Source organism: Hoplias malabaricus, chromosome 2 (assembly GCF_029633855.1).
Source record: "Hoplias malabaricus isolate fHopMal1 chromosome 2, fHopMal1.hap1, whole genome shotgun sequence".
Taxonomy (NCBI): Eukaryota; Metazoa; Chordata; class Actinopteri; order Characiformes; family Erythrinidae; genus Hoplias; species Hoplias malabaricus.
The window spans coordinates 54,814,721-54,958,899 of record NC_089801.1 but is presented as its reverse complement, the minus strand read 5'-3'; the positions used below and the strand labels follow the sequence as shown (position 1 = coordinate 54,958,899).

General features: G+C 39.1%; 1 protein-coding gene across 3 annotated transcripts; it reads left to right on the top strand.

Annotated features, from left to right (window-relative positions):
* Positions 1-63,753: 63,753 nt before the first annotated feature.
* LOC136681726 (E3 ubiquitin-protein ligase Midline-1-like) lies at positions 63,754-137,778 on the top strand. Of its 3 annotated transcripts, none has more exons than XM_066658713.1 (10): positions 63,754-63,827; positions 109,693-110,446; positions 119,535-119,630; positions 127,251-127,358; positions 128,149-128,297; positions 129,194-129,321; positions 132,641-132,784; positions 135,233-135,394; positions 136,684-136,891; positions 137,385-137,778. In XM_066658713.1, the coding sequence occupies exons 2-10, from the start codon at positions 109,754-109,756 to the stop codon at positions 137,731-137,733; spliced, it is 2,037 nt and encodes a 678-aa protein (XP_066514810.1). In that variant the 5' UTR covers positions 63,754-63,827; positions 109,693-109,753; the 3' UTR covers positions 137,734-137,778. The 3 variants fall into 3 exon arrangements, with proteins under 3 accessions (XP_066514810.1, XP_066514803.1, XP_066514817.1); XM_066658706.1 differs by lacking the exon at positions 63,754-63,827 and adding an exon at positions 89,323-89,489; XM_066658720.1 differs by lacking the exon at positions 63,754-63,827 and adding an exon at positions 106,382-106,490.
* The last annotated feature ends 6,401 nt before the right edge of the window (positions 137,779-144,179 follow it).

The following is a 144,179-nucleotide window of genomic DNA, read 5'->3' as shown; positions in this document are numbered from 1 at the left end:
TACTACTTAAAAATCGTTGTGATGCTACACTAACCTGTAATAGCGAGAACAGGGCTTTTGCTGTTAATAACCTGGGCTCAGCACCTCAGAAACAGCATTATGTAATTTTTAAATTAGGGTAGGGAAAAAAAAACACCTCTTACCTAAAGCAAAAATACCACATCTTACATAATGTTCCTTTCAAGGAGCATCATTTATGGGCGCAAACATTCAACTACAAAATGGAACAACAATTTTAAAATCTTCAATTATAGTAGAATAAGGTACAATTGCGTTCCCTAAATAAAGGTACTGAAGGGACAGTGATAGCAATAGGTACCACCACAGTGAAAGTTTCACTGACAGTGTATGATCTCCAAAGAAGCATGTGAAATGAAAGAAAACATGAGCTTCAGATCTTAAGTATCAGAGGAGTACAGAGCCCTCCAGTGCTGAGCTGTGAAGTCACTGTTCTCTGGTCTGACCAAGATCCATCCAATACTTCTGGGTTTTGTTGGAGCTGTCAATCACATATAATCATCCCACAACAGTACCTGACCTCACTGATGGCTGTATGCCATCAGATCTTCATAGAAATGTTCCAACGTCTGTTGCAATGCATTTCTTTCTGAGCAGGTGTTTACAGAGAGTTGACCACATACACATTCATTCATTCATTATCTGTAACCGCTTATCCAGTTAAGGGTCGCGGTGGGTCCAGAGCCTACCTGGAATCATTGGGCGCAAGGCAGGAACACACCCTGGAGGGGGCGCCAGTCCTTCACAGGGCAACACAGACACACACACTCACACCTACAGACACTTTTGAGTCACCAATCCACCTACCAACGTGTGTTTTTGGACTGTGGGAGGAAACCGGAGCACCCGGAGGAAACCCACGCGGACACAGGGAGAACACACCAACTCCTCACAGACAGTCACCCGGAGAGGGAATCGAACCCACAACCTCCAGGTTCCTGGAGCTGTGTGACTGCGACACTACCTGCTGCGCCACCGTTCCGCCCAAACCACATACTCTAAGTGAAAATAAAAAAAAAAACTAAAATATCTCAAAACTAGAATTATAAAAGTATGAGATATTAAGATCCATAGGAGAAAAAAAACAGAACTCTTACGAAGATTTCACCTTAAAACATGTGGCGCTTCTGAACGTAAACAAACCAAGGAGAACAGCAGTTCCCCACAGTCGTAGACCTTGCCGACTGCAAACTCTCATTGTGTGATCATCAGAAATGGAACGCTCCTGATTCCTGATGGAGCTTGATATAGTTTATCCTTCGTGATGGAGAGAATCACCATTTTCAGATATGTTGAATTGTATGGAGATTAAAGTTAGCTTAAACACAGATATAAATAGATCAGACCTACAACGGCAAGATGTTTGGGGTAAGTCATTCTTGTCTGATAATCCTTTGCAAATCCCCATCAACTCTGTAGCTGAAGCAACAGAGAGCATTGTTTGGTTGTGGTTCGCTCCATGCGTGTGATCACTGCTGGCTGCTGGTGTTTATTCAGGATGTGTCGACTTGTTGGGATTCTAACTATAGGCTCCGCTGCATGTTTTCAGCAGAGGGTGGGCTGGGGAGTGGATGGAGGATTATGCTTTGGATGGGTGAGTGAGTGTAGTGGAGGATGTTTGTGCCAGTGGGCAGGAGTTAACTCCCTCTGTACACCCACAAATAGCTTTACATTCTCCTCACCAAGACACAGAGCTATTATAGAGACCACTCTAAATAAGGAAGTGCCATTCAAGGGTTTGGACTCGATGTAACATCAAAGCAATGTCGTTGCAGAAATACAGCACCCATATTTGGACATACTAAAAACACCATCTTGTGTGAGAATTCCATGATGGATAGACCAATAGAAATGCTCCAAATGGTATTGAAGCAGAGTTTCTTTTATATGAACTTACATTGATAGGATGTGAAGTGACCACGTTGTAATCATGAGGTTTTGTTTCCAACAGGGAAGATATATATAAAATCTAGTATTTCATACAATATTGCAATATTCTGATAGATATGCAGCTAAAGCTAAAACACATCCATTTTTCAACTTTGCTTTTTTATTGGTACGAAGTGGTTAGTACCTGCTAAAAGAGCCTAAGGTGATCAAACTGACCCCCTCCCTCCCTAGTGCCTTAATGAGTCTTGGGCCCTCATCATCCTGTCACTGTTTCACTTGGGGGCCCTTCCTTGGACTATTTTTGATTGGCACTAACCAATGTATAACAGGTTTACAATGTAAAACAAACAAACAAAAAAAAGCTCTGACCATAACATTAGGACCATCAATATTTGGGCCTTGTCAAAGTCACTCAGGTCCTTATCCTTAGCTCATCGTCCAGACTGTGTTCCTGCCTTGGTTACAGAAGATAAATGAATGTCTCAGCACTTGACAGGCGCCACTGTAAAGAAGTGGCCAGTGTTATTCAGTTTATCTCTCAGTGGTTTTTAATCTTGTGATTAAAGGGGTTGGGTTAGATTCCTTGTGGAACAACTCAGATATAATCAGCCAATAATTGCCTCCAATTTCCTTATTTATTAATTAATATTGTAAGTGATTTCAATCTCCTGAAAAGTAGTGTAAACACACTAAACTGATCTCAGACCAGCAGCCAACTCCACACAGTGGACACAGCAGATATGCATGTGTGTCCCTGGCAGGATCTGCAATTTCTCAGAGTGAGAAAACATGGCAAGATCCCCAGTGTCCTCGGTGCATCCTCTCCACTGCCTTGTCCTGTTACAGATTCTCTAAGGAAACCCACTAACCGTTTCCACATGATCTGACAGAGACAACTGAGACCCCCGGCAAGCCCTCCCTCTTCTTCCCTTCTCCCCAACATGCTCTGCTCATAAATCAAGAACAAATAAGAGCACTGGCATATTTTCTAAACACAATGTGGCAGATGTGTTGCTGCATCATGTTTGTGGACGTGGCAGTGTGTGTGTGTGTGTGTGTGGTTGCAGTAAAAAGGGCTTCAGCAGTTGAGATGTGCTGGTCAGATTGTTTTTTTTCTTTTGCCTTGAGCCTGGATACCACTGACCACTGGATTTAATATGACCCTAGGCCTGGGGGCAAGACGACAGAATATGGGTCAACTACTCTCATAAAAATATTTCATACGAATATTCAACAATAACATTTTAGGAATAAATAAAAATGAACTTTAAGAATAAAGTTATGCAGCTGGGAAACAGTCATCATTTCTTGAGAGTGAAATCTTAACAAAATTATTACAAAAAGCCAATATTTGGATATCAATGTAGTAAATACCTTTATATTTCGTTATTTTGAAGAAATATATCTTAATATTTATCATGAAATTTAAAATATTAAACCAACTCATATTAAATCACGTTAACAGTTATTCATATGAAATGTATATTCAATTCAATGGGTTATTAATTGCCCAAATCAGTATTTCTTTTAACCTTCTGTGGTGGACAAAGACACCTGTGCATCAAATCCAATGTTCAGAGATGTTTTTATTAATAATATTATGTGATCATACAGTGCAAGGTATCTATTAAATGGGGTTGTGACACACAAAACAGGTCTTCTGCCTGTCACTGTGTGTAACTGCTGAATTCTTGTGTTTGGTTATTTTGTGTGAGACTGACTAAAGAGGCATTAAGAATAACTAAAAACTGGACTGGGCCGAATGATCTGAATAATACTGAATCAACACACTGACATGAATCATAAGGGAATCAACTGCATTTAATTAGATTTTGCTAAATCATGAAAATGCTCTTAGACCCCAGAATGACTGTCCTGCTGTGAGTGTTCCTGACAGTGCAGGGCCATGGTGTCACTAGGATTTAAACATACAGCAATGAAAAGGTTCCTCGTGTTCAGACAAACGACCCTGTTTGTGCTTATGGTAAATTAACAGTAAAAAAGATTCATTAATCATACGGTCCCTTCTTGAAGCTGAAGATTCAGTGATGGATATTTAAATATATAAATCATACATGAAGAGATATAAGAAACAATGTGAGATCAACACAATGGAATTATCTTTACATTAGTAGCGTCTATTGATTAAAAATGTAATCACAAAAATAAAGTTCAAATGCTAGTACTTTCTTTGTATTTGTGGGAGAGAGATAAAGATGTAGTTTGAATGTATGACAAACAGGCTAGAGAAAACTATTCGTTTCTTATTAAAATATTTTACTTTATTCTAATATTTCAGTGTAGTTTGGATGATTATTCAAATTAGAATCTCTTCATTTGCTGATTAAAGGGTTCAGGGAGGGCTTTAAAATCTGACACAGAAGAGTTAATGAAAATGAACACTACTGCACAGCTCACGGCTCAAAAAAGAGATGAAACAGGAGCGCTGTCTGCGTGTGTACATGTGTGTGTGTGAGAGAGAGTTAAGAAATGTAATGAATATTTCAGTATAAATGAAATGTGATCTACATTCTGAACTCAGCCGTAGCAATGTTGTGTTTACATCGGTGGTCGCTAAATAAAACCTTTAATACCTCACATGACCCTATAAAAAAAGTGAATTATGGGAGGAAGTTGTGGCCAAATATGGTAAATTTTCATTTGTGTACACACTGTGTATAAACTGTGGTGTTATTTGCTTTAATTTAAAAACCGACCCTATCATATTGGTTATGCTAACACATTTTTGACGAAGGCACGGTGGAGCCGTGTCTAAACCTATACAATACTCCCAAAGGTCAGTGGATTCTACATGTCAACTAACGACACATCGTAATCTCATGAATCTAAATTGCAGCTGGCATCTTTGCACCATACTTCACCTGATACATATGAAGGATACACAAAAAAAAGACCCATAGCTGTTCCCAGAATTCCAGCCTTTGAAGTGCCCCCAGCAGAAGATGACTGACTGCTTCTGTCTGTTAGCTGTTTATTGCACGTCTAACTGATGGCGATGATCCATAGGACTTTCCATATGACTTTAACGTCAGTTGAAAAGTAGCAACACACCACTTTTGTTGACATCGTTCAAAGCGTGCTTGTTGGCTGTGTTGAGTTAGTTCTTCTGCAATCCTGGGAACATTTTTGTTCTCTGGTCAACAGAGCATAGACGGCCTCATTGTTTTGGCTTGGTCCAGTGCACCTCCATTAAAGCCCATGCTGTCTCACTTTGGTTCCTCGCCAGAAACCCCCCAAAAAGTGTTCTCTAATCCATAACAATCTGCTGACTGTGAAATGCTGGGAGGGATGAGAGAGCTCTGCAAAACATCTGCAACTGCAACCGAACTGGGATCTTCCTGAGAGAATAAAGGCCTGCTTTGTTTCTTTCGCATTCTTAACTCCTTATGTTTAATTCTCCGATTTGTTTCTTTCACCAAATGAAGGACGTTGACTTGAGAAACAAATATTCCCTCCCTTGGCTCCAGTAACAGCCTCTGCTTTTGCTGGGAAGGCTTTAACACTGATGTTGGAGGATGGTTGTGAGGATTTGATGGCACTCAGCCACCTACGTTTTAATGAGGTCAAATACTGATATGGGATGGACAGGGTTAGTTCGAGAACATACACCATGTTTGCTCATCCCAAAGGAACTGGATGGTGTCCCATTACTCCAGAAAACACAGTTCTTCTGCTCCACAGCCCTGTGCTGAGGGATATTATACCCCTTTCCTACACGTGGCAATGGACAGAGCACTGTTCTCTTGGTCAGTGACTTTCTATAGTATTGAATCAGGCTGTATTTGTGTGACTGAACCTGTGCCTAGAATATGTGCCACCTTAAATTAACTCAACAGTAAGTCTACAAAATCTGGATATACACTGAAGGAGCCCTGGATTAGGAACACCTACCCTGTGTCAATGTTTATGGTCCCTTTAATCAGCTACGCTGACCATACAAGAGAACTTTGTAGTTCTACCGTTACAGACTGTAATGCACCTGTTGCTCTGCATACACTCTTATCCCCATTGCACCCTGGTCTTCAGTAGTCAGGACCCCTACAAGACCCACAGAGGAGAGGTGATCATCCTCAGCGCTGCAATGACACTGATGCAGTGGTGGGGTGTTGGTGTGTCGTATGGAAAAATAAAGGAAATATGTCAGATGTTGGCCTATTTGTTTCTTGTCACCATTATTAACAGGAACTCAGTTTTTCTCCTTTAACAACTATGATGACAATTGTGTTATCTTAATGAAGTATTCATTTATTATGACTATTTTTTCACATCAAGCCTAAAATATCCCTAGTAGTACACTGATGTCTCAGTAAGTAGCTCATTTATTTCTAGTTCTACCTTAAGTGGCAAATCAATTACATTCTAGCACCTAACATTTCTACTGCAACATTTAAGGTGGAACTGAAGTGGAGCGCAAAAAAAGCTGTGAAGGCTTTTTTTGACGTATGATGCCTTAAATTTACCTAAAGTCCAGCAGCACTCAGAAATCAGTGCAGACCAGTGCACGGCTACCTTAGGAGCACCGTGAGTATAGTCTGGGAATGAAGATCTGTTCTTTTTTATTTGTGTTCTGATGAGGTTTTCAGCTCTTGAAGGGTCATCCCGTTTTGTAGGGGGAGTTTTTTACCACTACACTGTGTAACTCCATTCCAAAGATGACAGTCGAAAACAAGGGGTAGTGGTAAAAATAAGAAATGGGATCCACCCTTAAAGTTAGACAGGCAGCAGCTGGGCTACCTTCACAGTTTGGTTTGCTGCATATAAGCTTGCACAAGGAGGGGCGGGGAGACCCATCCACAGAGTCATGACCCAGTGTTTGATAAACCCTGCACTAACACACCACCACATCAGTGCCGAAAATGATCCACCATTCAAATCATACCTGCCCTGCGGGGGTCTTTAAGTGGGTGAAATGGGGATAAGAAAGTATGCAGAGGAACAGGTGGACTACAGTCTGTAACTGTAGAACTACAAAGTGCTCCTCTATGGTCAGTGGAGCAGATTAAATGGATAAAGAGTATAGATACAAGGTAGGCGTTCCTAATCCAGTGATCTCTGTGTGTATGTTGCAGAGTGCTCTTGCACCACTTGCTGTGGAGTCCTCTGCAACCCAGAGTCAACTTCCCAGAATGTCAGGCTGAATTCCAGAGCACTGGCAGATGTTTCTCCATTAACTTGATCAGAATCCAGTTCCACTCAAAACAATCGGGGCTTACAGAAATGTGTTGAAAGGCCGATGCTTGGTCGGTGTACAGGGGAACAGAGGATAAGTCCCAACCCACTCAGTCCTGGTATGTTTCTGGTTTGAAAAAGGCAGATCGGCTCCTGCTGCGCTCCAACAAAAACACGCTCCGCCGACTCTGACATGTTCATGCTGCCTCCTCGCTGGAGGCGTTCCCCCGGACTGTGATTTCACATGCAAAACAAAACAGGAAATCAAAGTCTGTCAGCGGCCACACGGCTGCCCAGGACACGTCAGGGCACTTCATGGTGAATTGGGCCTGGATACGTGGCACTGCGATATTTGACTCAGATATCACTTCCCTACAGCAACAGCTTTTTGGAACAGTTAGTGTTTCATTTTGGTTTTAGTTGCAGCCAGGTCCCAAAAGTCGTTTGCATGCAAAGAAAACAAAAGCCTGTGGAGCGTCAAGGAGCACCTCGGTGCATGTGAAAGTGAGCTGACTAACCCATATGTACACATTCAGTCTGAACGCTGCTAGACAGCCTTTATATTTAGAGTATTCAGCTAATTTAAGTACATTCAAGTACATTTTATATTATAGGTAAAGTTTGATTTTATAATCTATTTAGCATAAAAAAGCTTAAACTGAGATGGCACACAGAGGCAGCTGTACATGAGGCTAAGGCCACCAGATTCTGTTCCAAACATCAGTCTGAAGACCCCTCAGAATTGAGGTTTGCAACAGTTGAGCAACTTTCTGTGACGTGAATCCATAACTAATAATCCAACCTGACCTCACTCATGTTTATGTGGCTGAACGTCATCAAATCCTTACAGCAATATGTAGTGTGAAACTCCCAGAGCAGCATAAAAGAGACAAACATTCCATTAAAACCTGTGATTTCAGAAAATAAATATTGGATGAGCAGGAGCCTGCAAACTTGACCCTGTAAAGCGCTTTGGAAAGTTAAAGAAACACTAGGTAAGATTTGCTCCTGACCTCTCCATAGAGTTGCAGAGTGTAATTCATTTTACAACACTGTCATGAAATCAAGAGGGAGCAGGGGGGCTGGGGAGAGAAGGAGGGTGGTTTCTACCCCTCTGTTTAGGATACATAGTGCAGTTTCTGTACTTCTGAGCCCCAATTCTTCATGTTACAAGTCAGTGAAGCATCATAATGATTTGAAAGTTGTCATTTTGAGGGAAAAATACTACCTAGTGTTACTTTAAACAAGGCAATCACTTTAAAGATTACTGTCGTAAAAGACACATTTTTAATTTGGGCTTGAGTGCCCTGTAAAATCATGTTAAATCATAACTGATACAAAAACTTATTTGAAGAATAACCAGCATCCAGACTTTAGGAAGAAAAAAAACTACACACCACATGTGTGGACAAATCCCAATGTTTCTTCACTGTAAACAACTCAGGTTTCACCAAGGCCTATTATATGATGAAAATAAAAAGTGGCAGATGTGTGGAGTTCACAGGTCCCTCATAGTTTGGCTGGTTTTCGGGAAAAATTCAGTTTAGTCCTTGACAGCAAACAACAAAGAGCCTTCACCATCAACTGTGTGACTTGGGCCTGGCCTAGGCTTAATGTATGACCGAAAAAGTGACTGTGAAAGATTCAGAAATTCATAAATAACGTTCCTACTGCCAGTATGAAATAGCTGGAAGTGATTTATTGGCTCATGGTAAAGAAACGGCATGCTACATGACAAGATCTCTAAGCACAACAGATAAAATACTGCAGCTGCATCATCCAACACATGTCAAAGCTGTTCCTTATGAGAGCTGTAACACCACTGGAATCCCATCTGTAGCTCAGACCTCTCTCTAGAAAAACTTCTAATGGAAAACAGGGGTCAAAATGGTCAGTTTTCAGCAGCCTAAAGACACACTGGAAACTCACTTCCAGGTCAGAAATGAGTAGAGGCTATTTAAATGAGTTTTAACTGAGATGAGAGAGAAGCTAAAGTCACCAAATCCATCAAGTTAAACACCAAATACAATCATCTCCAGCTGAGGCGGGAAATACCGTGATGCCTTCACCTGCTAGGAGAGTTCTGAAAGTCCACCCACATGGCCTGGATGTTTTATATTTATTTAGTGGGAAATGGGTTTGGGGTTTAAAGTGATAGCAGCTGTCCAGATGTCGGTGAGTTTTTCAGCAGTCTGATACATACAGGTCCGATGGGATCTGACCACGATTCCATGAAGGAATGACCCAGGCCCCAAATGATCTCTGAAGAGCAACTAAGTAATTTGGCAGCACATAGCTTTCAAGATTGAAATTCTCTGTGTGTGTGTGTGTGTGTGTGTGTGTGTGTACCCTTAGTTGTACAAGTTTAACTTATGTCCTACTGAAGGAGCTGTGTAATGAAATTGTTAAGGTGTTAATAAATCATTCTTAAAAAAAGACTGTATATATAAGACAGACTCTGCTCAAGTTTCAAGTTTATATAGAAGTATATTTGTAGGAATTCAGTCATTTACATATCTGTATAATTTAGTGGTTCTCAACAGATGACACCCAATCTGTGTCCAGACCTTGCAGTTATTATTCTATGGATAAATAAATAAATACTGTTGTAAAATGCTTTATTATTCTTTCTTTTTAAATCTTGCGCACATGATGTCCAAATCAGCCCATGCACCAATCCCATGCACACATTACAGAATCAAAATAGCACAACTGGTGATAAATCAAAGTAGAGCATTTTATAAAAAAAATAATAAAAAATAAAAATAAATAAAACCCCCACAGATTCCCAATGTCAGATAACAGCTGCTGGAATTGGATGCAAATCTTATAAAAATCTTCTTCAATACTCTAAAGGTCTATGGCTGTGGGTAACTGCAGTTCTCTCTGGTTTGTTTACATTCAAAAGCGACTGTTGTTTGTATGTGGCTGAAGTTTAACTGTAAGTTTCACCAGAAAAACGCATTTGTAACTCAAGTTGTTTAGTTTTGTAGAACTTTTGGGGTGTTTTATGTTCACGCAGTTAGCCATCCACCAAAACAGCAAAAATAAGTCTATATTACCCACCTATGGAGCAGGAACAGAACAATATCTGCAACTTGGTTTGTGCTTTTCAGTGTATGGAGTTCTCTTTATTGACTAAAAAACTACAGATGCATTTGCTTTGCTCTGAACACACACACACACACAGAGAGAGAGAGAGAGAGAGAGCCTAGCACACTGGACCAAGGCAGTTTGTTTTTTTAGCCATTCACCCACACCTGGGCTTCTTAAACACATTAGACCAATTCTGAGCACACAAAGAGACCTGAGTGAGCAAATGGTGAGAAAATATCTTCTGAATTTAAAATTTTTAAAACGTGTTTTTAACTACAATCGTGACTGACGCCTTTAAATGGGCAAATCTGGATCAGCCTGATGTCACCAAGCACAGCGCCAGGCCCCAGCTACAGTGACATAAAACCTCCCAGCACTGGTCTATGGAGCTGTTTAACTGTGTTCTCTGGAGAACACAAGCTGGGTCCAATACTTCAGGGATGAGTAATTGTAGTTTTGTGATCCAAAACTAACCATCCCACATCAGTTCTTGACACAATGACGGCTAAATGAGTGGTTGAATCTTCACAGAAATGTTCCAACATCTATTCTCAAAGTTTCTTCCCAGACGAGTAGAAGCTGTTACTGAAGCAAAGGAGGGAAAAAGTGCCTCTTCATACTCTCCATTTCAGCAGAAACATCAGGTGAGCACAAACTGTTGGCCATGAAACTTAGATGAGAGTGGGATAAGAGGAAGGCCACACTACTGCACTAATGCTAAGGCATTACTTGTCAATTAAATGATTCTTCAGCCATGCAATGTGATACATTTGCACAGAATTGCTGATTACTTTTCAAGCTATTTCCCAAGCTAAATCCCAGTCAATGACTTTCAGCCCCATTTTTACTGGGGAGTAGAAAACGGATCTGCAAGGTATACAGGGTTTTATCGGGCTCGCTCCATGTTTACAACAGTGAGATCCTGTCAGTGGAGACAGATGGACACAGAATTAGAGAGTTTTTGTTTCCCTCACATGCCTAATGGACGGAGAAACTGTCTTGAGGATGTGTATTCATTTAATCAATCCCAGACACGCGCAATACAGAGGATTCGGCCTTTACTCACAGCGTTTTGACCTGAATTGCAACTTTTAGGCAGTGTTCACAGCCTGTAAGTCATTTTGGACATAGACCAAAAATCAACTATTCTCAAATATTATTCTGCTATACCAATAGAAGGCAGGGTTACAATTAGAAATGAAGTGACTGACAGCCTTGGCTGGACTAAAACTGCCTGCAGGACCTGCCTCTTTCTTACAGACCTGTTCAAAGGTGGCGTTGTTGTGGGAGAGGGAATGGCTCAGCTGTCAGGCCCCTGTTAAAATGTGCAGCAGTTACTAGTATTTACCACCTTTCCATTACAATTTAAATGGGGCAGCAAAGACATTGGAGGAACATTCAATTTCACAATAAATGGTGCTAAAATGACATTTTTGCTGCCTGCAGAACTTTCCATTCCACCTTAATTGGAGAAGAAATTACTATGTGGCCCAGGGAGAATTATCCTATTCACCTAAATCTAAAATGGTAAAAGCTTTCTGCCATGTGCAGAATTTTTCATTCCACCTTAAATGGCCCTGGGAGGAATTAGACATGCCACCTTAAATGTAGCAAATGTTCTTTTGCCTGCGTAACTTTCAATTCCACATTAAATGGTTACATCATGCTGCCTAAACCTCCTCTCCACCTTATACAGAGAAGTTACTATCTAGCCCTGGTATAATGGTGGCTTTCTGTCACATGCAGAATTTTTCATTTCACCTTATGATACCATAATGGAGAAGTAATTATACTAATGGCCCTGACATAATTATCAATTACATCTTAAACAAGTGTTCTGTCACCTGCAGAGCGTTTCATTCCACCTTAAATAAAGCAGAAGTTACAATGAGACCCTGGTAAAATTATCCATTTCACCTTAAATATTGCACTGTTTAAGGTGGAATATAACATTCCTGCACATGGAGCAGATGTCATATGAGAAAATGAAAACAATGAGTCATGGTCATTAACGTCATGATCACTGTTATCAGGAGTTGAAAATATTGACACTGGCACAATTTTACAAATACACAGCTCTGGAGAAAGAGTAAAACCACCAACACATGTTGACTGGAGAAGCCCAAGACAGAACTTTAAAATCAGTTTAAAGTTAAATCAGCACATAGGTTTTAACAGGCTAAAAAGAACAATAATCTAGTGCAATTAGGATGTCAGCCAGTATGAGGCATAATTCTGATTCCAGAATTACTGTGTGCAAAGCGGGAACACACCCTGGAGGGGGCACCAATCCACACACATTCACATCTATGGACACTTTTGAGTGGCTAACAAATGTGTGTTTTTGGACCATGGGAGGAAACCAGAGCACCTGGAGGAAACCCACGCAGACACAGGGAGAACACACCAAACTCCTCACTGATCTCCAATCAGTTCACCAGACACACGTTTATGCGAAAGTGAAAATGATGTACAACAGACACAACAAGAATGAAGGAATGAGAGAAACAATCAAAAATGAGAGCCAGGAAATGAGAGAGCATCAGCAGAAACTGTAAAATTGAGAGCGGAGAAGGAAGTGAACAGAGGTAAAACTGCAGGTGAGATGTGTATGGCTTGTTGTCATTTACAGAAACAGGCACTAACCCCTGGGAGTTCACTTGTGGAAAATTGGTGTAATATGTTACCTTTAAGGTGTTATACTTTAATGAGTGTGAGAAGTGGGGCCGTTGTCTTTATGATGATCATCTATGTTTTAAAATGTTGTTAGCGTCTATTAGTCTGTTATCTATGGTCCCTAATGGGCCCTAGGGAGCTGCCTAACTTTCCCTGGTGTCCAGGGAACCCAGCACACACACACTGTTTGGAGATTCTGTGTGGGTTCACCCCCGGCTGATGTCACATTTCAGCTGTACTACAGCCAGAACGCCAGGAAATGATGTCGAATAATGAGCATCTGCTGTGGAGATTTCTACTGGAACTAGTGGTGAGATATTTTTCTCCACTCTCTAAGGCCTTCAAGGAAAGAAAAGCCCAGAAAGTGACTTTACTTTGTTTCTGAAACTTGGTTTAAATAATCCTTCTGGGACTGTCCATTCATCAACAAAACATTTCAAGTAGGACTTGATGGCTATATCGTGAGTGTCTCTGGAATTTAAGTAAATTTTTGCCTATTCTTGCAATTTACAAGACTTGTGCTGCTCAAGAGTCTGTGGTCACCATAGTCTGATTTTCCTCTTCATGATCATTCATTTTCAGTAGGAGACAGGTCTGGACACAGACAGATCAGTCAAACACACACAATATGTCCATGAAGCCATGCTGTTGTAACTTGTGAAGAAACAGGCCTGGCATAGACCTGCTGAAACAGACATGGAGTGCCTTGAAAAAGATAACACCTTGATGGCAGCATGCGTCTCTCCAAAATACCAATACAAAACCTCCGCATCAGTGGAACCTTCAAATATCTACAGATCACCCATGCTGTGGACACTGATATGCTAGTTTCTGCATTTGTAATTGGTGATAGAATTGACTTCTTCATCTTTGGTACGTAGAAATGACAACTTGAAACATGAAGTCATTTGACTACAAAGTTTCCAATGTTTTCATGTTGCATTCCTTGATGATGCGGTGGCCTGTGTTAAGAGACAATGATTTTCCAAATGAATTCAGAGCCCACAAGGCTGTGTCCATCACAGGACAGTTTCTCAAACATCACCACCTGAGGACTCGATGGTCTCTCACATTCAGCAGTGGTCTCCTCTCTTTGTCTTTATGAAACTTCCCCTGACCCTTTTCATGATTCTATGAACTGTACTTTAACACAAAGTGATGAACCATGATGTATCCTTGCTCAGTAAAGACTAAGCCTTCGGTGGATGCTCCTTACAAATTCAATCCTACTGACCTCACCAGTTACCAGATAAAGTGCTAGTTGTGGAACTTTCCAGAACAATGTTTCACTTAGTTTTTTTTTGCTTGTCCCAACTTTTTTGAGTATGTTGCAGACATCACAATTTATATATACAAAAATATGTTCTATCTGTGAAACCACTGAAAATACCTTCTCTGCACTACTTTTAAAAACTTCAAATGATTCAACATTTTACAATTTTGAGTTTTTATTACATTTTTCCCAAGTGTCCCAATTTTTCTAGAAATGGGGTTTTAATGAAAAACAGCATTAGTGATAGAGACAGAGTTTGTGTGTGTGTGTGTATGTGAGAGAGAGAGAGAGAGAGAGAGAAAGACATGGAAAGCAGATCCCTTGGCACCTAGTGTGACATTCCTTTGTCTTACTGCTCCTCCACTGAGCTGTGCTAGCTTTGAGAGGCTCTTCAGTTCTAGTTCTCTCTCTCTCTCTCTCTCTCTCTCACTGCAGCTCTGCCGTGGTCTAACCACTTTAAAGGCATTTCCCATAGACAGCTTCAGTAGCGCTGCCCCCCCACCCCTCACCCCCCTTATATTTTAATGGGGTCTTTCTAACCTTTAACACCCAACCTGCCTGTATAAAAAAAGCTCCAGATGAGCCAAGCACATTTTTTACCTTCAAATTGAGATAATATTTTTTGGTTCTGAACCACTAGCCCACGGTCTACAAACTTATTGTTTCCTTTAAAGCCACAGTTACCCAGTATTGTTGGCCTCACTTTAGCCCTGATACTCGGTCTGGAAAATTCTGTGCCAGTCTGAAGGTCTGGTGTCGGTGTACACCAAAAAAGGTTGTTCTGTATGTACAATCACTGTCCATATTATCATCTCCACTGACCATACAGGAGCACTTTGTAGTTCTACAATTACACACTGTAGTAATGTCTGTTGCTTTCCATATATTGTTAGTCCATCTTTACCATGTTCTTCAATGGTCAGGACCCCCAGAGGACCACCAGAGAGCAGGTATTATTTGGTGGTGGATAATTCTCAGCACTGCAGTGACACTGACGTGGTAGTGGTGTGTTATTGTGTGTTGCGCTGGTACGAGTGGATCAGACACAGCAGTGCTACTGGAGTTTTAAACCCCTCATTGTTACTGCTGGACTGAAAATTAGACCACCAACTTAAATTACTGTTAAATAATACTAATATTTTTAAAGCCCATGTCAATTCCACCCAAGAGTTTTCTGCTTCATTAAAAGCCATTAAATATATGCCATATACCTGGCTCTAAAGAAGTGAAATGCAGTAATGATATTTCAGTTGCCTCAGTAATACCCACCATGCACGATGTGGCATATCTGACATGCTTTTGTTTCTGGATATTTGTCTTGAACAGTACGGCAACACTGCGGCCACTCCACAAACGATCCCAACCCTGACCATGCATTCGATTCTTAGTTTTGGCTTGTTGACAAGCGCACCCTTTTATGGGCTGGGTTGTTAACACAGTTGTGGCTGGATAAAGTATCAGAGGATCTGGCGAGTGGGTGGAGAGGCGGGTGTGAGTCAGAAGAATGTTGGTCGGGTCATTAAAATCAAGCGACACATACAGCACTGCTACAACTCTCAAGCTGAGTGTTTTAACAGAACACACTTGAGACTTTACTTTCATGCCTTTGAGCTGTGGGATAATGTTAAGCCACAAAGAGGCCGGAAAGTAAAAACTTCTGACAAACTTTCAACAAGTCTTTTAAAGGCTAAGTATTTTGGGTTCTTGTAAACTGTAGGTTCCTAAGATCCTTAAAAAAATAAAATAAAAAAGTCAAGAAAAGTAAAGCAGCTTTGAGTATCACATCGAACCACATTGTTTTGAAATACGTGTGCCTCAAAAACAGTTTGTCGGTTTAATTGCCAGAGGTGGAAAAAGTAAATGGAAATTTCTTCCTGATTTAGTCACTGAGGTATAAAATCATTCAGTGTGGTAAGACTTGAAGTAGTTTGTTGTACAGGAACTCACAGACATTAGTTGTGTGTTGTTGATAGGAACCAGGAGTCTTAGTGGCCCTCATTCATTAAAATTGCGTATGATTTTAGATCATAAAATGCTTTACTGATATTTTACTGTTGTGTTTTAGAATTCATCAATTTAATATTGGAGGTGTATGACCAAACACATGTATGGTGCAAATTTGAGCGTGAGCATTTTCAACACAGACATCTCTACAGTCAACTATAAAAGCAACTGTAATACTATTAATTTTTGCATATGACAACCCAGTAAAAACATGGATATAGTTATTTTTCAAAACTGATATAAACAAATGTTGCTTGCTTTTATTTTAATTCTGCCCCCAGTCAAGTAATAAAACATAATCACAGCTAATGTTGTAAAAGCATCGAATACACTGCAATAACACACTGTTTAAAAGTATTATTTTAGGAAAATAATCACAAGACCCAATCACATCATTCCATTCTGTAACATTATTTTAATTTAGGGATTGTTTTTGGAGGGAGCAGCGCACTCGTGGCTCAACCTCAAACTCTACTTTTGAGTACAGCCATTGGCTCAGAATCATTTGAATTCCACCAGTGAAACAGCTGCATGGAAAAGATATTTAAATGAGGCACTGTCCGGCTGTGCTTGATTTCAGGCTCTCACTGTGCTCAGATCTCTGCTTGTTTCCACACCGTATGAAAGGTTTAGAGCTTAGAAGATGAGTAGTGTGATTCACAGAGGTCAAATCTACCCTTGGTTTTACACAGTTTGAATGAGTCATGGCCATTTTTTATAACATAAATATAGCCATTTTTTTTACCATTTCCAGTAACAGTAAAATAAAGGCACACTTGTACAACTTGGATGCTTACAATGGCCTCAGTGTACCTCTTTTCCATGCATATATTTAATAGAAATACATTTTTTGGAAAAAAAATTTAACCCTCAAAACTTTTATAATACAATGTCTCAGGCATCAGGCAGTATATTCATAACCAATGCATTTAACAGCTCTCTGTGAGGGAGCATATAGAGTCATTAAACTCCTCAGACCTCTGGTTCCAATTACCATGAGTGTGAATGATTCTGGTCTGTGATTTTGTAGGGGTTTTTTTGGTATGGATCATTTCACATCAAACCAGCTTAATTACTTTGTAAAAATATGTCATTTTTTGTTAATTGTCACAGTGCATTTAATAATAGAAAAGCAAAGTTTAACACTGGAGGCTACCAGAGAGTATCATTCTGGAGTGTAATTTTTTGAATAGGACACATCAATCCCATGTTGCTCCAGGCATGCCACAATGTTCTAAGACTTACTAAACTTAGGCTATGATCACATTCCAAAATATAGCCCCTTCATTAGAGTGATGAGGAACAATCAAAAAATTAAAGAATAATCATTAAAATACTTAAGCCCACCCTTCTCTGCACTAATAGGACATGATTTCAGGGCCCCAGACCCTCCAGTGAGGTGTAAATTGCAAGGTATTCCTGCATATGGGGCGATGGAAAGTGCTTTAAATTAGGAATAATTTCAGGCTGAATATTGGATGAGCGTGGCCGGACAGTGACACGGCTAGCTTGAAGATACTATTAAGGAACATCAAATATGCATGACCGCATCAATTATTGAACCAGAGCTTCGCTTGTCCATCAACATGGAAAGCAATGAGTCATGCCATAGCTTGTTAAATATTCCATAACCGAGGAGCAGGACAGAAAGGTGAATAATACAGACTTCAGTTAGCGCAAAACTAGCAGTGCATCAAAGAATCAAATTATTTGAAGGGCATTTGGCTCATTGCTAATTTATGGTTTTTCTAGCTGTGTCCATGGCTTTCCTTCACTGTCCATTAAATCTACGCCCAAATCCCATATGAGAATCCAAGACATTCGCTTTCACCAGTAATACCCAAAATAACCTTTCATGACTTGGTTATGAAAAATGCAGCATATACAAGAGAGAGAGAGTAAGGGGAGGCTGGAATGGGGGTGGACAGAGTGCCTTGTAAGGTTAGAAGAATGAAGTGCTGTGATTTGCTTTATCTTGGCGACATAATGCATTTCATGACAGTGCGCTTAAGGGCCATGTCTGTTACAGTTAAAGAAAACAGCTCAGAAAGGGAAAAGGTGTCTTCCCCTGCCACAGGAGGGTGGAGCTGGGATTAAAGGGGATGGATGTTCTAAAAACGTGGATAAGGTATCACTCACAGAAGACTAAAATGCTTTGTTGTGCTCAAAACTAAATGCTTAACTAACAGGTGATATTTATAATTTTTTTATAAAAACAATTAGCATTTTTCATATGAAGTTTGACATTGTACTGTGCAGTAGACTAGACTACACTAGAGCACTGATTATGCTCTGAAAAATACATATGTACTGTTCTTAACTCTTAGACGTGAAACATTATTTTTGTTTAAAATATTTTATCTGATGGATAAGTGTGGTGCTTGTATAAAATTATTAATAATTACAATAAATACAAAATATACATTCATTACAAGTGAAAGGATTTAAATTTTTTCTTCTAAAAACAAAAGAGTAGGTGGTGAGGGAGTGTGAAGAAACAAGTTTGGATCACTCTTGATTTAACAAAATGAATTGTTTAACCTCAGTCAAACTATGTACTGGATGACAACCTCAAATATTACTGGACTCTCACAAAAAGACTCTGATTGGTTGAGAAACATTTTATCCATGCCGGTATTTCTTAATAACAGCACAGTTTTTTCACACGGACTGTATCATTCCGCTGAGCTAGATGAAGAATATTTTGGGCAGAAGCAAGTTTGTCTGGAGTAGCTTATTCAACAGATTAGTGATCGTTTACTCGGCAGGTTAGTGATATTGTATTGTAGTAAGGTATCAGTGAGCTGAGGTTGATCAACTCTGGGCTGTGAGTGCAGTGCAGTAGCTCATTATTATTTGGACTATTATTTGGAGGAAGGATTTGCCAATTTTATAAATATTTGATGCCACCTTCACAGCTCTGTTAATTTATTTCAGAATTTAATACCTGTTAATAAACTTTTGTTTAAAAAAATAGAACACTTGAGGTTGTGTGTTATAATGAAATAACAACATGGCTGAGAGGAACTTGGGCCATATCGCACGATAACATACAACCTTGAGTATTCTATTGCTTAAATGGATGTCCATTAATCCATGCAAAAAACTTAATAAACTGGCTCAGATTGAAAGCTGGTTAAGCTTTTGGAAATACACTGAGGCATTATGGGAAATGTAGTGCCTTTAGTTATGCTTATCAATCTTAAAAAGTTACATTATACCACTGTGATTTTAGTGAGTCTAATGACACCCCTGAAAACAAACATGTATACACAAATGCACTTGTGCATAACAAGGCAATATCATGAATCACACCCCTCAGGCTTTAAAACTCCATCAGCTTTGGCAACATTTTCCAAAACCACTGCAGCGAGTTCAGCAGCTGGAAACTTTACTGCATGTCATTTCATGTTTCTCAGACACCACATGAATGATGAATGAAGGGTTTCTAATGTGACAAGTAAGTTCTTAGTTATGTCGTAAGTGTCCATTAGTCAGTTTCACTCAAAACCTAGACTGACACACCAGGTCACCAATTATACACAGTGAGAGGCAGACCAACACACTTCAGCCTTATAAACAAAGATGTAAGACGCATTTGATCTCATGCTGCAAAAAAGGCAACCATGTTTGAACCATGTTTCTGGGCTGTAATATTGCCAAGAAATTGATAACAACGTCAACATCAAATCTAATGTGTGGGCACCTTCGCTGACTCCAGAGGGTTAAAGAATGATTTTTTTTTCTTTTATTTCAGAGATTTTAATGCCTAATTGGGCCTGAGGGTTCTTGCTCTGTTTGTACCTTTGTAGCTCTACAGTTTCCATGTGACAACAAAGTGGAATCAGTTAGAGAGATTTCACAACAAACCTCAGCTCCAAAAAAATTTCGGAAGTGTGTGAAAAGCTTTTAAAATAGAAATGATTAATAAATTACGAGAACAGAGTTGATGATTTCTTCATATTTTTTTATTAATACTATTCTGTTTTTATTTTATACACTCCTACTTTCTGATCATGTTTACCACTACATGTTACATCACCTTTCCTTTGATCAGAATTTAATAATCGCTTTGGGGACACCAACAATCCAGTTTTAAAAAAAGCAGAATTTTCTGCTATTCTTCTGTTAGATAGTAAACAAGCCTTCAGCTCCACTATTGTTCTGAGCTTTAGTTTGTCCTATTCTGTCCCATGACATTTCTGTACAGAGGTTGCTCCTAATCCTCTGAATCTTTTGATGTTTTGAAAAATCACTTAATCTACTGGATTATTCAACATATTTGACAGTCTGTTTTATCAATAAAAAATGATCTTGTGTTCTACAGAGGAATGTTCTTGTTAAAGATAATTGTAAGAGCTAATTCCTGACGCCTCAGTGAAGGATGGGACTTTCAGGTCGCTCTCATAGGTTAGTCACAAACTGATATGTTTTTGTTATTTGGACTGGATCAAGAACAACGCCTGAGTGTTTTATCTCTACTTGGCATGTGTTCTTGAATACTTGAAGGTAAACTGGGCAGTGGATGATGAAGCAAGAACACAAGGATATAATTTCACACAAAAGTGCATACTGAGAAGGTGCTAAAGTGGTTAACGCGATCCTATCCAGCCACAGGCTGCAGGGCTCAACTGTGTAATGTGCATTGTTTTAAACTACAAGTTTAAACTACTTTGATTAATGTCTTATTTCATTTTTGTGTTGAACAAACCTTTTAGTGCCAGTCACTGCTTCCATTTCCATTTATTATTTACAAGCAAGTAAAACTTTTTAAAATGCGTTCTTATAAAAGTGGAACTATAAATTGTACATCTTATCTCTATTAGTATAAATGCATGCTTGAAAAATAAATTAAATAAAAATATCCATCCATCCATTCATGCATTATCTGTAAGCGCTTATTCAGTTCAGGGTCGCAGTGGGTCCAGAGCCTACCTGGAATCATTGGGTGCAAGGTGGGAATACACCCTGGAGGGGGCACCAGTCCTTCACAGGGCAACACACACACTCACACATTCACTCACATCTACGGACACTTTGGAGTCGCCAATCCTCCTACCAAAGTGTGTTTTTGAACTGTGGGAGGAAACCGGAGCACCCGGAGGAAACCCACATGGACACGGGGAGAACACACCAACTCCTCACAGACAGTCACCCGGAGCGGGAATCAAACCCACAACCTCCAGATCCCTGGAGCTGTGTGACTGCGACACTACCTGCTGCACCACCGTGCCACCCTAAATCCAAATAGTTGGTATAAATTTTTTTTTTTAATTTGAGATATTCCACAATGAACTGTGAGTGGTTTCATAAAAAAATGGAAGCTATCAGGAATCACAGCAACTCAGCAACAAATTGGAGGACCATGTAATGTTACAAAGCAGGGTCACAGAATCCTGAGCTGCCCAGTGAGTAACAATCACCAACGCTCTGCTAACTCAACCACTGCAGATCTCCAGCTGCTAAATGGGGAACCAGCTAGATATTAATGCTCGTGGATTTAGATTGGGATGTCAAAATAGCTTCTCTAGGTTTAAAGTGTAAATTTCCCAAAATATTCATTCAATTTATATGAATTTGTAATGATTTAACAAGCTTGCATGTGGTTGGAATTTGTAGAACCAAAACAGGAAGCATAAATGTATCTTTAAATATATACCAGTAGTTTTAAAGTCCAACATTACCTTTTCTTCTGCAGAAGGATTGGTGAATATTTGAATATTTCATAATATTATATATATATTATATAGTATAAATCAAACAATCAGTGCAACCTAAAAATCTAGTATTTTTTTTTTTATTACAACTTCAATGATTCATTGAACTGTAATAGAAAGAATAGAGCCACTGCCGTTGCTACTTTTGATTCCGCCTTGCAGAAACTGTACTATGTTTTGGAGGAGGGTAGGAAACCACTCCCTCTCCTTTATTTCCTCCCCCCTTGATTTCAGGACACTCTAGTCAAAGTTAATTACCCTCTCTTACCTAGTGATTATGTAATTTAGAATATGATTTGTTTATGTTTCTAAAGTAAAAGTACTTACGAGGAACCCACAGTGACAGCAAAAGTTGCCACCACAGTGAGAGTGTGAAATCGGGCACAAACAGACCTCCAGACATTAAAAAGCATGAACCTTGATGAGGATATTGCTCTATTCCTGTTCCACAGGTGAGTAATATTGATTTAGATATTTTTTTTTTCTGTAGATGGAGCTAACTAAATTCGGGATAGTGCTAACTGCATGAAAGTAAACACAGACCTGAAGTGCTACAAAACTGAACTCCAGTTACAAATGAGTTTCTGTGTTAATTCAAATAATGAATAAAAAGAGACAGACTAGTAAACAGTTCCCTACAAACAGGAGTTTGTTCCTCAAACTAAAAGACGCAGAGCTTCTGAATGTAAACAGAAAGCAAAGAACAGCTTCACAGTTTTTTTTATTTTGTTTGTTTGTTTATTTACTTTGGATTGATTGTTACATTTTAAGTGTGAACTTGAACAAAACCATGACTAAAATATAACAATGTATCATGTTCCTTTTTGGTCTGAACCAAATTACAAATCTGAACACAAATTTTGTAAGTGATTCAGGGTTCACTGCCATAAATCTAGACTCAGCAAATCACCTAAACAACACTGTGACAGACGATGCATCTACAGACTGCTAGGGATCTATGACAGCTGAGTCTGAGAAAAGAAACTTTCCAAACATTGGAGTCATGGGTTTTTCAGTAAAAGAAACCAGAGTTCCCAACACAATCTTATTCTTCTGCAGGAACGTAGCTTAAATCAGTGTGGTGAGCTAAAGTGATAGCTCTAGCCCAGAAGAGCAGCATTTCCTCTGGGGGCTTCACCAACTCCTTTAAAAGCATGGCTTCCAATCTGCTCCTTCGACCCACAGGGATGACAAGGATTGAGCACATGGCATGAGAGAGGGCAGACAGCCACTGCCTGTGGTCACATCATGCCTGATCTAACTAATCTAATCAACGACACCAATATACCCCCCAATCCCAGCCCATGCCTCCAATACAATGGTCTAGTCTCTAATATATTTAGAATGGATGTCCAGAACTGATTTGCTGTTGCTATATTCCTGATGGCTTAATAGTGCAGTGGTTTGTCTTTCAAAGTATTTGGCACATTTGCCCAAATGGTGTGCACCATGTACAAATAACCACAAATAATCTTCCTTTGTAACCTCTGTATCCAGCTCAGGGTCCAGGTGGGTCAAGAGCCTACCAGGAATCATTGGGTGCAAGGCAGGAACAGTTTAGTGATTTATTTTTCAACTTATGAGTAAATATTCATGTACACAATGACAGTTTACTAGAGTTTGATTGAGTGGTGTGCTTTGTCAGGGGGGCTTTGTCTAAATGAGCCCCTGACCTAGTTTCATCGCCCTTGTAACCAGTGTCTGAATTGATTTTGGAGATTTCTGAGACCGTCACAATGCCTGCACCGGACAGTAACTGTTGGAATGAGGTCATGTTGCCTGCAGAAATGTATAAAAAATATCAGCTCACATTTTAATCAGAAAAATCACATTTGCTGTGGTATATATTATGTGTTGAAATATGTTTTAAATACAATTATAAAAATATAATTGTAGTTTCAAAATTCAAACATTCTCCTGCACATTTGTCATTTTATTGAAACTGTTGCATAGTATTAAATATTAAAATTTTATATAAAAAAAACTCAACTAAATTGTTTATTAATACTCTATGTTCAAATCTATTAGTCACTAACATTAAATCAGCCTTTTTAAATGAAATTAATCAAAAGTCACATGAACTTTTGCAGTGCTGCATCCTGGATGCAATGATGAATAAATTCTTCTTGCTTGCCATTTTCAAACGATTTAATTTTTAGGTAATATTTTGTTTAATGACAATACAGATGTAGTTTTTGCAACCATTACAATAAAATGACAAAAGAGAGGCAGTTTATAAGCAAACCAAGCATTTGAATTGTGAATTATGTTACATATAATATCAGATATTTTCTGATAAATGTATTTTTTGAATGTAAAGGTCCTTAAGAATGAATGTTTCTGCGAATGTTAAAGCCCAAACACAACATTCTCTGTCTCATCCCTTTAGTTACATTCCTTTCTGGAAGTTTCTCAAACTCCTTTTGCCATTTAATATGACTTTCTTTTTAAAGAACGAGAAAGGCATTGCTATCTGCTCTGCCCATTAATGTTTCACATCTTTGCTCTTTCCACCCTCTTGGTGCCCTCTGCGCTCTGAGAGCATGTTTCTGAACGACGCTCCATCACTGGGGTGTCAGCAGAAGAGGGCCTTTGCTGCAGAGCCTGCGAAGGTCAGTGTTTGCAGTTTATCTGATGTGGTTAACGTTAAGAATTGGACCAAGGGAACTTTTCCTTGCCTTCAAGAACAGCTTCTTCCCCAAGTGTTTTACTCCAAGGTCAGGTGTAAATGAATCATGGATGGAATGGTGCTGTTGGTGCGCACAGTGTATGTAATTTCCACCGGCTCTGGGATGTAAAGAATGTCAAAGCTGCTTTATTTCTCCACAGCTCCCCCCGTGGCTCCACTAGCACTATGGGGGTTAAAATATTCAGCAGAAAGAGAGGGCTTTCTTTTTTATTCACAGTAAGATTTCACTGCCGTTAGACTGTAAACCTGTACAGAAACAGCATCCTGTCCATCACAGTGTTTTGTTTCTTCAGACTTAACACTCTATCTCAGTGTCACTGGTTTCTAACAGCACACTCTTAAAACAGGGTTTTTCTAGGGTTTTTTAGTTAATGTGATGGTTCTAGTTAGAACCATAGAACTGCTTTTGTTTTGAAATGTTTTTCCCTGATGAAGTGGTTCTTCAGAAGAATGCATATTAGTGTTATTAAGAATCATATACACCTCAATCAGCAAACCTGAAGGACCATTTCACCATGCAACTTGTGGTTCTAAATAAAACCATAACCTTTACCAAAGAACCTTGATGGACCTTCATTTCACTTCACTTCACAAGACTAATAGTTGTCAGTTTTCATTGATTAAATATAATTATGCAATGACAGGCTCTTTTCTTGTTGACATACTGAAATATTCACGGTGTTGTATTCTCACTGTCAATGTGTCAGGCTTTATAGAGATTACTCTTGTTGTGCTACTATTTGCTGCCAAATATGTTTGTATTGTCGTTTATATCTGTTGTTATAAAGCAGTCATAGCCCCAAGTGGCAAGCGACAATGGAAACGTGGAACCAAAACTCAAACGCAGAACTCAACCTCCACATGTTAACTCTGAACAGCCGAACAATGAATTCCCAACAGGAATATGATAAAAAAACAATGTATTATACTGATTTCACTGTACCCTAGTGAATATACAACAAACAGAGATGTGTCTGTCATTGTTCAATGTTAGTCAATGTAAAAACATTAGATTCCAAACCATTCTAGGGCATTTCTATTGGATCAATCTTTGTGAAATTACCCCATTCTTTTCTAACAGACACACTATTGATTAACCAATGGAGATCAGTGAGTACTCAAGTGCTTTTCCGAGGCTTGGTTCTTCTCCGGGATTCTTCCCCTTGTTCTGAGTGAGTTTTCTTTAGCCACTATTGACTTTAGTGATGCTTACATGGGGCTTGGGCTTAAGTTTCAGTAAAGCTGCTTTATGTCAACAACAGTTTCTAAAAAGCTCTATACAACCCAATTGAAGCTCAATTCATTTTGTATTTGAATAAAAAAATAAAAAATAAATAAAAATTGGTAACACTTGCTATGCATAAATCATATTTATAAGTCTTTATAACTCTTTGTAACTTAGTATTAATGCTTTATCAGCACACTTATAAACTGTAATAATTATTTATTACTCTTATAATGAACTGTAATTAATGTTTTTTATACACAAGTGTAACTATTCATTATAAATTTTTTAAACTGATAATGACCTGTGCATAATTATAAAATGCCTATAATATGTATGAACTATTAGAAATTAATTAAAAATGTTTAAAATCCATTCAAGTAAAGTGACTGATGGTTTACATTATTATTTATTAGAAATAAACTTGAGGAATATATTCACTTAGTTTTAAACATTTATAATATGTTTAGATTCATTAATATGCATTATATGTGCGTTATAATTATGCAAAGCTCATTGTCCATTTAAAAGGAATTATAATGAATAGTAATAATTGTGTAACTATAAGTTATTGTTTACACAGTAATCAATTGTAGGTCATTATATGAGCCTTATACTGGAGTTTATACATGTGCTTACAAAGCATTATTACCAAATTACAAAGAGTTTTAACCGTGCTTATAAAAGATAATAAATATGGGCTTTGAAGAAACTGATACCAATAATCAAATGTGATTTAAAATTATATGAATATGATGGGTCTGTTTTACTGGACATTGGCATATACATAGACACATGGTAGACTCATGGACATGGGGAATCATGGTAAACTTGGATGATGTGCTCTGCAATGCTGTGCTCACAATTTCTCTTGTTTGAGGATGGTTGAGCAGATGCATGTCATTGTCTGAGAATGCTCTAATGTCTGTGTTCCTTCTGGTTTCCCTCCTTCCAGTCTGTTACAGACAGATTTGTTGGAGTCACTACACTAATGGAAATATTCACATATGCTTAGGTAGATATACTGTACTCAACCAAACTAATTGCTTCTCTTTACTGTTTTCTGAGAAAATGGCAGCCCACTGATGAAAGATTGTCTGCTGGATTCTCCTGCAGTCCACACCAGACCAGCTGCTCACATCCATCTACTGCGGACCACTCACCATTACCCACCACCGTCAATTACACTGAAGTAGAAATGGACTCAGATTAGCAACACTCTGACTGATGCTTCCAGTCTGATGCACTGTTATTGTGGCCCTAGATTTATGTCACTTATTACTATTATTACTGTAGCATAATGGCACTTAACTGGTGATGCTGTAAATTACTATCAGTACTTTGATCAGAGGTGGATGGATCCCCTTTGTGAGTCTTGTTTCTTCCCAAGGTTTCTTCCTCCAGTCTTGAGGAAGATTTTCCTTGCCACTGTCGCCTTCAGCTTGCTTGCATTGGGCTTTGATTCAAATGTTCTGTTCTGATACTAACTATGTAAAGCTGCTTTGTGACAACATCAGCTGTAAAAATACATTTGAGATGAAAAAGTTACAGATTCATGAGGTCATTAATGAATCATTCTGAGTAAACGGTCTCTTTTACTCAGTGTGATGGTTCTGCAGGTATTTTCTCTTCCACACAATTCCAAATGGGTTTGATCACCACTTTGGGTGACTTGTTTGGGAGGGTTTGTTGTGTTTGCCCTGTGTCTGCGTGGATTTCCTTCGTGTGATGGACTAGCGCCCTGTCAAAGTTGTGTTCTTGCCTTGTGCCCAGTGATTTCAGGAAGGCTCTGGATTCACCATGTCCTGATTAGGATAAAGTTGTTACAGAACATGTATGCATGACTGAATGGATGAATGAATGCTGGGAGCTTTGTTTTTTAAAGCAAGTCTTCCAACGGCAATAGGGTCATTCTGCTATTGCAGTGGCTGAGGCATTCCTCTTCTGAAGTTATGAAAAATGAGCCCAACCTCAGAGCAAAACCAGTGTAGCTGTAAGTGGTTAAACCACTGAATTATGATGGCTAGGTGCTCTCCGGTTGTGCTTATTTATAGCTTATGTAATAATAATAATGTAATCCTCAGTCTTTTCCATTTCAACACTACCTTAATTACTGCAGAAAGCATGAAGGCCCACAGACCAGCCTGGGCTCAAGATGAATTTATACACATTTCACCATTTGTGGAAATACAGTATACTTTGTGATACATGTCCAGTGTGAAAAAAACCCTTGAGAAATATCATTTTTAACCCTAAATCTACGCCTCAACAAAACCCAAACCTTACCATTAGCTGTAGACCTGTCTAAAGTGGAAGGGAAAATGTTCTTCAGTGATCAGAGTTCTATTTGTAATTCACATTGTGCATCACTGAATATGAAATATTAACAGATTTGATGGCTTAGGGGTCTTTACATCATCTACACATTATTGACCCCGATTTATGAGTGAGGATGCCTGGTTTAGTGGGTGTGCTCCCATAAAAATATCTTTATATTCTGTAAAATGCTGATGAATGTGATGAATTCCATTAAAAGTAAAATGTCTGAACATTGGAATTGAAACAGGAATATAAATTTCTTTCCCAGACGATTTCCTTGGTACTGTGAGTGACGGCTTAATACAGCAGCTAGTGACAGCAGTGGATTGCCGAGTATGGATCTGTTTGGACCCTTAAGCTAGGATTTGCCTTGAAACTGAATTGAGAGGCATGAGAAAGAAATGAGTCCGAAATATTCTCCTCCTCCTATAAAGCCAGAGCAGGGTTTAGCCTAAGGAGGATGCAGTGAATATGGGCCAGATGACTGATTGCAGCTGACAAGCTGTTTACCATCACTGTGCTCTGCTTTCTCCATTTGTATCTGTGTGTTCATTACCTCCAAGAGAACGTTTCATTTCCTAGCAATGAGTGACAGGACGGAAGAGCAGAGTTAAGTATGTTGGCAGGGGTTACTCACAACAATCGTTTTTGAATGAAGTGACCAAATGGGAATTGCATTCTTGCATCCAATATATAGACAATTACTAGCTATATTGAGGGATTTATCATTTACATATTTAACTTTGTTCACTGTAGATGAGTTGGGAACTCATTTCAACCAAGAAAATCAATAAAGCATGTCATTTGAAAATGCAAACTAAGTGTCCAGAGTGTCCGAGATCTGCAGCACTGGAGCTGCAGGTCTAAATCAAGGTGACTCAAAGCCAAAGTCTGCGCTGGAAAATGTGAGTCAGTAGACAATGATGTGGAGCCGGGCGTTCCCCCCGCACTCCGCAGAGGCATCGAGGCCTTGGACGTCAGTCAGCAAGAACCACCATGCTTATGGCAACGCTGTGTGTCTATGATAAACAAAACTGGTTACACTCTCTCCAAGCTCCAGGCCACGAGCACTATCAGTGAGACTGTTGAAGATACACTTTGTGTTGGATACACTGCATAGGGTATGAAACAGTTCACCCGTTAATTCACACTTTGCTGGAGGGGCAACACTAAGTTCAAAAAAGAAGTGTTACACTGTCCTATAATGTGAGGATGGAATCATAGCACAGGTGGGGCCTGATGTCTGAGCATTGCTGTCCATTTTGAGAGAAGAAAAAAAGGAATGTTGATGAAGAAAAAAATGACAAAGATTGGGAATATGTCATGAAGTGTCAAATCATTTCAGCTGATAAATGGTTGCTATGACAAGCACATACTGTAACAGTTGGGGAACTCTTGGGGTGAAGTAAAATTTAAGTTTAGATCATTTTTGTTCAAAAGAATCTCTTGTTTCTCATTAAGTTTTTGGCTGGAAACAAGGGGTTTTTTACCTTGAAAACCATCCAATGGAAAATTGTCTCAAACAGGATTTGTTTTCTATGAGGTGTCTAAGTAGATACAGCTAAGCCAGCTCTTATACTGGTGATGCATTCAGCGTCTGTTTTTGACGTAATGGTATTTTTGTAATTGATTTTCAGTCTTGTAATTGTATTATTGGGACTGCAGTACAAAAAAGACCAGAAAGAAAATCTGCATTCACGTATAAAAAATGCACTGCTCCAGCTAAACTTAAGCGTGTATCTGGAGAAGATAAACACATGCAGCCAATCTACCAATATCTCCCAGTTAAAGAAATGTCTTTTTAAACCTCCCAAAAAAGTACAGTATCAAAAATGCAACCAATACAGAGTGATGCCCAGTGAGGAAACCAGCAGTACGTGCACAATGTAGTTTCACTGTGACTTCTGTCTACCGCTGCTGTAGTAATATGTGTTAACAGTGTGTTTGGTCAAGGATGATGATTGGTTGGTGGATCTGCACTGATTAACTAAACGCTTGCCTTGTGGCATCAAACAACACCTCCATTGCCACTGCTGTGGGAGGGCTGCAGATTGGATTTCAATGTGTATTTTTGTACAAATACCCCATGGGAAACAATGTGACCCCCAGGTTAAGAACCTCTGGTGTAATATATACCTGACTTCCCTATAAAATGTCTTTAAATGGTAACTGAACATCTCAGGGAACCGTAGGCCCTGAGAGTGGGAGCTGGATTTTCAGGGCCAACATCAAACGCTGAGTCACTTCTCGGGAGTTTTGTGTAATCCACTTACCCTCAACACAAACTGTTCATCAGACAAGCCCCGACATCTCCAAGGACTGCGGGAATGTGCAGACTGAGGTGGGGTGGTGTGGGCGAGGGTCCTTAGGGTCAGCAGAGACTAGGTGGATCTCTCTCTCACTCTCTCTCGGTCTGTTTCTCCAAAGTCAAGACAAAAAATGATAGGTTGATATTAAATGTGGTTTAACCCTGATTTAAGGGAAAAGGGTGTGTTTTAAGACCACTCAGATGTTTCAGCTTTTCTGGCACAGCTGAATTTCCCTCCGCCCTTGACGCCGCAACAGTGTTGACTGCAGTCTTTAAACATCTCCCCTGGTGAGATATTAACTCTTTAATGCCAAGAGAAGAAGTATGTGCAAAAAAAAAAAAGAAAAGAAATTAAAAAACAGAACAAGGAATTCTAAATGCAGTCAATGCAGGCTTAGAAATGGAAGAGACATTCAGAACCTCTTCTGATCTTTCCAGTTACTTTATCCTCGATTCAAAACCAAAAAAAAAAAAAAAAAAAAAAGTAAAGCAGAATTTTGCAACGTTTCTAACAAATTTTGGAACAGAACCAAATTTAGACTAATAGTCATTTCTGGCAGCCAGAGCAGGGAAACCACGGAAGTGTAGGCAGAGCTTTACCAGTTTATGTCTCGAAATTTGAAAAACTAACCAATCAGGTTTATCCCCAGTTACATTCCTACTTCCTCCAAGGCAGAGCTGCCTTCAGAACCATTTTGTGTGAAGTGATTTTACATACACATGCCCCAGATCATCATAATAGCTAATGTGCATTATTATTCAGTGCCATAAACTGTATATTGAAGTAGTCTAGTAAATCAAATCAAATAAAAAAAAAAAACATTCCATTTTTTTTCTTTGTCATTGTGTCTCTTCAAATTTCTGCTTTTAATAATCACCACACTCTTTTGGATGTGAACTGCCTCTGAGGAATATAAATATATACAACTGTCCATTCTTGGTAACAAGCTGTTTTTGCTGTCCAGTGCTCTATTTAGGGCATCTGACACACATCATCCTCAGACCACTCTTTGTCTCTAGGCTTCTCCTAATTAGCAAATTGTTGAGAAGCAGAACACATGTGATTGGTCAGTGAGTGTCACTGGCCATTAAACCAGTCCTGTTAACACTAGAGAAGACACACAGATTAAAACAGACTTTAAACTCAATACTACTCAATACTTCACAGGTTATAGGCCCAAATCTGGATACCATCTTCAACATGAAATTTAAGCACTGAGTAAGCAACTAATGCTCCCTAAAAATCACATTATTATAAAATAGGTTGCATAAGAATTGGAAATGCCTGCTTGTTGGAAAAAACATCTATTATGATATTAAAGTACTAAGCGGAGAGGTCACTAGATATTGGGGCACACTCATTAACGGTCTGTAATAACTGTGTAATTACATAATACTAAATGCAACAACAAAATATAAATTGTCACAAAGTAATTAAGTAATTAAACTGAGATAAATACACATTTAGCAACATGAGGTCTAAAATACGTAATGACACGCAACAGAGTAAAGAACAAGATAAATATCAAGTGAAACTGAAGCTGAAACATTGTGTACAGGTATAAGCTGTACTACTGTAATTTGTCTGTATCAATTAATATATCACCAGTACTACTGTTGTGTTGTTAATATAAAATTACAGTTATTACAGAAGGTTCACATTTAAAAAAAATAGTGCGACCGAAAAAAGATTGTGGATGTTCCAAAGTGTTGTCGCAGCTGTGTTTTTCAAAACGGTATTTTTTTTTTTACTGTTCATTCTACATCACATACCATACTTTATTTTACAGGCTCCATCCATGCATACAGAGATGTGATGTGCAGATGTTCACATGTAGCATACTGTACTCAGGAGAGAGAGAGAGAGAGAGAGAGAGAGAGAGAGAGAGAGAGAGAGAGAGAGAGGTCAGCAAAAAAAAAAAAAAACATCCAGCAACAACAGCTGAGGCCTTCATCAAATGATTGAGTCAGTGTGTTCAGATATTTTTTGCTGAGAATGGGCAAAAATAAATAAATAAATAAATAAATAAATACACAACCTACTACACTCACTTTGTGTTCTGATTGCTGTCATATATTAAAGAGCAATTTAAATACTTTTTATTTTAAAAACAGGTCAAATAATTTAATTCATTCATACATTGTCTGTAACCCTTATCCAGTTCAGGGTCGCGGTGGGTCTGAAGCCTACCTGGAATCATTGGGTGCAAGGCTGCAACACATCCTGGAGGGAGCGCCAGTCCCAGATCAAATAATCAATCAGCTAATCACCTAACTTTTTAACACTTAGCATTAATAATAAGAAATGTTATGGAATTAATTGTAGTATATCTGCATGGATAATATGAGTACATTATATAGTTTCCTATTGTTGATTGTGATCATAAGTTGACTCCCCAGCTATGCAACAAGCTACTGTCAAACGATGTAACAATTGGCAGCTAGGGTTCTTCTCCAAGCATGTTGGGATCTTTTCAGTCTTCACCTCTAAACGTCAGGGGACTCATACCATAGCAGAACATTCAACAGTGGGAGTGAGAGTGGAGTGTTGAAGTCACAGCTCTGTTCATGCATTAGTGTGGTATGAGAGATACAGAGACATGAACTATTCAGTCTTCAAGCTGTTGCAGACCAGTTGACTCTATCTAGGGGGGTTGAAATGATCAGCATAGCCTCTGGAGCATGTGTATGAGGGGCATTATAAACAGGGATGAGAGTGTCAATGAGACTGTGAGAGGAAACAAGCAGTAACAGCCACAGAAGAAGTATTACAAGTTCTGGCAAGGTGAAGAATGGCTGTTTCTTTTCTTCCAGCAGAATTATATGCAGGATTGGAAAGCAGAAGAAAACGTATGTTACAAAAGTATAATAAAATGAAAACAAAAATGATTAATAAATGTAGTGCTCAGAAATCATTGCAACACAGGAAATATCTGAGGCACTGTTCCAGGTTATTTCCACAAACACGGTGTTGATTTATGCATCATTGTCCTGTGCATGCTACACAACATTCAGAGATTTTTCTGGATCACAAATACCACTCCACCTCATCCCAAAGGTACTAGACAAAGCTCCAATAATGAAGGCAGTTTGTGTTCTCCTCCAAGCATGTTGAGCTCTCCAGTGACATCATGTAAGCAGAAGTTGAAAAATGACATGTTGGCTGGTTCAAGTGCCTCAGAGGGGGCATGTGCTTCAGTTACTAAGAGAGAAGGTTATGACGAACCAAGAGTTGATGTGAAGATGAACAACATTTACTCAGCCTTAACATTTTTTAACAATTCTGTATTAATATTGAATGGTTTTAAATGTATTTTCATCATTTAAATGATATTTATGTTTAGTGTCAATTTGGTTTGCTGAGAGTGCAGCTTTGTTTTCATGCTGAGTGTTTGCTTTTCATGGTTAGTTTGTCCTGGTGGTTTTATGAAGCACATTGTTATGGCGTTGTCTCATCCTGTAACCTATGAACACACTATAATTACACTAATATTTTCCAGATGTTTTTCAGTGGTGTTCCCCACACGCGTATGATGTACAGTATTTATTACTGTCTTACACACTGCTGCAGCACTGTAACACACTCACAGACACAGGGGGGAGGAAGTGAATGTGGATGGAAGAAAGACGCAGATGTGAGCAGCACTCACTCGAAACTAATTACCATTCACAATAAAGATTGCAGACATGTCTTTACTGTGACAGGATCGTAACTCAAAAGCTTTGATTGCAATACAGACTTGAACACCAATTTATTTAGAGTCTACTTCTGAAAAACATGTGCAGTCAATAGTGTACACTGTTGCTGGACTTGAGACTAAGACTAAGATTCATGTAAATTCATGTAATTAAGTGCTGAAATAGTGCTAATTACTTGGTTTGTAATAAGGGATTAATACCTATTGTAGTTACATATCAGAATTCTACAACTAACAATGTTCATAAACCAGCTCAAATTAATTAATTCCATTTGTTGCTAGGTAATTACACAAATGCAGCTACATTGTGGTATAAGTATTCCTCCTGTATTCTGAACCATGGTTGTATTTATTAAGCAATTACCTAGTTTTACACTGTGATTACAGTATTATAAGAAACAATGTAAATTAAAATGTTACCAAAATATGATCAATATAAAAACATCATTTACTTCAAGAAAAACAAATATTTCAAAGCTAATAAATCAAGAATGTTCCAGTGTTCCATGACTGTCTTTCCCTTTTATGAAGCAGCGCAGCCTTGATGTTCAGTGAGGTCCTATAAGGAGGACTCATGACTGTGTGCATGTTTAAATAAAGAGGGAAAGACATGTGCCGTTTCCCAGTTTAGCTGCTTTTCCAAAAAACAACAAAAAAAGTGCTAAGAACGTGTTTAAGATTTCATGCGGCGCTGAGAGGCAGGGCATCTGGACTTGAGTGCGATTGTTCAGGCTCCTCGGTGGAATGAATGGCCTAAATGCCTCTTAAGAGCCGTCCCTCCATTGTTCTGGGATGAAGCAGAGCCTCAGAAGCGCATAAATATATATTTTTACACATATATGGAAAATCAGAGCCCATAAAAAATGCATGGAGGAAAGTGGATGCACTAGTGTTCCCCCTGTTGTCTAAAATTGGCTGAGCATTATCTGGCGTTTGGTGAATTATTTAGCAGAGAACTTTTCCTTTGTGGGGAAATTAACCGAGCACTACATGGATCTGTGGGGATTAAATGGTATCTCTTGGTAATTCTCTCTCTGGGCTCACAGCTGTGACTGCAGATGTGCTCGAGGGCTGCGATTTGTGGAGTTTGCCGCACAGAGTGCCTTTTAGCTGTGAATCCCAAGTTCAATCAAGGATACTGTACCTACATCTTAATCAAATACTGCACAAACCTCAATTCCAGAATACCAGCAGGACAATACTGGTTTAATAAAGATTAAGGAATTACTTGTATTTACAAGTTCAGATTACAGCAATTAATTATTCAATATGTTATCTATATCAACTCGACCTTAATTCTGAAAATGATGCCTGAAGCGTCCTAAAAATAACTGGAGAGGTGAAAGCAAAGAATGATGTAAAACATTTTACAAAACTATAATTTTATACGTGTTGAAATAATGCTTATAAAATGTATAATATAAACAAGAATAAAATGTAAAAAAACATTATACGGTTAGATCTAAGAGCAGCCTTTGACACAGTGTGTCACTCTATTCTTCTATCAAGACTGCATGATCTTGGCATGAAGGGCACTGCCCTAGATTGGTTTATATCATACTTAACCAAGAGAAAGCAGTTTGACACCCTCTCTGATCATACTTTCTTAACTGTCACTCAAGGGGTTCCACATGGATTGGTCCTTGGACCACTCTTATTCATCATATATATTCTTATACTCTGACATATATTATGCCACTTCAAACTTGACTTTCATTGTTATGCAGATGACACGCAGATCTAGCTCAATACCAAATCCATTAAAGATCCACCCCATGCTCACCTGGAAACCTGCTCATCACAGGACTGGATGAAACACAACTTTCTCATGCTAAAAAGTAATAAAACTAAACTCATCCTTATTGGCTCCAAGTGGACCCTCAATAAACCCCTTCCCTTACTCTCTGTATTGATATGTAGCTGTGTCTCCATTCTCTCCCATTCGTAATCTGTGTGTCATCCTCGACTCAGCGCCCACATCAACTTGCTTGTTAAAACTTAATTCTTCCGCTTGCGTAACACTGCCAAAATCAGACCATCCTTCTCTCAATCTGCTGTCGAATCACTTATCCATGCTTTCATTTCCAGTCATTTGGATTACTGTGAGCCCCTTCCCGCTGGTATGTGCTCCTTGTCCATTCACAAACTCCAGCTGGTCCAAAATTCTGCTGCATGTCTCTTCACACACATGCATCACCATATTATATTTGTTCTTCAATATCTTCACTGGCTTCTGCTCAAATATATCATTCAACTCAAAATAATTCTACTTAACTATAAAGCTCTTAATCTCAATCCTTCATATCTGTCTGATCTTCTTCTTTCCTTTAAAGCCTCCCACAACCTCCACTCTTCCACTGAGGGGCTACTCACAATTCCTCCATTCTACCTACAAGGCTTTGGTGTCCTGCTTTGTCTTGTTCTGTATGTAGTATGGTGGTCTTTTTATCAGTTTTTTATTGTGTATTATCAAATAGTAAGTGTCTTTGGGTTCCTGAGTAATATTTTGAATAAATATAAAATATTAATTCATTCATTCATTCATTATCTGTAAGCGCTTATCCAGTTCAGGGTTGTGGTGGGTCCAGAGCCTACCTGGAATCATTGGGCGCTGTAATGGAAATTTTTATATGTCTCTGTTGAAAGACCCTGTCTGCTTCTTTTGTCTGTATATTCATTTCTAACCATCAACAGAACTCAGAAAAAGTGTATGTCAGGTCAGTTTCAAGGTCAGTGCTTTATCAGAACAAAACATTTTGTCCTTCATTTTGTTTATCAAACTGGGAAGTCTAAGGAAACTAAGTTTGCAGAAATTTAGAGTGGTTATCCTATGCTTTTGATGTATAAACTACCTCTATAAACTCTCTGTGAAAACATCTTCTTTGTCCACATTCACATAGTACTCTGTGCCACCTCAAGGTTAATAAACTACTTTCTGATTGCAAATGCTCTGTTAGATTTCAATTCTTAATATTTGTAATTATTTTCTCCACCACAGGCGCAAGGTGGGAATACACCCTGGAGGGGGCGCCAGTCCTTCACAGGGCAACACACACACTCACACATTCACTCATACCTACGGACACTTTTGAGTTGCCAATCCACCTACCAATGTGTGTTTTTGGACTGTGGGAGGAAACTGGGGCACCCAGCGGACACAGGGAGAACACACCACACTCTTCACAGACAGTCACCCGGAGCGGGAATCGAACCCACAACCTCCATGTCCCTGGAGCCGTGTGAGTGCGACACTAGCTGCTGCGCCACCATGCCGCCCAATATAAAATATTATTATTGTTATTTTCAGGATATATCTTAAACTTTATGAGCTAGAATGTGTTGAAGTTTTGGTTTGCCAAAAACATTGCATCAGCAAATACTCTAGCATTTTCAGAACACTGCTCCATAACCAGCAAAAAATAAATAAATAAATGAAATAAAATAAATGTCATCAAAAGTTTCAGGGACTTCAGAGAATCACTGTGAATAATGGGCGAGGCCCACAACTACAACTGAAATACTATGTTCTTTAATCCCGCAGAACGGCAAAAAAACCTGACAGGAGCTGGACTTGAACCCACATCCTCCAGGTCCCTGGAGCTGTGTGAAGCAAAATGTACAAATGTTATGTGTTCATATACGCAAGTCTTTTTGCTTATATTGAGTGTTTGAACACACCCTTACTTTACATCTTATTTTATTCTGAGCAGACATTTTGTGTGATATTGTTGGTTTTTGTGCATGGTTTTGTGTGTGTGTGTGTGTGTGTGTGTGTGTGTATCCCGAGCAGACATTTTGTGTATCCCCAGGTGCTAATGGCAGTTCACAATCATTTCCACTTCTTATTCCCACTCTTTCGCTCTGCTAACTTAAAAATTCCTGCCACATTTGCTCTTGGCTTTTACCCGAACATCTTCGGCACAACTGGAGTCAAGACAGTGAGGTCAGAGGAAGTCATGCGTTAAGAAGCCCCACGCTTCCAGAATCCCTGGAATTCAACATGATCCTTCAACTGTCTTTATGAGACCCATATGTGCCCTATATATACGACCAGGTGCTTGGCCTTTGGAGCTCTGCTACTCTCCCTACAGGCTTTGGTCTATAGACTGTAAATGTTGATAATATTCTTTGTTGAAGTGAAAGATTTAATGGTTCAGACTTACATGTCTGCTACTGCATCACAGAGCTAACAGAACAAAGATGCAGTAAATAGTGTCATTAGGAAGTGATGTAATGACACACACATTTTCATGGTTTTCTACAATTGTCTGCATTGTGCATTTTATTTAGTTCTTCAGTATCCGATTTAATATTGTTATTTCTGCTCATTATACAGGAGGAGAGGGTGTGGTGCAAGGAATCAAACAAGGAGATGTAACTGCACAAATGTACTTTGATAAAAAGGCATTGCACTGAAGAAAACCAGTCAAAACAGGCGAGAGACAAACCCTAATCAGAAAATGGTGGACACAATGAGACAATATAACAAAAGAATAAGTCTTTACTAATACGAAACAACATAACCCAATTACAGACAAGGAAAGTATAGGACTGAACTCAAAGAATTGAGGAGACACCTCAAACACAGGAGAATGAAAGAAGAGGAAATCTCACAAGGAGCAAGGGAAGCCAAGAAAAACAAGATCAAAATCCAACTAGAATCAAAACAATGGACTAGAATGGAAGATATTGGTTTTATTGCAGATATTAACTGTAAAACTCGAATGGATGGATACTCGAATGGATACACCCTCAAAGAAAATAAGAGATAATAGTTGGCTTATATTAAAATATGAAAGAACACATGATAGCATGACCATAAATCAATTTCAGATCCCTGCTGAGGTTGTTTTTTCAAACACATTTTATGTGAACTGAAGAGATATGATAGACATTTGGAATGTATGAATTTTGTGTTATGCAAGGGCCTTAATGTATTATGGTTCTAGTGTGATCCTTTGTTATTTTGTATTGTTTTGAATTATCTAATAAAGTATATTTAAAAGGCAAAGAGAGTCACATGGTAATTACACAAAAAATTATACACCGTTTAATGTTAACAACATACGTTCATAACACTTAAGGTTGTTTTGTGGATTTGACTGTGGTGGGTCGTTCAGCCGCTGAGCTTTTATTTAAACCGTATATTTCATCACTAAATGCCTCCTTAAACTCCTCCATTGTCAAGAAAACTTGCAAAAAACTATTTTTCTCCGGGAAATGACATAATATTACCCCACATTTCAATTCGGATGGGATTAATAACCAGGGGTCATTTTTGCTGCTCGTTTTACAGTAGGTAAAAGGCTCAGGACTCTTTCCTGAAACGGGAGCGTGCACTCCGGGAAAATAACTGAAATGGTCTATTCAGAAGGGTTAGGGTTAATTTGCTGAGATACTCAGGTAATAATCAGTTTACCCCACGTCCACAGGTAAAACTAATCCCGTCTGAACAGGGTTTAAGAGTGTTTTTTTAATGCTGGGCATGTGCCCCTAAGTTACCTGTAATTCAATACAAGGCAAATAATTTTTGGACACATCTACCTAAGTATCAGAATGAAGAATCATGGCTAGATCATTTTTTGTTGGGATTTTAAAACCAGCTGCCCCCCAAACATAATAAAATAAAATACTACTGTGAACCCTGCAGATCTGAAATGCAACCAACAGGCTATTAAATGAAACAGAGATAAAAAAAGAAGTACACTTTTGTTTCACAAATATCACTAGGCTTTTCATTGGCTGAGGGCTTCCCTGAGGTGACAATGAAAAGTGTTTGGGTTTAAAATTTGTGGCTGAAGCATGCACAAAGCATTAGTGCACACATCAATTATATTGTAAGTTAATGTGCCAAGTTTTTGACATAAAAGCAGTAAGACACTCGAGGCCATGTGTTTTCACAGTGATTTCACAATGATTTCATCGCGCTTCACATCGCTGGAAAACCGTGATACACGGACGACTTGCTGCTTGCAGAAAACTCCCAAGCTACAGTTTCTCCAGAGAAGAACATCACTCTCCAAGTATACATCAGCAATATCTGCCCCAGCAGCTGGGACTGTTTAGGCACATAATTAATACAGCACACTTAAAGATATTTTTCATATCATTTTATACAGTATCCAGACCAAGGTCCCAAATTCCAAATATAATAAACATCATGTTCCTCAGGTCTGGTTTACACTCGAGTCTTGATTTGAATAAATGTCTTAAGTAAATATTTGATAAATAATTTTAAAATACTTAATTCAATATTGGTCACTTACTGTAAAATATATTGCTATCAAAACTATACCAAATTCTTAGTATTAATTATTAACGTAGATGTGGAATAATTAGGCCCTCAATATACAATAATTTTGCCCATTTTTATGCAACTAAAATACGGTATATAGTAGGAAAACACATTCATTTCAGAATCATACATCATACCTTTTGCTATCACTGTGGTGGTACCCATTTATACAATTAATTAAGGAACATAATTGTACCTTATTTTATTATAATTGTAGATTTTAAAATTCTGTTGATTGCATATGCCCCGTTTCAGCTCCAAGACTTATATTATGTTCTATTATTTTACACAGCTCTATAATGAAAAGTTACAAATATTCCCCTCTCCTTCTGGAGAAGATAACATAATGTACCTTTAGGGAACACAACTGGACTTTTAAACAGATTTAAAGGTACATTTACACCGTGTGTACCTTTATTGACCAATGATGTACCTGTACTGTACCTTTTTCTTCCTGAGTATGTTTGGGTATTGTATATTTTTTAAATGTTTTATACAGGTCTGTTTGTCCACAATTCTAATTGCTATAGACGACATATTTAACAAAATCCAGAAGAGAAGTATGATTAGGCAACAATGACTGGGCTGGTCTTTTTTTTTAAATAATATTTGAGATGATGTTGATCAGAAATCAGAAGACAGTTTTGAACTGATAGAAGTTAACATGATTTGAGTTACATGTGGACATTCTTGGACCCCCCAAACGATGTAAAAATATCAGTTTGGTGCGTTGAAAAACACACAATGATTTTACATTCTGGGGAAAAAGCTGACCCCCTCGAATGTATAAATTGCACTCTGGAAGTCACCATTTAAACATCATAAAGAATGAGATATTTTTGAAATGACATAATATGATGAAGTATACACAGTACACAATATAGGGACCAGAGATGTGAGCTTGTAAAATATTACTGTCCAAAAAAAATTTTCTCCAAAAGGGTGAAAGAAATTTCCTTCTTTATTCCTAACACAAATATTTATAAAGGAACTTAATTCCAGGTGAAATCTTGAATGATTTTGATTGACCCACTGCTGTGTAAAACTCCCCCACTCCATATTTATTTATTTATTTACTTACTTAATTTTTTTTTTATTTTAAGGACAGCAATGGGCCCGGTGCACACCCCGCCCCTAAGGCATGTGTTGTTTTGTGGTCCACGGAGTGCAGGAAAGCACACCTGCTCAGTCAGGGAAGAACGAGGCAGGATGTAAAAGGACCAGTGATCTCTCTGGATCACTGCAGGTGCAATGATTCATATACTCAGGCAGCGACATTGACTTTTTTCCCCTCAAAAATTTCTAACTTCTCATCGCAAATCAAATAGTTGACTCCACAGTCACCTCCTAACCATGCTGCTGCATTAGGCCTTCAGTTGAACTTCTGCAAGCCTACGAAGATGGGAGCACTCACTGGTATCTGCCTAAATACCATAGTGTAATTGGTTTAACCCAGTTATTTCCATCCAAAATATTGAATAGCATGTAAACCCGCAGGATAATCAACAGATCAAAGTGGACGCAGGAGTCCTGAAGCAGGAGGCCTGATGCAACTCTGAGTGACTTTGACTCACCAAAGGTTCCAAATCAACTCATAGCACTGATCGCCCACCTGACCCTGACCCACTGGACGAAAGGACAATGACAAACTCTGCTTATACAAACACTCATCATCTCCAGAACCACTGCCGGCCTCGTCACACTCATCATCTCTCTCTGAACATCGCTGTAATTTCCTGTTTTCACCCACGTTCCATATGCCGACCTTTGGCCCATCTGCACCACCGTCCCAAACAAAAGAACACACTCAGATGATGCAGTGAGGCTGAAAAAAGGAAAAAAAAACAGCTCTTAGCAGGCTGGCATTTGGCAGGCCAACCCTACAGCTCCACAGAGGAGCTCAGATGTTTTTGTGGAGTGTCCTACAGTGGGAAAGTGACCCCAGGACATCAGAGCTGTGTTTGAATGAGTAATACTGGCATACTGGATTGCCAAGTGTAGATGAGATGATAATGACCTCTCTGCTTGAGGCCTGGTGACTAGGGAGGGCATCTGGGGTGCTGGCACTGGAGTAGAATACGTGGGGGACAATTCAGACAGAGGGGTCTTTTTTCTCTCAGTCAGTTCCTTTAAAATGGGAGTACAACAGTGACAAAAAGGAGAACGATGTTGTGGGACCTTTCAAGCTCAGTCCGGATTGTGGATCTTACATCATGGTGGTTTCATATTGTCACAGCGAGAAGTAAACATTCTCACTTTGGGTTTAGAGCTTAAAATATACAAAGAACCAATAAAAATATCCAAAATGACTCAGTAATATTAATAATATATCAATAATATATTTATGCTCTCAATGTATTAACTTCATTCAAACTTATACATATATATATATATATATATACAGGGTGGGCAATTTATATGGATACATATTGGTGGGCCATTTATATGGAACACCTTACAACATGGTGGCCATTTTGAAATCAGCCCAATAAGTTTGATGTGTCACATGACCCTCTTCCCATTGAAAAAAACAAAAGTAGGATCCAAAATGGAATTTCACAGGAAAAACAATGGTGTGCTTATTAAGGTATATCCATATAAATGGCCCACCCTGTATATATTACAATGCTTAGGATAAGGTATACTAACCACAGCAATAAAAACAATTATAAATGTTATTTGTAATATATAAATTACAACGATGTTATATAATAATACTGTGTTTTAAACAATTTCAGGCACCTACCAAATGATTTAACAATTATTGTGATTTAGTTAGTTAATTAATAAGCCTAGTAGTCATGTTATTTATTATTACACTTCAGTTAGTTTCGACCCTGAGATTGGCTGAGATAAAATCCAGGAGTGCCAATACTGCACGATCATGGCAGTCTGACCAAGCTCTCCTGCTATTACTCTGCAAAACACATGCAACAACGTCAGCTCTTACAATACAGTGGTGGGGTGCCAACACTTTTTCAACCAATGGAGAACCGGTTCGGCTTATTTTGAATAGGGTAATCAGCTTTCTGATTTGTAAACAAAATAAAATCACAAGTAAATAAATACAAGAAAATGATACATCTGTGTGGTTTCTGTGATTTTTTTTTTTTTGCTGCTTCTCACATTCACCAGCTCACTGGACAGCACTCGAGCATTACTCCAAAATAATAACTTTTAACTTAAACCAAACTTGGCCTAATATACACGTGTATGATATATCACTATGTTTGGAACCTGCTGTATACAAAGGCTAAACCATGAAATTGTATTGACTCTATCCATTTATCTCTGGTCCGATGTCCTGATTTAGACCAAGAGCAGCTCTGAATAATCTAGGGGTATCAAATAATTAAAATAATGATAAAAAAATATGATTAATCACAGTTGTTTTATTTGCTCATCTTTGACCCTAAAGTATAGATTTTCAAATATAAGAGTGGAAAGAATGTATTTATTACCTTCAGAATGCAGCCATGAGTCATTAAATTTAGCAGTAAACACAACGGCCATTTAAAGGGAGTTATTATGCATTTCTGTCATTATATCACTGAAATACTGACAAACACAAACTATAGCCATTTACTCCTACATACAGATATATTACAAATACATTTAGAGAAGCTCTGAGTTCAGTGTAGCATTTGCATACCTTTAATCATCCATAGAGTGTGAAATCAAATAAAATGAGTGCAGGTTGGATGCTACTAGCTGCAGTTAGTCTGGTTATACAGTACACATTCCATTGATGCACTTTTACAATAATCATTTACAACTATTTTACTGTTCAATTATAGTATAAATGCATGCACCAGTACAGTTCACATATTATTAGACTCATGATTAGAATTATTAGGCATTTGTGTTATGTTGGTTATATTTCACAACAGTGTGCTTTGTGTAGTTTTGTTTACATTCACTCAGCAGGGTCTCTCTTGCTCAAACCTAATATGCCTTTTCCACACAGAACTTCCATATCCCATTGGAGGAGGTCTCTTGTAGCGACTAGACTTCAGAACACAATCTGACTTTGGTTTTCCCAGAACTATATGGATGGTATACAAATTACAAATTGCATTAATGGCATAAAAAATACTGTTGTTGAGAGTGTTTCATTTTAATGCATTAAATAATTTAAATACCATGCACTGAAAAAAAAATCATACTAGTTAATATAACTCTCCCCATCTTCATCACTGTACTATCGGCTGATATCCACCTTCCAAACTACATTAAGCAAATAGAAGGAACAATAAAAGTTCTGAACTTGTTTGAACATGGCCCACTAATGCCCATGACTTTACCATTGGGACTTTCCTATCAGCTTTCTTTCAACCAACCCCCTAAAAATCGAAAATGTGTACAACAATAGCCCTTTCCTTCTTCTAAACACATTGATCAGCGGTAGCTGTTAGAGCTGGAAATGGATTGCTTTTAATTAGGTCTACAACAGAAGATTGATCATGAAGGTGACCCAGGTCACTGGCTTTCTACAATGTCCTGCATGGATAAACAATAGTTTAGAAGTGGTGTAGCCAAATTGCTAGGGTTGATCAGTAGCCACATTTACATGTAACCTGAAAATCCATTAATAATTTGACTAATTGCTTTACTGGAGAAAAATACGTCCATGTATCAATTTGAATAAACTAGTTAGATTGAGGCCATTTCGAATATCTATCCTATTGAACAAGGTGAGTAATCATTTAAATAACCTGTTAACCATAGGAATAACAGCTATGTAAATGCCTGCATCTATTTTCATTACGTTTATGAAACCCAAACTGGTTGGACATGACACGATACTTGGCACAAGAGCCTAACTTGTAAAAGAAAACAGCAGCGAACATTATGACTGAAATAGGGATCAGAATGAGTTGGATCGTACTGGAGGAAATGTTTGCATGTTGACATAGCCACAGTGTGAAAGCAAAGGATATATTAGGTTAAAGTAGCTGCGCAACATATTCATCCACAAAAAGCAACATGCAAATTGATTAAATTTTTACATCAGCATATAAAAGCAACTCAAATGATCCATTATCAAATTTCCTGAATGAACATGTTTGTGCTCCACAGAGCAGGTTTAGAATAGGAGGCAGCCAAGTTTAAAATAGATTTTTGGCATCCAATCCATTATGTTAGTATTATGCATTTCCATAAAATGATGAAGAATCTTTGGAGACAATCTGCTGTGTCTGAAACTGTTATCTTATCTATATTTAAGCAATAGAACACAAGAAGGAGTGTGTTGTCATGATATAGCAACATGGCTGTGCTGTGGCACAAGCATGAACCAAAGGCAAGAGCTGTCGTCTACAGCCATGCTGTTTTTTAACAATAACACAATCTTGAGTCAAATTTTAAATTTATAAACCCTCCACCAAAGTATAGTTCCTTAACAAGTAGCTTGTGCCCTATGTAGGGGATGCGGAGTGATTTGAGACATGCCCTGATTGTGCAGCTAAATGCTCCTCATGATAAAGCAACTGAATCTCCGATGGGATTTCTCTCCACTGGTATCTGTTTTCTGTCTTGTTCTTATTGTTTGTTGTGTATTCTAAACCTGGCTTTGTCTCTCAAGACATTTCAGTTTGTTAATTTTACTTTGTTAGTTTCTTGTTTTATGCTCTTTCAGAATAACTCCACAGATTTATGTCATATTTTGTATTTGTGCTAAATTAAATTTTCTTTAGTCACTGCAGTCACTCCAGTCACTGCCCTCAGTCTCCATTTTTATTAGCAATTTGTTAAACTGTTTATAACAGTGAAAATGGGTATAATGTGTACATGACTTTTATCGACATTAGTATTTTCAATGTAAACATAAGAGAGTTTATTGGTGTGAAACATGAGCTGAAGTTTATTTAGTGGTGAAAAGTGTAAGGACACCTGCAGTGTAAAGAGAGTGGTTAGCAATGGCTCAGCAGAGTATTACAGTGGTTTTGACAAAAACGTGCTGTTATTGCAAAATATCAGCACGGTTACAGCACTTCTCAACTAATCAGAGCATGAGACTGGAACTAACTGTTGTTTAAAGTGCACTAGTTTAGGGTTCAGTGCACCTCAACATGCAGTGTACAACCCATATGCACTAGTGGATAGTAGATACCCGTAATCCACTGCATTGCTTGGAAAAACTCTGCATGGGATTGTGCCCAAAATTGTTCACTACCCTCCTGAATTAAGTTCCCTATAAAAGTGTATTGTATAATGAGTAGTATAGGAAATAGTGAATAGGGAGCCAGTTTTGAACACAGCGAGTGACTGCTCCTTTAAATGTATAGCTTACTGTTTTTATTATTATTATATTAATTTGAAAAATATGACCCCCACAGGTTAATTCTCTACTTTGACACCTAAGACTAAGCAGAAGCTTTGCCATTGTGAGCCCATCAAGGTTGAACGCTGGCGCTGAGAACACCATTGTGCCAATTCTGGCAGTTCATCACTGAGAGTTCAGAAGACTGACATTAGCCTTTGAAAGCTGGGAGCTCTATAGACCCTGGTGTTTTTGCTGAGCCAGCCCAGGCAAAGAGGAACAAAGCCCAGGGATGACTTTATAATTGTGCTGGTTTTACAGCCAGACGCATTTAATTAAATTACGCGGTTCCTCCACAATAAAACTGCTAGCGGAAGCAGAGGTACCCCACTGACGTCTGTGTGTGTGTGTTTGTGTGAAAGCACAAGGGATCTAAATAAGGCTCCTCTGTGAGGCCATCTCCACAGGCTTTAGAGCTTCCGAAATAAGTTGGTGTGAAATGAAGTTAGTTTTTTTTTGTCTAATCACTCCCTAAGCTCCTGCATGGGACAGGATGAAAAGGAGTGTAAGGGGAAAGTCATAGACTCATTATCTCGCATCGGAGTTGTTATTCTTCTCCTGTAACTGGTGTGAAAGCATGTTATGTGGTGGCTTGATTTAAATTAGTTTCATGTTACTGCAAATAAAGCCTAATGCAATACTTATTCTGAGCCAAGGTGCATTTTTCTCCAGTACCAGTCTGCACACAGCCACAGCACCATGACTCCTTCTTAAGGACGAGAGCTAAACCCTGCAATAGCTCTGCCAATTACCACCGCATGATGGTGGTGATGATAAGACAACAATGGGCTTTCATTCACTCTCAATCCCTGCCATTACTCACAAGCCACAGTGCTAACTGCCCACAGCTTTGCTCCTGCTTATTTTTCTTAACACAGGGCAGGTGAGGCTTATTTTTTGTAGTTAAATAGCTATAGAAATAGGCCATCAGGTCTTACAATTCATACACTGTTTGGCCAAATCTTTGTGGAAACTGTAATAATAAAATAATAAACTACAACACTGAGCCCTCTAACTGATTACTGTGTTAGACACTTATTCTACTTTTCCACTGCATGGTACTTACTCGACTCAACTAGGCCCTGCTTGGCTTTTTACATTAGGCTCGTACCTGGTGCTTTTTAGGATCTGCTTGCTCTTACCCTGAATTGGAAAAGCAGTTATAGATAATGAATGAATGAATGAATGAATGAATAGAAGCTTGTGTATAGCTTTGGTGCTATCACATGTAACATATAGCCTTCACAAAAGAATAGCAGATGCTACTGCAGAAAAGGGTAAATTAATACTCTTCATTTCAGAAGAAAGGGTGGAAGAGCAGGTGTCCCTTGGTCACAGAGGGTGTTCTCTCATTTCTGAGCTGGAACAGGTCCTCTAGGTCTTTACACAGCACTCGGTAGCTGTACTGTGTGAGTCACCCTTGGCTAATGGGAACCATCCCCCTACATTCTTCTGACATGTACAGTAGCTCCCAAAGTGTCAGAACTAATCCCACTCATGAATAACCAGCACTTATAAAGACATTATATTTAAATAAAGGAAAGGCCGTACAGTCAGAAGCAATAATTTAAATATGCCTGGCGCACATCCAAGACCACTCCCAAAGGTACTGGATGAAGATCCTTCACTCTACAGAACAGTGTTCTACTGCTCTACCCTAGTTGACACCTGGCATTGAGCATGGTAGCAATGAACTCACTCTTTCAAAAATGTCACTCATTCAGTGTTATTCTAGCCTGCCTGTGCATCTGTTCATTCATCTGTAACCGCTTATCCAGTTCAGGGTCGCGGTGGGTCCAGAGCCTACCTGGAATCATTGGGTGCAAGGCAGGAATACACCCTGGAGAGGGCGCCAGACCTTCACAGGCATACACACACACATTCACACCTACGGACACTTTTGAGTCACCAATCCACCTACCAATGTGTGTTTTTGGACTGTGGGAGGAAACCAGAGCACCCGGAGGAAACCCACGCGGACACGGGGAGAACACACCAACTCCTCACAGACAGTCACCCGGAGCGGGAATTGAACCCACAACCTCCAGGTCCCTGGAGCTGTGTGACTGCGACACTACCGTGCCGCCCCTGAGCGTCTGTGAGAAAACATAATAGAACATAATGGGTAAGTAGGGTTCTCCTCCAAGCGTGTTGAGCTGTCCAGTGGTGCAGTGTTAGGAGCGGTTGGATAGGACGCCATGGGTGGATTCTCATGTTTGTGATTAAAATGAATGAATGAATGAATGAATGAATGAATGAACGAATGAATGAATCTAAAACTCTGCTTATTTCCCTGACCAAATGACAATCCAGTGAGGGCTCAGACCTAGGTCCCACTGTATACTGACCTTATAAGAAAACAGAATATAACAGATAATATCAGGACTAAACTGAACTGTTTGACAACTGAGCATCAGACATACAATACCCTGTAATGCAGTGCAGTCTTAACCACGCCATAAAGCCCTATCTGCCCCCCTCCTGCCCTCTGGGGCCCATGGGCAAAGGAATGTTTTCTGTTTCCAGGTCACTGCTCATCATGGGCTCTTTGCAGCTGACCTAGCCCACTCTTAGCACAAGGCTTTTTTTCATTCACAGCTAATTATGAAGCAGTCTGGAGGTCAGCGAGAATGAGGTCATCATCAGCTGTAGTCATGGCATGCTCTCTCTGCATGTAACCTTCTGCCCATGCCTGCTCCAGGGGGCTGGCTGCGGGTGGTAAGAGTGCAGTGAGGGGAGCAGATTCTTGAGCGTGTGAGCCCTAAGCATGAGTGCACAACTTTGACACACACACACACACTCCCACATATGAGACACCAGAGAGATAAAGTCAGCGTTATCTCAGCGTGTTACTTGAAGAGCCTCTTAGAGTGATAATGCATCAAAGATGGAGCTGGATATTTCAGGGGTGAGATAAGAAGATAAACAGAGATGAAATATGATGTCATGCCATAATTAATTTTTAATTTACCCACAAAATTCTAGATTAGAATGACTGGTTATTACAATGTAATTAATGTAATGTGTGTGTGTGTGTGTGTGTGTATATATATATATATATATATATATATATATATATAGAGAGAGAGAGAGAGAGAGAGAGAGAGAGAGAGAGAGAGAGAGAGAAAGAGAGAGAGAGCGAGAGAGAGAGAGAGAGAGAGAGAGAGAGAGAGAGAGAGAGAGAGAGGTTAATGCATTGACACGTAGCTGTAGTAATGAAATAGTTAGCTTTGTGCGTGAGGGGGAATGTTATTGAGAAAGTGTGCCGACTACAAATATTGGTAGATGGGGTGAAGCATGAGATTGGAAATTGATGGTGGACGTAGGTAAAGACTGCAGGTCCCAGAGTGCACTCTGTTAACTACACTGAGGCCAGACATGGTGCTCTACTCTGAATGTAAATGGATAGTTAATTTCATACGGTTCCATTTGAGGATGCAGTAGATGAAACGTTCAAAAGGAAGAAGCTGAAGTACGCAAACTTGGCGACTGAGGTGATGGAACGCAGGTGGCAGGCACATGTAAGACCAGTGGAGATAGAGGATTTGTAGCCAAGTCTGCCACATCCCTGCTTGTGCAGTTCAGCATCAGGGGCTGGAAACTAAGGGCAGCTGTGAAGGAGTTATCAGAAACAGCTGAAAGGTCTAGTCAGTGGTAGTAGAGAGCACAGATTACTTGGGGAAATTCACTGTAGAGGTGCTATTGGGATTGTTTGTGATGTAGCAGGTAAAGATCACATGGAACTGGTGGCACTGAGCATGCATTAACGGTGCCAGTGGAGCTAGGTACAGCCTTAGTCACCAGGGAGGCCAGTGTGGATTAATGGTTGTTGATGCTTAAGGGTAAGGTAGGACTGTAAAGCTGGCTTGGAAGTGGGTGGGTCTGGGACACCAAACCTCACTGTTGAGCCTACTGGAGGTGTCCTGGGCTTAATTCAGTGAAACACTGATGAGGGGAGGTGCCTGCCTGATGACCCCTGTGAAGAGCTAGTGATACAGTGGTTGGTTTGGGTACTCACTTAAGTATATATTGAAAAACTCCAGCAGCACTGCTGTGTCTGATTCAGGTGTACCACCACAACACACACTATTCTTTGGTGCTCTGCCTGTTTCTCTTATGTTTTGTTCCCTGTTTTTGGTGTTTTGGATTTTATTTTTCATTATCTATTACTTTCTGTAGTTTGTATTGTATTACAATAAAACTCTAATAAGAATAAATATTTGTATACCCATCAAACTGGTTCATTAATTGAACGTTTATAAATTTGGGCACGAATTTCTATTGTGTTTTAGGATTAGGGTTATTCCTCAGAAAAGAAACTACAATTAAGAACAACAAAATTGCTCCAATCACATTAATTATGGCACACTTTTTAGTGCTGATTAGACAGACAAAGTATGGACATCTATTTACTAGAGATTATCTCTAATACCCTTAAGTAGGACACATTACGAAAAACTCACTGTGGGATTTTGGAGACCTACAAACCCACACACTGTAGAGAGGGGAAAAGATATTCAGTATATATATATATATATATATATATATATATATATATATATATATATATATACACTGAATGTGACTTGTAAGAGCACAAAGGCAAGGTTAAAGTCAACGTTGATGATTGTAATTGAACACTTGTTATAAAATACAGATGATGTTTCCTTGTAACACACATGCAATAATACAATTTATTTAAGACAAGAAAACCAAACAAAACAGAGACTAACTAGGTAGAGTCGCAACTAAAACTAGAAATAGGAAAACAAAAAAAACCTAAAACTGAGACAAACCAGGGACTAATGTTAACAAAAAGACACAGAGACAGAGAAAGAGTTAAACAAATAGTGCTAGGGTTTTGGAAAGACCAAAGTTGTGTAACATAAAACTAAAATCTCACAAGAGGTTCAAAGAGGAGAACTAAAACAGTGCTACAAGGAAAAACGGTAAACAAAGACTAAACGCACTGAGCGAGAACTAATGTACAGGGCAGAGGCTTCACAATAAACAAAGGCTAAACACTGAGCAGAGGGAATAAACACAAAGGCTAGGGGCTAAACACAAATGCTAAACCAACAGAACATATACACAAAACTGCAGACTAGGGACTGAAGCAACAAAAACAGAATACACACTGAGACTTGGAACACATGGAACATACAGAAGAACAAGAGCATGGTTATGAAATGTCCACCAACAACCACACTGAAACAGGGGGCTTATAAACAAGAACATAGACAAGAAACACCTGTGAAAGATAACGAGAGGGCAGGGCAACAAACGACACGCAAGTGGAGACGCTGAGTATAAGGTGGGGCTAGGGCGGAGCTAAGGGGAAGACCAGGACAAAGACAAAATAGAGCTCCTCAAGCACACGGCTGAAACAAAAACAAAGCCAGAAAACAAGAATCAGGGCAAGAGCGTGACATTCCTCACCATTTGCTGCTCTCCAGTCTGTTTGTGTGTTGGAAACGGAGGTGTTTTTGAAGCCCAAGTGTCAGTAAACGAGTAATAGTAATAAAAATAATAATAAAAACTCTCTGTGCTCACAGCAGAGAAACAGCAAAGAGCCCTCCACAAGTTGAAAATCATGAAAAAGAGATGAAGATATTGCTTTATTTCTGCTGCACAGATAAAACTGACATATTTTAGCTCTTTCAGATTATTTAGGTTGAAAACCACTCTAAATTCATTAGCATGTTAACTGTTTGAAGGTAAACACAGAGCAAAAGTGCTACAAAATAAAACAAGTCGAGCTACAAATGAGTTCATGTGGTATTTCACAGTGTATAAAAGCATACAGACATGTTAAACCTCAGCTACGTACCAACAATTGTCGTTTTTCTCCTCAAACCTAACATTGCACCACAAAAGACTTGGAGCTTCTGAATGTAAACAAGCCAGAGAGAACTGCAAGTTCCCAACAATCGTAGACACTGCCTTTAAATTGAACAGAACAAACACAATGAGTGTGGGGAAATAATTTTACTGACTAAGTATTGCGAAAACAAGAACAGAGAAGCAAAAGAACTAAGCGAAAATTACTGAATGAGCTTATACTCCTCACCTCTGGGTTCTCGTGATGAATTGAGCTGTGGCTCATTCTCATTTAAAGGAACAGGCAATAAAACCGGTCGTTCTGTTTCATCAGGGGAAGAACGCTGCTGTTTTGTTTCTGTTTGATCCTTGGGATTTTGACCAAAGCATGTCACAGATGTTTCATTAAGACCCAGAAGTGTGTTAAGGGGGACAATAATGGGTAATGAATTCATGTTTTAGAGTAACTGCATTGACTGAAAAGGCAGGACACTGTATCACTCTCTGAGTAACTCTCTGCAGCTCGTACAAAGGCTTGACCTTTGAACACACACAAAGTAGGTTCTGAGGACTGGAAAGTTAATAGGGACTGTATGTTTAATGCATGCATTAAAGTAATATGAGGTCCTCTTTTATCATTTGTTATGGTGAATCCGTAGTCTTTGCTGCATTCAGTCCTATTCCAACTGCTCTCAGGATTCATCTGCTGTGTTTATTATAAATGTCAATTTAAACACAGATATTAAACAGCTTTTTCTTTACCTTAATTTCTACAGAGTGGACATTTACTCTATAAGTAAAGTTTAACATCAAAGCCTCCAGAGCCTGTGAGTTTAGCCAAAAACATACTCAACCGAAGACAGCATGCTCCTCAGAGAAAGACAGTGAACATCATCGTCTGCTGAATTAGTCACTAACACGGAAGTGTGTTTTATGTTTTTTTTTCCTGCATGAGGAAGAGTAAAGTCAAATGAAAATTAAAACAAACTCTTCTAGAAATTAGAAAAAAATATATATAGAGGAGAAAATTACACACCAAAGAAGTATGCCAGACCTGGTAGATCACAGAAAACAGGCAACATCAGAAATGGACAAAGGACAAGATGTGCCAACTATAATAATGGTCTGAACAACCGACCGGCTTCCCAAGAGTTCAGACCTCACTGAATGGACTGGGGGTTATTTTGATTCTGAGTAGAAGTAAAAAAAAAAAAAGGCAATACTTAAATATCCCTATAGACTCCTTTCTTTCTTTTTCTTTTCTTTTTCTTTAGGCCAATGATTCAACAAGGTCAGGAGCCATGGCTCATTTGACAAACAATTTTAGAACATCTCTAGGAATGTTGTTTCACTTGGAACTAATGTTTGACTGGAAGTGGAGATTATGGTCTGGTATGAGGTAGGATATTAATAATTTATGGATGTATGGATTGTGTAAAGTATGCTGCTACTGTCAGAGCTGAGCCAGTCAAATAACAAAAATGTATTTGAGAGCATGCCATTAAAGATTAATGTTTTCCTTTTGGATGGCCTTGTAAATTGTAAGTAAACAAAGCAAAAAGGCACTCATTAGCATACTTCAAGACCTCATAAACCGGAGTGTTGTGGTAATTCATCAGATGAAGCTTGTGAAATAGCTTGTTTACTTTGCTGCTATGGAGGTGTGTGAGTTGGAGCCAGAGGTAATGTGTTTCATCCACACAGACTCTGTGGAAGCTGTGAGCTGTCTGTACTTGCCTCTGTTCTGTTGCTATACTGAGCTCTGTTTATAGTAGAACACTGACTGATCAAATGGAGAGGCTATTCACACAGAAGGACTCAGAATCCTTTCTATTTCTTTCAGTCTTATAAACACTTAAGCTACGTTCACATTACCACGCTGAAATGACTCAAATCTCTTTTGCCTTAATGTGACACAATCTGATCTTTTCAGGGTGTGGACATGTCAAATCAGATTTGAATCACTTTGGCTACGTTCACATTCCAAGCCTCATTCATCAATTCAGATTTTTTGCTCAGATAGGATTTGTCTTGTTGGTTTATATTCATAAATCTAAGTGACCTGTATCTGTTTATGTGAATGAATATGACTCGAATGGGTAAGTAGTTTGCGTGCATTGCCTTTTCCTCAAAAGCAAACAGCTTGTCGATTGTATATTGTTAGGGTGTGAAGGGTGGGGGCGGATCCACCAGATTGCTCTTACTGCTGCACCCAGATGTCTCCCTACACCCTATGTAGTGCACACTGCAGGTCAGAAAATAACAGTTTCTCCAAAACATTTATGTTGAATTTAAAAAAATGTTTATATTTGGGTATAAACTTCACATCTTCCAGTCAAACCAGTGTCGTGTGTCTGTGTTTTTATAATCTGTGAAGTGTGTAGGGAGTATGGTGCTAATGCAGTGTGGGTGAGGTGCATGTATACAGGCAAAAAAGACACATGGAATCTGATCTCCTGTTTATATTTAGGTCACATGCCCACAAATCAGATTTACCTGACCTAGGACTACATATGAAATCGACTCAAATCTGATTTGACAAAATTGGTTTTGACATGTTCACACAGCCATGTAAAAACCACACTGGAGTGCGGCAAAAAAAAAAGGAGGAGGGGCTTAAGTCGTGTCCAATTAGCACCATACTCCCTACATAGTGCACTTCAGAGATTACAAAACTAAAATTACTACACCCAGACAGGGCACTAGTTTAACAGAGAGATGGGAAATTTTAGAATCTAATACAAATGGTTTTATATTTCTATGTACCATGCACTACTTGCATGCAGAAACTATTACATACCCTACACCACAGATATTTGGGATAAAGCCGATGTCTGTGCGCAGCAGTAAAAGGAAACCACCTGGCACTTTCTGCCTTCTCATCTTAATCATGTACACTGAGCCAAAGGCGTTACTATGACGTCTGTTTTTCCAGTTGTAACACAATGCATGGTCTTGCAAATACATTTTAGTTTTTGGTGAAGGAGACGATGTGCATAGACAATATGTGTGTGAAGGCCGTTTCAGAGACAGATTTGTTCACATTACCAACAGATACAGGCCACTTACTTAGAACTGTCAGGACAGCCCAATATGATCTCAGCTGATGAATTAGCTCTACTTTATTGAAAAGCAGCTCTATCTAGGATCACACACACACACACACATTATTTAAAACATTCTATGACTACTGTCCATTGATTACTGTCTGTAATCTACAAACACCCGTATAACCTGTAATGACACATTTATAAGGGATTAAATCAGAGGCAAAAATGGTAAGGTGAAAATCATTGTAGAAGTGTGTCCATGCTATTCATACCAATGTGTGTACATCATGGTGTAATCCACCTTACAGACACCAGGATGCAACGGCCACAATATTTAGGGTGCACCGGAGACACTAGAATGTAGCAGGCACCATTTAATGTGGACCAGAGGCACCATAACTGCTACAGGTGAACACAGAAAAATGCTGTTACCATGAACACTCCTTAGCCAATCAGACAGTGCTGTCAGAATTATTGATTAAAATGCTATAAGGCTGTGTTAGAGCTTAAGACACTCTAAAAGTCAAGCTGTCACCATCACCACCATCTCATATGACACTAGTACCAGACCCTAGGGTGCTCCCCTTGCTGTTATCCCCAGAGATCTGTCACACAGACATGCCTGATTGCTTTTCATAGCCCTGTGTATGTGTCGTTTATCTTCCTACTGCAATGATTCCCAGCCTCCAATGAGCTCACCTGATGCTCCAAATTTCCCATAAACGTTCCGAGGTTGAGGGCCATGTTTTCTATAACTTGCCAAGTAGTCCATGACAGCCCACTAGTCAGTTAAGTCTGGTTTATCTCTCTGGCTTATCTCGCTGCTCCATGGTACAGTCTGATTGCTTCTATTTAATCCTGCTCTAACTTCATCGCAGAGGAGAAATTCCAGTGCCACCCGGAGGAAGATGGATCCTCTTTGGGACTTTGCTCCTCTGAGGTTTTCTCCATCATGACCTTCTTAATATTTGCAAGACTCTGAAAATGTACTTGCCCTCTGTTCAGATATTATTCATTTTTATATGGATGCATTTACATATTTAATATAAAACGAAATATTTAGACAAAAAAACAAAACACACAAATCTAAAAGGTTTAGACAAAGTATCTGATACAACTTTAGAAGAAGACTAACCTCAACATTTATAAATGGTTTAAAATCGGTTTATTAATAGTTATTAATTATGTTGTTACTCATAAATAACAGTCATTTATAACACATTATAACACATCAGTTATAACACAAATAGAAAGAGCAACAGTGACCTGTTGTTTGCCAAATAGGGAAACCACATCCAGCTATACTGTTAAACCTCAGATCTTGCCAGATATTGACCATACTTTGTCTTCTCCATCACATTAACCCTGTCAGCTTCAGCACATATTTGTTAATACGTTTAACCTTTTAATGAATTAACCACAAACAGAGTGTCTTTTTATAAATTAGTGATGCAGTGTGTGAATCTTAACATGTGAAATGACTAAATTCACATTCAAAAGTCTCAGCTTATTCTTTGTTTTGAAAATTTCACCAAGTTCTCTGAGACTTTCAGTATTACACAAAAAGGAGGTCACTATCGCACTTCCTATCACTGTGTTACATAATTACGACAAGTATTAATACTTAACTTACATTAACGTTTAATGTGTTTATATCCTAATTAATAGCATGTAATATATACATTATATTTTTTACGTCAAAGGGTTGCATGAAATTTCAATCATCCATTTATTTCCTGAGATTTAATATGAGCAATATGTACTCATTCTCAAAATGTATATCTGGATGTAGATTATTTAATTTCCTACAACATTTGTACATTCAAATATTAAATCCAAGCATAATTTTCTTTTTATTGTAGAGTCACATTCAAAAGCATTTTTCCAGTGAGAGTTCACCCTATCCAGTATAAATATTACATCATTTACATCATTCAGGGTGCAATGATATCTAAGATGTACACCACCCATATGTTACCTCATGCAACAAAGTGACCAGCTTTATCTATAAACTGAGCAAGTTAGGAACACTGGTGAACCTTCCGAGAAGTGGGCAGATGGCAATAATTTCCCCAAGGATGCAGAGACAAACCATTACAGAAGGTTCTACAACCTCCAAGGTGCAGCAGGCCACTATTGCCTGTACTAAGGTCAGCATTTATGACCCTATAGTAAAGTGACTGGCAAAAGGGGCATTCACTGAAGAGCAGCAAGGCAGAAATAACTGGAAACCTTAGGTTTATCTAGGAGTTGAAAACAACAACAGCAATAAAAACAAACAAAACCAAACTGTATACTTCTGGAGGTCCCTTAATGCCTGCTGTAACCATGTTCTGCATTTTATTACCAACATTAAAACACAGTGGAGGCAGTTAGGAATGTGTGTGGAAGGTTGCTGGACAGTGATGGACAGCTTGCTGTTGTTGAAGAAACCCTGAATTCCATTCTGTATCAGTGAGTCCTTTAGTGGACTGTCTATCCATGAGCTGAAGCTGAGACATAATTGGGTTATGCAGTTCTGACTTGAGCCCAGTAGAGATGCTGTGGCAAGGCCTCAGACGAGCAGTTCATGCCCAACAACCTAGCAATAAATCTAATTTAAAACCCTTCTGCAATGAAGAGTGGCCCCCACCGCAAAGTCAAAGTCTGATATCAAATTACAGGAAGCTTTTATTGCTTTAAATGCTCATGAAACAAGCAATTAATTTTAAGGAGCTTTATTTTCAGTTGGCCAGTCCCTTTAATGCAGAGTTAAAAACTTACTGACCCTAGCTAAGACTAAGGAGAACTGCTGCTCCTTGGACATTCAATTACTACAGTGATTTTATAGATAATTTCCCTCCGTGTTTTTGGTGAATTTTTGGCTTGCTGGTCACTCCTGGGAGGATTTACCAATGTTGCTAGGAATTCAGTTTCTAAATAATGTCTTTTAGTGAGGTTTGGTAATGTCCTACAGCAATTTGTTACAAACATAATGGATGTACATGTTGAATGTCATTCCAGCACTCTTCTTAACATTTGTACATTTTGATTCATTATCACAACACCAGCATGGACTGAAAAGATTATTTTTTTGATGATAATGACAGTGATTCATTATGTACATTATAATAATAAAAACAAAACAAATCAAAATCTCTGTAATGTACTCAAAGAAGTGCTATAAAACCAGTTTTATAGAGCGTACATTTAGGTTTATGGTTAAATTTAGAGTTAGGTTTAAATTCAGTAAATCCTATTCAGTATTCCCTATATCACTCAGTATACAGTGCACAATAGGGAACTGAATTAAGGAGGGTAGTGCATGATGTTGAACCCTACCTCACTATGGTTTTACCAAAAAGCACAGTGTATTATGGATATCCAATATCCACCAGTGTGAGCTAGTGTACATTTGCCATACACTACTTTTTGCAGTGCATTGTGGGATTATTTGAGTGCACTGAAAATTGTCCACTATGTTTTCAGACACTCCTGCAAAATGGTGGAACCCCAAGTACTGCACTATATAGTACTGCACAGACTAACACACTGAAAGTATCAGATCCTGTCTACTTGTGGGCAGAGTGTATGTGGCTGAGACTAGGAAGTTATGTTTAGGTTTTGGGTTAAGGTCAAATTTAGAATTAGGGATATGGTTATGGTTAGGTTTAAGGTCATGGTTCACTCTTAAAAATAAAGATGTGTGAGTGTGAAGAACCTTTTAAATGTTTAAAAATCCATCACTTGCTAGCTGTTAACTTGTCAGGTTCTTTACCCATTTAAATGTATTCGCAAAAATTATTCTCCATGGAACCAAAAGTATTTCTACTATGGCATCACTCAAAGAACATTTTGTAGCACCTTTATATTTAAGTGTTAAGGCCGACTTTTATATTTTGAATATATTTTGAAGGTTTAAATACATAGGCCTGTATAACATACTTATTGCCTAATAACACATTTACTTTAAAGGACTAAAAGTATTCACCTTAACTAAAATGCAATAAAAGTGCAACTCTGAACAGCTAAACGATTTTTGGTGATCTGAATGGTCTCACACATTCACTCAGGTTTGTTTGCAGTGAGGCAGAAGGATGCTGATATTTTGGAAACCCCACACCCACTGGATGTGGATATTTAGTTACTCTGTTTTAATTAGTCCTGCTGGATCTACAACTCACTCTAATTTACATCGTGTCCAGTCACTCAGAAAGAAATCTCAGAACTAATTATCTGTATGTTACCCTGTGGTGCTGAACAGCTGCCCATGGTGAGTGACCTGATGCTTGTCTGGATTATGGTGTCCCTGTCTGCTCATCAGCCAACCAGCTTTATCCATGAGGCAGCACCTACATCCCCCACCCTCCCTCCTTACCTCCTATGGAGCCGTCTGCACATGCCAGTGATCCTCACCTACACAGAGTTATGACCCTGGGTGCTTACTGTGCTCTAGCTTCAACTACTCATTGCTTACCTGCCTCTTATCATACTTTCCAAACCCAGCTCTTAACATTGTCTTAACATGATGTTATAGACTAGTGTACACTCACCGTAACCACATATGTCCTCAGACAAAATGCTTTGTTTATATACTGCTCCTTCCTTATACACTACTCATTATTTTAGATTTTTTTCATTTGGTCCAGTGAAATCCAGAGCATAGGTTTCTCCTGAGTCTAGGTTTTTCTCAAGATTTCCTGTATTGAGCGACAGTGTTAATATTTTGCAGATGGTTTTAGTTCCTTTTTATTTTTAGTCTTTTGACTAAAATGTGTTTTCATTTTAGCCTCGTTCAAGTAATTTAATTATTGTTAGTTTTAGTTCTAAAAACATTTTATTTTTGACCATTAAATTAAAAATAGCTTTTTTCCATTATAAACATTCATTAACCATAGTGTAAAAGTTATGCTATACAAAATTTTAACATCCAAAATGATGGAAGGAATTTGGCCACTTTTTTCTTCAAATACATTTTAGATTTATATAACATTAACATTTAAAGTTCAAAGTGCACCTGAAAATGCACTCACAAATATACTGAGCCGAGTCCAGGAATTCAAACTCTGAATTATTGGCCAGCAGACTCCCAGACATGCTTTGCTGTTTCGCCCGGCTGCTCTCACTGCCCTGACATCAGCAAACAGATGGAGCATTTTCCTGTTTATATTTCCTTAAAGTTGTCCACTGTTGTGAAAAAATAATGTCATCAACTAATATGTTGATGGAGTTCTGAAGTAGCTGTTTTCTTGCCAGTTGCCTTGTGTTGCTCGCTTGGTTCCAGGATGTGGATGTAAAGAAAAAGTTGCTTTGTGTCAATGCCAGTTGCTCTATAAATACAGATGAACCAAAGTTAATTGAATATCATAAACCTGAACTGAAGGCACAGTTCAGTGCGTTGCTTTGTTTTTTATTCCTTGTTCTTTCTGAATAATTCCTCACGGTCTACTAAACATGTGTAATTATTCAGTAACAGTAATTTGTTTATTTGTAATTAGCCCTTTCTCTCAGGGCCTCTCTGGCCTCTTATAATGCACATGTTGTTTTCAGAGAGCGTTGCGCATGCATAAGTTGCAGTTATACATATTCATTTCTCTGAGTCATTAGCAGAACTCAGGGCAGGGAGTGAAAGCCTGGATCCCTAGGCACGGCAACAGGAAAAAACAAAACAAAACTAACTAACTATTAACCGTCTGCGGGTATTAGTCTGATGAAGCTTTCAAACACATTTAATTTATTACACATTTTTACTGTATTCCACACAGCAGAAGATTATGAGGATTAAAACATTGTGATGGATGTGAATGAAGGGTGTTCTCTGCATGCCATCACCCTTCATGTTTTCACTGCTCCAGCACCCAACATGTTGATTTTCATTGGCTATGACCTGGGACGTACTCTCACTGGGGTAGTACTCTAGACAATATGCCTTTAACATCTTTATTAAGGGAAGATATTGGCTCGTATTCCAGTGCAGTTATATGTTGTTTGTGAAGTTATGTGTTAACTTCATTAACACTTAACTGGCACCAAGCTTTATATTTTACTTCTGTACTTTAAATGACATAAAGCTTGTTTACAGTACACAATCGGACCTTATGACCTGCTCACCACAGTTGAAGGCCCATTGACATTGTTTCTACCTTTTAACATTAAAAGTACACACTTAAAATAGATTGGATTCTAAGGGTTCTTTATAGAACTGTGCTGTTCATAGAACCATTTGCATGCTTAAATGTTTCTTCAGCTTGATTGAGTGTGTGTTGTATGTGGTTCTATGTAGTGCCATTTGGAAAATGGTTCTACATAGCACCAAATGTTTCTTTTGTTGTATAGAGTTGGAAATTGTTACAATAGAAGAACCCTTTCAAGAACAAAAAGGTGTGACATAGAACCATATCGTTGTTGTCCAATGAAAAACACCTATATCACCTTTTTACTTTGCTACATCATTAGAACCCAGACCAATAGAAATGCTCAAAATGATTTTAAATCTTTTTTTTTTACACTGAAGGTTTTCTTCTCTTCTCTGGTAAAGTTACTATTTTTGTCGATACATGTTTTTGTTTGGATAGCGGTGATATGTAGCACAGTTTGAAGAACCATTTCACCATGCATATAGTTCTACGCAGAACATTCTATTCAGAACAGTTCACTCAATATTTTTTAAGGGAGTATGAGTTGATTAGTTTACCACATTGTGTTTGGTAGCAAGGTAACCACAGCTTTATGGATGTGGCCCCAGTCCCTCTGCTAGCCTGAAAGCTTTTTACTTTAAGGCAGACACATGACCTTGGTTAAAGCGTTACCATGGTGATTATAACAAGCAACAGCAATGGCATTCCAATTCACTAATAAGAAAGTTGCCAATTGCAAAAGTCAGAGACCATCCTTCATTTATGTAGTTTTTTTAGTCCAAACAGCAAAACCAATTTCACATATAACAAAGAAATAAAAAGAAAAACACAGAAATACAACCAAACTCCTTATTGCAGCTTCACTTCTTTTCAGGGGACTACAGGCTGAAGTAACATCTGTACTGTGGGTAGTGGACAATTCTGAGCATAGCAGTGACACTGTTAGTGTGTGTTGTGCTGACCAAGTGGATCAGACACAGCAGTGCTTCTATATATTTTAAAGCCCTCAGTGTCACTGCTGGATTGAGAATAGTCCACTGAGCTAAAATATCCAGCCGACAGCATCGTGGCCACTGATGAAGGACTAAAGAACTACCAAGACACACTGTGCAGCAACAGTTGAGCTACTGTCTCTGACTTTACATCTTACAGAGTGCATACTGAGTGGACGCAGTATTTAAAAAACCTGTGCTGTGTATGATCCACTTGTACCAGCGTACCACCTCAACGTCAGCGTCACTGCAGCGATGAGAATGATCCACCACCCAAAGCAACCCTGACCATTAAAGAACAGGGTAAAAGTCCACTTATATGGTCAGGCTTTTTTTTGGGCTGTATAGCTAGAACTTGCAAGAAAGCAATCTGTAGAACAGCTGCAGAAAGAGTGACGTCTACCAAATACACATCAGAATTCTGCAGCAAGAACCAAACAAACAAAAAGCTCAGATAGGCTCCTGCTATCACTATCTACAGATGCTTCCTTTCTTTGTCTCTTAGACCCAGCCTGCATGGAATGGGTGTTCATGTCTGTAAACTCTGACAGGCTTTTAGCAGGCTCTAAACAGCAGACAATTAATGTCATCAATACTGAGATAATAGGCACCTCAGTGGTGATAACTGTGCCACCAGTCAATGAGAGCGTTCTCGCTTTTCTTCGGCTGATGGAAAGTTCTCCGCAGGAAACCCCATCTGTGTGCGGTGCTGTTGCATTTGTGCACACACCCCCCACCAAGTTTCCCGCCCGTTTGTTTCTGGACAGAAGGAGAGCAATGGGAACAGTGCCATGCTCCGTCAAATGGGGTCCGAGAAGCAGGCGAAGAGAAGCTTAGCTTAGCGCCTTCACCCGAGTCTGCTTTTTCATGCTTGTCCGAACATCCAGTCAGGACAAGAGAAGGGAGGGGGAGAGCTGAAGAGTGGCAGAGAAGGGGAAGGGAGGGAGGGAGGGAGGTAGGGACAGAGAGAGGGAGGGGGAGAAACCCACAGCAAAGCATCGCGGCGGCTGTTGGGTGTTTGGAGTCGGCTGTCAGACGAATGGCTGCATCGTTCCCGTGTTTCCGCATCTTTTTTGCTCTCCTAGTGGCTCCCTGGTCCTCTTCCTCAGCCGAGACCAAGGTGTAGCACGTGAGTATGAACTTTTATTGGCCGTGGGAGGCATCCTAGCTGCTAATGACTGAGGCATATGGGACCTTGCTTCATGATGTGGGGGGTGGTGATGGAATAGAAACACTATCCACGTGCTATTGTGGACGCCCTGGACATGCATGGGGTTCATTGTCCTTTTCCATGATTATGTTGATCTGCATTGCAGATGGAGAACTTTCAAAAGGGAATCTGGGGAGTTTCCGTAGGAATCTGAACATATGAACAATACTTTCATCAATGACGCTGAGCCTTGTTTGTGTTTGGTTCTTATTCTTTTGGCTTTATCCTGTTAACTTTGACTTTGAATGTTCTTAGATTTTGCTCATTTTGCTGTGGCTTTTCAAGCAAAGCTCCAGTGGGTCCTGTTTCATATAGCGTATTGCTAAAAGCAGTGCAATTACACAGTAATAATGTATGCCTCCACATAGTTATTAATGTGTGACTACACATTACTATTGGCAAAACCATATAAAGTGGGATCCAAATATATTTTGGTCACATTTTTGCCTTTAAAAACTGTATAGTTACATATTAACAATATAGGTAATAACAATGTAACAACAAGTGATATATTCACAACATTTATTATAGGATTACAGTACTTTAACTTGTGTCAATACTTGGGCACTAGCTTCTGTTTTGTGTAATTACAGATGGTTTACTTGTTAGTTACTCAATAATTATGCGTAATTGCACAATGTAACAATCTTAGGTTCATACATGTAAATACACATTCTGCTGTAATCAATCTAAGTTTGTTGAATTGTGTTATTACAGATGTGGCTTGTCAGTTACAAAAATTACGCAATTACACAAAGTAACAAACTTAGGTTGATACATGTATCACATGTATGTACAAGTTCTTCTGTAAATCAATCTATATCAGTGAATGCATCAATAGTGTTTACGTTGTTGTTGCAGGTGTTATTAATGTGTAACAAAACAATTATTACACATCTTCAATATATTTGCCTAGAGTGAAATGTTTTACTGGTTTACTGTTGGGATGTTTCTTGTTCTTGTTTAATTCCTGACAAAGTTATAAAGTTAGAGCAGCATCCACATTTGGGCCACTTTATCTGCCTGGCATTTGAAGTATCTCTGATTTGACCATGCAGGAAGAATCAAATCATTATGCCGGAGAACCATAAAAGACTGTATGTTGTTTGCAGGATTTTATATGATCTGACATGACTGCTGAACATGCGCGCTTACTATAAATTCCTTCCCTATACTGTGGTCATATTGCATGCAGAGCAATGAACACAGCCCTTATAGAGTAAATGTGCTGTGAACAGGCTGTGGGTATAAAATCTTGCTGGAGGTCACAGAATGCCATATTATGCTCATTTGTTTATGGCTGCCTGACTGCCATAAACATTTCTGGAGGCTCACTACCACCACACTGTAACAGTGCTGACCTGCATCCTATAGTTGCATCACCGCTGTTCTCTTCTTTCATTAATAAATGATGGCAGGGACGCCATGCAAAGCATTAGCACAGACATCCACACACTGAACCACCAGGGACAACAGAAGACACCGTCCACTTGGAAAAAAACACATCCCATTGAAGAAAACATGAGATATACGCATGAAATATTAAGCGTAATATGACGATTGGAGCTTTGTGTCCTTGCTGTAGCTGCAGGAATATACAACTGCAATCTGTACTTTCATTTCTGTAGTAAACACTCTATAAAAGACCTGCTGTTTACTCCTGGCATTGAACAAAACACAACCAGTGAGGTATGGTGAATTAAAAATTCCAAATCTAAATGATCTATTAAGAGTAAATTTTCTTTTAAGAATCAGAATCTATCTACTACCAACAGTTCAAAACCACAGCCTGTAAATAAAACTATTAAGAATGAAATGTAAAGCTTACAGAGCTGGTCTTGAATGAAAAATTAGGTTATTTTGGCATCTCTCTAAATCAGTTTTGGGTTGTTGTTTTTATAATCCATCCGTTTCATATTAGCATCATTTGATACAGAATTTACAGCACTTCCCATGCTCATGTTGCCTTGCCCAGATTCAAACAGACACACTCATCCATTGCAGGTATCACATGCACTCACAAGTCACATATGACTACAGACACATTTCCTCTGTATGGAGCAAATGTAACATTTAAATTTGCTAAGTGTAAATAAAGGTGATGTTCATGATTTTAATCCTATACACATTTTTTTTCTTTTTAGAAAATTCAGAAAATGTATCTTCACCATTTGCTAGTTCTCTGGTCTGTTTGCGTACTGGAAAAAGCTCAAGAGTTTGTACATAGCCCTAGTTCAGTAAATAGGAAACAAACTAAGAGTCCTGGTCCAAAATGGCTCTGGCTTTCGCTCTGTACGTGGCTGGCTATTTTGATGACTAATGGTTTCTGGAAGCATTTGGCTTGTGGAGAGACTTTAGAACACTGAAAAACATGAAAAGGGGATGAGGATGTTGTAAAACAGCAAAATCAACTTAAAGTGCAAGTATCTCCAAACTTGGGAGACTGCTAACTTCATGAAAGTAACACATAGCATACAGAAAGTGCTACTAAAATAGAGCTTGAGCTACAAATGAGCTTTTCTGGTGCTTTAAACAGTGAATGAAAACTTACAAGTTAAACTTAGGCTCAGTTGATCTTTTACTCAAACATACCATTCCACTTTAAAGGATGTGGAGGACAGTAGTTCACCAGGATTGTCTACATTGCCTTTTATTCTTTTCTTGGACTGAAAATTCTGGTTAAATCAGTAAATTCCATGCAATTACAATAATTTATTAATGTTCAGATTATAGTAACATAAATACAATACGCAATTACATACAACAACATGCACATTTCCTCTAAATGGAGCAAAATATAATTACAACAACAACCTCTAATAGATTGATACAGTGAAAAGTATTCACATTACGGTTTCACCTTTTTTTACTTTCAAAACTATATTAGCAACTAAATAAGGTTAATAAAGATGTCTGTAGATGAGATAAAAGTGATGTAAAAGAGATGCAATCTGAATAAACCTCAGACACCTGTGTTTCTCTCTTTTTAATATCATCAAGGTAAGCCTGACTTTTCAGCTATATTTGATTTCTCTTAGTCTAAAGTACTGTGTTTATTGTTTACACTGAATGCTGAACTCATTCAGTTCCCAAACAAAAGTCATGAAGAATATCCATAGTAACAGCACGCAAAGTTCTAATGAAAACTAAAAGAACTGGACCCAGTTGCTGGCATTAAGCAGCATGTGACCTTGCAGAGTGTGGGTCATGTCATTAATAGCTTTTTACAATGAAGGAGGATAAAATGTTTAGGTAAGAATGACACTATTAAGCTGAACTTAGAAAAACGCCATGTGATAAACGACATCTTACAATTTCTTAAGGTAAAACACTGTTTAGATTCAACTTGGACAAATACAACTTATTATGTCATTGATTTATATTGTGTTTTTTAACTTACTGTCACTAATGCTAAAACACCCGAGCAGGACGCCGCTCCTCTGGCCACCACTTATAGATGAGTTATAGGCACATGAGTGCAGTCATTGATTTCTGAAAACGTAACATTTCATTTTGCCTGACACTAAGCTTTAAAACTAGCATTTGGTTATAATTTTCTATTCCTCCATCCCTCAGGAGGAAATACACAGCTAACAACATGAAATCACACAGTGAATGACGAGTTTATGCTTTTTCAGGCTAGATTTGTTACAGGATTCTAGATGTATATGCTTTTCCTGCTATGATATCTATACCAGCAGTCTGCTGATATCAGCTAGAAAGAGATACAGTACATGGTATAGGTTCCATCTCTAGTTTATGCAGAAATATATAGAGAGCAATAAACTGATGCCAGGCCAAAGTTTTTAGTTTTGAGAGGTTGGTAAATATGGGCCAGTGCTAGGCGATATGAACAGAAATCAATATCATGATTAATTGAACATTTTACCTCAATAATGATTAATTATTTATTACTTCACTGAATGTTTGTACGGTAAATACGCTCGAGTATTAAAGTTGGGATATTTCAGTATTTATTTATTTATTAATTTATGAAATAGATCAGTGGGATTGACTTCGGTTGCTGAAACTGTTTAGTGTCAGTGTTTATATCTCTTTTTGTTCAGTCAGAACGTGTGCAAACAACAGACCTAGCATTTCTCTTTGCTACAACACACTCAAGTTGCTTGGTCGGCCGCAGTGTTTAGGTTCTCTTCCATGTTGCTTCCATGTGTCAGATTGGTAGTATAATTTGAACACAGTGGGGACATGGAAGAATTAAAAGAAAAATAGATATAGAATTACACCAATTATAAGTTCTGAATGTCGATCAATTTGTTTTCTGTTCATTTTTGATTAATTGACCAGCCCTAATTTAAAATAATACACTGCAAGCCTAAAAGAAATAAAGATCTAAAAACTAGCACTTCATGTACGTACCTACTGTAGAAGGTGTAAAATTGAAAGAATCCTCCATCATCTGCTAATTAACAAGGTCCTGATGTGTTTCTACAGGCACCGTCAGTGCTAAAGCAGTCTCCATTTCTCACAAACCCTGACAACTTATAGCTGGGTATTATCAAATTCACGCCTAAGTCAGAATCAATATGAAGTGACAGGCTGACCTTGTTCTCAGAGCTAAGCTGGGGCTGATGACAGGTCGTGCTGCTGGAGCAGATCGCAACATTGCCATTTATCAAGATGACATACTCAAGGGTAAAACTGACTCTTCAAGACTGCAGCAGGAGGCCCGGCTGCAAGATATTCTTAGTTTACAAACAGCTGTGGCACCAGACGCCCAAATAAGAAAAGCTCATCTAGGCAAAACCACCCAAAGTCTTAAGTCCTTGTGTTGTTCATGCTGCACTAGTCCAAAAGTTTGTTGATACACTTTGGAATTTGTGAATTCAACTATTATGATCCACCCTTTTGCATAACCATTACAAATCTTCATAGAAATGAAATTCAATTATATCGGAGGCTCTGGAGCAGCTGAACCTTAGAAATGCACCAAACACTAGGTAGAGGGATGTAAAGTGCCCCACTAATGGTCTGTGGGATAGCTGTTTCTACAGTGAAAATTGCTGTAAACTCCCACTTTTAACTCCTCATTGCAGGCAAATAACAACCCTACATTAAATTTATATTTTTAGTTGTTTCGGTGTATAAATATGCATTTTTGTTTCAGCCATTTTTTTTATTTATATAAATGCCTCTGCAGTCAGAATTATACAGTGACATTTTGGGCCCTAATTTATATTTTTTGACTGTAATAACTGTGTAATAAATGTGTATTTAGGTATAAATTAGTAATATATAACAACAATGTAATAATTAGCTGTTTACAGTTAAAGATGGATCATTGTACAGTTCATATACTACATACAGTACTGTACAAAAGGCACCAGAGAAGGGCATTTAGAAAGTTGTTTATTTGACCAGTAAGAGTTTATTGCAAACAAACACACAACCTTAATTCTTAGAGAAAATACTTGTACTGTATGTTTTGTATTTATTGTTATTGTATATAATTTTATACAAATGCCACTCATTATTTTATTTATAGAGAATATATTTTTTATTTTTTTTGAATAATCATAAACTTAGGTTCTAACTGTACATTCTTATCAACTAAAGTCTTGGTACCTCTAACATAATATGTAAGTTGCATAAGTAAAATATGAAGATGATACACATGCATTTACATAAAGTTTATCATAAATTAACTTGTTACACTTGTAAGTCAATACATCACCTGTTGCATTGTTGTTGCATGTAACTACATGGTTATTAGAGACACTTTATAAAGTAGAAACCAGTTTTATTCATGTTTATAGTGCAGCATATGTCCTACTCTGTACTCTGAGTCCACGGGCCCATAACGTTGATCTGGATGTGGCTTGAACATGTTGAGAGAACTTTTGAGTTTATGAATTCAGTTATTATTGATGTCTACTGTGGTTAGGGACATTAGCTTTGTATCCCCAGTGCTAATGTCTTGGCAGAGGCAATTATTCAGCCTATCAGGTAATTATTAAGCCTTTCTAACCCAAGGAATGCAGTCTTAGGATTGACAACCACACACTCAGAGTGAGCTCTCCTTATAGTTTCAGCTCTGTCGCGCTCTCTGCTGTGATTAGAGGGAGCTACTGCCCAGCGCCAGCGCCCTGGTTGGACACCAGGCCTTCTTCCCAGCACGATTTTGGCCTGAGCGTCAAGTAAGCTCTCTGATCTATTCACGGCAATCCGGCCCTCCTCGTTTCCAAAATGAAAGCTCCTCTTGTCCCACTGCTATGGCTACCCAGGCCTGGCATTTTTCTCCAGCCTCCCTCGTGATATTGCTGCATTCCCCCATCAGTCAAGAGCAGAGTGCACAATAGAAGTGGAAAGTAATTTGTTTACTGAGGCTTTTCCCTCACTGGGGGTTTCTTCAGCCCATTGAAGGGATCTTGAGTGCTCTCCAGTGCCCGAGCACACAAAGGGGTCCGAGAGTGACGGCTCCAATTCAACAACTGTACGGTCAGGCGAACATGACAGTGTGGCATCTATTCATTGGACCCTGTCAGCTTCCTTTTGGTTCCTAGATGAAGTGCTATTTTTTCACACACATCATTGGAGCCACCAAGGCGAGCTTTGATAGACTTCACACATAAAGAGGGGCTGACTCCCAGTGCCCATCATTTGATAGGGAGCACGCTGAGCCATTTATGAGACTACATTCAGTGATGGAGAAGCTTTTGTTACCTAAGGATTAATAGGAATGTATCTCCTGCTGGATCAGATGATCCTAACAGGACTGTAGCCAAGCCTTTGGTTAGAATTATCAAAATATTTCTTGTATTCATTTTCATATCAATCATATATACAGTAGCTCCTACTGGAATCTGTGGTGTGTCATAACAGATGTACAGTGAGGGTGAAATATACTGATTTCATTTACCTTGGCAGGAGAGTAAGCACCTTTGTTCAGATTGCACTATTTTCTCTGAAGTCTAGCCCTATACATCAACACACTAAACAATGTGCTTCTAATTAAAAGTAACATCAGCATCAGCCTCAGCTCTGTGTCTCTCGTCTGCCATGCATAGCATTCAGGAGTGAAGCTTCGGCTTTATGAGGGATCCAACAAAAGCAGACAAAAGCTACGATTGTGCCCTGCCAATATTTGCCTCCTGATAAATCAGGCCCTAACTGGACGCTGCACAGATACATCCAACCCATTGACATGTTTTCCATCCAACCACAGTCAGGCCCAGGCCCATTAGGCAGATGTCCTCGAAACAGATGGTCAGCTAAGCTTGTCCCTCTGCTATCTGCTAGGGATCAAGTGGACCCACAGAGATTCATATGGGAAATGAAAATGATACAGTGAGAGGGGAGAGACACACACAGAGACAAAGAGAGAATCCAAGAGATTGAGTCGACTCCAAGAGTTTCAATTCTATGAGCCATTGTCCCACAGTTGATATGAGCATCTCCTAGATGCTCAAAGAAATGAGTCTTTGGGAGTTGACTCCTCTTCATTATTCCGCTGCCCTGACAATAGCAAAGAGTCTTCCTGTTTAATATTTATAAAGAATCATTTCACATTATTCTTCAGTATTCATTCATTGACAAAAAGTGCAGGATTTCATCATAGTTCTCCATTAATTTAGTTCTCCTCTGGTTTTCATTGTGCCCTGTGAAGGACTGGCGTCCCCTCCAGGGTGTATTCCCGCCTTGCGCCCGATGATTCCAGGTAGGCTCTGGACCCCCCGCGACCCTAAAATTGGATAAGCGGTTACAGATAATGGATGGATGGATGGATGGTTTTCATTGTGAAAAATAGGTTGTCAACAAATATTTTTCAACTGTTTTATTAACGCAATTATCTCCTGGTAACAAGCCGGAAAATTTGACTGAGAATTCGCTGGAAATATATCTCTGCGGCTTAAATCTGACCTATTCACTGGAGCGCTCTTACACAGTGTGTAGGTTTTATTTTAATGTGGCAGCTCAGCTTCGCTGTTCTTAGCCAACACATGTTTATAGGAATATTTCAGTAGCAATGTTACAAATGACAATAACATAGTTGCAGCTGTTCTAATTATTAGCACATGAATGCACCCATGAGCCCAAATTTTACTACACAATTATACTGTAAGTATAATATGAATAAGAATAATAAAAGCTTCTATTGTAAATCTTTGTCTAGGTCTGTGTGATAGCATGCATGCTAATTCTTATAGCATTGCTGTCCAAAGAAATCCATTCATTATGAGATAGATAGATAGATAGATAGATAGATAGATAGATAGATAGATAGGCACAAGGATGAGTAATAACTGGAATAACTGTCTATGGGAGCACTGTGTAGTTCTATGTTTACAGACTGGAGTACATATGTTGCTCTGCATACTTCATTTGTCCTTTTCACCATCCATTTCCTTCAAAGGCCAGTAATACCACAACAACTGCTGTGTCTGATCCACTCGTACCAGCACAACACACACTGACATGATCCACCACCCAAATCATACCTGCTCTGTGGTGGTCTTGACCTTTGAAGACCTTTTGTTTGCAAATGATAGTGTCTGTTTCAGTCCTTTTGTCTGATTGGGTGAGTTGGGGATAAATGTACTGTTGAATTTCATTGCTCATTAACTGTGATAAATGACCCACAAGTGTATGACAGTTTACTCAGTAATGTGGGGGAAACATTTCCAATGTGTCTGAGATCTCTCCTGGAAGCCCACCACCCCACCACTCATTTAATTTCCTAAGGTTTCCCCTTCCTTTAAATGTATATTCATGCTTTGTCCCATTCATTATTCATTCATGAAACCCTTAAGCAGCATTGCTTCAACAAGTAGCTAACAATCCCCTTGCAGTTGACTGTATCCTCTACTCCAGTGTCTAATTTAACCATTTACAGAGCTAGCAATCGATTCATGCTATTTATTTGCTTCTAGAGCATCATTTGAATGCAGCCTCATGCTTCCTTTCACACCCCAATCGGAACGCCATTAAACTCCAGGAGCAACAAACTAATCTTGGTTCCGTCACCCTCCCGAGGCCTTTCGATTTACGCTATTGACTAAGCATCCCAGGAATGTTCAATGATCAGGCTCAATGATGCAGGGCCGGGCAATTCTTGTAGGGAAACTTCATTACAATGCACAGCCGAGCTCAGAACACGAACGCACAATGCATACGCCGTCACTTCTGGTTTGTGGGCTGATCTCTTATTCGCAAATGGTGCTTTCTTGTGCAGCAATCCCTCACAAATATCCCCCCCATAACGGAATGTGCGGACCTTCTCTCAGGTCAGAGTCAGAAAGCTGCTCTCTGCCAAGGGAGCAGAAGAGAGGCTGAATGAAGAAAGGCTGCTGGGAATGGATAATGAGGACTCTGTGTGTGACCTGAAGCCACAGATGTGCAATCAGTTTTAGATTTCTACCCTCCGTGGGAAGACTGTTCCTTTGTTTCAAAGTCACGGTGAGGGTGCTCTTGACTGTAGGCTGGTGGTTAGTGTCTCATGGCTCCTGTACTGGAATTCTATGGAGCTGGAAGTTCTGGCTCTGGAGTTCTGGCCAAGATCTAGTCGGTTTGGCCAAGCAGCAGTCTAAAGTGGGCCTGCCTTAAAAGACCTCGGCTATTTTTTTTTTTTTGCTCCCATTCAAAAAACCACACTGTGGGCTGTGGTACTCGCTGTCAGGAATGTGTCCATCTAGATTACTAAGAATGAAAAAAGTGATTGTGATCCTCATGCAGTCTGAAACACAGACATGGAAAAAGGTCATTTGAGGAATGTTGTTTTTTCAGGGCTTGATGAGCATGTGTAGTGGGAAGCCACAAGGTATTCAGAAAAAAAAAGTCCTCGGATCTGCAGGAGCGATAGGACAATCGGCGATTCTGAGCGCATTCAACGCCCATTTCGTACGCCACTTATTAGATGTTCTGGATTAGGATAATTGCTTTGGCACCATCAAACACAGCCTCTTCCCCATAACCAACTCTCCTTTTATCTCCCCTTCCCATTTCATCTCCCAAAGACCAGGGCAACACGCATTCATCTGTGATTATCAGGTCCAAAAGGTACCCAGCTCAGAAAGGCCATGTGCTATCAATGGCTTCTGATTAGACCATCAAAAATCTCTTCCTCTGAAACCAACCGCTAAAACCGCCCCAAAGAATGGCTCTAATGATGTGGTAATTCATCCCTGCGTGGGTCTGCCATCAAGTGATTGGCTCGTGAGTCTTAAGAAGGTTAGAGGAGTGCTTTTAATGGCTGCTGCTGCTGCTGCCTGTAGGTCATCACACTTTTTTTTGCCAGAATTTCAAAAGGTGGACTGTGCGTCAAGGGAGGATTCAGTGGTGTAGAAACCAGCTCCTAGAAATACATCACTCTGCAGATGTTCCAAATTCATTCCTCCAATCAGACTTCAATATTCAAGTGCTTCTGAAATGCATGAGAAGCTGGATCACCTGTCTGAACCATCTGAACCCCAGGCTTAACAGTAACTACTAAATCTTAAATAAAAACCATGATCCTTCAGACCATATTGTGCAGTGAGGACAATTTGTTTAATATTAATTATTAGTTATTTTATGTTCACAATGGGAGACCCCATCCACTGGTGGTGCTTTTTCAATAAAACAGTTTTTCAGCTTAGTTTTAGTGTTAGGTGTAGGCTCATAGATAAGACTAAAGGCTGATATTTCACAAGGTCAACAGATATTCACATTCTTGTTTAGTAAAACGTGCATATACCAGTCTATGCTAAAAACACATGCAAAATTCATTCATTCATTCATTTTCTGTAACCACTTTTCCAGTTCAGGGTCGTGGTGGGTCCAGAGCCTACACAGTAACATTGGGCATAAGGTGGGAACACAACCTTGGAGGGGGGCGCCAGTTCTTTGAACGGCAACACACACTAACACTTATGGACACTGGAGTGTGGGAGTGAATCGGAGCAACCGGAGGAAACCCACACGGAGTCACCAATCCACCTACCAATGTGTGTTTTTGGACTGTGGAAGGAAACCGGAAAACCCGGAGGAAACCCACACGGCCACAGGGAGAACACACCAAACTCCGCACAGACAGTCACCCGGAGCGGGACTTGAACCCACAACCTCCAGGTCCCTGGAGCTTTGTGGCAGCCACTGTGTTGCCTAACAATACTGATGGTTATAAACTTAGTTTATAGACTTTAATGTTTGTTTAGGTCTATTTGTTTAATACGGAGGGCATAATAAATATAGAACTGAAAATAGGAGCACAAAGTTTTGTTCATGATATTTAATACAAACATCAGTGTTTTTCTTGTTCATTTTATTAAAAGATGAATACTAGATGATCTACCACCAAAGAACAAAGAAGACATTTTGTTGATTTTAACCCTTTCTAAGGACATTTTCTCAATTTTCTGAAATTCTTCTTTAAAGGACTTTGTTTTATATCAAAATGTTCAGAACAATCTCAGCTCTCATCCCTTTACTGTGGATGAATTGTTTTGGTGATTGAAATAATTTTATCAGAGTCTTAAAAACAAGAATCCACCAGTTAGACACAGCGAGAGGCAGAGGAGGCGTGTCTCAAGCTTATTCATAGGCTCGTAACTCAGGATGTACAGTATCGCGTACAGTCGTGATAACATGCCATCTGCACATTCACAGAGTGTTTTAACTGTATTTCTGCGCTGTGCTATCGCTAAGATATTAATAGAAACATCACGAATGGTCGTTGATGTGCTGGCGTGTTCTTCAACCACAGAGAGTTAAGAATTACTTATTTTTTCAGTGTAACACATTAAAATACGTGAAGTTTAAGGAGGCTGTGTGCAGCTAAATAGAGTTTTATAAACAAACTAACGTCACAAAAGTCTTGCCACCAATTCCCTTTACAATATTTCAGGTAAAGACACAAACTCACATGAAATGAGATAAATTCAGTAATCCTCCTCTCTCTGTAATAATGGGTAAATGTTGGTGAGTTAAGAACTGTCCTACTGAGCTTGCGAGCTAATCAACGCTGAGCCGAGACTCTGGTCAACACGTATGGTGTCGCTCCAAACACAGCCCCAGAAACACACACAAGTAGAGCACATCTTATTTCCTACTATTACTGTTCTAATTTTTCTGGTGTGCAAACCAGTATATATTGGTGAAAATGTGCTGAACAATTGCAAATTTAGTTAATGAACTGAAATGTGAAATATGCCTGAACTAATCTCTCCAGCTTATGCATGCGCATTTCAACATTAGGAGTCTGTCCACCAAAAAAAAAAAAAAAAAAAAAAAAAAAGATTAACCATGATTTTATATTACATTTTTATACCATTTAATGTGTACACTCTTAAAAATGCTACAAGTTGCCAAAAAGGGATATTTGAATGAAGCCATAGAAGAACCACTTATGGTTCTATAAAACTATGTTTGTTTAAAAGATGTGAGACTGTGTCGAACTTTTTAAAAGTTTAGAAAAATATAATTTGAGCTTAAGGTATTAGTAAAAATGGTTCTCTATCAAACCAAATGTGGCTCTTTGATGACATCGCTCAAAGAACCTTTGAAACCTGTAAACCTTTGAAATCTAAAAGGTTAAGTAGTTTTGAGAGAATAATAGAACAGTGGGTCCACATATGGGCCTTGTGGGTTTAAGGGGTCAATTAGAGCTGAGACTATACTTTGTACAGTGGCAGCTCTCCAGGAGCAAGGATTTACCCTTGACTTTGAACAAGACCCTGGCACCACACACGACGTCTTAACTTACGCTGTAACTTATGGGTACGCACTGCAGAAAGGTCATAATTACCACTTCATTTGATACTTTCCATATAGAATCTGTCCACAGCCTCCCACTCTCCAAGGCACTTCAGGTATAACAAATGTTACGGTGTCTTAACCATCTCCATATTTCATTCTGCACTACTGTCTTCGCCAGTAGCTGGGGATAATGTATTGCCTAGATATTAGTGGAGCATTATGTTGTTGGCCAGGGAGCACTGTAGTGGGAAGGTGAAATTAATCAAAAGAAAACATCTGAGAACGGCCAGAGACTTAAACACTCCACTGCTTGGGTTTCCACAATTGGGAGAACTGACATAGCAGTGGGGAGAGAGTGCAAGTCTTACTTAAGATTACAACATTCATTATATTCTCTGCACTCCGGCAAAACCTAAACTTTCTGAAGAGTGAGGCTCAAGGGCATAGCAGAGGTTGTTCTGAGAGCACTGGTCTTTTTCGAACATTATAGCTTCTCACTTACCACAGCTCCTCAGGGAGCTATTTTAACTGTCAGATGTATGGTAGCTGGGGTGTTTTTGGTACTCTGCGCAATGATTCTGTGAACCAGCCTCTTGACCTCTCCATAATGGGGCATTATTTGGAGAAGTGTTATTACATGGTCATAAAATTGCTCAAATATATTACCATTATTATTTTTATTATTATTACTTGGGATTTCCACCAGGCTAACCAACCTGACCTTTGACTATCCGCAAGGAATGACTTTCATAATTGGATTATACACTCAACTGAGGACTTAAAGGGCATTTGTTGCTAAAATTACAATGAATTATTGTGCAGCTGTCCTGTGTTATTTTTGTATTAAAGTGATCAAGGTCTGTGGTTGGTACAAAAGCTACTAAGTAAGATTTGAAGCAAATGCAAATATGTACAATACAGGATAGTCTTTCAACAAGTAGTGAGTGAGTCTGCGTGTAAAGGAGTTACGATTTGACAGAGTATTATAGCACAGTTTGTAAGTAAATGCAATGCAAAGCAAAAAATAAAAACTCAAACTGCATCACAGTCCAAATCATACAGTGTGCAATGACTACCATGCAGTATAATAAATTTGCTTTTATTATCATTGCATAACACTACTGTGGATTTGTGCCTAAGCATTTAACCATGGAGCCAGTCAAGAGCATCAAACCACTGGGTGTCTATGAACAGCTATGCACAGATATGAACATGACTAGTGCTGTAAAGAAATTCTGTGTTATATATTGAAGAGTTGGGTTGTAACTGCAAATAAATTCATTATTAGTGCATACAGTTGTAACACACAGTATGCAATTGACTAAACAGTGGTATATAAGTTGTTCTGATGAAAAATGGAAAAAAAAAATCACAGGGGCAAAGAGCACACTTTTTGACTTGTTGAAGTTGACCCAGGTTAGTTATGGGATGTCTGCATGTTTTACATGGACTGACATGAGCCATGGAGTGCTAACAGCATAACAGCTTAATGCTTCCTTCACATCAGAAATCTGAGGACAAACCACAGACAATGAGCAAGAAAGGGTAGAGTTTGTACATTTTGTGCATGTTTTAATCATGGAAACAGATCAAATAAAGAAACAAAGCTCTGTTTGGCTTACGTGTGTAAAAGAATGTGAGCAGAGAGTTGCGCTACATAACAGCGACCTAACAGTGCTACAGACAGAAGAAAGAAATTTGATCTGAGTGAACCTTAAGACACCATCTCTTCTCTCATTCTCTCTCTATTCCATGAAAGTAAACTGTATTTTGCTGCTGTATTAAATTTCTATCGCTATGTACACCTTGTTTATTTACTGAATCTCCGCAACCTCTATTCTCTTGTTTCCCAAACTAAAGTCACAAAGTGTAACCATAGTAACAGTACGCAAAGTTATGATTAAAAATAAAATAAAATAAAATAAAATAAACTAGAGCCAACTTCTGGTATTAAATTCTGGGAGACCTGTATGGAGAGTGGATCAGGTCAATCATTAATTGCTTTTCCAGTGAAGAATGGTAAAAACTTGAGGAAAGATTGATGCTGCTCCACTGAGCTTGGAAAAAACAGTCAGTATTTGATGCCGTGTGGTGAATGAGGTCTCACACTATATTAAAGCAGGTCCTGAATATTTACTTTACTGCTGTATTGGCTTGGTCAAAAAGTAGCAGTATTTCAAAACTATTAGGATGGTTCTTCATCAGTACCGAGTTTCATTAGCTCACAAAAGCAACTGCTTGGATGATTACATCTGGTTACTCATTATTAGCATTGTTATTCATGATTCAGAACCTTCACTCCTGTCCTAACAAAGTTAATACCTTGACCACACTTCATCTGGGGTATAACTAAGATCATACAGTGCTTATTATACTGTCTGATCTTTTCTGTACTATCCACTCTCAAACCAAAGCTGGTGTAGTTCCGTGCACCACGGCCTAATTATAATGCTAGGGTGTGTGGTATTTGATTTTCAGATTTGTTGCATGGAAAATAAGATCACAGAGCTCCCAGCAGGGCAGGCGAGTCTGAGATCCATCCTCTCGCTGTTTATCTACTCGCTTTGTACTTTGTAATCCCTTGCTCTGTTACTGATTAAACTGCTCTGGTTCCGAATAATCAGCGCCACTTCCCACTCTGCTGAGGTTGGGACGACTGCAACTTTTTGTCCTTTTTGATCAATTTTTGCTAAAGTTTTAGCTGATGTTTTGCTCCATCCTGAAGATATTTTATTTCCTATTTGTGTGCTCCACTCATTATCAGATTGACCTAGATTACTCAGAAATAACCGCCTTTGTCTAGCACTGAAGTCATCTGAAGTAATGCAGTTATGATTACTCTTTCCTAAAAGGTATTCTCCTCTCAATTTATAAGTTAAAAAGCAATAAACAGTCAGTTTTGGAAACTTAATACTGAAAAAGGAATCATTAAATGAGGCTTTCTCCTGTTCAAATGCAGCTGCTTTTAAGTTCCTTCCAAGAAATGTCTCTTGTTAAATTACTCTCTCACACATTTATCGCAGTTGAAAAGGGAGTTTACACTGGATTTACACCACAGCAGTGTCACTGCAGTGCGGAGAATGATCCACTACCCAAACCATACCTGCTCTGTGGGGGTCCTGATCATTGAAGGGCTGGGTGAAATGGGGATAAAGTATGCCCAGAAACAGGTGGACCACAGTGTGTAACTGCAGAAAGGCAAAATGCTCCTGTACGATATTGTATAAAATATACAATGAGTGTAGATACAAGGTACGTGTTCCTAATTTTATGATCCTTCAATGTGTAAACTAGTGACTCAGCGCCAGCAGATCTGAACCATATTTCAAGATCTAGGGCAAAGTTTCCCTTTTAGACAGATATTATTAACCCACTGTTGAGGAGGGGGGATGCTGGATGACCAGTTTTGCTGATATGTTAAAAAAAATTATAAATAAATAAAGAAATAAAATTGAATTAAACTGTAATACTACCCTGATCCACTTTATTAGAAACATAGACTCTGGCCTTTTCCTCAGCTCCACCCAGCATTGTTTTGGTTTTACACGTCAGTATCACTGCTAGAGAACAAGCCTCCACCCAGATCCATCCAGCCAAGAATGTATCACTGTGGCCAGAAACTGACCAGTGATGACAAGCTCAAATATACACACAAACTGTGTTCCAGCAGATACAAATACTTGAATATAACATTTTAAACCTTAGACAGAAATAAAAGGCACCTCATGATTTCTTTTGAATGCACTGTAGCCAAAAAAACTGTAGGGATTGAATGTGAAATTTTAAGAATGCTCACTTTATACAACCTAAATTAACCAAAGAAACACTACAAAAGCATATTTTATGTGAAAATATCTGTCAAATTCAACATTAAAAACCACTGAAAAGTGGCATAAATAAAACAAATAGTTTGTTACAGTGGCACCTCTCAAGGTCTGGGATATATTAGACAACATGTGAACATTCAGCTCCTGAAGTTAGAAGAACACTAGGTAAGATTTGGTATTTTTTGCTCCTGGGCTCCCCCACAGTTGCAGCATTCACTTTTACAGTACTGTCCTGAAATCAAGTTAGTGGGGGTGGCTGTAAGGTCTACCCTCCTTCAAAACGTACATGTAGTAAGTGTTGTTTCTGCAGTGCTGAATCCAGTGTAACAACAGAGGCTCTGTTCTCCCTATTACAGGCCAGTGAAGCATCACAATGACTTTGAAGCTGTAGCTTTAAGGGAAAGTACTCTGTAGCGTTGCTTTTCCTGTTCCTGTTGTAAGCAGGAAAAACAGGCAAGTGTAAGAGTCTGCATGAAACAGACACATTCCAAATGGTGATACTTAGACTGCCACATCAGAGCATCTCCAAAAGCAGCAGGTCTTGTGCTGTGCTTACGGAGTACAGCTGCAACAACTACAGTTGAGTGGTAAAATGCTAATACTGTATACAGTGGTATTTAAAAATGCGGACGGTATCTAAAAATAAGGACAGTATATCAAAACTGTGACATGTCAGATGTGTCAAATTTCTGTTACAAGTGAAGTACAAATCAAAGTGAGGTGATCCATGTGCATTTAAGAAAGCCAAAAGGAGGGGGGCATGGTGGGAGCTCACTGACGACTGGTGATGTCATGTTCTGAAAATGAGTAGAGGGAAAAAAAAGCCTAGTAGCCCACCGCAGTTGGGAGTTTAGCGACAATTTTGGCTTAAAGGGGAGAGAAAGGGAACTGTAAACAGACAAAATACTCCAAAGACGATATTATGTGTTTATGATGTGTCTGATTTAAGCATCAGCTTGTTGGAACATGGTCTGTGCTGTGGTCTTTAGTCATTTTGGCTGATTTATCTTTTATCATTTATTGGTTTATTTTCTTCTACTCTTCAATCATTCCTACACCAGTCGCTGGACTTCGATCTCTCAGGCACGAGTTTTTATCATCAACGGACATGTCAGCATGCAATGAGCTGAACTTTGCAGCAAAGCGCAAACACATCAAAAACCCTTCACTTAACAATGGTATCAAAACCTGGATACAATCCAACTCTAAAAGTGGTCCATGTAAGGACAACTGGTGAACTGGCGAGAGGGTCATGGATGTCCAAAGTGGAGTGATGACTAGACCAGCTGGGAGCCCAGCTGTAGCACAAGCTGCAGAAAAAAAAGTTTATATGTTTGATAGGTGTCAGAGCAGTCTTTTGCAGTTTGTTGAGTATGGGGCTGTGTTGCCGCAGAGTGGTCAGAGTACCCATGCTGACCCAGGCCAACCACTGAAAGCATTTATAATAGGCCCAAGGATTTAAAAATAATGATAATTTTAATACATTATATGGACAGCAGGAAGCTCTATGGGAGGAAAGCAAGCTGGCAGAGACAGTATGATGCACAGAGCCTTTATGTGGACATTATTTTGACATGTACACAGCAAATTCTCCAGTGTTAAATCAACACTATTAGTGTTAACTTAACACTAAGAGTGTTCAATTATCACACTAACTGTGTTAATTTAACACTAGTAGTGTTGATTTAACACTGGTGAACTTGCTGTGTATCACCTACCTAACTTGGTTTTGGTAACAAACCAAGTATAGCCCTTCATGGCCACAGTATTCCCTGACCTCAGTGGGATGTCTCAAAAAAATAATGTGCCCCAACACACTAAAAAACCTTTCAAGATTGGTTTCATTAGAATTAAAGGGCTCAAAATTCCCAGATCTCAATCCTTTCCAGCATGTGTGGGAAGTGTTGGATAACACATTCCAGTAATGTTACATCACCTGGCTTTTTAACGTTATTTAATAATAGCTTGGAGATCAACTGATCTCAGTTTTTAAATGTTGTGTGTTGTATGTTGTCAGTGTCGAGACAGGATTGGAGTACAAGAAAGCCGCTCTAGCACCTCCAGTCTCTGATTACTAGAGCTCCATCATTCCAGAGAAAGAGTTCAAGCTGACGCTTGGCATTGGGCATGATGACCCCAAGCTGAAGTGCAGATAGTCTAAATCACATTCTTTCATGTCCTGATTTCTAGGAAATTATACACTGAAGGATCACTGGATTAGGAACACCTACCATGCTCCTGTATGGTCAGTAGAGCTGATTAAAAATGAAAAATAGTGTCTATATAAGGTAGGTGTTCCGTGTGAGGTCATCTGAACCTGTGTCCACAATGACGCACAGAAAATAATTTTCATTATCACAAACAATAATGAGTATGTGTGTGGACTATAGAGCTCTATCATTTAGAATGGCACTGTAATATCCACAGCTCCACACAGTCCCATAAAATCAGCATTAACCGACAAATCTCCAAGACAGCAATTGTGTTGTGAAATAAATGATGATGAAAAGCCATCCTTCAACCCTAAACTCGAGTCCCACTCTGACGTTTGCTGGATGTAGAAGCTCCGCTCACACTTGTTAAATATCATTAGAGGCCTAATCACCTCGGTGCCAGTCACACTGCATTATGTGTGAATTGTGCATAATGCAGAACTGAAAGGCAGCACACTAATATGGCCCTGATGATCCTCTCAGTTGGAGAGGATTAACTGAACTGCGTGTTTTATCACGGCATTGGAACTCCTCTTGGACTGCTGCAGCTCTGTTTGAAAAGTAAGAAATGCAGTGAATTTTAATGGGAACAAACTGAGGCAATCTGGCAGGTGTCATCTTTGTATTCCAGCTTCTGAATTCCAGTGATTTAGCAGTAATTAATTGCTGTTCTGTCTAAGCTTTACTTTGTATCTCTGTAGGATACTTATCAGTATATTACTGCTGTCGAAATGGCATGTGTCTTCGAAAATGTAGCTATATAGATGAAGGAAAAGGTGTTGTTAATGATGCAAAGAGCCAGTTCCTCAAATGATTCTTTATGCTATGAAACAGTATTTACACTCACGACAAGTGGCCTGGATGCATCACAGGTCCTGTATTAAACAAACATGGATGCTCCCATATGGGGAACCCACTCTATGGAACATAAACAAGCACTAGAAAACAGTTAGATTCTTCATCTCATGTAAGATGTAATTCACATAAATGAAATGTCATAGTAATAAATAATCACTTTGGTGCATATTGTTCAGTAAAATTGACTGACTGCTTCCAAACTCTGAACACACAATGCAATGAGATTTTAGGTGAAGTGTTTTGGAGGTTTGACCCAGTGTAGATGCCAAATGATATATGCCCAAAATGGAGGTACAAGGTTTGTTCAGGAGGCAATGATGTGCATAGAGAGGAGATCTATGACTGCACTGCTGCGATGTAATACTGGGGAATGAGGGGGTCAAGGTGAATGGAGTCTCTAGAGAGAGATCTGAAAACACAATACACAGTGTGGATGATGGAGTGGATGGAGGAGGAAATTTTTATGACAAAGCAGATACAACCTACAACTCCGTGTGATACGAGTAAATGGCAATGGGAAAAGGTGACCTTGTGGATATGAATGCTGTTGGTTTAGTTAAACCTAGAGCTGTAACAACAAACTGGATAAAATAAAAGCACTGATAATAAGATAAGAATCGGCAATGAAATTTCTTATTGATTAGTTGGCTTGACACGCCCTACATACCCCTTTTAATGTTACTTAACAGAAAGCAAAAATAGCACTGTGTACAGCCTATAAAAATAAAAAAATCCCCAAATCATTCTGGACATTGGTGAGCAGTGTGGACCCCCCGTTACCTGAGGTAGGTTTGGACAGTCAGTGCTCTCCTCCAAGCGTGTTGAGTTATCCAATTGCAATTCAAGGAGTAGCAGGGTCCAGACGAGTTAGAAAACTGCTGAGTTCAGGAGACATGTTGTTATAAACGAATAGGCTCATCATGGTAACTAATTAAACCTCCATCAAAATGTCTTTACCAGTTATAATGATTACAAAAGAAAGGTGGAAAACATAATCCTCCAATCTGCACAAAACCATTTCTCAGACACAAAACAAAAAATACGTTTTTTAGTACTTAAGCAGTTCTCTCAAGTGACTCTTTCTTAAGAGATGAGCTGTGTCAGAATATTTGATCCAAACATCAAGACTACACCACGCTTTCCGGTTCCTGTGCTCACAACTGAATTTTGAGTAAAATCTTATCTTCTGAAAAGTGCTGGTCTCATGTTCCCACGCTGCATTTTTGTTATGCTGAGGCTCTTTCTGCGTGCTTGGTAATGTCAAGCTTAATTATGGTGTTGCAGACCATACAAACAATAATTCATTCAGCTTTGCTTCATTAATAGTGCTGAAAAATATGCTGCTACGACTTTGATAACACACCTTTTGTTTCCAGTTTTAATAGAACATTGTAGAAAAAGAGGGAGAAGGCATGTGTTTTTATGTTTAGATGAAAACTTTGCAAATAATGTGTGAAGAGCAGCAATTTTCAATGTTTCAATTGGACCCCTTTCCAATATTATAATGAACTGATTAATTGACTATGGAAAAAATCATTAATTGTGAAATTAGATTTAAACACAGGGAACGGCATGACAGGCCTTGGGCAAGACTCCTAACAACAGATGCTTCTGTTAAGTGCCATATATACACATATATTTATTTATTTATTTTTTCCCTGGTAGTGTCAATGTCTTTGTTCTAGGGTTGTGGGTTCAATCCACTGCGACCCTGAAATAATGAAAGTGGAAATAATTTCTTTCAACTTTCTTACACAGAAAACAAAATGATAAGCCTGAGTTTGACATGGTGTATGTAATAAATACAACTTAAATAATTAAAACTGTTATGGATTATGGCACAAATATGTTCTTTAACTTGTACAGCAGACTGGTACTGAGGCTTCCACTCTCTGGTACAGCAGAAAAAAGAAGTGAAATCTGACATTTACAAGGTTGTTTGTGATTACCTCAGCTCTAACCTAGCCGCTGTAACATTATCTAGATGAGCCAAAAATGGAACACTGCATTGGACAAAGCAATCTGAAGCAATCAACAAGAAGAACATGCTGTACATACCCTGTGGCTGCTTACATAGTGCATCCCTGTGACCCTCAAAAGCCCCAAGGCCAAGCAATCAAACAATACCCTTAATTAACACACCCTCTCCTGCTCTGCCGTCATTTGGGGTTTGCATAATACTGAAGTAGCCTTTCTGAAGGACAAAGCATGACCTACATATGAATAATTATCACGATGGGCATGGAAAAATTATGAATACTTCTGGGTCTTTGTTCTGGCCCCAGTTCAAAAAGGTGCAGTATATTTGTGGCAGTTTATATTACTTAAAGCAGCTCTTTAACTAGCCATCTGAACTCACTTTTGAGGTCAAAGGCCAGGAAGACAAGCAAGCAGTGTGTTCAGGACTGATTTTACAGAACAGATGTAACAGAGTGGCAGAGACAGGCAGCCTCTACCTGACTCAGCCATGCAAAATGACGTACCAACGATATTCTCGTAAACAGCAACACAGTACCTACAGCTACAGAAGAAATCCAAGCAATTTCTGTGGTTTTGAACGCCTTAAACCTCAACTCAACCCTCAGATAACATCTCAGAATCCACGTGAGGGGAGCAGTAAAGATACTGCGACTGGAGAAATACCAGGATGTCCAATTAAATGACGTTAAAAGTCAAATCAGATAAGATCTGCACTTTGCTAATAACGTGATGGCGTGTTGTGCTGCTCTGAGGAAAGTCTTGTTGTTTTTCGTTCATGGTTAAGGCTGGAATTGGAGAAATCTGCTTCTAAATCAAGGAATGGAGAACCTGCCCCCAGTATCTTGTGGAACCAGATTTGCTTTTGTGGCTTTATGGGGTTTGCCAAGAGAAAAGAGGCAAAGACCCTGAAATTCCAGGCATTCCGGAAAAGCTAAAAGCAGTTTTTTACCTTCCAAAAAAACCTTCAAAATCCAAAGCTGGATTTGATCCCACAGAGGAAAGAGACAGAAGGCATATTTTTCAGAGACTAATTTTTTGCCCCAAAAATGTAGATGATTCAGGAATACTACTGTTTTCACCATAAAACAAACTCCCATTTGTTTTCATTCAGAAGCTTCATGTCTTTTAAGATGGACAGTGTGTTTGAGTATGAATTAGGACTGTAGCATGTATGTAGCTGAAGTTATTATTTACTGTTTGAATTACCATAGAAACTTATTTGTTACTTGTTTAGTTTTGTAGGACCATACATGTTTACTTGGAGTCAATTCCATCTTAAATAATTGGAAACAGCAAGAATAAGTCAAAATTATGGAGCAAAAATAGATCATCCTCATATCTTTTCATATGTTTCAACAAGTCAAGGACTCTCCACCGTCCAAATGCCTCCAGATGCTGTTTCTCGTGGCTCAGCAAGCTCAGTGAAGCATAGCGCCACCCTTATTTTCCCCCCATTTACCAAGCTAGGGCTATGCACAAACACTGGAGCTTTTTCCCAGTGGAGAGCTAGAAAATGGCAATATCCTTAGAATGTTATATAAAAAATAAATTTTAAAAATGTCTTTTTGATTAAAAACCCAAACATTGCCTGTTAATAAGCAAAATTACTACATGACTTGTTTTCTGCATTTTTCAGACTTATCACTTTGTGGTTCAGCCTTGTTTAATAAGTGCTTATGTATTATAGAGTATTAATGGGTGAAGTTGAGCCATGCACTAGTCAGTGTACACTTGTCAGAGTCTATAAGGATTAATTGTTTATTTGCTGCTTGGGCACTAAAGCAATGCCTGCTCTCTTGGTGTATACTGGGGATGACAAATGGAGGAATAACGCACTGCTGAGTGATTCCTTAAAGAATAAATCCTTGCTGGGAATATGCTGATGTCATCTTGAAAAATCTCTGGATGCGGCACATCGGAAAGCTGACTGCGGGTTCACTAGAATTCCCCCAGTGTTGTTTATTTATCCAATTCTTTTCATATACATCCCAGTTCGAATTGTTGTGTATTAGATACCGGTCTATTATGACACCAGAGAGATTATTTTTCACCCGCAATCCGTTCTCAACAAGCACAGCTGGCAGCCAGAGAGTCTCAGCATAAGCCAACTGAGCAAACGGGTGTTAAAGCGCCATGTGGTATCAGTTATGAGGCGTTTTGGTGGTCTTTGGCCTTCTGGATCAAGGGCAACATCAGGCCGCGGTGACCCATTAGTGACCCGTAACATTCCTTTCGTCTTCTCTGAGGAGTGGCTGGCTGAGGAATGAGCGAGCCACTCACTGATCCTGCTATTGACTAAAACATCACTTAGTGGTAGCTAATAAAAACTGACTTAGCTGTGCTGCGGTGCTGGGGGACTACGTGTGTCGCCGTGTCTTCTTGAGCAGCTGGGAGAGATATGCAGGTTGTGATGACATACAGGGATGGCGTGTTGGTTAAACATAATCACTGGATTGAGGCTGGCTGAATACTCCACTTGTTTCCAAACGCAGGTCTCTGCTTTGCCCTGTGCATAAAACCTGTTCTGAGGGTATTGGCTTTGACTCGTGGCATTTGGAGAGAGAGAAAACTGTTGAAGTTTGTTTATGAAACAGGTCTTCGTTTCCCACTTGTTGCCCCCCTCCCCCCTCCCCCATTCAAATGAGTGTTTATAAAGGGCACAGCAGTGTGATTAAGCTGACAAACTGAGGCTTGTTTACAGAACCCAGAAAATGAAGAGGAGAGTAAATTGAAGGTGACAGATGAGACAATCTCAGATCAGATGAGTGAGAGAGAGACAGACAATGAGAGAAAGGAAGAGGGAGAGAGTAATACAGATAAAAGGAGGGAAGGAGGGGGAGAGAAATACAGTGAGAGAGAGAGACAGAGATAAATGCAGAGATGGACTTAGAGAGAGAAAGGGAGAGATGGAACAAGAGGAGAGAGAGAGAAAGAGTGAGAGGGAGAGAGAGAGATGGAGTGGGAGGGGAAAAGGAGAGATTAAGAGAGAAGGAGGGAGGGAGACAGAGATGTGTGGGAGAAAAAAGAAATGAAGAGATGGATTGAGAGAAAGAGAGAGATGGAGTGGGAGAAAAAGAGAAAGAGTGAGAGACAGAGAAAGAGATGGAAAGATGGAGTTGGAAAAAGAGAGAGATATGAAGGGAGAGAGAGAGAGAGAGAGAGAGAGAGAGAGAGATGGGGAGATGGAGCGGGAGAAAGAGAGAAATGGAGTGAGATGAAGAGAGAAAGTGAGAGAGAGAGATATATATATATAGAGAGAGAGATGGAGTGGGAGAAAGAGAGAAATGGAGTGAGATGGAGAGAGAGAGAGAGAGAGAGATGGAGAGATGGAGTGGGAGAAACAGAAATGGAGTGGGATGGAGAGATGGAGTGTGTGTGAGAGAGAGAGAGAGAGAGAGAGAGAGAAAGAGAGAGAGAGAGAGAGAGAGAGAGGGAGAGACAGAGAGAGAGAGAGAGATGGAGTAGAAGAAAGAGAAATGGAGTGAGATGGAGAGATGAAGAGAGAGAGACAGAGAGAGAGAGAGAGAGAGAGAGAGAGAGAGAATGACAGAAAGAGAGGTCAAACATGAGAAAGAGGAAAAAATCTTGCCCGGAGATGTGAGAGACATAAATCCTGCAAGAGTCCTCTAACAGCCTGGCAGACCCTGATCACTTGAATAACTCCTCCCTTCTGCCTCTCCATTGGTCTTCCTCTGCAAGCCCTGCCCACCGCTGGGACACAGGGGAAGGGCAGAGTGATCCAGAGGCGGACCGATGCTCCGGAGCACTCCTCCTGTTCTGCCCTCAGCAGGGTGAAGGAGGAGTGGCTGCAGGGGGAGCGGAGTCGCGAGAGACAATGACACAGGCAGACTCCAACGTGCCTGCTCTCCAACTTCTCTGAGTGTTGCGCAGAGAGTGAGAAAGAGCGAGCGCAGCTCAGAGCACTGGGTGAACCTGAGCGCAGTCGCACTTCGCCTTATTCTCCCTATTTCGCTGTGTGTGTGGATGATGGAATTTTAACCATGTGGAAGGTGAGTAGAACTTCAGCTGGGGGTTGTGGGTCCTATGTGGTTTGACATACTTGGATTATAAGGAAGGTCCCGATGACTCTTCTGGAGTAATCACACAAGTTCAGAGACGCATCAGACCACTGTCAAAGCATTTTTAACTTTGCTCGGCTGCAGACTAGACCTGGCATGAGTATGCAATAACTTCTCGGTGCCCGAGTCAAGGTGTTGAATGGCCAAATCTCAGAACACATTCTTGGAGATCTTAAGCCCAGACAGATGAGGACTTCAGAAGAGCTCAGTAACAGGTTCAAGATGCAGGAATGTGACTGTCTGAGGTCCGTTGGTTGAAGTTCAGTGGTTTGAGCCTCATGTCCTTTGCTCTTTGAGTCATTTTGCACACAGCCCTCAAGTGTTTCCGAGACATCCCGGTCTGCTGCACTGGATCCAAAGCCAGCTGCTTTTTTATGGTCTGTACATCTGCAGGGTTGGGCTGTTGGTCAAATCCTAGTCTGAGGGAGACTGCAGTGCAGGTCGGTTTAAAAGTCGAGTCAAAGAGACTCGAGTGTCTTAAGAGTGCCGCATGGTTCTCAAGGTGACGGAGACAGGAGCTGACACAGCTCAAGTCTGAGCTTCTCTAAATCAGAAGAGCTTGTCTCCACCGCTGGACGTCAAAATTTTCACAGCATGCCACCTATTGTTAGGGCGCGACTTGACGTGACACATGGACAGACCCATGACTTATTTTGTTAACTCTGCTGAGCGACTGGTATAGCTTCACCAGAGTAGACTGGAGATCAATTCCAAGGAAAGGCACACCATATGCTATGTTTGTGTTAATTTTGTCAGTGAAAGCTATTCATTAACAGACTGATTCTTCACAAAAAAACTAGATTATAACCAAATAAATATAATCAGTTAAAGACTAATGTGAAATGACCCATTATTTCTGATCTGAAAACAGAAAATCACAAGTAAATAAAAACAAGAAAATGCTCCGTCTGCTTCCAATGAGTGCGGACAGGTGAAATGGTGAAAAGGAGTCGACTCCTGGAGAATCGTTTCTTCAAGAGTCTAGGAGCAACTGTTGGACAATGAGTCAGAGTTTAATTTAAAATGTTAAATAATTCAGAACGTAGTAGAAATAAATATTGGTCATATTTCTTGCATAATTTTGTTTTTACAAGTAAAGGCTATAGTTTAGACACAAAGCTTTTATCGACTAAAACTAGACTAAATTACCACTTATTAAATGACTAAAATGAGTCTAAAACTATTTCAAATTTTAGTCAAAAGACTAAGATTAAAACTATATCAAACTCAGCTGCCTTAAGATTTGCAATCCCTTCAGGGCTCAGCTCTTTTGGAGCAGTCTCCTTCTCACCATCCTACATCTCCTACTCCTGCCCGATAAACCTTGTGTACTCTGGAGACTGAAGGGCTGCACGAGGTTACACAGTGATAACCTCTGCATCGCTGACCTGATAAAGAACAAATGCTGTCAGTCCTCAGCTAACTTGGCTCTGGCAAAGCCAGCAAGATTGAACTGGCAGCTCAGTGTTCCCATGAAGCCCTGCTTCTGCTGAAACACATGGAAACACAAAGTCCTGTAAATTCGGCTCGGCAAAGAAAGCCAGCTCAGGAATATGCTGAGTTCTGTGGAGCCAAAGCTGATCAAGGCTTCCCTCTAATTCTGCTCTGGGCACTTTCCAGTGGGAAATGTCTCAAACCTTCAGAAATCTTTCTGCCACTTTTCCCCTCCACTCTCTTTCTATTCATATGCACACTTACACCAACTGTTCAATAGGAGTTTAGGCGACTCCTGCTGTAAGCAACGGGCAGGTTGTTGAGAAGTAAATGGCTGTATGGATGAAACCCACTGTACACTGCTCTCTGGATCTATATGTATGAGCCTGAGAAAAGGACAGAGGAGTCTGTTTGGTTTAGGGCATTCTTAAAAGCAGGTAGAGCAGATTGGACCTGATAAGTCACTTATTTAAGTGGTCCTTTGGCAGCTGCACCAGCTTGGTGCTGGAGCGCATTTCTGCCACCAGAGGGTGCTCATAAGGACCTAATTCACACTGAGTCATTTCTCAAAGCGCTCCCATTGCTGGTGTACAGTCAGAGCCTCATGGTCATCTGCTGCCATGTAAAATTTGTGTCAACTATCCTCTGCCCCACCATCTATGGTCAGTGACCTCAGGGAAAAAAAACTCTGGACATTTTTCAAATCATTTATACCCTAGCAATGACCCAGACATGAAAACCTAGTACAGTGTCTAATGCACTTGAATCAGTACAACTCTGCAATGTGATTGCTGTGATCAGCAGTGCACTCTGGAGCACCATTCGGTACCTTTGGGATGAGCTAGAGTAACGTTTGTGATCTAAAACTAATCATACCTTAATGGTACCTGACCCTTCTAATTGGCTGAATGCAGTCAAATCTGCGCCCAAACTTTCCAGCATATAGCGTAAAGACTTCCTGGAGGAGAAGAGGCTGTTTCTGCAGGAAAGGTGGGGGGGAAACTACCAATAAAAACCCTGAACTGTAGAGGAAATATGAATAAGCCATCCATATGTTAAACTGGTAACAATTCACAATAATAAATTATTGTTCATTAATTATAATGAAATACGTACCAAAGATTAAGCACGTAAGTTAATTATTACTAGCAATGAAATGCTAGTAATGCTAGAAATGAAATATAACTAGCAATAGCAATGAAAACTAACATTGCTCTAGATATTTTAAGTGGTTAATAAATAAACTTAACATGTCTCTGTAAAATGATAAAGATTTGTTACAACAACGTTAAACAATACCAACATTAGTAATGTTTTTAGATTGTGATTGTCATCTTCAGTTTAAAAATGATTCATCGAGATGATGATTCACTTAATCAGTTAGCAACACACTGCTAATGTTGTCATTAATAATGTAGCCTTAATGCTACTGTACTCTTATTTTAAAATGTCAGCAGTAACCCATAAACTGCAGGAGGGCTTTCAGTGAGTACATGTGATGTATTATATCCACAACAACAGACAAAACTTTCAAGAGGGCAAAGTAATACAAATAACACCACGGAAGGTGTATAGAGTTAGAAAGACCAGACGTCAGAAGTGAATGTACAGTAAGCTGAAGGACGATGACAATAGCATTCGTACTTGTCCAGAGATTATGTTCTCAGAGGGATAACCTTCATGAGATTGCAAAACCGCACTGAATTCATCCTGTTCAGGGTCCTGGTGGGTCTAGAGCCTATGAAGAACCACGGGGTGCAGGGCAGGAGGAACACAACCTGGACAGGGCACTAGTCCAACACAGGGAAACACACACTCACCCAGTACTTCAGTGAGAAGACAACTTAAAAGTCTGGGTCTGAAAGAATATGGCTTCAAAGAAAAATCCCAGAGAAACAAGGCCTCAGATACTTCCTCAGTCCATGAGCTCATATTAATCAGTCAGTATCTGCTGCTGTGGTTTGACATGTGTTGGCTGCTGGAGATGGAATCTTATCCTACATAAGCACTGTTTTTGTGTTTGGTAAACAGTATGTTTCCATGTTAACATTCCTAGGTTTGAGGTGTGGGGCTGATTCATGCTCATAACTGAAGATCAATAAATCTTGGTGTCTGGGACACTGCATGTCAGAGCCAAAATAACATTCTAATTTATAGTCACTGAGCAGTATCTGTCAGTGAGCTATGTGAGCTCCTTGACTTAGATAGGAATGAACAGTTGAGAGATATGCAACGCCACACATATCAGAGAAAATAGATACTGTACTGAATTCTAAGCAGTGTCTGGGGGTTATTTGGCTTCTGTTAAGTCAGTATTTTCCAGAGCCTCAGAGTCAATATCCTGTATTTATCAGTGTTCATTGCTTCATGAGCTTTGGAAGTTCTTCTCGTTGTGCCTTTTTGATTCCTCTCTTTGATTCTTAGGTTCTTAGAGTTTTTATCGTTGGTTTTGGTGACTTCCTGCTCTTAAGACGCTTAAGCTCTCTTCTCTCTTTCCTGCCTTGTTTCTTTTCACAGAAGAAATATCTCAATCTAAGCAAATGCTCTTAGCAAGTTTCACATACTGAGTCTTCGTTTCTTGGTTTCAGTGTTGTGTGTGCCCTTATGTATCTGGATATTTTTAAAAACAGGTTTTTGTATGTTTTTGGCCTCCCATCCAAATGAAATTGGCATTTTAGGTAATGGAAAACCATGGGTTTGAAAATGGCATTGTCAGCAGTGTTGTGTTTACAGGCAAAACTGAGCTTTCCACAAACCTGGAGCTTTTCTACCAATAGCTTCTCCTTCCCTATATAGTGAATTACATAAATCATAAAACTGCATTGTATACATGCAGCTAGCACTAGATTTCAGATTCCTACATATGAATAAGTATAAATGATGTTGTACTAGAAATATATAATGCACTATTAAGATCTAGATTCAGTAACCTCATGACTTATGTAGTGAACTACAATGGGAGTATGAGTGATTTGAGACTAAGCCACTGTTTGTTTCATGCTTTGTCATGTTTTGATGTCTCTCTTTAAGAGGTACTGTGGGCCCCTACTGGACTGGCATGATAACGCAACCGTATAAATGAAAATATCTGGATATGCAGACAGGGACTTAAGGTGTTTTTTTGCTTTTTTTTTGAGTCTTGGTTCCTCCTTGTCTTTTTCTGTCTCCGGTTTTCTTTCTCATTATTTTTTAAAAAATCTTCCCTAGTATTTCTCAACCCTTGTCCTTTCGAGAAATGTATTGTTCTCAGTGATTCTTCCTTATGTTCCTAGGAAGTCATGTGTTTGAAACTTGGTTACTATGAGTGTGCCTCATGCTCTGAGTTTGTTTTTCCTGTCACCGCTGCCCTCAGTTCGATCACTGCAGGTCTGGACAGGCACGTTTGTAAAGCTGTTTTGGGGTAACGCCTGTGGGAACAAAAGCTAAGCAAATAAAAGTGAACAGAATTACAGTCGTTAACTGCGAACACATCACTGTTTTGAGTTTAAAGGTTTGGGGTTGGTGAGGGAAAATGATTCCAGAATAAACATCAAAGACTGAGCTGCCACTCTGAACCGTCCATTACTTGAGTGGCTGGTTTTACCTGTTGCATGTTGCGGCAATTCACAGTGCTGTCAATGCCCTGATGATGTGTCATATGATGTTTTAGAAGTTTTTCTACTTGAAGGTAGTTTGTCTTTTTCAGATGTTGCCTGTAACATTGCTGAAGCTTAAATCATGTGTTTGTTTCTGGTTATGGCAGCTAATAATAGGTGCCTTCCACTCCACAGGCACACAAAAAAGGAAGAAGGAGCAGAAAGCATGTAATTTGAGATGCTGTGATTACAGCTCGGGTCAGAATGGTGGTTGCTGTTTGTTTGATGTTGTGTCAAACGTGTATTGGGTTTTTCTGGTTGAAACACATTACCTTACATGGAGACACACACATGCACAGCCTTCCCACCATTTGAACCATATTTGCTCTGCTGATATCCCTGCACATGCGATAAATCAGCAGTTATATAGTTCAAATCAACATCTCTACACAGTCCCACTTCATGATGGGTGAAAGATCACACTGTTGATTGTGTTAAACTTCAAAGGTGGAGCGTGTGTTTTGGGGCCATTTGAAATGGTTATTAGTTTTGATCTCCTTTCAGTCATTTAATTATTGCTCGTTTTAGTCTAGTTTTAGGTGACGACACCAAAAAAGATTTTCAGTCTGTTTTTAGTCTGTTAAATGTTAAAAAAGCCTAAGCTTAGCCATTTATTTTACATTTTTCACTACTTTAGGGGTATTATTTCTTATTAACTTTCATTAAAAGAGCTTAATATTTATGCTACATTTAAACATATGTAAACATCCAAAATTATGGAAGGAATATGGCCTTTTTTGTTCAAATGCATTTTGCATTTATTTAACATTAACATATTAACTTCAGGCAGCACGGTGGCGCACCAGGTAGTGTCGCAGTCACACAGCTTGTGGGTTCGATTCCGGCTCCGGGTGACTGTCTGTTGGTGTGTTCTCCCCGTGTCACGTGGGTTTCCTCCGGGTGCTCCGGTTTCCTCCCACAGTCTAAAAACACACGTTGGTAGGTGGATTGGCGACTCAAAAAAAATTGTCCTTAGGTGTGAATATGTGTGTGTTGCCCTGTGAAGGACTGGCGCCCCCTCCAGGGTGTATTCCGTCCTTGCACCCAATGATTCCAGGTAGACCCAACGCGACCCTGAACTGGATAAGTGCTTACAGATAATGAATGAATGAATATTAACTTCAGGTTCACTGAAATCCGAGAGTGAGTCGACTCCACAGGTTTCAAATCTATGAATCATTGGCCAGCATTTGATACCAGCAACAGGTAGACGCCTGAAGAATTGATTCTTTGGGAGTCAACGCCTTGTCACCTAAAATGTAGATGGTGAAGAGTCGGAGAATCCCAAGGAATTGATCCTTCAGGCGTCTAGCTGTTGCTGGTAAAAATCATTTCATCTGAAAACAGACGGAGCATTTTCTTGTTTTTATGTCCAAGTGATTTATGTTTCTGTGTTACAAATCTGACAACAAGTAATTTATCTGTCTTTCACAATACTGATTAATTTTTATTCCTTGATGAAAAATGCTTTGCCATAGTTACTGTCGTCAAATGATTTTTCTGTGAAACCAAGCTCTAGACTTGGTTTCACTGTAAGAAACAGGTTGTCAGCAAATATTTTTCATCACAGTTTTCATGAAATTAACACTTCTAATCAGATGCATTCTGCCTTCATGTAATGTACACAACTGGGGAAAACATTCTCTGAAAACTGGTCTCTTCTTTATGTATGTGTAAAAAGTGAGTGATTTTTTAAAATTATTATTATTTTTTATTATTAATCGCACTTGATTGTGTTTCACTGGATTTGCTTGTTTGAGCAGCTGGGTGTCCATATATTTACTTGTGTTTTTCTTCTTTAAAATTGCATCAGTGCCTAAAAAGTTGTGTTGTTAATTATATCAACAGCATTAAACATCAAATTTAGAAGTTGTATTCACCCTGCATCACATGAATATCTCCTAATATCTCCCATGTTGTCTTAAGCTTGTAGACGACTCTGTTATTTCACTGCCTCTATTAAGCCCTGTGTTTCATGATACAGTGAGCAGTTAATGGGCAGTGGCTACAAGCACAGTCTCAAAGGAGATCGAGCTGTAAGGTCAGGTGCATATTACAATCGCCTCAAGGCTCGACTGGTGTTTTTTTAATACTTAACACTTCAGGGCACTGAAAAGTGCACTGAACCGAATAAGAATTAACACAGCAATATTTTACAGCCCTTCACTGCACGAAAGGCTACTCACTGCCCTGATCCAAATCTTCCTTTTGGCTGAAAATAGCAGATGGTTCAAATATCACACAGGATTAATGCCCTGTCTCAGCTCTCATACCCATACCATGTTTGTAGCAGCACCATCTGTCAGAGGAGAGAAACAGAGTCCTTCTACGTTCCACAGCTGAATATGTGTCACAGACAACATGTCTGTGAGGTGATGTGGTAGGATCCACAGATGCAGTCTTGTTTGGTTAACTGCAGCTATTGCTATGTGTGAATGAGAGGTTTAGTGAATGCTGGAGTGCATTAAAGGTGTGGATGATGACTTCATTGTTCTTCCCTGTGTGTGACACAGCATCTCTGACCTTCACATGTGTTAACGTTTGCTTTGACGTGTAGTATCTTTAACCTTTATTAACTCACGAGTGTCACTGCAGGCTGCTGACACACACACACACACACACACACACATTAGCAATCTATTCAGTATCCCAATGATGAGTAGTCACCACTAATTAAGAGCGAATTCAGCTACTTTTAAGTGCACCCACTGTGGACACAGACATTAAACTGCACACACAGCTTGTATACTCTCCATAGACAAGCATATTAATAAAATGGCATGTCCTGGAGCAGCTGCGCATGAGTCAAAATTCACCACGCCCAGTGTCAAGCATCAACTAGTTGGGTGTAAAGCTTGCCAGTATGGGCTGTGGTTCATAGTGCATTCTCTGGATTGTTTGAGCTCCAGCCAGTACTTCTGAGATTTGTGTTTGCGCTCTAATGATCCAACACAAGTAGCTGATCTCACTAAGGCTTGGCTGAACCATACTGAAATACCCTGACTTTCATGTAGAGGTGAGAACAGTTTTTCTTCAATGTTCTGGACCCCCAGAGGACCCCTACGCTGGTGGATCATTCGTGACAATGACGTGGTGGTTGTGTGTTTGTGTATGTTGTGCTGGTACAAATGGATCAGACGCAGGCCTGAAAATGGGCAAACAAAATATGCAGAGCAACATATAGGTTACAGTCTAACTGTAAAACTACAAAGGGCTCCTGTATGGTCAGTGGAGCTGAGAAAATGGATAGTGAGGGCAGAAACAAGGTGGTGGTCATAATGTTATGGCTCATAGGGGAAAAAATACTAATGTATAGTAATGAAGTAGAGTTACTTAAGCTATAAGTGTGCACACATGTGTGTTTGCACTCTGGACCATTTTATTGGCCTGACTCTACTGGAATGAAATCTGGCACTTTATAAAAAGCCTTTGGCAACAATGAACATGAGTGTAAATATGTCTCTGACAGCCACAATATGCTCATTTCTCATCTGCCATCTCCTTCTCACCAGTGCCCAAGGTTCTGGACGTCTCTCCAGTTCCACACATTAAATATAAACTGCCTGTAAATATCTGCTAATTCTTGGGCATCAAGCTGAATTACCCATATTTGATATTTAGGTCAGTCCTGGGGAGTGAGTAAGGCTGGGTTGCCAGACGTTGCGGGGGCTAGATGTGCCAGATTAAGGTTTTTGTCGTTAATCTCTGCATGCCTCACGCCCAGCCCCAAATCAACGGCCTCAAATCAGCAGCCAATCCCCTTTAACCGTCGCAGCCACGCTCTGTCACTGCCCATTCTTACATGAAAGGCCTGGGATTGGTCACAGACACAGCAGTCGGGGGGGATTATGGGACGCAGGGGAGAGGCGTTTGCCTGTCAAGAGATGCTGTGCAGGGGGTGGGCTCACAAATACCCTTCTCTAATGAGGGAGGAGAGGAAATCAGGGACATCATTAAAGGTATTAACTGAGATCTAACATGAAATCCTCATAGGAAAGGGTGGGAGTGTGGAATTTTTTTTTTAAGGGCTGTCAGAAAAACCCTTGCAGATACTTTAAAGTAGCATGATGTGCATAACTGAGCAGTGAACTAAACCCTGCTCTTTGACAAAGGCGGCAGCAGTGCTCCCACTACACTCCATGAACCATCAAATACCACTGTCGATCCTGGAAAAGGATGAGGGAATCAGGGGATTGACAGATATATCTGTTGTGTGTTAGTGCGGTTGTTTTTTTTGTTTGTTTTTTTTGCAGAAGGAAATGTCACAAAATTGAATTATTTTCTTATTTTGACTTAGTATAAATATGTAGCAATAAATGAATACTGACGGGAATAATAGAAAAAGTGTGCTTTTTCAACATTTTTTTTTTGCTTACTGTGTTCAAATGGAAAAAGAGACTGTCATCAGTAGTTAACTATAGTTAAACTCCACAATATACACAGCAGAACTGCTTTGCTGTAGTTAAGCTTGATCTGCCATTTGTCTTGGCAGAATTACAGTTAAGCCTGGTTGTCATCATGGCCCATTTCAATTCAGTAAGAGGTCAAACATGTTGGCCTCGATCCTGATAAGTGGTAATCATTAGTCTGCTTAACACGCCGAGATGTGGGCATCCTGGAATCAGGCTTCGGTGGGCAGTTCTGGGAGAGACAAAACAGGATGGTGAGCAATCAGGATGTTTCCACTGAGTCATTCTAAACCCACAGCTCCCCCTGTCTGAAGCCTTTCTTTTCCCCCAATTCCATAACCCTTTTGCGTTAAGCAGCTGAAAAAAGGATTCTGTCACCACAGGGTTTTGGGTTTGCATAAGTAAGGTGATTTAATTTCAGGACAGTTTTGGACTGCTTCTACAGGGCTATTTGTATCACACTGAAATGTGACTGAGGTTTTCACTCACATGATGTGAAACAAATAACAAAAGACAAAATATGATATGCTTTGCATCAACAGCGATTGCTTGTCTGTTATATGGTTAACAGAGTATCGTTTTCTCACCAGCTGAGTCTCTCTCCCCTTCCACACACCTCAGATTGAAAGATTTTCCACACACCTAAGATTTGTAATCATTCAAAAACCCCAAGCACGTTTTACAAAATGTGCCTTTTCGTTCTCATAGAGCCAACAAATCCAAAACAGCTCTGAAACCAACTCTTGTTACGTCTGGAAGCTTAAATAGTTGTGGTGACGGATTCCATTTTCTCTGCTACTTAACCAAAAAGGCATTTATACAAGTGGGGACCAGAACTGCTTCAGAAAGTGAGAGCTGTGGGCTTAGAGTGACTCAGTGGAACCATCCTGATATTTTTTATTTATCGTCCTGCTATATGAAGCGTTTTGTACAGTCTGTAGGGGTTCTGTGTTTGTGTTTACCCTGTTTTTACACATGGCCAGGCCTCTCCTGGGAGTGAGACTCCATACGGGAACACTGATAATGTTAGATAGGTCAATGCCTTTGACCTACTTTGAGCGCGGCTCTCCACAGGATGCCACAGCCGTTCACATCAAAACCTAATCGGATGGGCAATTTCCCCTCCATTTCATAACACGCAGCTCTTTGCTGTGTTTTTTTTCTTTCTTTCTTTCTATTTGTTCTCTTCACACTGCCCAAATCCCTCTGGGTTGTGACATGATGAACATTGTGTTATATAAAGAGTTCCAGCTTCTGCTGTTTGTCAATTCATCTGAGCACATCGGTTTGGGAGAACAGGTGTTGGGAGACGTCCTTTTGCACTCACACTGACAACTGGACGTCTGGATGTATAAAAATGTAATTATATTGTTAACTTTATTATTATGGAGATTCAGTGCAAATGAGTGAAAAATAAGTGTAATTTCAATGAGTCCACGTTTTAATCCGTGAGAGGTGGGCGTCCCCTTGTGGTCATATTTGTTTTTACACATCAAAGAAATATTCACACAGCATCATACTGTTATTAGGCAAGACCAGATAGGGACTGTAAGACTTAGCTAATGATATGTTTATATCCCGTGTCCTTTTGCCCAAACACCTTAGTTTCTTCGCCTTGTTTTCACTCTGTTCTTTTTGGCGCATTAATTATGCATCATCAATCTACACGAACTGTGGGATTCCCACGTCTCCAGTGCTTGGGCTAAATTAAAGATTAATGCCAGCGTGCCGAAGTGAGATTCCAGGGGTAGGTTTAGTGGTAGCAAAGTGGGCTTACAGTTAGCTTTTACAGTTAATTAACTGTAGCTGCACTCCTTTGTAGCTGTTATTGCAGGAAATCTCGTGAAGTTAAAGGTAGGCATGGCTTTAGCAGCTCTTTGAAGTGTGGGCGCTTCATATATACACACACAAAAAAATACCTTCAATAAAATTCATAAAAAGGAGTCTATAAGTGTCTGTCTGTGATTTACAGCGCCATCTTCTGGCGGATATCACCCAGTGGGCTGCTTTATATGACCCTCGCTGTTGTAAATAACTCATACACTCATAGGAGTCCCTAGATTTAGAGCTAGAGTTAGGGTTACTGTCTTATGAATGGAGGAGGATGAGAAAAAACTAAACACACACACATCAGCACAAGAAAAAGAAAAAAAAAAAAAAAAACAGGGACTACAACCATGATGGAACAGAGCTGACATTATTAACAAAAAATATTCCAGTGTGTTAAATCAAGTTGTAGTTATGCTAGCTGTAGCTTTGTAATGGCTACCAGATCAACAAACCACAAAACTGCTTAGATCCTGCCTTTCTGTCACTCCAACGTCAGAGTCAACTCTCCCACACAGATCTGAATCTTCATGCTACCACAACATCAGACAGAATGAAGAATTTTTCTGGAATTTGAGTTTGCTTTGTTCCCTCAGATTAAATTTGGCATTTTAAACTTGTGAGTGGAGAATTTGCATTGTAGGCGCTATGATTGCTGAGGGCTGTTAGCCTGCTAAGATACCATTAGCATCTGGAGCTACAGTTAAACACTAGCTGTTTCAATACCTCATTTAGACAGAGTACTGTGTTTCAAGCAGAACAGAAGTCTAAACTCTATTACCATTGATTGACTTGTTTTCTGCCCTAACATCACAAACACGTCAGTTAGCCACCTCAGAGCAGGCATAAAATCATTTGAAGAGCAGACATCATTATTACAAAGCAGCTTTGAAGGACTGCTTGTACAAATCCCTAGTGATAAGGGCAGAAAACTCATTCATTTAAGAGTGGCAATAATACTGTGATTTATACAAGCAGTCAAGGAGATTAACAAAAGAAGAAGATGAAGTAGTGATAAATCAATAAATAAACCACCCACCCACCACTGCATTAGATATTCATAAATATATTTAATGTTTGGTATAAAAGGGATTAAGAAGTTAAACTATTATGAAATTACAAAATGAAACAAAAGACCAGACAAGGCATGTTTTGAAAGACCTCCATTGGCTGTGTAGCGTTTGTCATACAGGTGTTTTCTGGCATTTCAACAATTGAAAGATAGTGTCCTTATTAGAAATCCTTGAGAAGCATGCCACATATCTATGTCATTGTTTACATATGTTTTTTATTCTGTGATATTATGATACAGGAAAATGTAGTGTAGGACTTATACATGTAAAAATTAAAAAACAAATGTAATGTTATAGTTACAAAGTTTCTGTATGTTTGTTTTAGCAAAATTGGTAATTCATTTTAAAGAAGGATTTGGACGTATTCATATCACCTGCATAATTTGTATTATCAGTTAGTTCTTTAGCCCCCTCCAGGGTGTATTCCCGCCTTGCGCCCAATGATCCCAGGTAGACTCTGGACCCACCACGACCCTGAATTGGATAAGCGGTTACAGATAATGAATGAATGAGTTAGTTCTTTATTAATTGTATATAAAAAATATTTATAGATGTTTCTAAGACAAAGGTTTCTTTGTCTTTCAAAGAATCACAATTATTTATTTATTCATTTATTTATTTATTCTGTGTAAACAGCTTACTTAAGGTAGCCATTTAGGGTGGAGTTGGTTTCATTCCCATTTTCATGGTTGTGAGCTGTATTCAAACAGGACCTCTAACTAGTCCTCTAACAGGACCCATGTTAAATACATAAGTGAACAGAGTTTGATCGAGCCGTGAACCAAAGCTAGGCTTTTTAAGGTAGCACCATGTTAATGGAGCTATGTTTTAGTGGACCTTGAATAGGGTTGCGAGTGGGGCATTTTGTTCATGGAGAGCTGAGTTTGAGAAACGCATTCATACCACTGTATACCTTCAAACTACTTCCCTTTTCAATAATATTTAAAGCAAAGCACAAACCCACATGACGCAAAAATGACTTCAGCCAAGCTGAGTTGAACTCAGTCATTCAGTCAGGAAGTGAAATTGCTTCTTCCAATAATGGAAAACACTCTTAGAGTCCATTTCATATTAGGTAGATTTTCCTCATGTCTCCACAGCACATGTTATGCCAAGGTTGACAAGGAGAAATCATTCTTTCATTTTGACTCTAGTGGCCTGTTCTGTGAACCAAACTAACTACCGAATCTCTTTTTTTTACACCACTCCTTTGGGAGTGACATACAGCCAGCTCTATCTCAAGGTTAGACCCTCCACGTCACTAAGTGTGCTTCAGAACCCAAGATTCTCCCGCATGGAAGGACATGTCAACAAGCATGCGGAAAAGCGTGTATGGCATTCATTTGATACTGGGGAAAAGGGTCAAATGCAGTTCATCCACAAAGCTTTTCCTGGGCCTATAGAAAGGCTAGCGCCTCCTGGTGTGTTTGTATTAAAGCAGGCTCTATTACATTACATTAACTACCCCATTTACTACCCCATTTCAAGAAAAGTTAGGATGCTGTGCAAAATGTAAATAAAATCATAATGCAATAATGGGCAAATCATTTAAAACAGCCCTTAGGCAATGTATTAAATTTTGAAACTGCTTATTTTTATTGTTTCTTTAAAAATATTTTGAACTTGATGCAAGAAACATTTTACAAAACAAGACAGAAGCCACAAAATGTGGCTTCTAAAATCTTAGTGGCAACAGGTGATTTATCACAATTCTATGAAAAACCGCACAGGAAAATGATTCAAGAATAACGTTTCTCAACGTAAAATACCAAAGAATCAGGGGATTTGTTTATCTAATGCAAATAGTGTCATTAAAAGTTCAGAGAATCTGGAGAAATCTCTGTATTAAAGGGAAAAAGCTGAAACCAATATTGCCTGGTTGTAATCTTCGGGCCCTCAAATGGCACTGCATTAAAAACAGACTGGTTTTTATAGTGGTAACCACTGCATTACCTCAGAAAATCATTGGAAATCACTGTCTGTGAACACAGCTTGTAGATTCTTCAGTGAATGTAAGTCCAGTATCTACCATGCAAAGAAGAAACCATATACAAATAAGATCCAGAAATGCCACCAGCTTCTGTGAGCCCAAGCTCCTTTAAGATGGACTACGAAGAAGTGGAATAGAGTCTTGTGGTCTGACAAATCCAAACTTAAATTTTTTGGAAATCATGGACTCAAACATCGAGTGTGTGAAAGAATCTTCGAGTACAGGGTCAGTTGAGGTGACAGGAAATTTCTCAGTTTGTACCAAGACCAGAGCCCACATTTCACACCTCTCTTTTACCCGTATCAGTTACAGCAATAATGTCAATTACAAAAGAGTAGTGCTGGCTCCAGTTACTGCTTACAAGGTGAGCTAGGGTCACACCGGCAATTTATCTCTGGGCATATTCAGTTTCAACCGGTTTTTGGAGTAGACTTAGCTGGAAAGCATTGTGCAAAATTTTACCAGGAAAATACCTCAAAGAATCAACTCACATCATGTGGTGTACATTTTCTCTAATGAAAATACAGCTGAGTTTTAATGATAATAATAATAATAATAATAATATCCCAAGACTTTTGTGTATTATACAGTATTTATTTTCCAGTTCATGGATATCAGACTGATATTAGCAAAACCTGGAATGGATTCCAAAAGGGGAAAGTTCAGGGAGTTCAGTCCCAACACAAAACACAGAGCCAGGTCACATGATAAGGTCATGTGATAGGCCTAGCCACACAGCTTAATGGTAACATGAATACAAAAATTACCATCAGTAATGAGTCATTTTCCTGAACTTTATAATCATGAACTTGGTCTAGTAGCACATTTCATTACACAGCTGAGCACTTTACACTGCATAAACACTGTAAGAGCTTTTCAGTTTAATAACAGGTCGTGTTTTCGGATATGTATTCCTAGTCATAATTTAGGAGAGTGTGAGAGAGTAGTTTGAGCATAAACAGACAACTTAAAAATGCTGTTAACTAATGCTCAACTGGGATGCTATAATGCCTACTGTAGTGGATCCCAAAGTTGGGGGTCATGGAGGAATTGCAGGGGGGTGCATCAAGGCAAGTGAATACACATTCCACTGGTATAGTAATTAGTCACTTTATTTAGCTCCAAAAACCTGGTGGTTGTGGTTTCTAGTCCCACTCCGGGTGACTGTCTGTGAGGAGTTTGGTGTGCTCTACCTGTGTCCGCGTAGGTTTCCTCCGGGTGCTCCGGTTTCCTCCTTTACCTTGCACCCAGTGATTCCGGGTAGGCGCCGGACCCACCGTGACCCTGAACTGGATAAGCAGTTATAGACAATGAATGAATAAATATTTTCTGTGAATTACAATGATTCTGGAAGCAAAATACATGTACATGTGTATCTGAGTGGGGGACTCAATAATGTTCTTATCTTCAAAAGGGGGCACAACAAATGTTTGGAAAACCATCCAACTCCTTCAAAACGTCTACATATATTTTATTTTATACATATATATTAATGAGACAGAGAAACAATGCTATACTACAATATGTATATATATAGACCAAAATAATCCTTGGGTGTAATGGCCATTAAAATTCTTTAAATAAAGAAGTACAGTATTTATATCAGTACTACAATAGATTCACTGAAAGCATCCTGTTCAACCTGAAGAATTAAAACCAGGATACCAGGAGATACCCACAAAAATAAATGCAAAAATACAAAATACAAGATTCTAGACTTCTAGACCAGTTGTACAAGTAGCCACAACGTCATAAAAAGAAAGAAAGAAAAAAAAAAGAAAAATCACGACAGGCACAGCATTGTTTTGTATCTTTTTGAGCTTATTCCACCAAACATTTCTACATCATTCCCAAACTATTGTCAACAATGCCAGACTCCCTCTTCAAACTCCCATTTCCCTGGCGTTCTGCAAAATCCCCCAACACAGGAAAGCTGCTCACATGTGTGCGTGTGTGTGTATGTGTGTGTGCGCATGCCAACACGGATCCCTGCTGTTTTTTCCTCTCTCCCTCACCCCACTTGCTCCTACACAATGGGCACTGGGCAACTCTTTCATCCTCCCTCTGTTCTTTACCTTCAGACTTTGGATTTTCAAAGACAAGTTGAAGAATTGCGCGTCTGACCACGCCGCTTTCTGCGCTGGGACACACTCACGGCTCTTTACGCTCCGCGGCTTTGTCCGAACTCCCCTGTCCACCAACCCCCACCCTCCTTCTCTGGACTGCAGGGAGGAGGAAATGGACTTTCCTGGAATTGTCGGGGCTTTTTTTCTTTCCTCCTGTCCTGTAGCGGAACAAGTGACAGGCAGAAACAGACGTTAGTCACATCTAGTGTTCTGCCTTCCCGGGACCCTTAGCCACCAGAAGAAGAAGTGGGAAAGGAGGACTGAGGGAGGAGGGATGTGGGGGGAGAGCGTGAGACGGAGTGATGCAGGCAGTTAAGTTGCCCCAGACGAGGCTGTCTACATGAAGCATGAGACTCTCGCCACTTTCTCGATTCGGGTCGCTGCTCTTTATCGTCAGGAGAGATGTCTCCGCTGTGTGGTCTGGGGCGAAATCCATCGGTGGGTAGAACACATGTGATAGATGTGTGTGTGAGAGACTGCACAGGCGCATGTGTGTGTGTTTGCGTGTGTGTGTTTGTGCACAGTGGGCAGAGACTAAATTATTTCTTCCCTGTGCCATTAGGTGACTGCACTCTCCTAATTGCTAATGTAAATATTGCAGTTTTTCATGCATCCTTTTCTTTGCCAGAACATGTTGAACACTTTTGCAAAATAGATTTGCAGAAGACAATGAAATTAAATATGTAACACTTATTCTGCCCACAAAACACATTTGCAAAGTTTGTGTGAGAAGTTTCGAAATGCCTCTCATTGATAATATTAACATATCATTAGAGAAAAAACGTATGCAAGTTTATGCAGTTACTCTATATTTGCTGCAAACAGCAATGCACTCTCAGAACTCACTGTGGTGGTGCCCTCAGAATTACATATTTATATGTAATTATACATAATTATACCATATTCTATATTAATTTTAGACTTTTATGTTGATATCATATGCCCCAGTTCCTCTCCAAGAGAAGACAATGTAATGTAACTATAGGGAACACAAGTGGACTTTAAAATCACTGTTGTACTTTTAAAGGTGTATTTACACTGTTTGTACCTCCTTCAGTGACAATAAAACCTGTACAGGACATTTTTGTATTTCTGAGAGTGTACAGGAAAACTATATATATATATATAATATGGCATATGTTTTATTTAATTGTGGTTCTAATTTGTTAACCTCAGTCAATGTTTAAAAGAATCCTGCACTAAAGCCTATAAGAATCTGCACACGATGTGTAATTATTATCTGATTATTGTATTCACACATTCATGCACAGTGCTTTAAGTATGCTTGGATATCTAGATAACCACGGTGCTATATAACAGTAACTTTAAATAAATAATTATGTGCTTGTGACAGAGTGGCAATATTTGAAAGCTATATTTTCTCTAAGAACTTATTAGAACATATATGTAGGTTATATATGGAAACTCCATGCAGCTGATGGATCAACCGAATTCAGTTCAAATTTCAAATCGAGTAGAATCTTTGAACTAAAAGAGCTTTCAGCCGTGGAGACTGGTGAGAAGATTTATTTTCACATTTATGAGCGCATGAGCAGTGAGGGCAGGAAAGCATCCCCTGTTGGGATGTAGGTCAGTGACGCTAGCTTAGCCTCTGAACACCAAAAACAATGGCATCTGCCTCAGAACTCTGTCTCAACAGAATCTGTCATATATTTGCAAAGTAAATGGGAGTACGTCTGAGATAATTATTTCAAAGAGAAGTCCAAAATGAAAGCTATTGAGAGTCTGGTTTTAAACAATTTTTAAAACTTACATTTAAATCATCTATTTGTTTTATTCTTGCTCATTTAAAGCAACAACATGTAATATTTTGACCTTAAAATTACAGCTTCAACATCATTGTGATGCTACACCGAGCTATAATAGGGATAATAGAGCCTCTCTTATTGCTACGCCAGGCTCTGACCTGTAGAAACTGCACTATGTAACCTTTGGAAGAGGGTTGAAAACCACTCCTCCCTAACAGGACAGTGCTGTAAAAGTGAATTACACTCTGCAACTCTAAGGTGAGTCCAGAAGCAAAAATACCAAATCTTACCTTATGTTGATTTAAAATACATTTAGTATAGAATCTCTGATGCACCCAGGACACTATGTGTCAGTACAACTGCTGTTTCATACTGAGAAAGCGAATCACTGCAGGAAATGATGGGCTGAACCTTTAAAGGAACAACAGGTAATATTTGGGTTTTATGCTCCTGGGGTTTTCCCTGTTGTAATCCATTTTTACAGCACTGTACTGAAATTAATGGGGAGGGGGAGGGAGGGAAGAGTAGTTCATGCCCTCCTCCAAAAGTTACATAGTGCAGTTTCTGCTGTGCTGAGTGCAGAGTAGCAATGACAAAGGCTCTATTCTCCTTATTACAGCTCAGTGGAGCATCACAATGATTCTGAAGCTGTATGTTTAGGGTAAAAACATTACAGAGTGTTACTTTAATGCTTAGTGTTTCTCCGTTTTGGCAATGAGCCCAGATCTGTAGTTTACTGCATATAACCAATCAACACACTGCATGTAATGAAACGGACTGGTGTTTACCGGCTCTGCTCCAGTGATCATGAATCAGAGTGACCTGGTGATATTTCGTCTGCATACTGACATGGGTTTATGTAGAGGCCAAGGATCTGGTGTGTGGTAGATGGGGAAATGGGGAGATTGTGGGGTGTTGGGGAGTTGGGTTGTTATGAAGGTGTCAATTACAGAAAGCAACAGATGCCCCTGGGACAAAGGACTCAGTGTTTGGCTGGTAAAAAAAGGAAGCATCATAGTAAGATAAGAACCATGTTTTGGCTTGTTAAGGAAGCGTCTGACACGTACTGTGGTGTAGATTGTACGACTGGAGCAGTAAACGCCATCCTGGAATGCGTTCACTTCCGAAACGTTCTTCTGAATGAAACCCTTTGTTCAAAAGTCTGGAATCACCACTTTCAATCACATGAAATCAGTTTGATCTCGGATTTAAATTACTTAAAGAAGTATTAGCTAGCCTTGTATATGTAAGGTAGCTAGAAGATTCATAATGTAACTGTAATCTCGGCAGCTGTAAATCAATTCAAAATGAAAAGCAATATATCTATTGAGATCCCCACTTGCTCCTACCTTATCATATATCATTCCTTATATTGCAGGTATTATATCAAAATCACCATCTTTAAATCGTCTAAACAGAATAAATCCATGCCCCTGCCTTTGACTAGGTAATTATTCATGGAACTCATAAGGAATGCAGTGACAAATAAATTCTTCTTGCTTGTCATTTTCAAAAAATACTATTTTTAGGTAAAATTTTGTTAAATAAAATGGCAATTATAATTTTTGATAATACTCAAAAGTTACGACAAATTAAAAGAGTGGGAGAATATCTAAACTGTGAATTACAATTAACTCAGTTAAAGGACTGGACTTACTGTAACTCAGTTATGTCCATAGCTCTACAGTGATGGGACCAGGGGAAAACAAAAATGTGTTGGGTTTGTCAATTCCCAACAACTCAGAGTGTGAAAATTCACAGCCCCCTCTGTGCTGTTGTGTAAGTGGCGTTTTTCTCCAAATCCAGTATGACAATACCCAAGCCTGTTTAACCTAATTTCTCCTTGTCCTCTGCATCACCCCCCTTTTCAGATAGCTGCCCGGCTTCCCTGGATTTCGCTGACGCCCTCCCCGCTTCGCTCCGCCTGAAAGGATGGACGCTCTGGAGTCGGAGCTGACCTGCCCAATCTGCCTGGAGCTGTTCGAGGACCCGCTGCTGCTGCCCTGCGCCCACAGCCTGTGCTTCAACTGTGCCCGCCGCGTCCTGCTCTCCCACTGCGCGTCCAGTGAGCCCGTGGAGTCCATCGGCGCTTTCCAGTGCCCCACCTGCCGATATGTCATCGCGCTGAGCCCCCAGAGAGGCCTGGACGGACTTAAGCGCAACGTCACCCTGCAGAACATCATCGATCGCATTCAGAGGGCATCTTCTGCCACCACGCTGCTGCTGCCCACAAGCGGACCCAACTCCCCGGGCGACGAGGGACGGCCCCCTCCTCCTCTCGCCGCCATGACCAGCACCCCATCCCCCGAGCTGGTCCAGTGCCAGTTTTGTGAGCAGGACCCTCCACAGGATGCTGTGAAGACCTGCGTCACCTGCGAGGTGTCCTACTGTGAGGAGTGCCTCCGCGCCACTCACCCAAACAAGAAGCCCTTCACCGGACACCGTCTCATCGAGCCCCTGCCGGACTCGCACCTCCGTGGCCTGCAGTGCCTGGAGCATGAAGAGGAGAAGGTCAACATGTACTGTGTCACCGACGAGCAGCTCATTTGTTCCCTCTGCAAGCTGGTGGGCCGCCACCGGGACCACCAAGTGGCAGCACTGAGCGATCGATATGAAAAGCTGAAGGTACGGCAAACATCTTATTTCCAAAGGTTTAATTGCACTGGATTTTCAGTGTGTGTTGACTATATGAGTGTGCTGAGCAAGTTGTGGGCCACTGAGACCAACTTGGGTCTGCACTGAACAGCTGTAGGCTTATTGTTCTGTGATCGTTTAATTATAGTGCAAACTGGTGTGCTGACAGAACCACTGAGGGGCAGCACTGAGTGAGTGTTATGAGCATCTTGATCTAGTTTTTGTTGGATGCTGTTGTGGTCATTTTTGCTGTCACAAGAAAGCTTTCATTTCAATTTTTTTAACCATCAACTTTCAAAGGGTTTCTGTTTTTGGTTCTTACAGTGTTTTAAAGTTATATTTTACTACAATAAAAAAATGTATAGTAAAGAAAACTTTTAATTTGAAAAACATTAAGACTTCCTGCAAGGCAGCCATTTTGCTGACAGGATGGAAATTTACAAATGTTTTGATTTAATACATTAATTAGAGTACAGGTACTTTTTCACTGTTATCAGATAAAAAGTAGTATAATGTAGGCTCTTAGTTTGTGAGGTGTGACTTTACAGCCTATTTTTCACATGCTCTGTAACTGAAACATGCTGGACATTACCTGTAAGGAGGGAGCGCTAATGTCTGTAACATTTGTACATTTCACTTTATCCTGCCAACCCCCTGGTACAAAGTCTGGCTAAGATCCAAGTGAGTGCACATGTGAACAGAGCCACTAATGTCCCAGAGTATCTCCTGCAAGCACTGCACAGGCACCACCCAATGACTAAATCTGCTTGTCACAGAAATTGTCCCTCTGTGTGCTACATTTTTTAAATTATAGCACAGATATTCTCTAGTTAATACGTGAAAATGGCTCATGTAGAGTTGCTAGTGAGCAATGAAGGGTAAAATGGGAGAGGTTAAAAGCGCCTGCTGTGAAAACATTTCACATCTCAAGCTGCAACAATGCAGAGATTTTGTTTACAATAAAAATCATGTATAAGTGCGACAAAACTGTTTTAGAAATGCTGACAGTCCAGTATCATTTCAGACTTTAAACCATAAACTTTTCCACTGCTACAATATATCAGTGTTACTGAAGGAGTTCTCCAACGGAGGGTGGTTTTGTTATGAGAATGAGGATCTACTGAATTTTACGGATCTCTGTGGTTGTGGACTAGCAAGCATAGATCTTTACTGAGCTGTTATTTGAACAACAGTGACATATAAAAGAATAATTGATAGAGCACTGTCAGACAATGCATTTGGCAAATTGAAAAGTTTATGTTCAAAATTTGTCTACAAGAGAAAAGACATAAATACCAAATGAGAAGTGACAGAGTGTCAACTGTGATAACTAGGCTACTGCATGGTGCAGTGGTCCTTGCCCCAGGCCTTAATAGAGCCAAGGATGGATACCTCCAGCATTAAACCCTACAAAAAGAGAAAGAATATCTCAAAAAGTCTGTGTGGGCCAGATGTTTAGCTTTGCCATCTGAGGCAGATTAAAATGGCCAGAGAAATACTTCCCAGAAGGACACCGTCAGATTATGGAACACACTTTTGTTTGCTTTGTTCTTAAACTGATGAAGAAAACTAAAGCTATTCAGGCTGATGAAAGGAGCGATGTAAATGCTTAAAAGCCACCAACTATAACTGTAGACCTTAACTACTGGACCTACTGTTGGGAATTACTTTTTCCCCCTTTTTCCCCCAAATTTGTTAATGGGAACTCAATAAAGAAGCTAAACTCATAATCGTGTTAATGTGGAGTCAGTTAGTCATCGTTATGCTTGTTAATTGTGGTAGTAAGATATAAATTGCATGAGTACAAAAGCCCAAGGGCTTAATTTTCCACTATTCCTGCTCAAGATAAAATGGCCCACCTCCCAGTCTCATTAGGAAAAGAAAGAAAGAAAAAAAAAAAAAAGAAGCAAAGCACCCCTCAGTGTTTCAGGTTAAGCAGTTCTAATTGCTCTCCCCATAGTGAGCTTGTGTAATTGAGCATAGCTGTGTTAGTGGGCAGCCCTACTGGGAAATGGGCGAGTGCCCCCCCTCCCCTTGTGCACTGCTAAATGGAGCTGGGCTCACTGTTTCAATATTCCACTCTGGAACAGTGTCCTCAGCTCTTGATTGATTTCCTTCTGCAGTGAACATTAATAAACCCACTCTGTTACAATAGGTGCTGTCACTGCAGTTTAGCTGCAGGGGGTGGGGGGACAAACTTCATGAAAGTGTGCTTAGGCTAAATTTACAGTCACCATGCGATGACAACTGTAGCACACTATTGGTCTGAAAGGATGTGTAGCAATCAAAACATTGTTACTGAGAAAGGAAATAGACACAAAAGAACATTTGTAAGTCAAATAACCGTGAACTGACCACCAATAAATAAATAAATAAATATAAATAAAATAAAAATAAAATATTTTTTACTGAGTGAATGAATGAATGATTCAAAACTTGGACAGTAAATTTAGCTTCAACTTCCAAATAAACGTACATTTTTTGAAACTGCCACAGAAGCACAGAATAAGTGCAGAGGATTTTAGCAGCTTATTCACACAGCTTTAACCTCCAGCCTTCAGTATTCTCACAAGAATTGTACAGGCATTTCAGACACCTGTCAGGGCCCTGAACGGTGTGAACAGCCATCTGGCGAGGGACTTTTTTCAATAGAAAGTGCAGGGTTAAGACCCTGTTATCCTCTCTGACCCCAAAACTGCAAATGGGATTAGACAGAAATGCCTAGTGAAAGTTGAATAGGTTCAGGGAGGACCTTTCGACACAGAGTCCTTGACTTAGAAAGATTTTCTGTGGCTTCAATTGAAAATCTCTGAAAATATTTTATGAACACATAAACAAATTACTTTTGTTCTCAAATCATAAACTGCTAAACAATTGCTAATAAACACTATGTTTTGAAATATGATTAAAGGTATGTAGATGAGTGTTTCTCTGCTCTTCAAACAACGGTTCTAGCATTGCAGGTTTTGTCATTATTCAGCTCTGTGTAAATTATTCAATGCTTTGGAAAAACAAAAATAGAAGCACTGGCTCTATCAGCTATATACTCATGCATTTTGAATTATGCTCTGCTTTGTGTAACAGTGATGCTGAGGTAAAAATGTCAGCCCTTGGCTCTTTAAAGGCTTTGTTTCTTAAGGCAGATTAAATTTAAGAATGTATTTATATAATGTCCATATCTATGCATTTGATGATATTTCTGCATCATTCAAACACAATGACTGCACCTTGGATTGTGTGAAATTCTCACAATGGAAAGTCAGATGTATTTATATATTAATTTATATTTATATTTACTTGCATAAAAATTACAATTAAAATCATTACATGAATCTTTATATCTATACTCACTGTAAACTGTTTACAATTTTACTGAATTTAAAGTGGCACTGTAGCCTATAATTCACTGCCATGCCAAACCCCCTCCAGTCACAAATATACACAAACACTCCCTACGGAGACATACACACTCCCTACTGAGACTCGTCCTTGCTTTGTTGAGACTGGACTACAATGTGGTTTGGAAGGGGAGGAAACCAAAAGGAAATGGCCAAAAATAGTGTGGTCTTTTCTTGGTGGTCTAAGAGCCTAGGTCAGGTCACTGATGCGCCAACCTTTAAATAACAACTGGAGACGTGTCTAAGCTACACAAGTACATCCTGGAGATGAAGCAAGTCATTTTAGGGCAGGGCTGTCAAAAGCATGGTCTACGGCCCTAACCTGACCCAGGAGAGTAATGGCAAATAATAATAAAATTTAAATAAATAAATAAATAAAGCGCTGTCCAAATCCCAAAGAATACAATGCATAACTTTCTAAATTCTTATTTTCCATCTAATACCATGTTTAAGTAACAAAATGCACTATAAGATAAGGTTTGAAAAAAAAAAAACGATTTTAGGTTCTTTATTTGTTTGTGTTTCTGTCTTTATATCGCTTAGACCACCATAAACCTGCACTTTGGCCCAACAAAACCAAATATTTGAGTACCCCTCCATTATCTGGTCTTTACCGAGACAATTCAACTTGAAAGACAGAGGTGTAACTCATTGAAAGCCTACTATTTACTGGAAAATGTTTTAGTTAAAGAAACTATTTGGCCATTTTACCTATGTGTGCATAGGCAATAGTTATGATGATTATGAAGCAGAGGCAGGACAAATATAAAATACATCTTGATTAAATCACTACTGCTCACAGTACTACAACAGTGACCCTATCATTTCAGACCTCTGTATTATGTTACACCAAAACCAAAGGAAAGAAAATTTATATATATATTTTTTGCCTTTTTCAACATGACTGACATTGACCATTTTCCCCTCAGAGGTCCACATTTGTGGATTTATGCATCAAAAGCAGTCATCATTTATATTGGTATGGTCATATAGTCCTTATGACATGGGATTAAAATGACTGTTTTTATTGCTGTGCCTTTTAAACTGATACATACAGCATCTCCAATGTCACTTTTAAAGCAAGGGATTTAAAAAAAACGTTCCTGTGTCATATTTGAGCATTTCCAATGCTCTGTCATAATGCAACAGTGACCATATGTATGTTTGAATTGGCAGACCTGTTGTGAATGGGCAGGGCTAAAAGTGTGGTAAGCCGATTAGTTGAATAATGTAAATTCTTTGTTTTTTATGATAATATAAAAACAATTACATCCATATATTAACTCTATGGACTAAGGAGTGAAAGGTAAAATTTGAAACTTGAAAATATTGGGCCTTTTAAATGGGAGAGTGACTGTAAAACAGACAGAAGAAAAGTGGAAACACTGTGGACGGCGTGGAAAATGAAATATGGAGCAAAGCTCTCTTCTGCTAACCTTCTGGCTCAGCTCCATCTCAGGTTTAGGAGAATGGTTTCCTTCCTCTGGGACACACACGCACATACATAGTGTGCATAATTTCAGAGAGTTCCTGAACCTCCTCTTGAGAAATCATCACAGTAAGAGAGTATTTCTGTAATCGTGGTCCCTAGGTATTGGCTTGGAAACCAATAAAGGTGTCAGTTTATTACAGATTTTGGGGGGCCCAGTGATCTCCTTTTGAAGGTTTATGGTATTACACACTGTATCCTCTCAGCTTTGTTCCCTTTGTCTAAACAAACTCAGCCTCGGGTCCCTTATTCCTGATAACCTTTCCTCTCTTTAGCATGGATTCAAGTAGAGGTGCTGCTCATTGCTCCAAGCAACAAAATCACAGTGTTTAACTCATAGAAAGGCAGCTTGCCAATATTAGGGCTCCAAACAAGAAAATGTAGAACATTGCATGGCACTCAGCCTCGAGAGGAAGCGGGGTGGATGCACACAGTCGGAAAAGAGATATCCATCCAACTGACCATTGGAAAAACAGTGAAAAGCAGACTGTGTTAAAGCAGAGCAGGTGTTAAGTGACTGAATGTGAAGGACTAAGGCAAACAGACATAACTGCTGTTGGGGGGAAGATTGCTTTAACAGAGGAGTGGCGAAATGTCATTTTAACACAGAATATCTGTAATGTTTATGATCGTTTGGCCCAGAATATATTGGCGTAGTATATTTTACATCTTCTTATCCTGTGTATGATTCTACTTAAAGTCAGACTGGCATCTTTCATTTGAAATATGTTCTACTACTCACATGCAGGGAATACAAAACTTGAATTTAAAGCAACACTAGGTAAGGTTTTCGAGTTTTGTTTCTTTGCTCACTGCTACAGCTGCAGAGTGTAATTCACATTTATAGCACTGCCCTGAAATATGAGGTGGAGGAGGGGACTAGGAGTGACAGAGGCCCTATTCTCCCTATTACAGGGAACTTCACAGTGATTTTGAAGCTGTAATTTTACAATAAAATATGACCTAATGTTGCTTTAATTGCAATTGTGTTCATCATAACCATCCATTATGGTGGGTTTTTTAAAATACTGATGTGGGAGGCAATAAATGCTGTCAATCAAATGCAGTTTGGCTTGGTTAGAGCACAGCTGAAAAAGCGATTCAGACCTGGAACAAAGCACCTACCCATTCATATTCTGTTTGGGAACACTTTGGTGGACTAGCAGTGATGCTGGTCAATACTGGTGCTAATAACTCAAATGTAAAAATGTGTCTGTTACCAGAGTGATTTCACACAGAACACAGAAGGCAGCCTCTATTTCAAGCTAAACATATATTCTGTATGAGTGAAGGAAATAACTCCATACAGACGGTTAAAGCTTTGAACTGAGCCTTTCTCAGTTGTCTAGTATCCTGGATTTTACAGTTTGCTTGCGGTTCTTGAGCTGTATTCAAATGTATTATTCAAATGAAGGTATTTGCTCCACCTGCCAGCTCAAGAGAGAGAGAGAGAGAGAGATACACAACAGCCTAAATGCCCAGTCACACTGTGTTTTTGCATTTCGCATGGCCTCATGAAATAGGCATGGCTAAGGTCAAGGTATGGAAATCAGCAGTGTAAAGACTCCTCCATTTTGTGTCTGCATTTTCACAGAAGAACAGCGCTAGCATAGCAGCAAGAGTTAGAGAATGAGGAGTTAATGAGGACTGGGCCTTAAAACTCACTCCTAAACTGTGATAGCTTCATTCATGGTTGTGAGGCCACAACAAAAGCAACACACCTTGACACTTTTGTATAAAACACACGACAATAAATTGAACAAATGTGAAGGTGTTGTCCACGCCTGCTTGGAGAACTGCTCCATCTGCTCCATCCAGCCTCCCTCACCTAAATACAGAGCAGGTTGATGACCCTGTGTACTGTGCTATATGCTGCAATGTGAACTTAGCAAGGAAATAAGTGCACCCATTGTTCAACTGTGTAATCCACAAAGCATAAAATGGTATGCTGTGGAGCAGCTGCACATGAGGTTATTGTTACCTTGTCCAAAGCTAATCATTCACTAGAGGGATAAAAAAAAAGCCCACTAGCAATCTGTTATCCAACATCAGTACCTGACCTCACGCAAACTCTTGTGGATAAATGCAAACAAATCCTCAAATCTATATAAATCAACGTCTTCAAAATGTTTTGGACCTATGAGGTAGATACAGGATTTACAGTAAACACTTTTTTTTTCCTTTCATTTCATGTGTGTTTGATTTGTTTAAAGTTGTCCAGTTTTTTTTTCTTTCTTTTTTTCTTTTTTTGATTAGTTCACAGATAATATAAGCTAATACTTCATATTGTTCTTTTCAGCACATGAAAGTTCAGAATAAGAGTGAATTACTTCAGATTTGACCATTCACACAGGATTAATAGACTGTAATATGAATTATTTCCTATTATGCATGATGTCATTAGTTAAACAGTATTGCCTTTATCACCAGTATGGGTTTTGTTTTATTGTTTTAAAAATAATAGAGATATTATCAGGAAGCGTAGGAAATTGTATAGTACTCCATATAACTACACAATCTTTTATTTCTCTAATATGTTTGGTATGGACCATAATATAGCACTGATTATCTTGCATATGCAAAGCCCACTCAACAGTCTTAACCCTTCGTGTATTTTCTGTATTCCTACACTGACAAATGAAGTAGTTGTACTTAATAGCAGTTTTGAGTGGAAATACAACAAGCAAAGTAAATATACATTGGATGGAGCAATTTGAAGAAAACGTTATTGAACCAGTTGCAACTGTGATTTAAATAGCAATTATCAAAGATTTATTTATTTGTTTATTTATTTATTTTGTTTGTGATTGTGATGTCAAAGCACATGAGTGTTTGGTGGCTTCTGATTGGTGTAAAAGTTATTGGGTCAGTAGTTTAAGAGTACTTTCCCCAAATTAAAATGTATTACGAGTGTTGTTGTTGATGTAGGCTATACAAACTGAAGCTCTTGCAGTTTGCAATTTGAAAAACAATTAATCTTTCAACCTCATATGTACTAAAGGAATTAAGTACATTTTTCACAATACAAACTCCAATTTTAACTTAACAACATGACTGCACTTGCATTTAAATCACATTAAACTCTTGCTGTTTAGCCTTAGCAAACCATGTGGATGAGAGACATAATGGGATATCCACGTTGTTAAAATTATGTTTGGTGTAAGCTATATATTGCATTACAGAGTTATTTCATGGATTATGAGGCTATTACAACAGAGAGAGATCTCCCCACTACGAACTGGTCTTGACAGACCCACTAGATTATCCCAGATGTTGAAATAAAAGTCTCTATTCTTACCTATCTGCCTCTCAGCATGCTTTTGTCTGACTGTATACAATGTTTACGCCTTGGAATACATCTCTTCCTGATAAGAGGATCTATATATAGTATCACTGATGAAGCCTTAGCTATAGATGTTGGAGCTTTTATCGCATCATGCCAGCACTATGGCTTGTCCATTAGCTGGTGCATCACTGGTCTGGGTTCTGTTTGACTAGATATTTACCTACTGGGCAAATTTAATCTCTGTGTCCCATTGTGGCTTAACGCGCTCGATCGAACAATAATAAGATGGCATTGCAAAAATAGCCAAGACCCATCCTCCTCATTTCTGGGCTAGAAAGGGCAAAAAAAAAAAAACAACCCACACTTGATATCTTACATAAAAAGAGAAAGTGCTCTTGATAGGTAGACGGGATGTCAGCAAGGGGCTATTGATGCTCAATTTGCTGCTCGAGTGGCTTGACTTTTTTATATATATATCTACTACTATTTTTTTTCCAAGAGAGCTTCATTCCCTGTCGAGGTTATTCCAGTGGAGTCTCTCAGTATCTAAGCTTGTAGACAAGTGCACGCAATGAGGAGGTATCGGTCCGAGTGGCAGTGCCCTGAGGTCAGTGGTTCAAACCTCCAAAAAAAAAAAAAAACCTCAAAGTGACATGACTTCGTATAGGAGACAACAACAAAAACAACACAGGTCGAGAAGTCTCTGAATGTGTTCAGTTTATTAGCTCCGTGCCTTGGCAAAGACGCTGTAAATCTTAGTTTGAGTCTTGCATAAGGTTTTGACTTTTTGATTTCTATAGGAGTATGGTAGGTTCTGTTTTTTTATTTTTTTAGCTGATTTTAGGATTTGTTTAGGTTTGCTTCCTCACATTGCTTAGGCAGTTTTCTTCCTCCTCTTTTTAACAGCAAACCTTGGACTGTAACCTCAGCAGTTTGATCAAGAGGAACAACGAGTTGGAGTCTCTCATGGGGAAGCTCATTCAAACCTGCCAACATGTGGAGGTGAGTGCCATCATCCATTTCCTTTCGGGTCAGCCTCTGGAAGCATGATGCATGTATATTTAAAACAGAATTCTTTAACAAAGCCCCTACATGACTTAATAAAATGTATACATTGTTTCCTAAATTAATTTTACCATTGTTTTATTATTAAAACTGGGAGATACATTTATGTAAGCTGCAATTATTTGTAATGATAAAAACATCCCTGGCTACATTTCCCTGTGATTTTGTGCTCAGAATCAAATCTGGAACATCAAGCTGGAAATTAGATGAATCAGTACTGTTTTAATAATATCTTAGTTTTACTGCAACAAATAATTACACTTTGTAATTCTGGAAATTCTGTTATTTTACAGTGTTTACATGATTTAATTATAACATTAAAAATTAAAACTATTTAATAAAATAGCCTGGATTTTCCTTTGCGCTTTCATATTTAGATTTAAATCCTCTATCAAGCTGGAAATGTGATGAAACAGTTCTGTTTTAATTACATTTAAATTTTAGATTAATTTACATTAATTAATTTTTTTGAAATGATTAATACATAATTACAATTTTTACAATTATTTAAAAATGTCCACCCAACACCAGTTTCTCAAAATGAATTAACCAGTATATACACTTCTTTTCCTTTTTAGATAGTCATTAGATTTTAAAGTAAGCACAATATTATTAAATTACAGTGAGCAAATTCTCAGGACCAATTTATTCTGTCCTGTCAGTTTCAGAGAATGCGTGTAAAATCATCTTACAATATGAGTGCGTGTTTCTGTACGTGAGTGTGTTCTGCCCTAGTTTATAAATAGAAGTGCCAGAGTGGACAAGACCAAATACCTAATAGCATTTCTGCTGTTGTACATAAACAAAATTTTATCACTGGTTGTAACCTCAATGCTGGATAAAACTGTAAAATGCCACTCTGCTATAGACATTTTATGATATTATGATTTCTTTTATTTGTGTTTTTTAATCACTAATTAATTATTTTCTACTACTTTGTTGTTTTGTTGATTTATTAGGGAAAATATGTTCTCTTAAAAGGGAATATAAAAAAAACCTATGTAACCCTTGTTACTGTTTATTATTGTGCCACCCCCAACCCCTCCTCACATTGTTTATTTAAAAAATAAGCATGAATTGTGTATTAAAATGTGCTATTTCAGGACACATTTGTTACAGATGCGATTTGGTTCATACTATTTGCAATAGTAACAACAATTAAAATGCTATCTTTATATTTAAGTAATGTTTGGCACAAACAAACATGATTAGGCATCAACCTCCATTAGTTGATTCTAGATATTTTGGTCAATTTTTAATTCGTATATCAAAGGTGTTTGTTGATAAGCATGCTATCCAGCTCTGGCGGCTAAGGCTACTGGTTTGACTAGCCAACTAAATAGCTGTTAGGTTTGAGTTGTAACAATCCTTGTTATCTTACATGAGAATCATTTGCTGCTGAAATTATCACTGTCTAAACGATATGTATTTAATCTGTTTCATAAGGTTTGTGGGTTTATGACATTGCAGGCAACACTGCCACCTTCCACACAGCAGGAGAGATTTCAATTCCCAGTTTGAGTGTGAACACCACACTACCCATAAGAGTCCTTGGCCAAGACTCCTACACTACCTTAGCCTACGTCTGTAACATGATTGTGACTGGAAGTGGCTCTGGATGAGAGAGATGTGCCGAATGCCAGAAATGTAAATGTCTGATTTTGATTAAAAAGCTGCTTAATCCACAAAGGTGACTATGTAGACGATTGGGAGCAAGGCAGCTCCCTAGATATTAAGACAAACCATACCTCTCTGCTAATTTTCTACTAAAACAGCACAGTAATACATGTTTAATGCCTCTGCCACACCTTTCTAAAAATGTTTCTGACTTTGGCCACAGAGGAGTCTCAGGCCTAGAAGAGACCCCAAAAACAGAATGTGATTCCAGATCCGATGTGTGTAAATAATGCATTTAGGGGAGTAAACACAAAGATGAAAAGCCTGTCCTCTTTTCTTGTGTTGTATTTGGGTCACTGGAGTTTGGTTCTGATGTTTTCCTGCACGTTGGTGCCCTTTTAAAGCTCTCAGTGCAGATCTGGTGTGTGCGTCATGCGTGGTTCAGAGTGTCATGTGGCCATGCACAATTATAAATAATAATTTAAATCCATGTGGATGTAGGCCCAAGATTATTATTAAAGTTGTGCAAATGATGTTGGATCTGATCAAATTTATGAAGTAAGAGTCTGATCATAAAAACTTTTGTCTGCAGCTGATATGATTATGATATTTTAATTAATTATGTCCTATACTACTTACATGATTTTTTACATTTCTGTTGGAAAATAAGTTATCTAAAACCATACTTTTAAATTTTAAATGCCTAGATATGGCTAATTGTTTCTAATGTGCAATATTTTTTTCATTGATTGCCCCAATGTTTTATTTAACAAATAAGAAGTAATTGTATATTAAAATTTCAGGGCACATTTATTAGAGACTGGACTGAGTTCATATTAGAGCCGGGCGATATGGACAAAAATCTTGACTAAATACACCAAACATTCTTTAATATGCAATTTTAAAATTTAGATATAGAACTCAAATTCATAAGGAAAGATGTCACTGGAACACAAACATTTTCTTACCATAAAAATGTAATATTCAAAAATCAATTGATCAAAAATCAATGTTTGCATCATGAAAAGCAGCAGAGAGAGTAAAAAGATATATTAATTAAAGTGTAAAATAATAAATAAATAAACACTCCCAACTGCTGAACTGTAAACATATTGCACTTAACCCATTAGAAGGATTAACACAGTGCTTGTAACAGTGGGAACGCATCACATGTTCATTCATTCATTGTCTGTAACTGCTTATCCAGTTCGTGGGTCTGGAGCCTACCCAGAATCACAGAGTGCAATGCGGGAAAAGGTCTGCCCTTGAGGGTGGCGTCGTGTCCCATTCAAAATTCGCAAGTAGAGAAAATCATTTAGTGTGAGGAAAAACCACATCCGGCAACAAACAGTGTTCTCGCAAACAGGGGAACCATTCCCCGGAGGAAAATCCTCCTGGGAATGGTTCAAATAAATCAAATAAATTACATTAGAGTATGTTAGCTCTAAGATGGCACCACTGAAAAAAAGATGAGGTTGTGAATGTGGATTAAAATGGGGTAAATGCTACATGTCACAGGAGCCTCAAATTTTTAAAACTGTCTACATAATTCATAGCCCTTTAGTGTGGCATGGTTGAGACATAAGTTGCGGACATAGTGATAATATTATGCCCAATATCATCCCATATTCAGAATGCAGAAAGTACACATTTGGATGGAGAAAATTTGGAGGAGGGTAAAAGACAACCCCCCCCCCCCCAGATTTCAGGACAGTGCTGTAAGCGTGAATTACACTCAGCAACTGTAGGGGGAGCCCACGAGCAAAAATAACACGTCTTAGCTAGTGTTTCTTAACAAGCTATTAGAGTAGCTAACCGTCGATATAAGAAGAAAACTACAACAGTGCTACTTACTGTTCCTTTTATTTCTGGCCAAACAACTTCAGAGTTTTCAAATGCTGCCAGGTTTTGGGCAAGAGCTGCTGGAACACCTTTCCTGAGCACTTACTGCAAGATTCAGCACATAAGAGCAAGATATTTATTCAGGCCACGTCTTTAAATATTTTACATCAAAAAAGCTTCATGGCTTTGTCCCATCTATGGTCTTTCTGTCTTCCCAAAGTGGCCTTTTGCCAAGCTGCATCTCCTCAGGGTTAAATGAATCACTTATGGCTCTGTCGAGCACTATTTCATCACATCAGACACACACACACACACACACTAAGGGCAGTGCATTCACTGGAGTGCTGCTTTACCTCTCCATCTCACTCTATTGAGCACACACACTACATGAGTGTACATATCCACATGCATGTTTCTGGGCATGTAAACACATATAAAAATGGGAGTGGTGGTGTTATTTCTGACAGAACTTAAAAATGATGTTTGGGCAGTGGGGCTCAAGCTTATATACCAAACTCTTTATCTTTTTCATTTTAGAAGACTTAGGCTATGTTCACACAGCAGGTAAAAGTGGCCCAAACCTTATCTGTTTATTTATATGGGACATGGATGAGCCAGTCATTTGTGTGGCTGTGTGAGCAGCACAAATCACACTGAATCTGACTTTTTAAAATCCGATTTGGGCCACTTTTGTATTTGGTACTGATCCAATCCATATCCAATCTGTGGCAATGTGACTCTGTCTGAACGGCCAGATAGGAAGCCATCCACATTGCGGTTCAAAGCATCTTCGTTTTCATTTACTGAGTTTAGGACATGGAAACAGCTTGGTCAAAGCATTTTTGTTTTGGAAAAAAATATTGGGAAGCGAAAAAAGGGAATCCTGTCTCTCAAGAGAAAATAAAACTCATGGAAATTGCTATTAAGTGTTTTTCTAAACAAACATTTTTTAATAGTTCTATATTAGTTTTATTTTGTTCATATCGATATAAAGCTACTTAAATGTGAATCCTTCTCTGTGGAGACCTCGTGTTTGAGAAAGAACCGGTAAATTTGGGTTTAGAGTTAAGAAAACATTGTTTTCCTTAATGTCTTTAAATTCTACTTTGTTTTTTAACATAGAACTCCACCAGGTCCCATTCCTTAATTTTAAAAACAAAAGTGCTTTGTATGAAACAGACTGACATTTCGTTCTGGTCAGTGTCTGAAGCACTGTCCTTTTGCGCATGAGGGTCAGTTCAGGAGCGTGATCTGTTCAGACTGATAGGTCAGATATAGGTCACACTATACAGAGAGTATGAACAGCAGAAAAAAAAAAATCAGATTTGTGTCACTTTTACCTGTTGTGTGAACGTAGCCTTAGAAGCCTCTCTGGTGGTGCAGGAGGTGAATCTGATGATGAGAAGAGTTTCTAAAACAAAAAGAACTTTTCCAAAACATGGTTAAGGTCATTGTCTTCTGAGGATATCAGTGAATGATTTTCTATTGTCAGTGCAATGTTGAATTTGCATTCAATCCTTTACATAATACAAAATACCAGATATGAGAACTTTGTGTAACGTGAGCCTCACATCTCAAATCTAACTCACTATTACCTGCTATTTGACTTCGAAACTGCATCCTGACAAAGCATGTGAAAAACTTTGTTCAACTGGATGCACCTTTGATAGTTGATTTTGTGACTGTCACACACAGGCCTCTACTAAGACACCATTCATTACATAAATACGTGTGGGTTTAAATTTAAGGGTTTTACTTGTTCAATCCGACCAAGAAACATGAGTTTTATTATAATCAACATTTATTGGATCATATCATTTGATAATATGGTCAGTCCAGTATTAATATTACGTATTACATATTTTTGCCTTTAGTTACTTACAAATGCATTCCATGCAAATAACAACCAGAGATTAAAACAAATATCAGGAACAAAAATACTCTTTCTAAACCACTCAAACACACTCTTCATGGGCTCAAAACTTGTAGCACAGAGAGCTCACATCTGTCTCAGACTCACAGCTTAGAGCCTTGTCACACTGACCTTGACTCAGGTTTGAAACTCGCAAGCCTTGAGCCTTGCCTTGGACTCGCACCTCAGATACTTGATTCAGCCTTGAAGCACAGGGAATGAAGATACTTCATCTAAATTTGTACTGCAGGGAATCATGACATTAACTTGTGCAAACTGGCTTCTGAGCAGCTCTTCTGACAGTTGAGTAGGTAACATATTAGTGCCAATAAATGCAGACACATGAATATAAGAACATACAGAACAGATGCATGATCCATGAAAATGTAGTGATTACAAAGTTATATCACCAGTATTCCAACGTGGGTAACTCAGGCAGACACAGTAACTTAGGTGTAAAGACACCTAAAGCTGCATAAGCCTACTCTTGTAAGAGGATTTAAATTCACTTTGGATAAGTAACTGCCATAAATATATATGCAAAAACATTTATTGTGCCTGTGCAGTACAACGGTCGGAAGTTGGCCCTTATTTATTATAGCATAGGACAATAGAGTAGGTTCATATTCACAATGGCATGATGTATGTAGTTCATATGATGGTGAATATAATGGTTATGTTTACAAGTGTGCTATTAAATGCAGTGAGCATGTCAACACTTTGGTTTCACAGAAGTGGAGACAGTAGTCACATACAATTCAACATCTGTGCATAACTAAAGCATTTCTATATTTACTCAACACGTGGTTTTACTCCCCACCCGAGTCATTTAAAGGCTTGTGTGCTCATTAGTGAAGCATTAGTAAGAGAGAAGTGAGCATGACTCAGAAAAACCCCACTCTGTGATAGGACTATTGAGAGTGCTACTCAAAGGTCAGGGGACCTTATTAGTGGTGTTGAAAGGCCCAAACTGTGACTGAATAAGACTCTTTCACATAGTAAAAAAAGCTAAAATCACTCAAGTGAGAAGCTATTACACACCTCAAAGGTCTCGCAAACCTCAGACAATCCCCTCTTTCACATCTCCCCTCATCATTTTTACAAACCGCGAAGGCCTTGAGAGCACTGGTCATGTAAGGTAATTTTGGCTTTGTAAATGACAATGTAAACGCTAGCTCCTCTGAACAACATGTTAAATTACAAATATGAATGGACCAATAGAAATGGTCTAAAGCTGGAAAATCAGAAAAATTCCTTTCATGATTATGTTTTTCCTTCTCCTGTAGAGTAAATTTGAGGTTTTGTTGATAGATAGAGATAGATAGATAGATAGATAGATAGATAGATAGATAGATACTATAGTCTGATTTTGCAAAACAAAAAAACAATCAATCACAATATTCACAAGATTTTAAAATACATTCCCTTGCTGAAACAACAGGCTTCAGACAGAAAATATTTGGTAAACATGATACTTTGTTACTTTAAATGACTATTTTAGCTAAATAACAATGGAAAATACATATAAAATCATTTAGTTATTCCCTGACTAATAATAAACATTTTCACAAGTGCAATAAAAAAACCTTGAGATATCTTAATGTGGTCAGCTGCAATTTACAGATCAGTAAAAACACATGCTCAGTGTAATGGTCAAAACTGTGCAAGTTCTCTATTAAAAGATGTATCAATCATGTACAATGCGTGTTTGTGTGTATGGGGGGCAGAGGCAGGGGACTGGCTTTACAGGATCCTCAGGGAATTTAGTTATTGGTTTCCATTAATTAAGTCCCAATTTTGCCCATCATATCTCTTCATAGACTGATTTTCATAGAATACCAAAGATGGGGTTTAAATGCATTTGGACATTTGTCTTCATTAGTGTTTTGTGTATAAATTTACTCATTCTGTATCAATGTAACTGAAATTTAAAAAATAATCAAAATAAATAGTGGATTTATAGTTGGACGGATATGACTTTGAATAATGGTGACTTCATCACCATAATAAGTCACCAATTATCAACATATTAACAATGTTGGTCAATACTGAAATGTTTGTGGTGCTTCTGATATTTTGGTCTTACTGATATATCACTTTAAACAATTTATTCTGGACATTACTCCTGGTATAAAGAACCTCAGCGAATCGTTATACTCAGAAGTGTGTTTCTGTCTTGTTCTCAGATGAACGCATCACGGCAGGAAGGAAAACTCATGGAAGAGTGTGACCTCTTGATTAATATCATTCAGGAGAGGAGACAGATCATCGGTGCTAAAATTAAGGAGGGCAAGGTAAGGCTTTTTAAGGACAGCAGTTGATTTCTCTGTAGAAATAATAATACAAAAATAAAACATCTGCCCTATGAATGAGAATTCGCTGTTAGTGGATAGACTATTAAAACCAATACTTTTGAGGTAAAAGTCCCATGTTGGATTTACATTTATATCCACTTAATATCGCATTTTCACATTTCTTCATATGTTGGTTTGCTCATTATGTGGTGGCTAAGCTGGTGAATGAGGGTAAATTGAAGAAAAGAAACACAAGAAAAATGACTGTTGCACAGAGGTCAATATCTGTTTGTAAAGAGCATGTGTTTATGCCCCTACCATATGCCTAGCTATATTAAACCAAGGCTATTAGTTTCATGACCCAAATCCTTCTAAATCTGTTTGACCTACATGTAAATTACAGTTTCTTTAACACATCCTATAGAAGAGAATCATCACAGCCGGGGCACAACCTTGTATCTACATTTATTTGGATATTTATCATATTTTTGACATGATTTGAAAATGGACACTACACTTTCCACAAGCTCAAATGTTGAAGTCGCTGAAAGTAACGTTCATTTCTTTCTCTTGAGAGGTTACCATTTTGGAGAAACAAGACTTTGTTTTGTCACTGATTGTGTGGATACATGAGCCAGATCGATGGCAGATTCTAATTAAGTTTTCTCAAAATTATGCATCTTCCACCATCACTAAGTGTGTCTGTGTCGTTATAATTTAAGGTTGGTCAAGAAATGTGTTCATTAAATTGTTATTACTCATCAGTATATGTGACATCTGTTGTTTTCAGACGGTGCGATTGCGCAAACTGGCGCAGCAGATAGCTAACTGTAAGCAGTGCATCGAGCGCTCCTCTGCTCTTATAACTCAGGCAGATCAGACTCTTAAAGAGAGTGACCACGCCCGCTTCCTCCAGACGGCAAAGAGCATCTCAGAACGGTGAGAGAAACAACCATCAACAGACACCATCAAGTAGGGCTGCACAATATAGGAAAAATACACAAACATAAGGCCAAGAGTTTGTAGACACATCTTATAATGAGTGTGTAGGATAAAGGGGTATAAAGCCCTCCAGCACTGGGTTGGGAAAGCAGTGGAATAGTTTTCTCTACAGCTGAGGTCTTCAACTCTGGATCTTGGACCCAGGCTGGGATTTTAAAATGGTTGGTGTTTTTGACACTATAGCTATAATTGTCTATGCACCTGACTGACCTGTATAATCACACGGGCTGGCCATTGTAAAATCCCGACCTGGAACCTGGCTTAAAGATATGGATTTGAAGACCTCTGCTCTAGAGTGATCTGGAAGAAGTAGGAGAGGAATTTGTATTTAATAGTTAAGTACACCTGACCTCACTTACGTTCTTGTGGCTGAATATTATCAAATCCTCATTACCATTCATCCATTCATTAACTGTAACTGCTGGTGCAGCAGGTAGTGTCGCAGTCACACAGCTCCAGGGACTTGGAGGTTGTGGGTTCGAGTCCCGCTCCGGGTGACTGTCTGTGAGGAGTTAGTGTGTTCTCCCTGTGTCCGTGTGGGTTTCCTCCGGGTGTTCACCTCACGCCCCAAAAACACACGTTGGTAGGTGGACTGGCGACTCAAAAGTGTTTGTAGGTGTAAGTGTGTGAGTATGTGTTGCCCTGTGAAGGACTAGCGCCCCTTCCAGGGTGTATTCCTGCCTTGTGCCCAATGACTCCAGGTAGGCTCTGGACCCACCGCGACCCTGAACTGGATAAGGGTTACAGATAATGAATGAATGAATGGATGATAGTATTCAAAAATCATTTTTAAATAACAGACACCAGAGCCATTAATTGTGCTTCTATTTCAGAGTCTCCATGGCAACAGCATCCTCTCAGGTTCTGATACCTGAAATTAATCTGACGGACACTTTCGACACCTTTGCACTGGACTTCAGCAGAGAGAAGAAAATGCTGGAAAGTCTTGATTATCTCACAGGTAAATATCACATGTCATATTATACACTACATGACCATGAACATAGTGTGAAATTGTGTGAAATATTGTGTGAAATATTTCCATTGTTTGCACATATGGTGCAAAGATCTTGCAACACTTAGGGAATTATGCATCAATGCAGCTAACGAAAATAATGACTATTTAACACATCCACTGAATCAGAGGCAAATTCAGGCGTTTGTAAAATTGCTTCCAATTTTTACTCTCTGTTAGGCATTTCTGTTAGACTGAGTTATTTGTGCAGGCATGGAGCTACATTTGTGGGACAGCTTGCTAATGCAGTCAGGACAAATCTGTCAGCACTGCGCACTCTGAAATCACGGCACTGTGCAGAGCAGCATCGAGCTGCAAAGCCTTCTCAACAAGTGGGTAAAGCAGCAAGGCTTTCAAGCCAAATCAGTTCCAGTCCCCTCACAAAACACACAGCGCACTGCCCAAGGGCAATCAAAGGGGAACAAGCAAAGATTGAGAAGCAATTGAGGCTCATCAATCTTTCACTCAGATTTTGTCAACAGTGCTGTAACCTTTGGCCAAGTGTTCTAAATCTACTGCTATCTTATGGGTAAATCTTAGGGAAGTATAATTTACGGCAGGCACCACGTAATTAATTAAATTGATCAGTAATCAGTGATAGCAGCTCTGAAATCAATCCACATTATTTTGTTAATTTACACGTAAACACTCGTGAATATCCCTGTGAGGCTCTGTGTATGTGAACCTTAAGCTGTCAAAACACAGAAAATCACAAGCAATATGGTGATGTATATGCTTATATAGTCCACTGTAGCAGCTAGTTTTCAGCTAAAGGGACTCAGAGGCAGATACTGGGAAACAGCCCATTCTGCTAAATGTGATACACTGCATGATCGGTTACAGTGAATCACTGAAGCTCTACAGTAACTCTGTCTAAGGGGTGTGGAGTTCAAAGATTTGTTTCAGCACAGTGGTGCTTAGCTTTAAAAACAACCACTAGCTCTGATATGACTAATGAGATTAGAGTTGATTTGTACGTTTTCAAAATATTTTTTTTCTGTTTTACTCTGATGTAAAATGTGTGTTATATGTTAAAATGGAAGTTTTTTTTGTGAAATCACACTCTTGAAAATGATTTTTGCCCTTTGTTGTCCAACTGCTGCAAGAATCAACTCTCTGGACATTTCTGCAGACATGCTATGTGACATCAGCATTTCTGAAAATAGCCATTTACTTTTGTGAACACATTAGAACTGTGACAGCAATTTTTTTTTTTAAATCTCCACCTTGGAGTTTTCGGTGACTTAAAATGCTATTTTTTGTGTGGAAAAGAAAAAAAAATCATTTATATTTACAATGTTTCCTTTTGATGTATAACCCTTTAATGCATTCTTTGCCATCATATATGCAACCCAGTTATCTTAAACTAAAATCATAAATTAATTCAAAACAAACAACTGCAAATAAATAAAGAAATAAATAAAAACAACTTCAGAAACTCATGAGAAACTGGCATGTTTTAAATCTGATGCTGAAACAGAGAAGGAAAGCTTTGACAGTACTGTACAATATCTATCTACCCTACATACACAGAGTTTTTTTGTAAAGCCTGCAGACTACATCACAACACATGCAGATGTATGGTCATCAGCCTTTTAAATTGTGGTATTTAATGCTTGGAAAATGCCCAAAGTATTACAAATGCCATCCAGATGGGTGTGTCTAAGCGTTATTTCTTGTAGATTATTTTAATGTTTGAAAATTAATGTTCAGCCATTTGACCTGAGAATCAGAGGATAAAGTATGTTTATATATGCATAACCTTGATGCTGGAACAAAAGCTTATATCTTCATTTTTCTAATTTTTTTATTTTTTCATTGTATGAATGCTCTGTTTTATATATAATATAATGAATATTTCTTACATTCATTTCCACTAGAAATTAAGTATTAAGTATTTTATGTTTTTCTCCTGTAAATTTACCAATTATTTTAGATACAAGGTTTCTTACAACTGCCACAATATTATATGGGGTGAAATAAATCATCAGGATACATAGAAACATGGGAAAACAAGGAAATCCGGTTTGTCAAATTATTGGATTAATGTTTTACGCTGTATGTAATTTATTTTTGCCGGACCACCTATTGGGCCAGCCTAGAAGAAGCATGTTCTCTTACTGACTGACAGACTGACTCTTGAAAGGCACATGCACAAGTAGGAAGATTATTTCACCTCCTGCTGTTGAGCCATATTTTGTGGTGCTACTACACTGTCTTTTATTAGTTCAGCCATATTTCACATAGTGCTTTTCCACCAACAAGGAAACCAAACGGTTCTAGTTCATGAATTAAATTTGGAACCATCCATTGCGTTTTCACAGAGATAAACTGGTTCATGGACCAGAAAAATTTGTTCCCAGCCAGAACCACATAAGAGTAGGTTCTTCAGCGCAAACCAAGGCTTTGTCTGTGGGCGTGTCGAGGTTCAGTAACTCAAGAAAGTGCTCAGAGCCTCAAAATCAGCATTACCGCCTTATGGAGCGATGACAGGGTCATTTACAACATTTCAGATAAATAAATAATAGGGAATAAAACAGGAACACTCTCTGTGTGTGTGTGTTTCTGGGGCTGTGTTTGTTTCTGTGTTGGTTAAGTTTCTCCACTGTTCACAAGCTCAGCAGGACGGCTCGGAACTCTGCAATATTTACACAGGTATTATATCTCAGAGAGAGAGGAGGACTGCTGAATTTGTTATTTTACTTGAGAGTGTGTCTTTGCCTGAAATATTGTAAAGGGAAGTGGTGGGAAGACATTTTGTGGTGTTAGTGTGTTTATAAAACTCTATATAGCTGCGCACAGCCACCTTAAACATCATGTGCTTTACCGTAACCAGCTACACTAAATAAATAAGTAATTGCAATTTTTAAAATCAACTAAATGTTCTTGGTCTTCTTTGTTCTTTGGTGGTAGATAATCTAGTATTTATTTTTAAATAAAATTAACAAGAAAAACACTGATGCTGGTCTTATATATTATGAACAAACTTTGTGCTCCTTTTTTTTATTTCTACATTTATTAGTCCTGCCCTCCATATTTTCTGTACAACACACTCACAGAATAAAAACCACATGTAAACAAAGACACCAAAGCTTCTCCAGACACAAGGGTATGCATTTTGGGCTTTCCTGTTTTTGAAATGCCAAAAACACCTCTGTGACAATGGCTATATGGCAAATGGTGGTCCGGCAAAACTAGGCCTGCTTAGTTTTCTTTTTTCTTGTTTAATTGTATATGTATTTCATTTTGTCTTCATCTACTTCAGCACCAAGTCCCCCAGGCATCAGAGAGGAGCTGTGTACCGCCTCCTACGACACCATAACAGTCCATTGGACATCTGATGATGAGTTCTCTGTGGTTTCTTATGAGCTTCAGTATGCCATCTTCACCGGACAGTCCAATATTGTCAGTAAGTATAACGTGGAATTTTAAAACTAGTAATATTTTAATATATCAACTAAAATACTATAATATGAACAAAATTAAGTTTATAAACACCATCAGACTTAACAGCTTGCTTGATTTCATTAATTATGTCAGTTTTTTTTTTGTCAAATGTGACAAACCACCTAATATAAAAAAAGCCCTCCTTTTATTTGAAACATTTCCATATATGGTTCAGTTTAGATTCTGCCATTCACTTAAACCACAACAGAACGACACAATAGCAGAAGAGATAAGTGTGTGTGTACGCTCAGTCCTGGAGGGATGAAAGCATGAGAGATGGAGGCAGTGAGGTAGAAGTGTGGTTTGCAGTAAGTGCTGCTCTACACATTACATGATGAACATCAGCAGCAACCACTGGAGCAGCAGAAATACTCTGCTTTATTCCAATTCATTACAGCCTGAAGAGTTACATACATGAGAAAGATTCACACACTAAAAGCTAATTAGAAACTGATCCACTTGCTTGGATCATGCTCTAAAAAAATAAAATAAAATAATAAAAAAATAATAAAATAAAATAAAAACTGATTAAACTTCAATTTAACTCTTTATGAAAAGGGGAAAAAAGGATAATTATTTAGCATTTCATACAAAAGTAAAATGCAAGTGTCATTTTAATATAAATGAATACAAAACACAAAAAGATCACATTCAGATACAAGGAACTGGACATGCATGACTTTATTATACTGGACATATAAAAATCAGCCATAACATTAAAACTCACCTTCTTGTTTCTGCACTTATCGTCCATTTTATCAGCTCCACTGACCATATTGGTACTCTTTGTAGTTGTAAATTATTTACAGATTGTAGTCCGCCTGTTGCTCTGCATACTTTGTTAACACCCTGTTCTTCAACTGTAAGGGCACCCAGAGTACTGCCACAGAGCAGTTATTATCTGGGTGGACAAACACTATTAGCACTGCATTGATATTGAAATCACTGTGGCTTGTTAGTGGGTGTTGTGCTGGTACACGTGGATCAGACACAGCAGGGCATCAGGAGTTTTTAAACCCCTTAGTGTCACTGCTGAACTAAGAATAGTGCACCAATCAAAAATATCTAGCCAACAGCGTCCTGTGGGCAGCGTCCAGGATTAGAGGAGGACCAACACAAGCTGTGCAGCAACAGATGAAAATTTACAAGGCGGCAGGTGTGTCTTAAACAGTGGGCAGTGAGTGGGTACAGCAGTGCTGGGTCTGAACCGGTCGTACCAACACAGCCCACTCTAAATATGCCACTGCCACGTCAATGACACTGCAGTGCTGGGAATGATCCACCACCCACATAATGCCTCCTGTGCTGGTTCTGATCATTGAAGTACAAGCTGAAAATGGGGTTAACAAAATATACAGAGAAAAAGATGGTCTACAGATTGATCAAATGAGTTGCTTGAATTTAAATGCATTTTAAATTTTTTTAATAATTTTAAAATTATGACAGTTCAGTGTATATTAAAATGTCCGTCACATTCTAGCAGCTATATTGAACATGTATTAGTTGGTGGTGACCCTCTGCTCTCCTAGCTGAGTTTCAGAGTTAGCCGGATAACTCGAGTTGAAATTGAAAGTCATGAAACCGGAACATCTACCTCTCCTTCTTTTGGATAGGCTTAATTCTGAGCTGATGTTATGGTTAAATAAACAGTTCCAAATAACACAACTTGAACTTAAATAGAACTAACTTGTAAGATCCATGATCTGTTTCAATGAGTGTGTTTCTGATTTCCTCTTTTTTTATTATTTGTAATTTATTTTATTTTGTTTTCATTATATAGGTAACATTCTAAGAGTATGTGGGCAAAACAGAAAATCTAGACTACACCCACCCGACACACATGAACAAGCCAGAACACCTTAATGTCTGCTACTGCCAGTGGAATATTCAAAATGAAGCTGGATGAATTGAGAACATAGACACAGCACCACCTGCTGCAATGCCTGTGCATGTGCATTTCAACAATGGGAGTGAGCAGCCAGTGATTCACCAAGAGTCATCATCAGTGACCAATAGTTGGCCCACTGTACAGTCCAGCCTAATGTTAAATAAGAATACATGTAAAATAACAAAGTCTGATCTGACTTTAATAATGTAGTTATTAAGCACATCACGATTACATCACCCACTGTTCCTGCCATACTCCTGGCCAGTGCTGTACAGGTCACATGACCAGGAAACGGCCATAATGAGTACCTACAAAAGCACTTACATCAACAGAAGCACAAATATAAGAATAGCTCAGTATGAAGGCTTTTCACAGCTTCTGAAGAAAGCTAGTTTCATGCTAGTACATGCTAACAGAGATATGGCACAATTCTCTGTTAAGACCCCTAAGAACACTAACCTGAACAAGAAAGCATGTTGTCTAATATAAACCAATAAACCCACCTCAACTTTTCCCCTTCAGGTCTCTGTAATTCTGCTGACAGCTGGATGATTGTCCCCAACATCAAGCAAAACCACTATACGGTCCATGGCCTGCAGAGCGGTACCAAGTACATCTTCATCGTGAAGGCCATCAACCAGGCAGGAAGCCGTAGCAGCGAGCCTGGAACATTGAAGACCAACAGTAAGAGCATTTACGATTTTTAAAATATTACTTACTAAATAACCAGTAGAAAAATGCTTTCATGTAAAGCACTAGAAGCAGCTCTCACTAGGAATGCTAGGAATTATATATATATATATATATATATGGTCAAAGGTTTTTGGACACCTGCTCACCCAACATTACTCCTGAAATAATGAAGGGTAGCTCTCTTTTGTTGTAGTAACAACATTTTCTGGGACATTCAAAAGATAATAAATAATGCTCCATTAACTGCCAGAGAACTGTAGCTGATCAATTTACACTGATCGCAGTTTGTCCAAATAATCCCATTCCACTGACCAATACCTTTCTGTGGGATTATACACTGAAAGATCAAAGGATTAGGAACACCTACCGTGTATCTTCACTTATTGTCCATTTCATCAGCTCCAATGACAATACAGCAGCACTTTGTAGTTCTGCAACTACACCTTTTTCTCCACATTCTTTCTTATCATCTTACCTTTTCACTCTGCTCTTCAATAGTCAGGAACCCCAGAGAGCAGGTATGACTTGGGTCGCAGATCACTCTCAGCGCTGTAAGGAAACTATTGTGGTGGTGGGTGAGTGGATCAGACACAGCAGTGCTGCTGAAGGTTTTAAACACTGTGTCCACTCTGTTAGACACACCTGTCTCGTTGGTCCACTGTGAAGATGGAAAATCAGAGACAGTAGCTCATCTGTTGATGCACAGTTTGTGTTGGTCGTCCTCTCGTCCTTCATCAGTGGAACGGAGGACTTTATGAATTCTATCAGCACTTCTGTGTCTTACTTACTCGTACCAGCACAACACACACTAACCCACCACCACCCAAAGTGCTGAGAATGATACACCACCCAAATCATACCTGCTCTCTGGGGGACCTGATGATTGAAGAGCAGGGTGAAATGGGGATAAGAATATACGCAGAGAAACAGGTGGACTAAAGTCTCTAATTGTAGAACTACGGAGTGCTCCTGTACGGTCAGTCGAGCTGATCACAAGGACAATTAGGAACACCTACCTTGTATCTGCACTATTCCAGTGATCCTTCAGTTTATATAAGCTGAACTGAATATACCAATTATGAAAGATGTCAACAAGCTTAAACACAGCGTGCGTGTAGCCCTTAGTTCCATGTTCACATCGGATGATTGTTCATGCACTGAATAGCAACTGTGTGTTTATCTTCCTTCACCAATATTTTCAGTGAGTCGTCAGGCAAGGAAAAGGGCTGCACACTGACCCGAGTGAGATATCCTAACATGTGGTCGTCTTAATTTTCCAGGTCAGCCATTTAAGCTCGACCCTAAATCAGCACACAGGAAGCTCAAAGTGTCTCATGACAATCTGACAGTGGAGCGTGATGAGACATCTTCCAAGAAGAGCCATGGTCAGGAGCGGTTCAGCAGCCAGAGCAGCTATGGGGTTACTGGGAATGTGTACATCGACAGTGGACGCCACTATTGGGAAGCTCTTATCGGAGGAAGCACTTGGCAAGTTTTAGATTTTGTTAAATTAAATGACTGGGATCTCATAATATTGCAAAATTGAAAAGAAAATTAAAAAGTAAAGACAATGCTCACTGTTCTGAGTAGATTTGGAATGAAAAATAATTTTTTAAATCATATATAAAAAATATATATAAATCATATCCATTGAATAAACATGAATAAGTCAAATGCAAAAGTATTTGCAGCTTCTAATTTATTATTTGAAATGGTAAGAATCTCCAATAAAATTGGTTTAATTCTATTGAAGATACAGGTTCCAATCTTTTGCATGATAATATAAGCCTTGAAAAAACACTACAAGTAATTTTGGGTTGCCAGCCCAATTATAGCTACATAGTTCAAGGCCATAAACTATGCAGGGTGTCACAGTAGTGATAAACAACCGAGAATATCAATGACAACAAGAGAGAAGTTTAATCACTATACCTTCACGAATGACACCAATGAAACTAATGACTGATTGATATCTTCTCAGGTACGCAGTGGGAATAGCCTATAAATCTGCACCCAGGCACGAATGGATCGGGAAGAACTCTTCATCATGGGTGTTGTGTCGCTGCAATAACTCCTGGGTGGTGCGCCACAACAGTAAAGAGATGGCCATTGAGCCGTCCCCCCACCTGAGACGTGTGGGAGTTCTGCTGGATTATGACGCTGGTTCTCTGACCTTCTACGATGCCGTTAGCTCTCAGCACCTTCACACCTTCCACGTGTCCTTCACCCAACCGGTCTGCCCTGTCTTTAATGTCTGGAACAAATGTCTCACTGTTCTCACCGGCCTTCCCATCCCTGACCACCTGGAGGGTGTGGAACCCCTCGACTGACATAGACCATTGTTGAAAGTGGAAAATACTTGCTTACACCAGCTCTGACTATGTGACTATGACAAGTCACCCGAAGCCTGGAAGTATATTTGGCCACTCAGCATCACCCTTCTTCTATCCTCAGCCAGAGTATGAAAACAGTTGCAGGAATTTCCTGCAAAAATGCAGTCAGATGTCAAATTAACCCTGAAGAAATGTGTAAAATGTGTAAAAAAAAAAAAAAAAAAAAGCAGTGAAATATTTAATTAGATATAAGCAAGATATTTGCACATTAATGTCTACTCTTTATTTATAAAAAGGGGGGATATACCAGGTTAAATCAATCTCACATTTGGAAGTAATTTCATAATTAGGCTACTTTGTGCAATCCCACTACATACACTTTTACCTACAGGTGCTTCGCTAAACAAAGAGGCAATTTATCTATAGGAACTGCAAATATAACATGGCTAGAAGCTTATACAGAACCTGTGAAATGCACAAGATATTATCATGTCAGTACCAGATACTATGTGGTGTGCACTAGATGTTATCAGGTGAGCTCAAGATATGATCAGGTGAGTACCAGATACTGTACACTAACCACTAGATACGATAAACACTATATATAGTATCCACACACTAGATACACTAGAGATTTAGTGTGCACTTGATAGTGTCTGGTTGTCACCAAATGGTATCTGGTGCTCTCGTTTCAGGGGCTCCATAACCCATTGTAATATAGGATCTTTCCTCAATGCAGCAGGACTGATTTACATTGATCATGTCATGTGACTAAACACATTGTTTTTGTTTTTAGACAACATTAGTGCTTCCTTGTTATTTGTTGGTGGGTGATCATGCACAGTTATGTTCATTTTCTTTTCATATGCATCTACTTTATGTTCATGATTACTCTAATGTTACATTAACAAGTCTGTACAATAAGGATGTTTCAGATATCCACATTTCTAGATAAACATCTACATACGTTATGTTGGCTCTTAATTTTAAAGGGAGTAGGTCTTTTGATTCTTCAAGTTGAAAGCTGAACTCATTGAATTCGTGCTCCTTCCCAGCTCTGTGGTGCACTCACAAAGATGAAAATGAACTGGATTTTTTTTTTTTTTAATAAAATGGCAGTGGTGCCAGAGTAGCCCCTTTACTGCTCTAACATGGTTTATTAAATCAACGTTACATTTCATCTCACTGTGTTTGTATCTTGAGTACTACCACACAATGGCTGAGACCTCTGTTTGGACTTGATCCCAGGGTGTGACCATCACATGGACCGTACAAGCAGATCTACTTCCACCTACACTCTGGATCATGACAGCTGTCTTGCCTTCAAACAGAGAAATGCTTGCTTGATAACTGTATATTATTTATGTTGCTTTAACAGTTGTTTGTGTGAAGACAGAAAAGTTCATATTTTGTTGAAATCTAAGATGAGGTCTAAACATTTTTTGAAGATACTATAAAGTAAATGGCAAAGGGTAACACCTTACCTCTTTGTATATAAACTGTCTGCCCATGGTTCCTTAAAGGATTAAGAAGGTTGCTTTCAACGGCCCTGCTTTAATCCTGTGGACACTTTTGCAAAGAGATGTTTGGAAGCTTGTATCACTGTGCAATTTTTTTGTAGCATTTGTGAAAGATTGAATAAATGTAAGGGTCACTTGTTGGTATCATGCTTTAAGTTCTATCTTACATTCAATCAAAAACATCTTTGCTACGGTAACAGCTGCTGCTTTTCTGCAGTGGTTTTACACTTCTGGAACATTTCTGTGACAATTTGATGTTATTCATCCATAGGAACCTGAATGATAACAGGTAATTGTGGAAGTTTTGGATGATTAGTTCTGGAAACTTCACTCCAAACTCACACCAAAGTAACCTTCTTCACACAGTTCTGTAACAAAAGCTTACAAATATTCCCCTCTACTTCTGGAGAAGAGAACATACCTTTAGGGAACAGCTTATACATTTGAAGGTACATTTACACCGTTTGTACATTTAGTGACTAATAATGTAGGAATAGCCTTATTGTGGTTGATATCCTACCTAAAAGTGACATATGGAATATCAAAAGGCTCTAAACTATGACCATGTATGTTCCACTGGGAAACTTAAACAAGGCATTAACGTCCACAGTTATGTGGATAATACACAAAGAAAATACATTATTTATGAGTACCACTTTAGAATAATACTACACCTACAAATGTACCGGTTTCCTCCCACAGTCCAAAAACACACGTTGATAGGTGGATTGTCAACTCAAAAGTGTCCATAGGTGTGAGTGTGTGTGTGTCACCCTGTGAAGGACAGGCGTGTAATGAGGGCGTGTTCCTGCCTTGTGCCCAATGATTCCAGGTTCCCCACCGTGACCCTGAACTGGATATGTGGTTCGAGACAATGAATGAATGCATGAAACAATTAAATTGTACGGATTTAACTGAGGTTTATTATTAATTCACTGTAACCGCTTATCCAGTTCAGGATCACGGTGGGGCCAGAGCAGACCCAGAATCACCGGCCGCAATGTAGGAACACACCCTGGAGGGGGCGACAGTCTTTCGCAGGACAACATACACTCACACATTCACTCACACCTATGAGTTGCAAATCCACCTATCATGGGAGGAAAGCAGAGCACCCAGAGGAAACCAACGAGGGCACAGGGAGAACACACCAAACTCCTCACAGACAGTCACCCGGAGCGGGGCTCGAACCCACAACCTCCAGGACCCTGGAGCTGTGTGACTGCGACACTACCTGCTGCACCACCTTGCAAAAACTTGGGTCAGTTTTAACCAAACACCACACTTATTTGTAACTCATGTGTATGACAATATGGGAGTTATTAATTTACCTACATTTGACTGTTAAATGGGGGTGAAACTAACACAATGTCAGCTTGCATGTTTTGTAATGAATGTTTCATGTTCTAAAACACCCATTCTAGAAGATATCCATCCAGAATGGGTATTATAAATCACTGCATTAAGACAAATGACAGAAATTCATCAATGTGACAGCTTTGTACTATGTGTAGAAAACAATGAATATATCATTTTGCCAGATAGTCACTAAGACAAGTTTTAAAGCCACTTTTTATGATTATTTATGTATATTCTTTCTCCAGTACAGGCAAGCAATAGTTTTGCAGGCTTTGTTAAACTTAGATTTGCAAACATTGTACTTAAAATTTTGCAGCAATAATCATTACAAAACAAAACAGCTCGAGTTACAAATGAGCTTGTGTTCATTCAAACAGTGAATGAAAACTTACAGAAGATTTATCAGCTTCCTACTCAAACATAATGTTCCACATAAAAAAAAATGCAGAGCTTCTAAATGAACACATTCACTTGGGGGTGTGAGGAGTGGTTCCCCAGAATCATTGCCTTTAACAAAAACAGAGATGCCATATTCATTATTAAACAATATTTTGGAAAATGAGGAAATGTTTGAGCTGAATTTTGAAGGCAGTAAATGAAGAGCAAAGGACAGCAGAGGAGATTAAAAACAGATGAACTGTGAGGGCCATGTTACTGAAGGACAGTATAAATAGGTGGCCAAGGCGTTGTCCAGACAAGCAGTACCAGTCAGATTTTTTGGCACAGCTCATTTAGACAGGACAAACTGTCCACAATCTGACAATCTGATCTGATTTCATGCAGTTTGTTTTGTCACTTCTGTGTCATTACTATGACAAGCAATGTAGCTGCATAAGCAAATGCACTACAGTCTGACAGTACAGCTTAGATACGGTCTCTTGTAACTTGACATGTGGAAACTTGGTAGATATAAATGGGACATATTCTACCCCTTTTTCCTCAAGGTATCACAGGTCTCTGGGGTCTGAATGAAACGTCTGTGACATGCTTTGGTAAAAATATACCTTGCACTGTAACCCTTCAGTGAAGTACCAGGAGGATATGTGGGTGCTAGACCGTTTAGGGCCTAGTGTGTCAAGAAGGCAAGCTTCAGTTCAACATGTAGTGAAGCAGGTAGACCATGAACTCCGCAGCTAGAGAACTGGGGCTGATGTATGCAGTCAGTTGACAGAAACAAGAATACAGAGCTCCAGAATACAGAGTTGAATATCTTACAACGGTCCCAATCGCAAACCTCAAATACCAAGAAACAACAGGATGATACTGACCCAACTAATACCAGTTTGGCGCATCATCATTTTATGCAATACAATATGAAACGTTAGTACTTTACACATTAGGTATGACTACACAGTAGGGCTGTGCCTTATCATATAGTTTGCAAACATATCATCATAATATTTAAATTGATTTAAACGTTTGAAGCTGTTACAGTTGTAGTAAAATAAAGCTTTTTAATAAATCAACCAATTTAATATAATTAAAATATAATATATTTAATTTAATATAATTCATATTTATATAACATTTATTTTGTTGCAGTAGTGTGTTTGTGAAATTAATACAAGTATATTTTAGTGTCTTGGTCATATCATCAAGTATATCGTTATTGCCAAAATACCCTGAAATATCGTGATATTATTTTAGGGCCATATCATCCACCCTTTCCATGCAGACTTTAATTTGTGATTTTTAAAAAAGTAAATAGCAATTTCCTCATAAAGGTGTGGACATCTCTGATCATGAATCTAGATCCTTTAAGGTGCACATTGTGGACACAATCTTGCAGGATCTTCATATAAAAACCTTAACTTAAATGTAAGCTTAAGGTCACCAAGCCCAGTATTAAGTAGGGGTGTAAAGTCCCCAGCACTGGTGTGTATAGCAGAGGAACTATGTTCTGTGGAGTGATGGAGCTCCATCCAGGACCTTTGGAATGGGCTAAAGTGGCACTGGTGATACAGAACTAATCTTAGAACATCGGAACATGACCTCATTAATGTTTATGTGGCTGAATGCAATGAATTCTCATAGCAATGTTCAAATGTCTAGTTTAAAGTTTTCCTACAATAGCAGAGGCTGCTACTGCAGCAAAATAACACCCTTGACTTCTGAAGTAACCTGGGATTAGAAGGTGTCCACAAATGTGGAGAGTGTGGCACTACTGCCGGGAGGTGTTCTCCTTGTGTCTGTATGGGTCTCCTCCAGGTTCTCCCATTTCTTTCCATGATCCAAAACCATGTCGGTGGATTATTTGTGTGAAGTTGACCATAGACTGAGTGATGCTCTGATTGGCTGGCAGCCCGTACTGAGTATGTTCCTGCCTCGCACCCAGTGATTCCATGTAGGCTCTGGACCCACCTCAACTCTGAACAAGATGAAATAATTACAAACACTAAATGAAAAAATGAATATATAGCACTGGCAATATACTGGCCTTGTTTTTAACAGAACTTGTTTTTACCCAATTGTTCCTCTAGGTGGCACTGACACCCAAAAGATCTAAAGCTTGCAAATTAAGCACACTGTCTACCAAAGTAGTCTTTCTTCAACAAATCTGCCTTTACAGCATCCACAGTTAAACAAGCAGCACATAAGCAAATAACAAATATAGGTGTATGGTACTGTTAATGATTGCTATGTTCTAAAGAAACAGCAGATCCTGTGTTTGCAGAGTGTTCCCCTTTAATCTCCCTCACAGAAGGTGTCAGGATATTATTTGACTCAAGGACCGTGTGGTTAATGAGAAGTGTTATTAACCGAGTCCTCCAGCAAGAGGAGCTTTTGTGTTCACATTCACAAATGGGATTGCCAAGCTAATAGTTTTCCTCCAGGACACTGTATCTAGAGCAGCCTTGTTGTTTCAAATGACAGCTTCTCAAACAATGATTTATGAATTATTCAAAGCTTTATAGATGTAATTGTTCTTCCATTTTGCTGAAGAGCCCTAGTTTTTCTACATAAAGATTTTTTTTCTTTATTTGATTTATTTTTAGTCCACTGGCTACCCTGGGGAAGGTTTCAAATAAAAAAATTTCAGCTATTCTTTTTTTTTTTATTTTTTTTTTTTTATGAGAATGGTGAATTTCTTTTCGAATACATGCCTTGGGATTTGGCCTATAAATTCTTTGAGGATTTTTTCTTCCTTCTCCTTAAAAAATAGATTTGAAAAAAGAAAAACACATACATTATTAAGACCTTGGTAAAAAAAAAAAGTATTGAAAATAAAAGCTGCTGCTTGCTGTTTATTTGACTATGTTTAATGAAAGCGGAATTCATTAAAAAGAGAAAAAGAAACTTAAGGTCATCATATGTAGCCTAACGATTTAATCTAATGGTCGGATGTTACGCCCTCAGATATTATGCTCTTAGTGGTCTTCTTCTGGAACAAAGAAAGCCACTGTTTGCATTTTTTCCCCCCACAGAGCCCCATTTTCATGCAGAGCCCCTCCACAATCAGGCATGGGCACAAGGACACATTTCCACTGCTCTGGCAAGCCCAGTCTGGCAATTGTGTTCGCTGGGCCAGAGGATTACAGATCCCAGCAGATGTCGAAAGATTTC

Coding starts and splice junctions, on each gene's coding strand:
- LOC136681726 (XM_066658713.1), top strand. CDS start 109,754: ATGGACGCTCTGGAGTCGGAGCTGACCTGCCCAATCTGCCTGGAGCTG. Junction 119,631..127,250: donor AAACCTGCCAACATGTGGAG/GTGAGTGCCATC, acceptor TCTTGTTCTCAG/ATGAACGCATCACGGCAGGA. Junction 127,359..128,148: donor CTAAAATTAAGGAGGGCAAG/GTAAGGCTTTTT, acceptor TGTTGTTTTCAG/ACGGTGCGATTGCGCAAACT.